The following is a 144,179-nucleotide window of genomic DNA, read 5'->3' as shown; positions in this document are numbered from 1 at the left end:
GACTCCCGTCGCTCGGGGGCTCGTCGGACTTGGCTGACGGCGCCTCGCACCCTAAACGAACGCTCACCTTTTGTTGCCCCGCTGCGTACGCACGGCCGAGGGGTGGTACGGTGTCCTAGTGCGAGGCCTAGCTACGCCGACCCGTCTCCCTCCGAAGCCAACGCGAGCGCCTTTGCCCTCGCTCCAGCAACCGGGCCTTGGTCCCAGTGTCTCCGTGGATCACCTTTACCGCGGAGACGTGCTCGTGGCACCCTGTGTAGTACTTTGTGCCCGTGGCGTGGATAAGCCTATTTGCTTTCCCGCCGCGCCTTTTTGCAACAGGCTGTACTGCGTTTGGTGTTGGCACAATAAAGTGTTGCGACTTTGAGCAGTATCGTGTTTTCGCCACGGCGACGGTTAACGCGTGCCCTGCAACTCGCTAAGACCGGACCCACGCTGGTGGCCGTACTCCTTCGGGATACGTGTACACCACACTGGCGCCCAACGTGGGGCCTGAACCCACGACCCTGAGATTAAGAGTCTCATGCTCTACCGACTGAGCTAGCCGGTACGCGCTGCGAGTAGAGTTTGATCGCCGACAGATCGGGGGGCAGGTTGGTCACCACGGCTGCCAGTCTGCGCGCCAGCAGTGCGGCCTCTCAGTGTGGAATCGACGACCCTGGCCACAAGTGGTGATTTTACCGTTCCGCCTTCCAGCATGTCTACGGTTCTGGCGAAGTCAAGATCGCCTGCCCGCCGGCAGGAGGCGAGGATGGCAGGGACGCGGCGGGCGCGCAAACCACCCGAGTCCGCGGCTCCGGCGCCTCTATACGCGAAGAAGCAAGTACGAAGCGTGGCCACTTGGACGTGGCAGGAACACCAAGATGCGCCCAGTTGCTTTATGAGCGATTTGCCGTGGAAGGCTCAGCAGCGAGTGCGACGTGAGGCTGCCCTTGATAAGGTGCCGTTGCCATTCCGCGGCCACACCATCACAGAGCGCGACGTGCTTGCGCGAGGTGCCCGGCTGCCAGACCCACCTGGGGTGCGTGTGTGCTCATTGTGCGGGGTCAACGTATACGCGAACAGCCATTTTCGGGGAAGCCTCCACGCGGGAAGAGCCCAGGCGGCGCGAGCCTCCGGGTGTAGCAAGTCGACGCCGCCCTCGTCCGTGCCACCCACGGCGCTCCCCGACGAAGACCTGGCTGCTCTCTGCCGGGAAAGAATGCGCGAAAACCCAGGCTTCGCGGCCCTCGTTGGCCCAGGGATTCCGTCGGCTGACGCATCTGCGCCGCACGATAACGGCAACGGCGACACCAGCGCAGACTTCCTCGTCAGTTTTGATGAAGACTTTATTTGACTTTGTGTGTGTGTGTGTGTGTGTTTTCCTCATGTTACCCCTGTTCGTTCATGTATTCTTGTACTTTCGCTACTCATTTTTTTTCCCCTTCCTTTCATGAACATAAAGCTCATGTTGTACCTTTAAAGCGTTTTCATTGTAGTTTGTGCTGTAGCAACTGGGTCGGGAGAGGCCACTGTCTTGCTCATAGCGGTGTCATTTTTTTTAACTGCATGAGTAACGCCCAGCTACCTTTTGCAGACCGGTAAAGGGTAAATTTAGGAGAGGGAGATGTGGGAATTGAGGCTAGCCCGCTGCCTTTGCGCGGGCTTTGCCGCCTTTTCTGCCGTTCTCATGTCCCGACATGTCTGCCCTCCTTTGCTGTTTGCCGTGGTGGGAGAGCGGAGTGACGTTTAACTCCCTCACCCGGAAGCGGATGTTGACTGTGGCGCCGCGCGCGAGGACTCCCGAGTGGTTTTCGCGCGCTGCGTCGGGAGTGGCCAGATACTCTCCGGGACAGCAAACGGTGAGCCACGCAATCTTTTCTGTCCGTCGACTCCCGTCGCTCGGGGGCTTGTCGGACTTCGCTGACGGCGCCTCGCGCCCTAAGCGAACGCTCACCTTTTGTTGCCCCGCTGCGTACGCACGGCCGAGGGATGGTACGGTGTCCTAGTGCGAGGCCTAGCTGCGCCAACCCGTCTCCCTCCGAAGCCAACGCGAGCGCCTTTGCCCTCGCTCGAGCAACCGGGCCTTGGTCTCGGTTTCTCCGTGGATCACCTTTATCGCGGAGACGTGCTCGTGGCACCCTGTGTAGTACTTTGTGCCCGTGGCGTGGATAAGCCTATTTGCTTTCCCGCCGCGCCCTTTTGCAACGGGCTGTACTGCGTTTGGTGTTGCCACAATAAAGTGTTGTGACTTTGAGTAGTATCGTGTTCTCGCTATGACGACGGTTAACGCGTGCCCTGCGGCTCGCTAAGACCGGACCCACCCTGGTGGCCGTACTATTTCGGCATACGTGTACACCACAGCTTGAACACTTTTATTGGAATTTTTTACGATAACCCAACACACAAAAATGATCTTTTCCTTCCCTCGAACTACGTATCTCCACAGTTGGATCATAACATTAAAGTCAACGTTCCTTTATGCCGCACTAACACTTGTTATGCTTCGTTTCTGCCACAAACAAGCAGTGGCTGGAACCACCTTCCTGCCTCCGTCGCTGTGATAAAAAAACCTGCCACCTTCAAAGCTTCAATTAATAATAACATATTGTTTAACCACTCCTCTCTGTAATGCCTTTGGGCCCCGAGAGTATGAAAATAAATAAATAAATAAATAGGTATACTCCACTAGAAGACTTCGTGTAATTTTTTTCCTTGGTGCACTCTACAAAGAAGGAGGTCATACACAAGGCAGCAATAATGCTGTAGAAAAAGCAGAGGAGTGCGCGTGACCGCTTGCCCCCTATGGCGGACGCTTTATAGACTATGACCACGCCAATTCCATCTGCGACGGCGAAATGCATGTAGACACGCACCTCCTGACAGCACACGTGATATATCGACTCAGGCCGCGCGCATGTATACACTGATGTAATCGGTGCTAGTGAAGTGTGCGACACGTGTGCTTGTTAGACGAACACGCTTGAGGGTCTTTCATCGGTGTTGGCGACAGCAAGAGTTGAGCGCTTTACAAAGGCAAGCGGTGCGGCAACGGCACCAGCGTTAGACGAGACCCCTCCTTACTTGGCAATAAATATGGAGTGCATGAACTGGCTCCTTTGACACATGCGTTGCGAGACTTGTCACTGGCAAGTACGAGTAGCGAGGGGCAATCACGACCACAACCTTGCAGTGAAACCGATTATCGCGCGTAACAACTGCAGAGGAATCGGGGCCGAACGAACTCGCCTTGAACTGAGGCAAGAAGTCATGCAACTCATTTGAAATCAACATCCTGGCTATGCAAGCTATGGTTTCAACTGAAAACAGCCAGACAGCGATGAATGACGCATTCGCGGCAATGGGATTGCTCCGTCGTGGCATGCACAATATTTTTCAGTGGCATTCGGAGCAGAGTTGGGCACCTGCAGCGACACAAGTGACCCAAGTGGCTATGAACCAGTATACTGGGAATGTGGCCTCGTTGCAAGAGGATGTATGTTTCGGACATTGAGGAAACATCGCAGTCTCCCATGACGATACCTGGATGACCCGCTACTACTTCTCACACACAGGTGTTGGTGCAGTTATAGAGCTCTTCACTAGCTACGTGCCCTTAAACGTCTGTTTAGGGTGTGAAGTTGTAACAAAGTTCAACTCTGCCGGCTATGTTCAGTAGAAGGCGACACACTATCATCAGAATACTGACAGCAAAGCTGGTCACACGGAAGTGAAAGCTGCGATCGTTTCTCAAGGGTTACTTGATAGACATGGACTGAGATACCCAACTATTTCGTCCGATAGTGAGAGTCGTACATTTGGTGCCATCAAGGAAGCAAAAGTGTATGGCTTCATCGACATTGAGAAGGAGGACTGCGTTAACCGTGCCCGAAAGCACATGGGGACAGCACCAAGGAAAAAAGTGAAGGCTTGGTGGGAGAGGCCGGCTGACAAATGAGCTCATCACTAGACTCAGTATATTACAGGTGGGCACTAAGATCCAATGATGGTGATGAGGACGCCATGCAAAAGGCGGCAATGGCAAAATCTACAAATATGTTACATCCACTGACATATGTTCCAATCATAGTCTGTGCCCAGCTGGTGCGGATTCGTTCACAATGCTGCAAAAGCAAAAAGTGACCCAGAACCCCAGCACGGCTACAACTTGCCCGAGGAAGTTGCCGAAGGAGTGCCGCCAGTACATACCAGACTTTCTGAAACGGCCCTGGCTTCTAAGATGCCAGCTAGCGATGACGAAATTCTAATGAGAGCCTTCACTCCGTAATTTGGTTCCAAAGAAACAGCATTCTCTTTTTTGCCGTGCAGGCTGCTGTTGCTATAGCTGCACAATGCCTAGGCATTATAAACCTAAATGCATTTGATGCAATTCTAAAGCAGCTGGACATCAACATGTCCAGCAGTGCATATTTTAGAGCAAGAGAGAATGACTATCGTCAAAATGCCAGCTCGAAAAAAAAAAAAAAGAAGCACCTCAGAGTGTGTGGAAGTTTCCAAAAAAAAAAAAAGTATAAGGATGAGATGCATCCAGATTATGACCCTGGTGCATTTTATTCAAGCTTTTCATTGGTATTTTTCCAATTAAAATATTTCAAAATGCTTTTCCTTGTTTTCTCAAAATAGCGATTTTGACAAATTTGCCTCAGTGGAGGCAAATTAGCTTCTATTGCATTTGAGCTATCAGCATAATTATTTTTTCTGGCAGAGAGATAAATGCATGCATTAAGCAACTTATTTATTTATTCGGTACCTGCATCGCCTTTGCAAGCATCACAGCAGGGGGGTATATACATCACTGAGTCAATTAACATTCATTTCTACACACAAAGCGAGGTAAAAGTCATCATGACATTAAATTTTTGCAATACTTGTTGCAAGAGCATTCCACTCGCTCATGCTCCTACACTTCACAAAATTTTTTAAATTGGTCATATGTATGGCATGCGACAATAGCTTTTTTCTCTGAAAATTGATGACTTCGAACTCTTGTTAAAATTGAGCTTGCAAATTGATTTGTAGCATCATGCAAGTCTTCATCCTACATAGTTTCAATAGGGTAACCACCATCTTAAAGGTTCCTTGCTTAGATGCTAATTTTGCTCCAAAACAAAGGACCCAGCTTATGCAATAATAGAAGAGTACATTGAAAAATTATTAGCCCTATCACAAAAGCAATTACACTTTTAGAATCTGCACATAAAAATACACAATCTATGAGAATTTCATTCATATATATTCACGAATAAAAAAGCTGCTTCTCAAGTGCAGCTTCCCTCTTAAGGGTCTTGAAGTTGGTCATAAAGTTTTAGTTTAGCGCGCACAACCGCCTAGCGCCCAGCATAAAAACGATTCATGCAAAGGGATAAGTTCCCACCTTGTAATGCTGTAAAAGTTGCGAATGCCAGCCTCGATTTAAGGCCGTGAGTGAGCTGGAACACCATAAGGACAAATTAACACGCGAAATCGCTGAGGCGTATCATATCAGGAAACTTGGTGACGAATGCGCGAGTCAGTATTCGGCGTCTTTAAATGAAAAACAAGGCACACTTTTGGATAGGGGAGAGCTCTTTTATCATTGTGCCTTCATTTTTATTGGACACTACCTAGAACTATGTCACGCTTGCTTCTGGAAAAATTTACCTGTGTGTATGTACAACCTATGTGCTACAAAAAATAAAGCGAGTTGGTAGTCAGCTCTCTTGTTGTCCCTGTTTGCCTTTTGTTCCTCGCCTTCCGTACGCTATTCTTTCAGCACTTTCGTGCTTACGCTGCAACCCCTATTGACATGGAATTCAACCAACTAGCCCAAATAGCCATTCTTCAACGAATAGCCTAAAGTTTTGATTTTAGATGCAGTATGCAGAACTAACAAACACAGGATACCTTTGTTTATATTCATATTTAATGATAGAGCAGGTGCCGAACATGTTGTCGCACATGCGTTTGTTGCATCTGAACAACAGCGGGTCTTGACTAAGCTTCTTTAAAAATTTGTCCATAAAAATTCAAATTTGTCCATAAATATTTATTTCAGAACACTCCACATTGGATGTCGCTCATCCACGCAAGCTCTGCACTCCACCGAGGGACGTCATCAGACGACTTTGAGCCAAAGTGTAGAAAGACAATACCAAGGCTGCGGAAAATGCAACGCAAGGCACCTGCGACCCTCTCAGAAGCTCTGGAGTGCATTCGGAATTATGTAACAAATGAGGTATTTCAACCTATTAGCTGTCTTGCCAAAATGCACTCTAAGGGCAAAGAACAAAGGTTTCCGTTGTGGCTAAAAAATTCGCCTTGTACTTGCAGTTTCGGAGCCTGCGAGCCTACCGCCTTTTGTCCTTGTATTTGACACTGCCCTCGCAGCGCTCCTTGAGACGTTGGCTGAGCAACGTTAAAATGAGCACTGGTATTATTCCTGGAATACTTCCCTCCCTACGTTCCAAAGCAGTCATGGAACGATCGTGATCGGGTATGCTTCCTAATTTTTGATGAAGTAATGCTAAAACAATTTTGCATATGATGTGACAACTGATGCAGTCCAGGGATTTAAAGATGATGGAAGGGAAAGGACATCATCAATAGCGGACAGGGCACTGATTTTTCCTTCTGTCTGGAATTTCTAGAAAGTGGGTTCAGCCAATTGCCTACACATTCGAGCATGCGTCTACTACTTTCTCTGCTACTCGCTGCCTGCTTTTAATTCTTATTGAAGAGCCTAAACAAATCGGCATTACAGTGAAGGCCGTTATTTGTGACCAGAGCCCTAATAACATCAGCCTCGCCAACACATTGGGACTGTCGATTACTACTCCGTTCTTTTTTGCGAATAACGAGCAAGTTTATTTTATATTCGATTTCCCACACCTCATTAAATCTACCCGCAACAATTTACAAGCACACAGGCTCCACATTAGAAACGAAATGTCAGATTGGTAATACATCATGAAGCTCTATCAGTCAACACATGAGCTGAGACTGCGGCTGGTCCCAAAACTCGCAGACCGACACATATTTCAGTAGCCATTCAGCACAATGAAAGTAAGCAGGGCAGTGCAAGTTCTCAGTGCTTCTGTTTCTATCGCTTTAATTGCTATGGTGTATGCCAAAGAGCTCCTTCCAGAGGCCATGGCAACAGCTAACTTTTCTGAGCGCATGGACAACCCATCGACTGCTTAAACAGCTCACACGTGAAAAAGACTAAGCAGAAAATGTGGCACGCAATCCGTAAAGGCCAAGTTGAGTTGACCAAGTGTTTGTGTCACAAACGACTCCAATTTTCGGAGCATCCGCGGGCCCCACCTACCAAGGAAGGGCGATTTTGTGTTGGGGGACGACATCCGGCGACTATAACGACCCAGCGTGGCGCCGGCTCGTCTTCCCTGCACCGGTACCGGAAGGGGCCCCGGCGATTTAAACAAGAAAAATTACTCCCAGATGAGAAGGGAGCACGTGTACGCCCCTGAGGCGGTTTGAACTGCATCGGAAGGGCAGTTGACGTACAGCCAGCAACAAGTGCGGTCGTCGGTGTCGCGAGTCTCGCGTAGGCGGCGAGCATGGAGTGACCCGCGCAACGTATTGGACGGCTGCAATTCTGGGCACCCTCGTCGTCTACCAAGCCGACGAGACCTTCAGCGGCACCCGTCAACTCCCCTACGTGCACCAAGAGCTGGCCTGGTCCGCATGGAACTTTTATTGTGGCTTTTTTTTAAATCGTTCATTTATTTATTATAACCAGCTTTTTTTTTAAATATGTGTAGTTGTGTGCGCTGCGTCACACGTAAAAATTCAAAAGCGCTACCATAATCTTTTCCATGTAACTTTTCTTGTATCTCCTTTGATTTCCATCATGTTGTTCTTTTATTAATATTCTGCGTATTTGTTTTCGTCTGTACCTCTTGTAGTGTTCTTTTAGAGCATAGTTTGTTACATAGCCCTTCTTTCTCATCGCGTATCAGTTTTCTTCCTCTGTTATTTTTGTTAACGCCTGCATTTGCCCTTGTTTCAATTAAATGTTAGTTCATTTTGCATAAAGTCTCCGTGTCTGCTTATGAGTGCGTCAGTCAGGCCCACACATCACCACACGTGCGACCCCGCACGGGTCGACCAACCCGCAAATAAATTCGAAATGTGCCACTTCGAGGCCTTTTAGGCGTCGCAGGCCGAAGCGTAAAGTGGAAGCCTGCGAGTCTGCCGCACGTCGATGTTGGATCGGCGGGGCCTCACCCGAAGTGTGTGACATTATCTGGCGTCCGCGCGACAGGACTGGCCGACCACGTGGTGGTGTCTGAGAGACTGACGTAGCTCTGAGCGTGATATGTAGACGTCCTCTTATTGTTTTGTTGGTAGACAACTGTTTTAACAATGGACGGCACGGGGTTTGATAAGCTGATTGAACAGAGCAGGGGTTTTGGCTTTGAGGGCAGAGAATTGTGCGATTTCGTGGAAAGAGAGCGCAATAAGCGTAAAGAGGAGCTTGATGCGGAACGCGCATATTTCAGACAACTCGCGGAATTCGAGATGGAGCAAGAAAGGGAAAAATCCCGGCTCTGAATTCAGAAGGAGAAAGAGCGCCTGGGACTGTGTGCGACGGAGTCGGGTCTCAGCTTAGCCGCTAGAACGCCCAGTAGCGTGACCGACCTTGTCCTGAACAAGCAGTCTTAGCAAGATCATGTGCAGCTACTGCGCCAGAAAATCGAAAGTAGACGACGCATGCTTGAGACCTGGGATGCAAGGCACAAAAGGGGCAAAGAGACCGTAGATGCCAAACCGCTGAGAGCCGGGCAAAAATTTTGTACTGTTCAGGCGGACATCAGGTTCGCGAGTGAACCTACTGAGTTAGCTGCTGAAAGTCCCGTTGTGGCCACAAAGGCCACTGAAGGCCGCAGTGATGGCGACGAGGCGCTGTGCCTGGAAAGTCTTGTCGATACAGAAATGCCATCTGTGATTGACTTGGCACAGCCACCCTGTATGCGCGTCGCCATGGCAGCTGTGATGTTCACAGTACAACCGGCCCGGCAGACGAGGACCCCTGTACAGACAGCGGGACAGAGGCATGTGCTGACGCACACTGTGAGCTGGGCAATGTTGGGGCAAGTAGTTCTTCCAGGTGCGAGCGGTGCAACCCCAAGGAAGACGCTTGCATTGCTCAGCCTTCATCTAAGTTCCCCGTAAGTCAGGGTGTCTGTAAGTTAGAGAAAGACCCCGGTTGTATAGACAGTACAGCAGATGAGACAGACGAGAGAAGTTCTGCTTTGCAAATGATGCAAGCAGACTTCTCGAAAGTGATCACAGGGCAATGGGCAAAGAGAAAAAGACGCCGCGAAAGCAAATGGAAAACAAAGGGTGCAAAGCTACCCAAGAAAAATAGAATTCCTGAAGTTCAAACAAAGCAACGAAAGATTCGTTTGCGCGTTGTGACATTCGCGAGGCGAGCACGTCCCCATGCCCCAAACCACCCGACAGATAGAGGGGTGAGGCAGGCATTTGTTCGTGGAGCTCGGAAGAGCCAACCCCCTTCGCTCCATTGTCCTGCTCGAAGCGCGGGGCGCCTTGCGAGGCAGCGCCTTTCGGCCGAGCAACACGATGTGGTTCGGAGACCCGTTTCCGTAGAACGCGGTGACGACAAAGGCATGCCTTCGAGGTGTAGACTAAAGGGAAACAGGTGCCCGTGTAGCGGCCGTACACGCTTTTGTATGCCCCGGTTGCTTCGAATGGCTCCCCCAAGAGCGTGACCGCCTCGAGCGCGGATAAAGGTTACGCACATCGAAGTGAAAACGTGGCCTTAAAGAAAAAGGACATTTTTTAAAACAATGTTCCTTTCTGTCTTTTCATTTTGGAGCATTTGATAAATGTTGGGACCGATTGCTTAGCCATTTTATTGACTTTCTTGTGTTGTCTTTGTGTTTCTAAACGATGATCTGTTGTTTCATCTTATTACACGTTCAGTTAGAAAGCCTTGTTTTAGGGATATTATTATTTTAATAACTTGGGTTTTTTTTAAGACTTGTTGGCCATATACACGAAGTATAACGAGGTAAGCTTGTGTAATAAACATTACGCTTTGTTCTTGAAAGTTTTACTTTTTATTATCGCTTCGAAATGAAGCGCTTTAGTGTGCAGCAAGTACCGGAACTGTGTACAGGCGATTATGCCAATTTCTTTCTCATTCATCTTTTTTAAATCTGCACGTGAATAAGTGACTTTTGTATACCGCTTACAGCCTGTATTTTTGAATATGTAGCATGAAAGAATGCCTCCGTGCCTTTTCCTTAAATCGTGCAGTATTTTTGTGATTTTCTTATCGAATGTGTGCGGCCATGACGTTGTGCGCGAGTTATGACTTTCATCTTATGGTGACGGTGAAGCGTAGTGTGTCAGGTGTTCTCTGTGATGTCGTTTACGTCAGTGAAATGGTGCACGAAAAAGAAAATGCATTGGTGGACAACAGGAACACTGCAAGCTCTCGAACATTGCACGTTTGTGAGTTTCTTGAACATTACGCAGTAATATTCTTGAGAAGGGGGCTGTGTCACAAACGACTCCAATTTTCGGAGCATCCCCTGGCCCCACCTACCAAGGAAGGGCGCTTTTGTGTTGGGGGACGACATCCGGGGACTATAACGAACCAGCGTGGCGTTGGCTCGTCTTCCCTGCACCGGTACCGGAAGGGGCCCCGGCGATCTAAACAAGGAAAATTACTCCCAGATGAGAAGGGAGCACGTGTACGCCCCTGAGGCGGTTTGAACTGCATCGGAAGGGCAGTTGACGTACAGCCAGCAACAAGTGCGGTCGTCGGTGTCGCGAGTCTCGCGTAGGCGGCGAGCATGGAGTGACCCGCGCAACGTATTGAGACGGCTGCAATTCTGGGCACCCTCGTCGTCTACCAAGCCGGCGAGACCTTCAGCGGCACCCGTCAACTCCCCTACGTGCACCAAGAGCTGGCCTGGTCCGTATGGAACTTTTATTGTGGCTTTTTTTTAATCGTTAATTTATTATAACCAGCTTTTTTTTTAAATATGTGTAGTTGTGTGCGCTGCGTCGCACATAAAAATTCAAAAGCACTACCATAATCTTTTCCATGTAACTTTTCTTGTATCTCCTTTGATTTCCATCATGTTGTTCTTTTATTAATATTCTGCATATTTGTTTTCGTCTGTACCTCTTGTAGTGTTCTTTTAGATTGATTGATTGATGTGTGGGGTTTAACGTCCCAAAACCACCATATGATTATGAGAGACGCCGTAGTGGAGGGCTCCGGAAATTTTGACCACCTGGGGTTCTTTAACGTGCACCCAAATCTGAGCACACGGGCCTCGACATTTCCGCCTCCATCGGAAATGCAGCCGCCGCAGCCGGGATTTGAACCCGCGACCTGTGGGTCAGCAGCCGAGTACCTTAGCCACTAGACCACCGCGGCGGGGCTAGTGTTCTTTTAGAGCATAGTTTGTTACATAGCCGTTCTTTCTCATCGCGTATCAGTTTTCTTCCTCTGTTATTTTTGTTAACGCCTGCATTTGCCCTTGTTTCAATTAAACGCTAGATCATTTTGCATAAAGTCTCCGTGTCTGCTTATGAGTGCGTCGGTCAGGCCCACACATCACCACACGTGCGACCCCGCACGGGTCGACCAACCCGCAAATAAATTCGAAATGTGCCCCTTCAAGGCCTTTTAGGCGTCGCAGGCCGAAGCGTAAAGTAAAAGCCTGTGAGTCTGCCGCACGTCGATGTTGGATCGGCGGGGCCTCACCCGAAGTGTGTGACAGTTTGTAAAGTCAGATATTGTGGATATCTCAATAGCATTTTCAAGGAAGGAGTCAACCACAGACAGTTATAGCATGGCAGGTTACTATTAAGGCCATTCTTCAAATTGGAAGACATTTCGAGTAATTATGATTTCTCTTTTCTGCTCACACGCCGTTTCCAGCAGGATTCCTTAAAAAACTTGTTAGGCCACATCAGGCAGAAGCACGGATGCAACACGAATCCTAACGTGTCTCAGTTCACGCCTGGGCTGAAGCACATAATGGTCAGTAGGGTGTTCAAGATTTCTGCATCTGCAAATACAGTCGACTCCTGGTAATTCGAAGTCGCTTAATTGGAAGTTTCGGTTAATTAGAAATGAGCAAGTGGTCCCATCAGTTTTGCATGCAATCGTATAGAAAAAAATCCTCGATAATTCGAAGTTAAAAACCCATAAGATTGGTTAATTAGAAGTTTTTTCAATCGACGGTCTCGTCGCGACCGTAATTTTACAGTAAAATGGGGAACTTTTCATATGCCAAAACATCTGCCGGACCGCGCTGGTGTCTTCGCCATCACTACTGTCCGCAGCGCCACAGATCTTGAAGCGGCAATCTTTTTAACGCTGGCGAATCGCATCGGCGGCATCGACTGACTCTTTAGTTGACTTTTGTCGAGACTCGAGTGTGTTACCGCGTCACCCGCGCGCTGGGTTGATTCCACACGTGTTTCCGCGCTTCTGATTTTGAGTGTTGTGGTGGTGGCGTACGTTTGATAATGGCAACTCGTGGCCCTTACCGGACGCTAGACCTAGCGACGAAAAGTCGAAGTCTTGAAGGAAGTTGACCAGGGAGGCACCGCCAAACAAGACATTGCAAGAAAGTACGGCATTAAGCCTAACACGCTGTCGACTTCCATAAAGAATAAGCGCTCAATATTGGATGCGTTTGAAAGTGAAAAATTCAAGACATCGCGGAAGCGGATGCGCACCGGCGCCTATCCCGAGTTGTAGGAAGCACTGCTGATTTGGATCAGAGAGGCACGAAACAAAAAACTTCCTCTCAGTGGTGAAGTCGTCATGGCAAAAGCGTCATCGCTTGCTGAAATGTTGGGCATCAACGACTTCCCTGCTTCGGATGGGTGGCTTACGCGTTTCAAACATCGCCACGACTTGATTTTTAAAAGCGTGTGTGGGGAGAAGGCGTCAGTCGATGAGGAAACGTGCCTGACATGGAAAGCGGGCAAGCTTCGCGAGTACCTTGAAGAATACCAGCCGGCAGACATTTTTAATGCAGACGAAACTGCACTTTTTTATCGGCTGCTACCGGACAAGACCCTGACATTTAAAGACGACGACTGTTCTGGAGGCAAAAGAAGCAAAGAGAGTGTCAGTGCTAGTCGCGGCGAACATGACTGGCACAGAACGGTGTCGCCTGCTTGTGATCGGGAAGGCTGCCAAGCCTAGGTGCTTTAAAGGCGTGAAGACGCTTCCTGTGGATTATGCCTCGAACAGAAAGGCGTGGATGACATCTGATATATTTAAGGACTGGATCACCAAACTCGACCGCAAGTTCGCGCAATCAAGCCGTAAGGTGTTGTTCCTTGTGGACCAATGTAGAGTCCACATGAACGTACCTGCCTTGAGTGCCATCCGTCTTGTGTACCTGCCTGCAAACACAACGTCCGTGTTGCAGCCCATGGACCAGGGCATAATAAAAAATGTGAAGGTATTGTATAGACAGCATCTCGTCGAGCGCATGCTTTTGTGCATGGACAACTCGTCGCAACACGAGGCGAGTTTGCTTAGTGCCATCAACATGCTAGCGCGAGCTTGGACCCGCGTGAAAGAAGAAACCATCGCCAATTGTTTCCGGGCCTGTGGTTTCATGGAAAACTCGGGAGATGCTTCTCCTTGTGTGCCAGTGGAAGTGCAAACAAATGAGCTCAACGACGGTAGCTTTCACGCCGCTCTCGGTGACGTCCGTTTTGACGAGTATGTCGCTGTGGACAGCAACGTCGAAACATGCGGTCCACTACTGGACAGCGAAATCGTGCAGATGGTTCGGCTCCATGACTGCATTCCTGAAAATGACGATGATGACGACGACATCGGAAATGAGCCACCACCGAGGGCTGCCGATGTAGCTGCGGGTCTTGCTCTTGCGCAGCGGTTTTTTGTTGGAGAACACAACGTCGAAGGAGCACTTCGGCACGTGTATTCCTTACAAAACTTGCTAGCCGCAGCCAGATTCAGCAAGCAGAAGAAGATGACAGACTATTTTTCCTCAAAACTGTCGTGCTTTTAAACTAATAAAAGTGCCGTTTTTAGTGCTTTTTGCTCAATTCGAAGTTCGTTTAATTCGAAGTTTTTTGCGGTTCCCGTGAACTTCGTATTAACGGGAGTCGACTGTACTGAGAATAATGAATGTGAGCTCATGCACGAGGTGACACCATTTTCCCTGAAAAATGAATCTTTCAGAGACACCGCCTGTCCTTTTCCCCCGGTTGAATTGTCGGCTGCAGAGGCACATTTAGATGCAGAGCAACACTACCGGAAATAGAGAAATCTGCTACCTACTACGTTTTTGGCTTCCTAATTATGCACTTCCTCAAAACCGCAAATGAACATTGCAGGGGCTGCGATATTCGCAAAGATGCTAACTGTAACTTCAGCAAACCATTGCCATGCTGAAAGCGTACCACATTCCAGGTAAACTTTTCGGAAACCTGGTGGCGCTTCTTGAAGCAGCATTTGCATTCATACAGCTGCTGGAGGCTCGATTCCTTTCTTTTATTGAAGAAACGTATCACGTGCACCGAGTCTGTGGTACACTGTACGAGCTCTTGAAAGATGCGCGAGATCTTTTTTGTTCAGTGGACTACCGCGAAAGGTTTTTGAGAATGTTCTGCAGGATTCAGCTTTTGCGGCACGTGCGCTTCATCAATAGAAGCTTGGACAGCATTAGTTTCAAGACATCAGCGCCTGGAAGGCAGCTCGACAAATTTAAAGCCTGACTTTCCCTTTTTTATCTCGCCAAGTGTGGCTGAAAAACACAGCAGGACGGGAAAGATCTATCCAGGAAATTATTTTGGAATACTGATATCAAAATACAAGTGCTGAGGGTCTAAGGTGCACAAGTATGCTTATATGCATTTGTATTTAGCAACGAGTCAAACCAGAGATCATATTGAAGTGAAAAAATATTATTGCTGCATAAGCGTACTGGAAATTTTTTCATGGTTTCGAAGATGTGGAAGCTCCCTAAAGACATTGTTCCGGTGCAGCATAATATTGTCAATGATATTGCTGCCTAGGAACATTTGCGATTGACGAATATCGCTGGAATCACTAATAAACCCCATGGAACTAAGAAATGTATACATTTGTTGTATACACAAGGCCTGTTTCCGAGAAGGTTGTTTCGTAAATTGCAATTAATAACTGCACTTTCACAATAGGTTCTCTCAATACTTTTGCATTGCAGTGCTTAGCATGTCCAAAACATAAATTTTTCGTAATTATTCGCTCTTATAGTCACCTTGGTCATTGACTACATCTATAATTTCTATCATTTGCTTTGCTATAGGTCGCAAAGCTTGTAAAGATGTGGACTTGAAGGCATGAGCTCAATCGGTATGGAGTGAAATCGCATTTTCTTACCATCCTTAAGAAAACAAACATTTCTGAAGTTAGACATCTCTCTGTCGGCGATTTGGCTTCTTTTTTTATGTGTCAGTAGAAGCTCGCCTATAGATATTGTGTAATGTCTAATGTATTAAAAAATTTTTCTTCTAATCGTTTACTATCAAGAGTGCATGCTTGCTGTTGTATACTGTCGTGCTTATTAGGTTTGGATTACTGAACAACCAAAGGCTTATGTAGCGGAATAGCATAGAGATTGTGTGCGCCTTTTTTTTTTTTTGTCATCATGGTCCTTGTGAAAATTGCCTTTTATCAAAAGTGCATTCTTGCTGTTGTGATGCTATGATGCATGTTTTGTTTGAAATTTTAACACACCGAGCCTGATGTTGAGAAATATCGCATCATCGTGGCCACCATACGTGCCTTTTCTTACTTTTCTTCTGTACAGCCTTTGGCGATACAATGTCCTTTTCCATTTCTCACACGGATGTTTTAGACTAAATAAGCAAAGCGTCTCAGCACTTTTTTTGGTTGTTTTCGACGTGATGTTCTGTGAATTACTGAACATTTAGCTTTACTTTATTATATGTGGTACATTACAAGTGTGTGATGAGAGTTTTTTTGTGTGTAATTTTCTACGTAAACAAGAAAAAATAAAGCATTTTCTGCTGTGGCACCACTGCTTCCTGTTGTGTATAATTCAGAAGAACATCTAAAATATGAGAACAAGAACAACAACAAATCTCTGACTGCATGATTTTATGCTGTTCACATGAGAAAATTCTGTTTTGCATGTTACATCGATAACCTTGGGCATTTTTAAATAAAAATATTGCAATCTGTTAGTTTATACATAGTTTATACGCCTGTTTATGCCAACAACAGAACACCGAAGCTTCACTAAAGACAACGTAGTTGAACACCTAGACAGCTAGGTAAATTATATTGAAAAGCGCTGCTGTCAAAACCGAAACCAAAACAGAGCTAAACCAGGCGCCCCGAATCTCGGAAGACAAAATTGAGGGTCTGACCAGCCGCTGGTCGCGCTGTTAGCAGTAGAGTAGACGACGAGTGGAGATGGGAGGGCAAAAACAGAGCTGGTCACAATCGAAAAGTAGGTGGTGTGGGCTTTCTGTGGCTCAAAAAACTGCAGTGGAAGCGAGAAGACTGAGACTGTGCCGACCATATGTGGATGACGGCAACTTGATGGGGATGCCATCGGCAGTGTGTGTGGTGTATGCATGTCCAGGGCGCACACAATATGGAAAACGAGCGACTATTGGAGTGTGTTCTTGAAGACATGGAGCGCCTTGCCGGTTGCAGGGAAGTGCCCATTCTGGGCGACTTCAATGGCCATATTTCCGAGTTGGATGGCTATACAGACGTGAATGGCAAACTGCTCATCCAACTGTCAGAACGTCTCCAGTTGGAAATCTTGAACAATATTCCGTGTTGCGAGGGTCAAACTACTTGGTCTGCTCGAGGAAGCGCCACACCTATCGACTACGCTTTGGCGTCCGATGGACTGGTGAAAGTCCTCCAGCGACTCCACATAGATGAGGAGGCTACGCACAGCATCAAGAGCGATCACAATCGACTTCGGCTGGATCTCTCTAAAGCCTATCACCGAGAGCCAAATACAGAACGAAGGGCGACTCCTACTAGGTACCTGCCGGGCAACGCACTTCAAACAGTGGCGGAGCAATTCGAGGCGAGCCCGAAAAGCGAAGAAGCTAAGACATACGAAGAGTATGTGTCAGAGCTATGTCGCATCATGGAAATGCATAAGCTTGTATCCGCACAGGACCTGCATGCCACCACTGAAAACCCTGGTGGGTCAAAGAAGTTGCCGCAGCATGGCATGCACGGCGGGAAGCAAATCGCTCCCATCGTCGAGCAGTCAAAACGAAGGACACTGTACAAACTGACGTCGCCTGGCAGCGCTACCTTCAGTTCAAGCGCGACATGCAGGCCCTAGTGAAGGCTAAACTTGCCAGGTTCAATGCGTTGTTCCGCCACCTAGACTACTGAAGGCCCCCGCACTCCTCCTTTCCAGCCGTGTGACGTCACCCTACTCTGCCTGAGGAAGCGAGCCGCTGCTCCTCAGGCAACGTTCGGGCGACCTGCGTGAGATGGCGCTAGCTGCAACTTTCCCAGGATTCCTCGCTTTTACTGCCTCGGTGTTGTCGGTGCTGTGTTGCTAGAGAGCTCCTCGCTGGCTACATATGCCATTTTTCTTCGCTGTTCTTCGTGTGGTGCAAAATATTTTTGTTTTTCGTGCCTGTCTGCCACATATGCGGAAGAATGAAACGTTGCTGTGTACCGAACTGCAAAGGGAATTATGACACTGGCCCCATAGTACGACTGTTCGAGTTCCCTCGCGATCCTGAGCGGAGATCACAATGGCAGCGAGCTGTGCGGTGCGGCGACATAGATGTTGCAAAGCTCAAGAATCCACTGGTAAGTGTTAACTTTCACGTGTCACCCAAAAATATTTGGGCACAGAAGATTACTAGGAATGTAACTTTTGCAAAAATGCGGCTGATAGTAGGACTTATCAATGTGGGAGGAGGGAGCTTTCTGTGTGCATATTTTCCACGTGGTACCTGCGAAATATGAAGGTATTTACGCATTTTACATGCACGCGACTTGCTGTCATGTGGTTGTTTTTCTTGAAACTCGTTTTTGAGCTAGTTGGAAACTCGTCATGTAGGTATTAGCGCAACTTCGTATTCCTTCGGAAAACACGCTCACATTCACACACACATCTACGCAAACTTGAGGTGCGTTTTTCGAGTGGATGAGTGTTTTTCAAGAAAATACGAAGTTGCGCTAAGCACCTGCAACATGGGTTGTTTTTTCGCTCACTGGAATTGCAAGTGCTAACGTGAGAAAGCCTATATCAGAATGAAGTTGTGGCATCATTTTGTTCGGTTGCACGCATCAGTGCAATTTTGTTTACAACGGATTGTGTTGCTGCACCCTTCCAGGTATGGAATGAGACGCCGCGATTTTTAATAGTGACGCCTGAACTGTCCTAGTTTTGTTACATGTGCACAGAGGCACAATTCACATGGAAACAAACTGATTTATGTCTTTTGCGCAGGTATGCGAATGTCACTTCAAAGAGCAATATCTCCGCACAACGACAAAATATACAGATTGCGGCGGTCGCACCATTGAAGTCACGATGAAATTGACGCGACTCATGCACGGTGCTGTACCTACAATTTCTCCGGACAGCCTTGACTACCTGTCAGATACTCACCAATCGAGAGAAGAACCAGGAATGAAGAAAAAACGAAGAGAAGATGAGCAACTTCAGAAAGCTATTGAGGAGTCCGTGCTGGTGCACAAGAAGGAGTTGCAAGAAAAGAAGTTAACATGCCAAGATGACAAATTCTCACCCGCACCTGCTACAAGAAAAAAAGCATTGGTCAGTTGTGAACGCCGACGGCCACGTCATCTTTGCGCACATCGAGGCAACAATAGAAGAAGCTCCGAATCTTAGTTCGTCTATAGTCATATCATCGGATATGTCTGTGCGCGTCTTTGTGGGAGGTGCCCACCTTACGTCAGACGAACAGCTTGGCATTCCAGAAGCAGTTCAGGACATGCTTGTGCTGGTGCAACTTCTGGACGGCGTACAAGAGTACCGTCATAGAAGAGAACTTGGAAAAGATGAAATAGTGAATACAGTGTTAAAGCTTGTGGTTTCACTCCTCGAGGATATTTCTAAGAAAGACCTTCCGGAGGATGAAAGAGTAGAAGCAATAATGTTTCTCAGGGAACAGTGCCAGCTACTGATGTGCCGAAGCGAACGGTATTGAGCTGAACTGTTAATTCTTTCAACTGTTTTTACACTATTTCTCCCCATGGTTACAACTTTTTGCGAAGCAGTGGTAACATCGTATTGCCTCACCCTTCGACAACTAAACGTGTATGTGCCGCCCATGATGTGAGTCCTTTGAAGGAACAAAATCAAGAAAGGCTTTTACGGTATATGAAAAGAAGGGCCAGCCTACTGAATTTACATGAAAGACATGTCACATTGATGCTTGATGAAATACACTTGAAACAATTCTTTGACTACAAGGCAGGCAGGTTAACAGGAGCTTCTGTTAACAGCACTCAACCAGCGAAAACGGCGCACGCTTTTATGGTTCAGAGTTTACTGTCAACATTTAAAGATGTAGCACACATATTACCAGTGTCTAAAGTTAGCGGTCTCTCTCGAGCGTTCACAGAGAGCAGACGTGTTGCCCGGTGCTCCCGATTCTGCGAGAGACGCTACCGCGTCAGCCCGCGAGAGACGCGACCGCGTTCCGCGCAGTGCTCCTCGCGTTCCTGGACTCTCATACCCGCTCGAGTCTTGTCAAGGAGAGTAATCTTTACAGATTATGCCCTTGGATCCCTGCCACCGCTTTCGGTGACCTGAGCCCTGTGACAGCGTCCTCTGCTCCTGCGCGTCGCTGGGGCAGCTGTCATCCCGACTACCATGGCAGAGCAGTCCCCTCCATTCTCGGCTACGCCATTGGAACGCCCGTCGCGTTCCCTGGTTCCCACATCGTCACACAGACGCTCAGCGAGCGTCGCGTGCACCCGCGTGCTGTGGAACCTCATCTCCAGTGCCAAAGCGGTGCGGTTGCATCATGAACAGGCACAGAAACTGTGCAGAGTCGTCAGCGAGAAACCGACATCACTTCGCCTACCGGTGCTTGCTGCCGACGTCGAGACAACTGCAAGGGGCCTGACGTCCTCGGCGGCCTCCAGCCCTACCACTAGCACCACAGCATCTTCGACCGCTGTAGCGGCGCATCATACAGCCCAACTCGAAGATGCCGGGTCAATTCTGTGCGTGAACGTCACCGTTCCGCAGAACGTACCACTGCCGTTAGACGAGGAACCTGATATTGCAGACATGGATACTACGTCAACGCGTAAGCGCTCGCGTCCTAGCGAGTCGGGCAGCGACGATGAGGGTGGCTCGCGGAAGATGCACGCAGTAGCGCCTGAACGTGCCACAGTTGCGTGTCTTACCCCAACGTCAAATGATGCGGTTGCCCACGAAGACGCCGTCACACACGCAACTGACGAAATCAGTCAGTCTGAGTTTCAGACCGTCCTCTCCAAGTCTAAGAAGCGCCGACAGCGAGCCTCGACATCTCAAGGACCCGCTGCCCACACTGGTCCTCGTCCCGCCACTGAATCGACGGCTATGCTTGCCCACGTTGCTCCAGGGACTTCTAATGCGCCCACTGCGACTCAGACCGCTCCTGCAGGGGTACGCGCCACTGAACACACCATGCCGGCTTCTGCTTCATCGTCGCTAGACTCGGGCACTATTCTTTTTCGACCAGCAAACGCCAGCGCCTCCTTTCACCGCACCTCTCGTCTTGCCATTGCGCAAGCTCTCTCTGCGCTGCCCGGAGTCAAGGAGGTGAGAGTAAACACGAAAAAGAACATCGTGGCAGCAGACGCATCTACACCAGAATGGATGAATCGCCTACTAGCAACATCGGAGCTCGCAGGAATACCCGTGACTGCCCGCCTCCCTGCTGACCGTTCACAAAGCAGTGGCGTGGTGCAAGGCGTCGATGGCGACTATACCGACGAAGCCCTCCTGGCCGCCGTGTCGTCCGATGTGCCGGTGATTGCAGCCAGGCGACAAGGGACATCACTAGTCTTGCGGTTCGCCTCTCCCGTGCCTCCCACCCGGGTCCGCCTTTTTCGCATGGTGTTCGAAGTGAGGCCATCCCGACCTCGCCCGCTTCAGTGCCGGCGGTGCGGACGCTATGGGCATATCGCCGTCACTTGCCGAGGACCAGAGCGGTGCCTGCGATGTGGTGGCCACCATGGGAAAGACGCCAACTGCACCAACAAATTAAGATGCCTGCACTGCGGCAGGCCACATTCAGCTGATTCCGCAGACTGTCAGCTCTGGCAAAGAGAGCGGCGCCTGGCCACCATCAAGGCATCAGCTCCCACCTACCTGCCTCACCGCGAGGCTCAAGCAGTCTTGCGGGCAAGCCCTAGTGTAACTGATAGTCCTCAGCTGAAGCAGACCACGGGCAAGAGCTATGCTGCCGCAGTGGGATCACCATCCAAGATGACGGTCAGCTCGACCCATCCAGGCCAGACAGGCGTACAACAACGGGGCCCTTCGGCTGGTCTCAAGCACCCAGACTCTACCACGGCTCGTCCACCCGCGAAGGTACCTTCCCAGCCTCGTGTGGACCAGGAAAATGCAAACCTGAGGCTCCTGTTAAGAGCAGTTGCGGACCTGCTGCCTCCTGAAAACCAGCTGCGCTCCATCTGCCTTCAGGCAGGTGGCGCGCACCCTCATAGCAGCCACCATGGCTGACACTCATCCGCATGCTGCAGAGAACCACCGCCGCCGCCGCCCGTGTGTGCTTCAATGGAACGCTCACTCGTTGCGGCGGCGGCATGCAGACCTCTCCTCACATCTCCTGCAGAGCGAGTATGATGTGCTTGCTTTGCAGGAAGTGTACGTAGCAGCGACCGACTTGCGACTTCCCGGATACATCGGTTACCAAAGTATCACGTCGTGTACTCTAGACACGTGCCAGGACGCGCCGTGCATAGCGAGTGCACATCCCCAGGGTCGACCACGTTGTGCAGTGTACGTGCGACGAGAACTACCACATGTGCACATAAACGTGGCTGATGTCACTGGAGGGGCTCTTGAGTGTTGTGCCGTGACGGTGCGGCTTCGCGGTGTGGACACGACAGTGGCCTCTGTGTATGTGCGACCTGGACAGCGGTGGGACGCCTCCATGCTGTTACAGCTCACGGCTAAATTCGGAAGAGACTACCTCATATGTGGGGACATGAATGCTCATCACACCATGTGGGGGAGTAGCACCTGCTCCTCTCGAGGAAGGGATCTGGTGGACGTTATCCATCAACTGGGCCTACAAGTTTTGAACACCGGATCCTTCACTTTCGTCCGCAGAACAGCACGACCGTCATGCTCCGCCATTGACGTCACCTTGGCCAGTGAAGGGGACCGGTACGATTGGGCAGTGGAGCCTGACTCCTGGGGTTCAGACCACCTGCCGATCGTCATCTCACCTGTGGGCGGAAAGATCCCAAGGAGGAGGCTGTGTAGTACGATCGATTGGCGGGCTTTTCGAAGGCAGCTTCGAGACGTCCCAGAGGATCAGGATTTCCTGAATCTGGTAGCAGTGGCAGCGCAGGCGGCAACTATCCAGACCAGGGTGCCAGAGCACCACCCTGTGCCAGACCTCCATCACTTGAACTTACGGGCTGCGAGGCGCAGGGCTGAGAGAAGGTACCTAAAATCCCATGACCCAGCTCAACGTACACTCTTCAATCGTGTGGATGCGGTATGTCGGCGACATGCCAACCGTCGCAGGCGGCAAAGCTGGCAAGGCATCTGCCTCTCCCTGAGTCAGGCAAGAGGTGGCGCAAAAGCATGGCGACTTCTACGATCCCTCGTCACTGGACCAATGGTGCGGCAACCCGTCATTGCGGTGGCCATCTACTTAGGCATTAGTGAAAAAGAACTGGCAGAGCGACTGGCCGATCGCTTCACAGAACTCCCACCAGCCAATCCTTCAGCCCTCATCGCCACGCCTGCTCCCAAGCCACCGCAAGGTCATCACCCTGCCTGGACGGCCAGCCAGATCGCATCTCTGTGTCAGGACCCTATTTTCGAACACGAACTGAACGTTGCTCTAGCCAGAACCAAGCGCCGCAGTTCCCCTGGTGCCGACGGCATCACATACCAGATGCTGCGCAACCTGGATATGGCCTCACGACGACACCTGTTGAGGACTTTTAATGAAATATGGCAGAGCGGCAACCTACCTGAAGCCTGGCTGACCGCTGTTGTGGTGCCGATCCGGAAACCTCGCCGCCCTTGTGCCGCCATTACGTCCTACAGACCCGTTTCTCTCACCTCTGCTGCCTGCAAGCTCATGGAAGCCATAGCACTGGCACGCCTAAATTGGATTGCGGGGGCAAAGGATTTCCTACCAGAACAGCAGACGGGCTTCCGACGCCACCGATGCACAGCAGACTCGATCGCGGACGTCGTCTCTACCTTGGAGGAGGCCAAGCGCAACGGCGAAGTGGCCCTCCTCGTCCTGCTGGATGTACAGAGCGCTTTTGACAGCTTGCCTCACATAGCGATAGAGAGTGCTTTGGACACACTCGGCATCGTGAGCTGCCTACGTACCTTTATCAGTGCCTTTCTGGCAAAACGCACCCTCCGGGTTAGAGTACGACGCGCGCTCAGCGATCCACGGCCAGTGACAGCAGGCGTTCCACAAGGTTCCGTCCTGAGCCCCTTTCTGTTCAACCTGGTGCTAGCGGGGCTGCCGACCGCGATGCCCGCAGACAAGCGTTACCCCACGCAGTGCTCCTTGTACGCAGACGATGTGGCACTGTGGGTTAAGGGGCCTAGGCAAAACTTCACGGCCATAAGGCGTTCCCTGCAGCGCTCCTTGGATGCCGTCGTCTCTTTCTTCAAGGCAATCGGACTGAACGTTTCGCCCACGAAGACGGAGGCACTGCTGGTTCACCCCAGAGCCACTGCGCGGAGGGCCGTCCGAAGGCTTGTGCTGGGTGACCGACCTATCCCGTGGAGCGATGCAGTGACGTACCTGGGGCTAAGGATCGACCACCGCCTTACCTGGATACCAGCCGTTAAGCTCGCCGTCCTCAAGGCCACCAGGGTCGAGACTGCCGTAAGCAAACTGCTCAGCAGGGGCCAAGGGTGCACCTCACGGCTGGCTCTAAGACTCTACGAAGGGGCTGCAACGACAGCGCAAACTTATGCACTGCCCTTGGTGCAGCTAGCGCCACACCGCAAGGAGCAACTGGAGCGGCAACATCGCATGGCAATTCGGCGCTTCATGGGACTTCCCCGTCAGTCACCCATAGCTGCAACCCTGGCGGAGGCCCAGACCTGGCCTCTGTCACTCTTGATGCTACGACAGGCGCTGCATCACGTGGATCGCCTTCACAGGGCCCTCGGGGGCGCTGCCCTCCTTCGGAGACTGCGGAGCCGACCAGCGTCACGGATGGCACAGATCTGCGCTCTCTATGAAGAGCTGGTCCCCGATCCCCCCAGTCCAATCCAACCCCCTCCACCACACCAGCAGCCTCTGGACGTACAATTAACTCTGGACAACCTCAGAAAAAGGCGCACACCGGCATGCGAGCTCCATCAGGCAGCCGTGGCGAAACTTCATGAAAGACTTAAGGGGCAGCTCCTGGTATTCACGGACGGGTCCGTTCGGGACAGCCCCCATTCGGCCGCGGCTGCCTGCGTCATACCATCGACTGGGACAACCATCCGCTGCCGACTTCCCTTTCACGCCAGCTCCACTGCAGCTGAATTGGCCGGCCTTCACTTGGCAGCCGACCACCTTGCTGCCACGTTACCCCAGTTGCCTGTGGCGATTCTGTGCGACTCCCGACCAGCCCTACAAGCGCTGCTCCAACCAGACCAAGCAGGCATAACTGTGGCGTTGCTGCACGCAAAACTGACCGCCATCAAAGAGAGTGGTGTGCGCCTGTCCCTCCACTGGCTTCCCTCGCACGTTGGAATAGCTGGCAACGAGGAGGCTGACGCCGCCGCTAAGGCAGCACACCACTGCGACACGCCAGTCACTAAGGCGGTAACCCAGTCGGATTACTCACGGCAGCGACTGCGGAAGCTCTTACCAACGGCCCACCCTGACACACGGGTGGCAAGCGGCAAACCTCCACCATCCCTTCCGGAGACCGGCCTGGACAGATGCGAGCGGCGGTTGTTGCTTCGCCTGCGTACTGGCAGCGTCTGGCCTGCGGCACGCATGTATTCCGCGGGTCGCTCTTCATCGCCAGCGTGCCGAAGGTGCGGTGATGACGAAACGCTGCAGCATATTGTTTGCTCCTGCCCTGACCTGGCCACTGAGCGTTGCGCACTGGTAAGCCGCTATCGTCTGCTTGGACTACCTGCCGAAACAATGGAAGACATACTTTTTCCCGCGCGCTCGAAGACGAAAGCCCTTCGAGCCTTCCTCGAGTTCTGTGCTTGCGCGGACCTCGCCGCCTTATAGACGGACTCTTTTCACTCGCACTACTGACTGTACTGACAAGACGTTCTCTTGCCATGACATTCACTTTTTCTTTCCTTCCTCTCTTCTTCCTATCATCTTTACTTCCCCTTCCCCGATCCCTAAAGGCGCTGAGCCGTGCCCCCGCGACGGGAGGCAGAAAATAGCGTCCTTTTTGTCTCTTCCTCTTTCATTAATCTCTCTCTCTCTCTCTCTAAAGTTACAGCTGAAGAACTACATAAGGTGCCAAGAGAAGTAATAATCATTCTTGAAGATTGTGGACCTCACGTAGTGGCAGTAATAACAGACAATAACTCAACAGAAAGGTAATGTCACTGTTCGCAGAAAGCAACCATTTAGAAAAAGTGTATCCTCATCCAGCGGATCCTCAGAAACCTTTACTTCACATTGTTGACACAGTGCATTTGCTAAAATGCATTCAAAATAACTAGATTAACCAGAAAAGTTCTGACAAGTGCCTGTATTATCCACATTTTGATTGTTATGATGAGGAGAACAAAAGGGTGGAAGGTGCATCGTTCACAACATTAAGAAAAGTGCATGAAGCTGAAGGAAATAGTGTTATGAAAATTGCTTATGGGCTCACTTACAAGGCTCTGAACTCAAGTAACCTTGAGCAACAAAATGTTAAGCTCGCTCTCAAGATCTTTAACACCTTCGTGTCGTCAGCTTTGAGAATTCAAAATGAAAATTCGCATTTGGTTCTTGCTGATGGTACAGCAAATTTCATTGATTTAATTGTAAAGTGGTGGAACATCGTGAATGTGAAGACTCCTCATAAAGGCTGCAGGGTAAAAGATGTGTGGCAAGAGCCAGTGCGCAATATCAGCTGCGAGCAGCTGCAATATCTGGACAAGTTTGTTAGCTGGCTTGATTCCTGGAAGGACAGAAACGTGCAAACAGGTGCTCTCACAAAAGAGACCCACACAGCTTTACGGCTAACTACGTATGCTCTGATCGAGGTGTCGAGGTACTGCTTGGAGGAACTTAATTTTAGATACGTGCTCCTGGGTAAATTCCAAACTGACCAAACTGACTCGCTTGAGGATCGGTTTGGGAGGTACAGGCGACTATGTGGTTCGCACTATAACGAGTCGATAACACAAGTGTTAGAGGCTGAGGCTAAGATCCGCCTACAAAACACACTCATTTTGGCAGACATGCCTGAATCACCGAGTCAGAACAAAAATGGGCCTAATGCTGAGGAGACAATCAGGAAGTACGACATACGCTTGACCAATGCTGAATTAAACAAGCCACGACAGGACATGGCTGCATTTGTCAACATCGCCGGCTACTATGCACGCGCAGCTCTTTAACGACGACCATGTGATGACTGCCGTGACATACTGACAGTCACAGAACGAGAGCTAGAAGAAAGTGAATATGTGCTGATTGACAGCATCAGTCGAGGTGAATTGAAGTTCCCACTGCCAGCTGTAATTCATGCAGTCCTCTGCGCGAAGGTTGTTTTCGACTGTGTCACTAGTAAAGAACATGAGCTTCTGTTTCATGCCGAAAGTAATCATCGATTGACTATATTTAGTGTTCTTATGTATTTGTTGAATGACAACGAAGAATTTGTGCTTGTGCAGCTGGCCACACTCCAGATTCAGTAATGAAAAATGTTTTGCTGTCAGTCATAAACATACTGCTCAAAAACTACGCTTCTCTGAGAAATGAAGCGCTGCGCAAAAAGAAAGCGAGTGGAACGAAAAGAAAGTTACTTACTTTGAAATGAACAATTGTTTGCATTTCTGTGTGTATGTGTATGTGTGTTGTATGTACATGTATATTCACTCCCGAAATAAAATTTATTTTTTGTTCTGAAGCTATTGTACGTTTGGTATCCCTCTACGAACTGCTTTGAAATGTGGATAGCGCACAGATTTAAAGAACAGTGATGAAAGAATTCTCCACGCTGTAAGAATTATGTTTGGTAAATTCCAATGACCAAGGCGACGAGATATTACAACTCATAAGATATTCCAACCTGTAAACCCAACTAAAAAACAACAAAAAAAAGCTTTCAGGTTTGTTCATTAGAATAAAAGCGTGTCTTGCGTAGCATTCGGTGACAAGCACCAGCTGTCATGTCCCGCAAACAGATAACAAAAAAAGGCAGCAAAAAATACGAGGACGCAGTACAGCTATATGTGCTAATGTACATATGCAGTCGAGACAAAAGGCACCTCTACGGTGGAATGCCCCAAGATATGACCCAGCCTTGCATTACCCTCTTGATCATCGCATTGACTTATTTAATACGAATTAAAGAAAAAGCTGCGTTCATAGGTAAAGCGACCGCAGTCAAGAAACGCCGCGTCCCGGGCTGAGTGTGGTGAGGTCGCGGAGGAGTGCGGGGGCCTTCAGTAGTCTAGGTGGCGTTGGTTGTTCCTGCAGAAGTTGAAGGCAGAGGGCAGGAACGCGGCCCAGAAATTCTGGAATTACGTTCAAACATTGGACCGGAGTGAGCAGTCTGTACAGTTCATTGTAGACAACAACGGCGACCCTACCCGGGACATGAAAAAGGCCTTGACAGGGCACCTGGAGGCTCTGTATGGTTCACGTGGGTGCACAAGGGACCTCCAGTTGGATGAAGGAGACCCCCAGTGTGGTGAAGAGAGGACTGAACAGGGTTCCCCAGAGGAAGGAGCCCTAAAATGGGAATTCAGTCATATCTCTACAGACCGTGCTTTGTCCCATCTCCGAGCCCAAACAGCCTCGGGGCCAGATGGCATCCCATCTCGCTTACTTAAGTGCTTGGGGCAGGAGGCGAAAGAACAGCTAGCTGGCCTGTTCAGTGACATCGTTGTGGGAGCGGCCATTCCAGACGACTGGCATCGGGGCAGAGTCTCACTCATCATCAAGCGTGAAGGCAGGGCAGGAAACCTTCAAGATTACCGACCACTCTCAGTCACCAGCACCATGTACAGGCTCTTTTACCCATGTGCTTAAGGACTGGATCAGTGGCTAGGCTGACAAAGGGCGGCTGACAGAACTGCAGAACAGTTTTCGCAGAGGTCGACGATTTGAGCATAACCTTTCCGTCCTCGCACAGTGTGGGGAGATAGCCAGAAAAGAAGGGCGTACGCTTCTATGCTGCTTCATGGATGTGAAGAAAGCTTACGACAATGTCCCACATGACATCCTGTTCACACGCCTGGAGACACTGGGAATGCCGAAAGAGCTGTTGGCGACAGTCAGACGCCTATACGCCGACAATAGCGTCATTGCACCCTTCGCCAATGTAGAGAGTCTGCCGGTAGGAGTCTGCAGGGGCCTCCATCAGCGATGTCCGCTTTCGCCGATTCTATATCTGCTATACGTGTAGGGCATGGAACAAGCATTGCTCAAGTCCGGCCTGGGGTTCCGTCTGAAGTATAGCACAAGCGGAATTGACGAAAATTGACGGCTGCCTGGCTCGACGTTTGCGGATGATGTGGTCCTAATGGCGGAGACCAAAGTGGACCTGCAGGCTCTCCTGGACATCTGTGCCGCAGAGATGACTGAGCTGCGCTTCAACGCAAAGAAAACCAAGGTTGTACTGTTCGCGGCCAACATGGCTGAGGTGGCAGACCTCAAGTTAGGAGGTGAGAGCATCGCCACTGACACTGCCTACAAGTACTTAGGTGTGCTACTGTGTTCCGAGGACAGTATATACGGCCGGCAAGAAGTCCATGTCCGCCAAGTTGCGCTGCCGACACGGTGCATCCTTCGGCACCACATATTGTGGGGCTGCAATCGTTTCATCATGGTCTGGGACCTATGGAAACTCGTTCATGTTCCTGGCTTGACGTTCGCAAATGCAGTAGTCTGCATGACGGCAGCAACTAGGGAATGATTAGAGCGGCGACAGCGAGAATTAGGCCGCACGGCGCTCGCATGCTATGGAAGGGTGGCAAATGAGGCAGCCCAGGGGGACATTGGCTGGTCTGGTTTTAAAGCTCGGGAGGCATCCAGCAAGGTAACGTACGGGGGCCGCCTGCAATTCACGAGTCGAGACCGGTGGGCACGGCGGGTATTTGAATACTTTTTGGCAACGTGCATCCGTACAACCTAGGTGAACTGGGTGTATCGCCTGGAACAGAAGTACATAACCTTCACGGAACCTGTACAGGCTGAAACCGCAAGGCGATATACCAAGGAAGTGCGAGAGTGGGTTCGTGAGAAGGAGAGGGAAATGTGGCGGCACGCAATGAGTGTCAAAGCCACTTTCGAACTATACCAAACTTACAAGGACACCATCGACGCAGTTCGTTTGTACGACAACGGCATAGGGGCCTCCCTTTTCTAGGCTCGCCCAGGCGCGCTCCAAACCCTCGCCTACAGAAGAACGTTCGACAACGCGGTGCTTTCGATGTTGTGTCGTGCGTGTGGCAGTGCGGAGGAAACAATTGCGGACATTGTGCTCGAGTGCGGCCAAATAGGCCTCCCGGGTGAGGATGGTGTGATTAATCCACAAGCAGTAAAGGAGACGATGCAGCGTCTCGAGCGCTGGAGGGCAGTGGTCTCGCAGCGAGCGAAAGCACTGGGTGGCACAGTGCAGTGACAGTGTAGCACTGGGTGGCACAGTGCAGTGACAGGTAGCAGATCAAGCAGAGCGTGATTTCGTGTGTTTTTTTTTGTCACCGATTTATATGCTAGGGTGCCACTACACCCGCCCACTAAAAAGGGCATAGCATCAAATCATCAGGGAGCTTTAGAATAGCGCACCGCGAGCCCTTGCGGTGCGGTCGCTGCCACTGCGCATGCGTCGTACGCAAGCCGGCGTTCGCGTTTGCGGACAGCACGCGAAAAATCCGAAATTGCGTGCGGTAATGGCGGCCCGCAAGCGCTGGTTTCAAGGCTACGGTGTCGCAGCGTGAAATCACGAGATGGCTGCAGCCGAAACCACGGCCAAGGCGAGCCGAGCGGCAAGTCGCTGCTTTGCCGCTCGCTTTCAAGCGAACGAAACGCCGGAATAGAGCCTCCACAAAAGGGGTTTCATTTCACCATTGAAACTGACATATACATGTTGCATGAGGTTAGGGAGCAAGACCCCTACAAACAACCCACGCGTTGGTTCACAAAAGCGGAAAACCTCTCCCTGGCGCTCGCAAGAGCTATCAGCGCGCGAGCCATCAGAGAGAGGTGAGACCTTCTCCTGGCGCAATTCGCTAGGGAAGACCGCGCCAACCTGAGAAAGTAAGTGCACTTTCACTTTCAGTAGCATTGTCTCCGAGGGTATTTAGATAGGTCAAAGCTAAAGGTGCCACTTTTGCCGATCAGGAACAGAAGAACAATACGTAGAGAAAAAACATCTTCTCCAAGAAATTCTCGAGGTAACCAGAGAACATGGCTACCGCATCCGTCTTGGGGCAGCCAGGAGGGCGGCGCTCTGCCAGGCTCCGTTGCCGGCAGCTGCAGCCGGCAGCGTCGTGCATGCGTTGCCGACAGCCGTAACCGGCAGCACTGAGCGGCATTTGCGACACACTGAAATAGTAAATATGTGACCTGCAATTTCATGAGCAATTGTCATTTCATTTAGGGGCAACAGGCGCTTTCGAAAGCGTGGAAGTGGTTTCCTCGGCCCCTGAAGAGCCATACGAGGTGCTGGCCCCCATAACCTCGCCACGCACGAAGGAGCGCAGCCCTTCGCACGGTCGAGCACCAGTCCAGCAGCCAATGCTAGTGCTGCCTCAAGTGCAGCAAGGGCACGCTCAGGTAAGTGCCGTGAAACCACTGCAGCAGTAAGAAATTTCCCTGGCTATGTTCTAATTATGAAGACAGCAAAAGAAGCCGAAGAACAAAAATGAAAGAAAAAGGCTTTGAGCTTTCCTTTATAGTAGCATGCAATAAGGAAAAAGTAATTTATCTGCATATAACCATAAAAGTCTGCCGTACTTTCTTTTCAAAGGGGAACGAACACAAGCCTGTCTAAATGGGCACTCTCTGTACAGAAATGTTGTGCTATTGGCTCATGAACTATTTTTCGCCGAGCATTGTCAGGTGCAGTCTTAGGACTATTTTTTGAGCCGTACGAACAACTGCCTGCCACGCTTCGGTAACCTGGCCTGGGCCTTTGTGGACTTGTAAGGTTGTATTCGACTATTACTTAATGGAAGCATTCCTGGGCCGGGCACGTGGAGAAAGTGTAACATGTGCAAACGCCTTCTTGAACACTTTGCCACAGGCGAATAAGGAGCAGTTGTTGCAGAACATGAAAATTCGTATTAGCCTGAGGCAACAAATACATGAACCATCGAAACAGCATTGAAATGTAACATGACTAAACATCATTTCAGAATACCAGAACAGCACACTATAGCACAACAGAAATGGTACATACAACTCATACAGCAAACACGAACTTCTGTGTAAGCACGTCTCTACAAGCAAGGCTCCCAGTGAGATCATGTGACATATGCATAGGTTTGCAAACTTTCTGATGAGCCGATGGACTCAGCATGGGCCTTGAGACCATTTAGGTGTAGTCAAAGAAAAAAAGAGCAGAGTTTGAGCATGAATTAGACAGCTGATGTGACCTTGAGCGTGCAACGAGCTTATTCTAGTGAGATGGAAGTCTTGGTAAGGGTTAATCAGTAAGAGCCCAGGTGAGTGTTTAGAAACTTGCAGAGAGTGTGAATTCAAGCAAGCCCTCAGAGGGGAATTTTTCTGCTAATTGAAGTACAATAGTTTTGCCAACCTATGGACGTATGAAACTTACAAGGGTGACAGACGCTGTGCTAAAAGGTTCAATGACATTGCGGCTTGAAGTCGAACGTACAACATGTATAGAGCTTCATAGGGTCACGAAGGCGCAGCAGTGCGCAATGAACATCACACATTCAATACCTTACTGCAGCATTTCTCTTTGAAGCGAGGCAAAACAAATCTCGCAACAAATGTGCCCAGTTGGACATATTTCCTGCGAGTTGAAAGAAATGTTAACCGCGATGTTAAAAAAAATGTTGCCATTACGAGGCTAAAGAAATGCGGCGAGGCTACCAGTCGTGGCAATAGAATCACTCTTCCTTCCAGCTCGCATCGCTGGCAAAGCATCAAATTTTGTTACGTTTGTTTACGTTGTAAAGTGCAAGTGATAGTTATTTGTTTGCTTTGTGTTATATGGCTGCCTACTATGTGAAATGTGATAGGCTGTTCTATCTGTTTGCCTGGTGTTATATGCTGATGTTTACGTCTTTTGTACCCACCTGCTAAAATCCCTCCAGGCGATTGCAGTACCAATAAATAAATAAATAATTAAAGTACTGGGAGTTGCCTTGGCTTGTCTGCCATGTGCAATGCTACAGTTTTTGATTGTGCAACCACAATGGTTCAACTCTTTGAACTAGTGTACTCTCAATGTCAGTTACATGTCGGAGTACCTTGCTGCCTACTTGTGGTGGAAGAAAATTGCATCAGGTCACACGGTGCAGAATGCATAAAATGTTTATTATAGTGTAATGCTCCAGGAATTTTTTTCCTTGCTTTTTGTGTTTTGCAATGTCTAGAAACATGCCGTGCGTACTGTGATTTCAGGAAGGAGGCGAACTGCTGACCGCCACCTTGAGTTTTTTGAGAAGCGGCTCGCCTTAGAGGCCGAAATGCGCGAAAGAGAGGCAGCCCTCGACGAAAGACGCTTTAGCATTGAAGAAAGGCGCCTGGCCATTCGAGAGCTGGAGCTGCAGCAAAGAATGCGTGAGTTTGAGGCAGCACAAGAGACGCGGCGTCAGGAGAGGGCTGCGCTCCTGCAGCAAAACCAGCTCCTAGCAAACGCGCTTACGGCACTTGACAGGCTGGAAAAGTAATCCGGTTAAATATCACTTTTTTTTAAACGCACCCCTTTCAGCTGTAAACTGTTATGACTGTAAACCCGTTATGAGTCATAGTGGCCCACGTTAACTGTAGAATGCAAATAACTTCCAAGAAAGTATGCATTGTGGATTAAAATGAAAAAATGTTTTGAAAAGTGTTGAAAGCTGATGTCATGCTGTTTCCTTTTAGTTCGCTAAGCATATAAACTAAAGGACATATTAAAGACGCTAATTGCTGTGGTCACATGGTAAAACAAAATGTGAAAGAAATCGTATCCTAATCTCATTATGACAACTGCAAAAAAAAAAAAACATTTCAAAACTCAAGAAATTGCCGGAAATTGTGGGTCATGAAATTTTTATTTGAAACGGAAAAATGAAGACTCATCTGCGCGACAATGACGCTCTTGTCTAAGATCTCTTTCAATATTGAAGCCTGAAATTATATTTAATCTGAGCATGTCGCTTTGGTGAAGTCCTCATGCAAAATGGAACAGTGAAGAGTCGGGGAACAATTTCCTGAGGAATGATCTCCGCAGCTTTCTAGAGCCTCCTTGAGCCCTTCATAGCTAATTTTGGCCTTCTTCGAGTACAACAGCCTTCGAGTATAACAGCGCTGGAAATTGAATGCTCTAGTATCTCGGCGAGCCTTGGCAGGATTTTAAAGGCGTCAGGGCGGCCAGGCCCGTTTTCGTTCCTGCGTTTCTACGGTACGCGAAAAGTAGCAGTTGTTCCGTGTACGAATGCAACCGGTGAGCGAAGCTTCTCGGTTGTGCGGAAACCAGACGGACCTGGCCTGCCTCCGTTTGTATCTTTGAGCGTAATTATAGACGCTCGATGGTTACAAAAAAAAAAGAAAGAAAAAAACGGCAGCAAAAGAAACAACCCTCACCTTCCGTCCGTCAGGGCATGGCTGTGCGCACGTGCGGCGTTGCTACGCACGTTTGGAGCACATAGCTGCTGTCAGCGGCAGATATTGTTGGCTGCAAACTCACCGTGAATGGGCAAATCTGTTTCCAGCCACACGAGGCATATTCTCTCACCAAAGACTCGACAAACACCGGCATAACAGCGCGTTAGATGTAACCGCCGTATCTCCCGCCGCATTGTTTTGCGACCTACTGTGCTTTGTTCTCGTTTGGCGCACTGGATTGGACCGACTTTAGCCCTTTTTAATGGCTCGCGAAATCGTCTTTGATCACGTGTTGATTGAGCGATTAAGCTTTCATCACAAAACACCTATATGCTTTCATGCTTTTGATAGGTCATACTTTTGATAAAGCGTGTAATTTTGCGTTTTCGTGCGCTTTTAAACAGTCGAGGGTGTAACAGATTGCCGTATCGTTCGCTACGCCTCTTACCGCATTTGAACAGCGCGAACAGCCAGAACTTCGGCTCATCTCAGGCGTGATCTCTAGTGGCCTACGCCTCTGGCTATTTGAAACTCCTCTTATTCATGGTTTTATGCTATCCAGCTGCTTACAGTCAACCAATCCGGGTCTAAAGTCGTGAGTAAACCCCGTTCCCAAGTCCTGGAAGTTTTCTTCGCGTTCCTAAAACGGCAAACGAAACCGAAACTGCTTTTCGAGAGAGGGTGAGGGCAGAGTTCGGTTGTTTTTCACATCACGTGCGATCGCTTTGGCGGCTCTGCGCAAAATGGCAGATGCGGAGGTAGACAGTCGGCTCCTCGATAATCGCTGCGACGTAAAGCCAAAAATGCCGGACAACGGCGAAGAAGGCGTCCCGCTTCAAACCGAGTGGACCTTCTGGCTCGACAAGTGAGTTATTTTGCTTACTCGTTAGCGAAATCTGAGCGCTAGCATAGGCCGTCTACGCCGGAGCGTCTTTGCGCGCGTGAGCAAGCAGTTTAGGAAAGAGACTGTTAGCGAGGGATTGTTTTTATAACGTAGCAACAATGTCTCCGGTGGCAATTGACGTGATCTCAAACGCCGCGTAGGGCAGCGGCTGATACGAGCAGTGTATGAAGCAATGATTTATAGTGCCGTCAGAGTGTTGGAGCTGAAAAAAAAAAAAAAGAAATAATCATTCCTCAATCGAGCTCATTCTGACAAGGGCGTCACCTTGACTTTTTCCTGCTCGATTTTAACTGCGTGATAGCTGTCGAACATTTTTTTTTTTTTTTGCTGAAGCGATGGCATGAGCTCTCGCTGAACGAGTGCAAAATTGCGTTGTCACTGCGCTCTTGGTTTGACTATCTATTGTTTATTGCTCCCGTTTCCTCGTGAGTTGCATTGTTATGAACTGATCAGTGGTGTGCGCTTTGCACTGCATTGCTTATCGCTGCGTGGTTGCATTGTTTTGTTATGCCCGAGTCGCACGGTACCCTTCTCCTCGTGATGAGCCCGGTCGGCATCAAATTTCTGACTGGTGTAAGGCTCGTTTATTCAGTTTGTGTAAAGGAGACAATCTTGTCAGGCGCGCAGTCGCGTTCGAAAAGGACTGCGTGACACCGGTGTTACCACTTCTCTAGGGCGATGTTTCAGATGAGTTTGGGACGTTTTCGTCTAGCTGGCCCGCGAAAGTGATCCCTCGAGTAAAATCATCGCGGTACGCTTGTGTGCCCATATGCAGAAATCTCACACTTTTGTCACTGAAAAGCACTTTGATTTTTTTTTTTACCTTCTGGAACAAAAGAGGCCTGTGAATTCACTCAAAAATATCGCCATGCGATGACAGTACAGCTGCAAGAAATGCTAATACCTGTACAAATAAAATTAAATCACTATCTACAGTCTTCACTTCTATATAATATTGAAACCAGTCGCACAATAATTTCTGAGAGTGGAGGTTGATTAAAGTATTTTAATTAGCTTTGTTGATCATACAATAGGCACAATTAAGCATAATCTGTACAACACATCGTTATCTGTTATTCCATAGTATAAAAATTTAATGTTCAATGATGTTTGCTATTTCATTTATCCAATCCTTCTATCATGCTGTGGCTCTGATACATGTCACATCTGATGACATGTACTTACATTGACAGCAATACCATCAAGCTTTGAGGAGACAAGAAAGGCTGCATGGAATTATCTCAAAATAAGCATATTGTCAAGGAGTCGTGACATGAACGAATGAAGGAGACTGCAGCTGTGATAATAAACTGTATATTGGGCGAACCTGTGCCTGGTAAACAGAAAGTCTTGCACTGGTAGCGGTAAACGGAGCGTCGGCAGACGATTAACTGAGAAGCAGCGAAGGGCGTCGGCATTTATACACTTGCCATCAAATGTTCTCTATTGCTATCGCTAGCGCGCGACGTAGGTTCCAGAATAATCTGAAATGTGTACGAAGTGGGCGTAATCTTAACCAAACGATCTACTACAACCTCGAAGCTTTTCGAACATCCTAGGCGCGGTTTGCGCTGAACCTAGTGTAATGGGGTAATAACGAAACTTGAGGAAAAGAAGGTGGCATTGCCCCCCGCTGAAAAAGGCATCGTCCTGATGCTTTAACAAAGGACGAAAGTACAGTAATAAAGGCAATAAACAATAACTACAAGCAATAAAGCACATCAACAACAAGATATTCCTCAGGTTCGCGCATGACATGGACGACGTCAGGTCGAGCACGGCGCCGTCGAGAGTTCGTAATGCCGGTGGGAACATTTGTAGTCTAGTGGGTTGAACTACTCTGTATAGTCCGAAGTAATATTGTAGAAGTTTTTCACTCAGTCCACGTCGGTGTATTGACGTCCATACCCAGACACTGTCACCGGGTTGGTACTCCATAAAGCTTCGTCGAAGATTGTAACGGCGGCTGTCGGCCACCTGCTGATTCTTATTTATTTTTATTTTTATTTAATGCATACTGCAGACCTTCACAGGTCCAATCAGGTGGGCACGGTACAAGTAGCAAGTACATGTTAGGCACTCAAGTCACGTAGAAAAGGAAAAAATTCAACATACAAGTACAGGTTTACACACCCAACACACTGTTTACACACAGTAAATCAACCAAAGTGAATCTTTAAACAGAGTCTTTTAGAAGGTTCCATTCTTCCACTGTTCGTGGAAAAAAAGAAAATTTAAATGCATCTGTCCATGCAAAATAAGGTGTTAGGGTTCCGGGGTGATGGTGTCTCGTATGCCTTGTCGATATGGGTGTCAGGTACTGTGTAGGGTCAAGTGCTGTTTGTCTTTGAAGAAGTTGGGAAAGAAAATTAAGCCTAAATGTCTTCCGTCGTGACTCAAGGAGTTCAATGCCATTAGCTCTAATTAACTCAGAAGGTGAATCAGTGTGACGAAACTTAGAGTATATATACCTTACAGCTTTTCTTTGGATTCTTTCTAGTTTATTGACGTTTTTCTGTGTGAACGAGTCCCATATTATGCATGCATATTCTAACTTTGGTCGGATTATTGATTGGTAGGCCAAGAGTTTGACATCAGGAGGAGCGTTTTTTTAATTTGTGTCGTAAGAAAGACAGTTTACAGAAGGCAGAAGCGGAGATATTGTCAATATGTTGATTCCAAGATAAATTACTTGTGAGTGTTACTCCTAAATATTTGAACTCAGAAACTTGCTGTAGAGGTGACTCATTTAATGTATAAGTATACTGAAGTGGATTTTTCTTCCGGGTTATACGCATGCATACAGTTTTATCTAAGTTCAAAGCCATCCCCCAGCGATTGCACCATTGAAAAACATTAAACAAACTGTGATTAAGGTCATGTTGATTTTCCGGGCAAGTAATTTTGTTATACAAGACACAGTCGTCTGCGAACAGACGAATTTGCACAGATGAACATACCACACTTACAATGTCATTTATATACAGCAGGAACAGTAGGGGTCCCAAGACACTCCCCTGCGGTACTTCAAAGGCGACAGGAAGACAACCCGATCGCTGATCCCCAATTTCTACATACTGAATTTGATTTTTTAAATAATCAATAACCCAGAAAACTAAGATGCGAGGAGGATCAATATTGTTCAATTTTAGTATTAGTCTTTAGTATAAGTCTGCAAGTGGGTGTTGTCCCACTTGCAGAAGCACGCGATGCGCTTACGGGACAGCCGAACGACATGCACCCTTGTAAAAGGCATGGCCCATTCGGCAGGCGCTACAAAGGTTGATTGTCGAATGGGGAGATCGAATAAGACGCTGCCGTCTTGTTCATCCTCCAGGGCTCAATGTTCCAGTGATTCTCGGTGGGGACTTTCGCCTTAAAGCCAGGATCGTTGTGGACATTGCGAATGGCGGCTATCGCGATGGCCCATTTTGCCAACTCAGTCCGTTCATCAGCCCAGCAGCGCTTACTGTTGCCTTTGCCGCAGATGTGTCTGAAACGTGCCCTGTGCAGAGTTTGGGGCGAAGCCCCTGCTCAACGCATTCGCCCTCTCACAGTCCCCTTTGGGAACGAGAGGCACGGCATGAACCGTGTCGCGTGCAAACTTCGCAGTCGTACCCTGGCATTCCGTGCTCGTCAGCACGAAACCCCTGTTTGGATCGACTGACACGAGGAGGCACTACATTTTTTGGTCACCTGCGCGACTCAGTTGGATGATACCTGTCGACATTATTGCGTCAGTACGATGAGCACTTCACGGATCAACCGAGCTGCACCGATTTTCTGAGCCACATGATCGAAACTGGTGACGCGCTTCCTTTGAAGTGCAACCGTTAGTCTCGCCAAAAGGCAGATTATCGACTGGTTGCAGCTGGCATTATTTGCCGCTCGTATAACTCCTCGGTGTCTCCAATTGCGTTGGTGCCCAAAAAAGATGGCAGTCATCACCTTTGTGTAGAATATTGCCGTCTGAATGGAGCTACTCGGAAGGATGTCTATCCGCTCCCCACGATAAACTCCATCTATGGAAACCTGGGTGATGAACGATACTTTACCACACTTGATGCCTCTAAAGGTTACCTACAGGCCCAGATACGTGACCGTGACCAGTGTAAAACTGCGTTCACGTCCTACGGAGAATCGTTCGAGTTTACAAAGACCAAAGGGCATACGAGTAATGCTCCTGCGACATTTCATAGACTCATGGGCCGCATCCTCAGGGAAGCAAAGTTGTCACACTGCATGCGCTACCTCGACGACATCGTGATTTATTCACGAAGCTTCGAAGGGAACTTGGCCCATATTGCCAACGTACTCAAGTAGGTTAGGACCGTTGGGATGATGTTAAATCCCGCTAAGGTCCAACTAGCGCAGACTCGTATCCAGTTACTCTTATTTACGCTGGACGAAGGCTCCGTTGAGCTGGATCAGGATAAACTTCGAGCTATTTTCGATTTTCCCATTCCCAAGGACGTACGTGGCCTTCGCCGCTTTTTAAAAAAGGTCAACTTTTACCGTTGCTTCATTCCATCCTGTGCCCAACTGCAGGCGTCCTTGATCAAGCTCTTGGGTAAGTCTGCTGAGTGGCAATGGGGGACCTGAGCAACAAGAGGCGTTTTGCCGACTGTTTAACGCCATAGCGGAGACAGCGCAGCTCAAGCTCCCCGACCTGACCAGACGGTTCGTTGTACAAACTGATGCGAGCGATCTAGGTTTAGGAGCAGTTCTCCTACAGGAATACGATTGCGTGTTGCAGCCGTTGGCCTTTGCCAGCCGCGCCTTGGTCCCTGCGGAGAAAAATTATTCCGCGACCGAAAAGGAGTGCCTCGCCATTGTGCTTGTATTACAAAAGTTTGACGTCTGCCTTGATAAGACGAAATTCGTTTTTCAAAGGGATCACAGCGCGCTCAGCTGGATGATGCGGCTCCGTGAGCCTGCGGGCAGGCTGGCGCACTGGGCTCTTCTGATACAGCACTATAACTTTGCAGTGCAGTATCGAAATGGGAGCACCAACGTGGTAGCTGACGCTCTATCCCATGCCCCATTGTCTGCCAAGGACATTGATCCCGGTGCGACAGCCGCTAGCGGTGCCTTTGCACATGCAAGCGTCGGGAGCGAAACAGCGGCTTCGCCGCCATTCAGCGCAAAGGGTGAGTCCACATGCGGACAAACCTTGGCTGCTATCCAGGTAAGCAGCACACCGCAAAGCGGCCGAGCGGGGTAGCTTTCCGAAGGCTACGATGCAGAGAGCGAACCCGTAACGCCAACGCAAGCAGCTGTTGCTGCGATCCTGAGTGGACGCAATACCAGACTCCCCTATTTTGGTAGAGTGGGAATCGCTTTCAGCGGAGAAGAGCTTCTGAAGGCCCAGCAAAGTGATCCGTTTTTTCGTGAAATGTGTGACAGTTTCAGAAAGACGGAGCGCCGATACGCTGCTTGCTCTTCAGCGGGCGCGGATAGGCACTCGAACCAGTGTGTGTCGCTGAGTATAGGCGGATTCATGTTTGCTGGACCATCACGGGCTCTTGCTGAAATATATAGCCACTGACGACGAGTCCATCGACCCGTTTAAGGTGGTTATGCCCAGAAATCTGACTCGCACTCCTGCGATCCTCTCACAACGAACCCATGGCCGATCATCTGAGTGGCTCGAATGTTTTTGCAAAAGTGAGCTGCGTCGCGACCTGGCCCGGCATGAAGTGTGACATTTTTCGCCATTGCCGTTCTTGCCGCGTCTGTCAAACAGTGAAATCGAGGGGCGGCAACCTGCCCGGTCTGACGAAACCGATTGTCAGTGAGCGTCCGTGGCAAGTGGCCAGCTGCAATCTAATGGAACCATTTCCCAAAAGTAAGCAGGGGTTCATTCACCTGATGGTAGTCGTTGATCACTTTTCAAAGTGGGTGAAATTATTCTCGCTTCGGGAGGTGACAGCGCGAGCGATGCGTGAGAAGCTGCAGGAAGTGTTTTGCCGGTTTGGCTTCCCGGAAAGGCTTATCACGGACAATGCTTCGTATTTCACTGCTCGGGTGCTTAGTGTCACATGCCGTTCCCTCGAAATTGATCACTGCACCACTTCACCCTACCATCCCCAGTTCAATTTGACGGAGTGCGTCAATCGTACACTCAAACCGGTGTTGGCGGCCTTTGCCGAAAGGGACTGGGCAGACCATTTGTGCGAGCTCGCGTTTGCTATTCAAACATCCGAGAGTCACTCAACTGATTTCTCGCCCGCCTTCCTAAATTTTGGAAGGGAGTTGGCGAATCCGGTGACCAGCGTCATTCCATGCCAGCTTGAGGACGAGGAGATGCAGGCAGACTACCCTGTTTACGTGTCGAGACTTAGAGACAGGCTTAGGGACAAGCAAGGCAAAGTTTGGCGTCTGCCAGGGTTGAGCAGAAGGCCCAGTATGACCGCAAGCATCGCAACCTAGTTTTCGAGGTGGGCAATTTTGTCCTGAAGCGCAACCGCGCTCTTAGCGATGCCAGTAAGGGTTCTTGATCTCGCTCGCTTCTATGTGGCTTGGTCCGTACCGAGTGGAAGAAGCTCGAACACCACTCACGTACTTGCTCAGACAGTCTGGCTGTGCTCTGATCTTGGCCTTTGCCGAAAAGCCCTGCTGCCTTTTGCATCATGGCTCTTGCGCAAGGCCAGCTGACAGCAGCTATACGCTGCCGGCCAATGCTAGGACGCCTGGCCGATTTCTGTTCAGTTCCCCTGATCCCCGGAGAGGCCTGGCTTCCCAACAAGGTTCTCACGTCATCCGTCGAGAAACGCGGGGCCCTCCGAACCACCACCGAAGCCGCGTTCACCGAACACGCTGACCAATCCTCAAGAGCAACCACGAGCCATCAGAGAGCCCTTTCCGTGCCTCCGACCCCCCCACACAGGCATCGTACCCAGCAGACATTGTCACGCTCTTCCGCTCCTCTGCGTGGTAGATGCTATCCCGCCTCAGCACTACGCACTCTAGCCTTACTTTCTTTGCTCTTTTTTTTTCCGTGAACATGTAACAGTGTCATGTGTTTATTTTGTTATCAATTTTTTTTCTATGTCATTTTTTTAGCAGCAGTTACAGGGCTGGACTGAGGTTAGCTGTTGCTCATAGCCGTGTCATTTTAACTGCATGGGCGACATCCGACTGCCTTTGCAGAAAGGTAAAGGGCAAATTAAGACAGGGAGATGCGGGAATTGAAGTTAGCCCGCCGCTTTTACGCAGGCTTTTCCGCCTCTTTCTGTGTTCTCATGTCCCGACATGACTCTCTCCTTCTCCGTGCTCAGCTGCACTGGGGGAGTGGAGAGGGACGTTCAACCCCTCTCACCCGGCAGCAAATGTCGACTGTGGTGCTGCGCGCAGAGTCTCTCGGGACGTTTTGTCCGCGTGTAGGGAGTGAGAGAGATCTGTCCGGGAAGCGCATTTGTAATCTGCAGAATGCCCAACGCATAGCAACTGCAGCGGCTCGCTATTAGTTACACTGTCGCATAAATGCGCGCTCACTTGCACCCAGTGAAACTTGCGACCAGATTTTCGAAGTTTGGTGAAATTCTAGAGCTTCTGGTGGCCAGGCCAATAAACTTCTACACCAGCCAACATCTCGTAAAATTTGGGGAAAATCAGCCTACCGAACTTACGCCCGCCATCGCTGCACATCCAAACTTTCAACACTAGGTAGCGCCTGTGACCAACCGACCTTCATGACCATCTCTTTTTCCGTCCGTCGACTCCTATTGTTTGGGGGTCATCAGACTACGTCAATGGTGCTTCGCAACCGCGGCGAATGCTCACCTTTTGTTGCCCCTTGCAAACGCTAGGCCGAAGAGCGGTGCAGTGTCCTAGTGCGTGGCCAGGCTACGCCGACCCGTATCTCTCCGAAGCCAACGCGAGCGCCTTTGCCCTCGTTCTAGCAATCGAGCCTTTGTTTTAGTGTCTCCGTTAATCACTTTTACCACGGAGATGTGCTTACGGCACCCCTGTGTAGTAATTCTCGCCTGTGCTGGGATAAGCCCATCTGCTTTCACGCCGCCCCTTTGTAACGGGCTCTGTACTACGTTTTGGTGTTGCCACAGACAATAAAGTGTTGCGACTTTGAGCAGTACCGTGTTCTTGCCATGGGGACGGTTAGCGCGTGCTGTGCGGCTCACTAAGACAGGACCCACGCTAGTGGCCGTACTCCTTCGGGATACGTGTACACTACAGTAGGGAACACACTTTTTTTTGGCCTGTTGGCGCCACATAGCACGTGATCTTAGAACAAGCCGGCAGCTGACCGATCAATTGTTGCTTGTCTCGCAGGACGGAAGGTCGAGGAATTTCAGCTGCTGAGTACACAGCCAGCCTGAAGAAAATCTACACCGTGAACACTGTGCAGGTAGGTTGAAAGACTTGTGTATTACTGCTTAGCATCTTTAGCAGGATTGCGACAGAAACAGGGCGTGGTGTAAATGTTGTTTAGGGAAAAATGGCAATGACTACTGCATGTACAGCAAATTGAAACGCATAACATCTTGCTATACCGAGGACGCTATCACTCTTTTGCATGGCGGTGCGTATTGATTCTGGAAAATTAAGTGAAAATGCACATGCACCCCATGACATGCACTAAAAGGCTATGTGCCATTTCATTGAGAGGTTGCAAGCAATCTGGCCTCTTGTGACTTGACCGTTTCAGGTTTTTGACCAACAACATTGTCTGCAAATGGAACGTTATAGAAACAGAGTTGTCGGCGTCGCTTCACTTTCTCATTTGAGATGAAATTGAAGTCTGGTATCTGCGGGTTGCCTTGAGTGCAAGTTCATGAGGAACACCTTATGGGCGAGTCCAGATGGCATAATTCAGTCTCTTAAGTGGGGGCAAATGTATTGAAACACCAGAGAAATGCCTCGAGAGCTACACGCCTCATTAAATCTGCTGCGACCCATTCGGGGCTCGCACTGCACAAAAGGTCACTAACAACAGCAGTCCCTTGTGCAGCTCTATGGGTTGCTGCTTTAGCGTCCAGCATGCTGTCATTCTTGCAACTTTTTTACCATCGCGTGAATCTGTTTGCTGTATGTATGTTGTAAAGAGGTTCTGGCACAAAATTTCACTGCCGCCGATACTTGTGAATATGCGCATATCAGTTGCAAAATATCAACAGCGAATATAGCTTGGAAGGTACTTTGAAATAATTTTGAAGTTTGTGTGAATGATTGGCTCTCTTGTGCTATTGACAGCTTTAAAGGTGACCCTTGGCGACCCCCTTACTTTCCTTATGTGACCATGCTGCAACAAGTTGGGATAACATCATAGCTGCCATTTTTATTTTACCACTTTTCCAACGTCAGACTATTACTCGGCAGCTGCTCACAAGCGCATGGTCATAATGCACGCGTTAAATGTTTCGTATTTTGTGACACTGCTGTCCTGTTTTCTCTTTGAAAGGACTTCTTGATGCGGACCGTGCCGAACTGCAGCGCAGTTCTGTGTGCTGACATGTTGAAAGTTGCTCATGCCGGGTAGTGATAGTTGCACTTGGCGGCTTGTCTTTTTCAAGCTTTCTTAAACCGAAACAGAGTCTGGTCAGTAATGGTGGGGGGGAGCCTGTAATTAATTATGTCGCATGCTGTAGCAAACAATGTGCCATGTTATGACTAGCAGGCCTCCAGCAACACATTGCATGAAAAAGAAAAAAAAGAGCGAGTCCAATTTTTTTTGTAAGTACCCCTTAAAAAGGACATTACAGGGAAAAACATTCATTTTTTTTTTTCATATTGGCTATTTATTCATTCACAATTCCAAAATTGCCACGCTTGCCACTTGAGGATGCTTCGTAGGTGAGAAAACATGCAAAAAAAAAGGCGGCGTGGTAGTGCCACTTTCAAGTTCTCACGTCTAGATTTGTACGATAGATTGTAATCATAATCAGATTGTTACCATAAATTGTAATCAGGTTGATATCATAGATTTGTACTTCCTACATAATTTATTTGTAAGAATAAGCTGCATTGTCTGCTGAGGCGGCCACGAACTTAACATACTAAGTTACAAGAAATTTCGTAGAGCCTACGACTTGAAAATATGAATTCAGTGTGAAAATCGTGATGGCACGCATGACGATTTCGGCTCGCTCGAAATTTAGTATAGAACTCTAACCTCCATTTTATTTTTTACCTCTAATGATAGACCCATGAAAGTGGAAAATCGGCAAAGCTAGAGTTCTCGGAACGCAATTGAACAATCTAAACCTATTCATTGCTTCAATTTAGTGTCTTTTCAACTACTGAATGATGCATGCTCCCTGCCATTTGGTGATGTTGAAATTTTCTATATATTCTAAATGGCAAAGCCACAATTTATTTACATAGTGCACCGCAGGCCATTCTACACTTGCTAGTAAACTATGGGGCATAATTTCTCTTAGTTTTATTTTCGTCGGCTGTACAACGTGAATTTTCTTTTTGTGGTGCTGGGATGGTTTTTTTTTTTTTAGAGGCACCATGCCATCCGTATTTGTAGCAGTTTCGCTGGGGACCATTTTCGTTGGGTATTAAATGCTGGCTTGACACAAGACATGCCTTCACGTGTTAAAAAGTTCTGGAATGTCATCTCCATAAGTCCCCGAAATAAATGGATCTAACTCGGACTCGCTCAATAAATGCTTTTCTCTGAGGACTTGCTCGGATCAGACCAACCAACATTTTGCAAAGCCAGACTAGCTCAGGTGCAGATTTGCAAATATTTTCACCAACCAGACTCACTTGGACTGGGGCTCGGAAAATATTACTCACCTAGACTCGCTCGGACCCAGACTGCTGCCTCTATCGGAGTCTGTGTCGGTGCTTGTCAGAGAGTTTGGTGACCTATGGGTGTCACTGATTCTAAACAAGCTGAAGGCACAGTATAAATGGCAGTGTACACTGTATACCTTAACAGGACAGTAGCGATAATGCTCATGCATATGATAAAATATTGGCATATTTTGTTCATCCATCAGATTTCAACAACCAATGACTTTCTTCACTGCTATTGTTGTGCCTTGACTGTGCTTTGCTGGGCACCAGATTTCTTCACAGTCGTAACAATGTGACAGTGTAATTTCAATGCATGCCGTGGTAGGTGACCCCAGATTACACAATTTTGACTGCCTCGCTGTTTTACTAATGTGTACCTAAATCTAAGCGCTGCATGAGTGTCTTTGAATTTCATCGTACTCATCGTCGTCAGTCTACTTTATGCCCACTGCATAACAAAGGTTCCTTCCAGTGTGGCAGTTTCGGCTATTTGATATGACATGACGATAGTTATAGCGCGAGAACAGAACGACTGGGCTAGTTGGTATGACATTATGATAGCTATAGCGCGAGAACAGAACGACGACAAATGAAAAAAAAAAAACGTATGCATAAAATGGATTCCACAAGCAGAAGACAGGTTGAATGGACAAACACTGGAAGGAAGATAATGACGATAGTTATAACGCGAGAACAGAACGATGACAAAGAAACAAGGACACTGTAGGCGTCACTGATTCTAAACCAGCTGAAGGCACAATAGAAATAGCATCATATGCGTGAGCATTATCGCTGCTGTCCTGTTAAGCTATACAGTGTAAACTGCTATTTATATAGTGCCTTCAGCTTGTTTAGAATCGGTAACGCCCATAGTGTCTTTCTTGTCTCTTTGTCATCGTTCTGTTCTCACATTATAACTATCGTCATTATCTTCCTTCCAGTGTTTGTCCATTTAACCTGTCTTCTGCTTGTGGAATTAATTTTATGCATAAAAGTTTTCTTTTTAATAATTAAAAACCATCAGTTACTTGGCCTCGTGATGGGGCCTGCCCAGGTCTATTTTTTCTTTTAATATCTGCTTATGTATCGGCTACCCCGGTGTGTTTTCTGACCCCCTCTGCAGTTCTCGTGTCCCTTAGAGTTACGCCTGTCTTGTTTTGTTGGCCCATGGAAACGTGGTGGCGGTGGCCAGGGATATACCTCGTTACCACAAGCTTATCAACACCCCTAGCAACTTGGTTTCCTTGGCAGATGGCTTAATAGACATGTATTTGCCGTGTAAAGTAGGGTGATGTCGAGTGTGTGCTGGGTGGGCGGCCAGCTTTCAACTAACCGTGTCCGGTCCCGATATTCAATGTGGTGCGATTTCTCTGCAGGGTTTCTGGGCTGTGTTTCACCACATACCAGACGTGTGCGAGCTCGGCTTGAGGCACACCTACCATCTAATGAGGGGACAGAGACGGCCCCTCTGGGAAGACCCTGAAAACCAGCGTGGTGGCACCTGGCGCATCCGATGCCACAAGAAGCACACAGTGAGTGCCGCTCTCTCTCGATACTCCGGCGGTTTCGCAGTTTTCGAGAAGAGAAGCAAGGTCATCTTCAGAAATCGCTTTGGTGCCCTATTGAGTATTGTGTGGGGTGACACGAGGTTCTAGGCTTGATAACTTTGCAAGACCCACAAGCATTTTCAGAGATTTTATTAATGCATTTTAAACACCTTTTATTAGTGATGTGCTGTGTCTAGTTGAAATGTGTTTCTCTCTTCTGTATTAGCACATATACTGAAAGCTTTGTAGCAAGTAAAAGTAAACTCTCATGGCAGCATCAGTTGTGCTCGATTGCACCTGTTGGTTGCAGTAGCCAGGGGTAAACTGAGCTAATTTTTCTCAATGCCATGCACAAACCTTGTTTCGTTTCTTTGATTTATCGTGCTTTGCGGGATAGTGCAAGCAGGCCTAAGCTTACTAGTGTGAAATGTGCTGAAAGCGGGGTTCTTAAAAATTAATTGATCATTTCCAGCCACAATTTTGGAACAATAATAGCATCGGGGTACAGTGCTCATAGATTCGTACAAGACATCAAACGTTTTAGTTGAACGATTAGTATGCTTATTTGCTTGAAATAATTATATGACGTAGTCCCCGCAGGGGCGCCTGCGCAAGTAGGCGTTTGGTGTGTAGCGACACCACGGACCCGAGCTAAGGGGGAGTGTTTCGGCTCCCTCCCACGCCTAGCCGTGCGTGGCTTTGCCGTGTCCAGGGAAAAGGGGATCCTGGGGGTTGAGCCAATGCTGGGTGATTGGACCTTTAAGGCCCCCCGGCAGAGGCAACACACCCCTTTGGCCCCGGCTTCACGTAAACGGCACCCCTGGGCTGACCCACCCAGGGGAAATCGGTAGTCGCCTTTTCCTATTTCTCTCTCTCTCTACATCTTAGTCTTTTCTCGTCTTTAAATCTATCCTGTCTTCTTCTCCCTTCCATTTACTTCCGATTTTTCCTGGTGGCAAGGGTTAACCTTGTGTATGTGCTCTGTCTTGGGCACAATATATTTGGTTATAGCGGCTGTGTACAGCTGACGTTGACATGCCTCATATAAATTTAGGACTTGTCACGTCCCCGTGTTGGGCTCCATGGTGGGCGGCTGGCATGGCTGCCGAACTCATATTTAGTTTATGGCTTTTTCTTCTCTCCCTTCATTGCACGATCGTCCTCTCTCGAAGAGAGGGCGCACCGAAGACTTTTGCAATTATTTCAGCAAACCGAAAGAAACCTTTCCCCGCTACCATGTAATCCATTGTGAAGCCGCTGAAAAGAACGCCAGAACTATTTCGCCTTTCGTTGTTTCCAAATGCCTCACCACTACACTTGGACCAGGTTACCAGGCTACAAGAATGGCCAGTGGGGATCTCCTCCTCGAGGTAAAAAGTCAGAGCCAGTATGAAAACCTCTCACAACTAGAACCGTTTGGAAACATACCTATCTCAATTACACCACACCGCTCACTCAACACTTCCCGAGGCGTTGTATTTGATCAAGACTTGCTTGACCTGACTGAAGGTGAGCTCCTCGAGGGCTGGAAGGACCAGCAGGTGACACAAGTACAAAGAACCAAAATTAGGCGTGATAAGAAGGAACTCCCAACAAAACACATAATTGTGACATTTTGCACCAGTACCCTGCCTGAACATCTCGAAACAGGATACTTGAAGTTGAATGTGAGACCCTACATTCCAAACCCACGACGTTGCTTCAAATGCCAGCGTTTTGGTCACGGCTCTCAGAGTTGCCACGGCCAACTCACCTGCGGAAAGTGTGCCACCACAGGACACGCTACGGACGAGTGTAAGGTGGAGGATGGGGCCCACTGCGCAAACTGCGATGGTGCCCATCCCGCATACTCCCGAACCTGTCCAACATGGAAAAAGGAAAAAGAAATTGTTACAACCAAAATCACACAAAACATTACTTTCCGAGAAGCCCGTCAACAAGTATCTGGTCTTTTCACAAACAAACCATCGTTCGCCGATGTAGTGCAACAGGAGGCAGCACTACAACGGCCTGCGGCAACTGCCCATGCCAGGCACAGTGTGCCCAGGCGGCCGCCAATGCCCCCACCCACGGCGGGAACAGCCAAGGCTGCCCTGCCACTCGTCCCCACGGCGACAAACACGGCCGCTGCAAGCTTTTGCAGCGGCCAGGGTATCCCAGCACCAAAGGAGGTTCCTTCGACCTCTAGCCCAAGAGGACTGAAGGTTTCGCCCCCCGAGGTGAAGGAGACTCCAGGGTCGGCCGATATGAAGGCCTCGTCTCACCAGGCGAGGTCCCAAGCCCAAAACATCAGCTCGCAAATGCGGGCACGCAGTGCCTCTGAGGAGGCAATGGACACCACGGTATCCCTGGTGCCGAAAGATCGGCGTAGCTCCCTGGAGCGCGCCAAAAGAAATAAAAAGCCCATAACGTGGCCCGGCGACGGCCCTGTTCTTTGAGTCTTAACGCTTTGCTTAAGAAGCAGACACACCCATTTTTCCTTACACACAGCACTACGTTACCTCCAATATGGCAACACAAATAATTCATTGTAACGTCAGAGGACTCCTTAGAAACCTCGATGATGTTCAAGAGCTCTTTTGCAAACATTCGCTGAAAGTGCTGTGTGTACAGGAAACTCATTTAAAATCTAAAAACATGAATTTTTTGCGTCGGTATATTCTCTTCCGAAAGGACAGAGATGATGCTGCGGGATCATCCGGCGGTGTAGCCATTATTGTTAATCAAAAAGTAGCATGCACACATTTACCACTGCAAACAACACTAGAGGCAGTGGCTGTTCGAGCAGTTCTTTTCAACAAGCTCGTCACCATCTGCTCTCTTTACATACCCCCACACCACCGTCTTGGAAAACTAGAATTCGAGTCCTTAATAGATCAACTACCCGAACCTTATCTGGTCCTTGGTGACCTGAATGCTCATAGCGGTCTATGGGGTGATTCTCGCTGCGATGCACGAGGTCGTCTCATTGAACAGTTCCTTTTTTCCTCCGGTGCCTGTCTGTTGAATAGGAAAGAGGCAACATACTATAAGCTTGCCAACAAAACCTACTCTTCCATAGATCTCAGCATCGCATCTCCTTCACTTGTACCATTACTCCAATGGAAAGTTCTAAATAATCCCTACGGAAGTGACCATTTTCCTGTTGTTTTGAGTACACAAACATCATACGAATGTCCTCCACGTGTTCCCAAATGGCCTATACACAAGCCGACTGGGAACAGTTTCATAACAATGCTCAGTTATGTTGGACTGACATATGTGGGCTAAGCATAGATGAAGCGGTGCAGTACTTCACAGCTCTCCTTATTAACGCAGCAGCCAAATGCATCCCACAAACATCTGGACAGCCCGGCAAGCGACACGTCCCATGGTGGAACACAGAGTGTCGTAATGTGCGAAAGGAACAGAACAGGGCATGGAGGTTGCTGCGAAACTCGCTGACAGCGGAAAACCTTTAGAGCTTTAAGAAAATAAAGTCTCAAGGCAGGAGAACGCGTCGGCAGGCCAGAAGAAAAAGCTGGCAGAAGTTTTTGTCAGGGATCAATTCATACACACAGGAGGCTAAAGTCTGGAACATGGTCGGTAGGATAGCAGGAAAACAAGTACACACACTCCCACTAGTTAACACTCAGCGTGATACCTTGGAAGATCAGGCAAACTTCCTCGGTGCACACTTTGAACGGATATCCAGCTCGTCCCACTATACCGACACTTTCCAAAAATACAGAACAAGAATATAAAAGCAGAAACTCGAACACAAATCCACTAGATACGAGGCGTATAGCCAAGCTTTCAGTCTAGCTGAGCTCCGAACATCTCTAAACTTCTGCAGTACTTTTGCCCCAGGTTCTGACCGTGTGGTGTATGAAATGCTAAAAAACCTACCAGCCGAAACACGAAAAACCTTACTTTGTTTATACAATGCTATCTGGTTTTCTGGCACTATCCCTACCTCCTGGAAAGAGGCTATTATTATTACCATTTTGAAAGAGGGCAAGGACCCTTCTTTAGCTTCAAGCTATAGACCTATTGCACTTACAAGCTGCTTGTGCAAAGTCTTCGAAAAAATGATAAACTTCCGACTTGTACATATCCTTGAAACAAACAATTTGCTCGACCCATTTCAGTGGGGGTTTTGAGAAAGTAGATCCACCACAGACCACCTTGTTCGTATCGAGGCACAGATCAGAGACGCCTTCGTCCATAAACAATATTTTCTCTCTGTGTTCCTCGATATCGAAAAGGCTTATGATACAACATGGGGTTTTGGAATTCTAAGAGACCTGTCCCACCTTGGCGTGCGCGGAAGAATGTTTCACATAATCGAAAGTTACCTGTCAAACCGGGCATTTCATGTCCGAGTGGGCACGGTTCTTTCCCAAACATTTGTCCAGGAAACAGGCGTGCCACAAGGTGGTGTACTTAGCTGCACACTTTTTCTCATCAAAATGAATTCCTTGCACTTGTCCATCCCCCGCAATATGTTCTATTGTACATATGTCGACGACGTCCAGCTTGGCTTCAAGTCGTGCAACTTGGCAATGTGTGAGCGGCAGGTTCAGCTGGGTTTAAACAAGGTCTCCAAATGGGCAGATGAAAACGGATTTCGACTTAACCCACAAAAAAGCACGTGTGTCTTGTTCTTTCGAAAGAGAGGCATGCACTCGGAACCTGACATTCGACTGAATGGGCAACGTCTGTCTGTCAAAGCCGAGCATAAATTCTTAGGCTTAATTAATCTGAGACAACAAGTTGACCTTCGTACCGCACATCAAGTATTTAAAAACAAAATGTTTAAAAGCCATGAATGTTATAAAAGTGTTGTCACGTACTACTTGGGGTAGTGACAGGCAATGCCTCATGAATCTGTATCGAAGCCTCATTCGCACCCGCTTAGATTATGGGGCTGTTGTTTATCAGTCTGCAACTCAAAGTGCTTTGAAGATGCTGGATCCCATGCACCATTTGGGCATCCGCCTTTCTGCGGGTGCTTTTCGCACCAGCCCTGTAGAAAGCCTTTACGTTGAGTCAAATGAATGGTCGCTTCATCTACAGAGAACTTACATGTCCTTTGTATATTTTCTTAAGGTGAAAGCAGACAAGAAGCACCCCTCATACTCTACTATTAATGATCTGTCGAGCTACATTCTGTTTCAAAACAGGCCTTCGATGAGGCAGCCCCTCTCAGTTCGCCTGAAGGGTCTAGCTGAAGAAACTGGAGTGTCACTTGAACACAGTTTAATGGCTCCTGTAGCATACCCGCCACCATAGCAATGGCAGACTATAGACTGCGATGTGTCTTTCCTAGAAGTAACAAAACATGCACCTATTGCCCATATCCGAACATACTTCCTGGAACTTCAACACAAATACACACGTCCTGAGTTCTTTACAGATGCCTCCAAGTCTAACTCCTCTGTGTCCTACGCTGCTGTCGGCCCATCCTTTTCGGATGCTGGCCCTCTACATCCAGGCACAAGTATCTTCACAGCGGAAGCTTACACGATACTTGTGGCAGCTAAACACATCAAACAATTACAAATACAAAAAGCAGTAATTTATACAGACTCCCTCAGTGTGGTAACGGCTCTGCACAGTCTTAAAAAACAAAAAAAACCCGGTCCTCGTTTCACTTTACTCCATTTTATGCACACTCTACACACTCAACCGACATGTTGTTGTGTGCTGGGTGCCAGGGCACCGTGAGATCCAAGGCAACGTGAGGGCGGATCAGCTCGCTGCATCTGTCCACAAAAGCACTGCCCCTACACCCATAATAATCCCGGCCCTTGATCTTAAGCCGTCTCTCAAACGAAACCTCAGGGACTACTGGCAGAGCAAGTGGGATGCACACACACAAAACAAACTACACATTATTAAGCCACACCTTGTTCATTGGATGCCAGTATCAAAATCGCGTCATACAGAGGTAATACTAACGAGACTCGGGATAGGACACACATACACAACACACACACATCTTTTGTCCGGTGGCGATCCACCATTGTGTGACAAAATGTGGTGATGCATCAACAGTCGTTCACGTTTTAATTCAATGTAAACAATTAGAAACTCTACGAAAACAGCATTTTCCATTACCCTACCGACAACATATACCTTTACACCCTGCAATGTTTGTTGGTAGGGAACCGCTTTTTAGTCATAAATCACTGTTAGCGTTTTTAAAAGAAATTCATAATTTTCATATCATATACCCGGGCATCCCGTAGCGCGACCTCTCTAGAGAGGTTTTTGCTGCGGTGGCTACACAGGAAAGCACCTGCCTCACGGCCCTTGGACGCAAGGGTATGAACGAGTGAGGTACTTGTGCTAATGCCATACATGTTGACCATCGTTTTACATTATCACCAACTTTTGTCATCTATTCACACCACACACACATTTCACGCATGGACATGATTTTATTACTTGTATGTTTTTACCCGCTTTACCGCGAGGAATTTTATGGCCCTTATACAGCCACTAATCACAATCATTGTCCACATTCATTGTCCCATGAACTGGCACTCTTTGGCCATCAAATGGCCCTTGCGCCAAAAAACACCATATATCATCATCAATCATTTGACGTAGTGGGAAATATCGTCCTTTAAGGTGATGTTGACTGTGGCCTAGTTGTCCGAGTAGCAATTACAGTAGACCCTCGTTAAACTGGGCATGAAAGTACCAGGTAGGTACATTCCATTTCACAAAAAAGTTTACTGATAGATAACGAGGGGTGCAAATAGCAAGAATGATACCGATCTTGTCAGAACCACTCGTTACACTTAAGCAGCAATTTCATCTAAGAAATATTCGTTTACTGAGTCCACTGAGCGTGGATATGGCTATAACTGAAGAGAGTGGAAACAAAGATATGTGCGTTACTTTGCCCTAAACAATTTTGCTTCTATTTGCGAGTGCTGTACAACAGAGATCACAGGCATAATTTGAATACTGAGAGTTTGGCTCATTGAACTTGAATGACCAATATATGTAACTTTTTTATTATCATGAAAAGAGGCATCTGTTGTTTTATGCACCTCAATACCTAAGCAATGGTCGCTTGACTAAATGTGCACTTGTTGCAGCCACTGGTGTGGAAGGAGCTTATATTGGCCGCCATCGGAGAGCAGTTTGCGGAAGATGTGCGGCCAGGTGAGGAACATTTCTCCTTCGTTTCCCCCTTGCCTTGCGTTAGTGATTTTCTCGAAAACATAAGGGCGTATAGTTTTAAAAGATCTACCAAGAAGGCGATTTTTTTTAAATTTCTACACTAAATATTAACCCTCCACAGTTTGTTTCATTGGTACAGTTGCGCAACAAAGAAAGGTAGAGAAGGCAGACCCACTGCAAGCTTTCAATTAAAGTTTGTTGTGAGCACTTCCTGTTTCCTGCGTGTGTTTATTTAGCATAACATTGCGTTTCTCTCAAAATCACTCTGTTGAAATTTTTTTAATCATGATGTATATTGTCTGGAAAACTATCTGACCGATTACAATGAAATTTTCTCGCATCATAGTGAAATGTCCGGTGAATAGTCTGAAGCTTAATATTTGGAAAATTGTTTTAGCCATACTTCAAAAAAAAAGTTACTAGTTAGATAGTCCCTCTGTGACACCTGACAAGTGAGGGTGAATTTTGTTTTATTCTGAGATGAATGAAACACATTAATCAGCAGGAGCAACACCAGGCAGCGAATGATGGCGATGATGTATGCAGTGAGAAATCCATTAATCGAAAAACTTATTGACGTAATTGTCCTGTCCTCTGGTCTGTCTGCCTGCAGGCGATGACATATGCGGTGTGTCTGTGTGCGTGCGAGATAGGGACGACATAGTGCAGCTGTGGAATGCTGACGCACGTCTCAGCGAAGGTGCCACAGTGTTGTCCCGTGTGCACGCCCTCTTGCCGCCGGGCGTCACCCCAGTGGCGGAATTCTACAAACGTGAGTACACCTTTTTGCGGGGGCTCAAGTCTGCGCGAGACGAAAGAGGATACACGCCGAGCACTGGTGCTTATTGTATAAAGGGACACTAAATTGAAATAATGAATCTGTTCCTATTGATAAGCTGTACTTCAAAGACTTTAAACATGCTAATTTGACCTTCATCGTGTTAATAATACTTGGTAAAATCAAGGTTGTCAATGCTATTTAAAATTTTGTGCCATAATCTCCGTACATCATGTCACGGATTCTTATGTGTACTTTACATGTTTTGGCAACATTGGTCAATGAAATTTTATGTAACTTGGTGCAGTGAAATCTTGGTAGAACGAACTCCACATTAACGAACTTTTCAGATTTACGTACTTTTAAAAAATTCCACGCCGACTGCTAATAGTTTCAATATAAAATTATTTCACTATTGCGTACTTCAGAATACCGTACTTTTTAGAACAATGAGCGGTAATTTATTTCCGCATTAAATAACAATGCCTCAGTACTACGAACTTATGTACTGTAATCTGTCGCGACCACCAGAGCGGTACGCAAGCAGACGACAAAGCTAACGGACGCCTTGGTTCTCGAAAAACGCGCGACGGTGTGGAGGAAAAAAAAAAAAAAACACACGAAATTGCGACTTTTTTTGTTGTTGTTGAAACGCCGATGCTGCAGGTTTACAAGCGAGGCAGAGTGGGAGTTGCGAAGCAGGAAGCATGGGTGCTGAAAACCTGAGACAGCGAGAGAGCAGAAAAAGAAACGCAGGGAATTTTCTTTTATAGCACTTTTTTTCCCTTCGAAAGAGGCGATGACAGCCGTGACACTTTGGTTTTTTCTTCAGAGGCCTTGTTTTTTCAGTCATGTTCATCTCTTTTCGGTGATTTCTCATCGCGTCCGCAAAGCAAGTTGCCGTTCGCGATGCGATGATACTACAAATGAGTTCATCTCTGCTTGCGACGAAGGAGCAGGAGCAGTTTTCGCTAAGTGAGACGACGGATATTCTTCAGCAACTGGAAGGCGAAAAGCAGGCTGTTGTGACCAAAGAACCGAATCGCACCATAGGAATGTGGATGAGTTGGATGGAGGCCTTCGCGCTGCAAAGTTTATGCTGCTCGCGTCAAAAAAAATCGCTGACTTCTTTAAAGTAAATGTGAATTTTTTGGTTTTTACTTGTGGATTTGTTTTTTCTAATGAAAAACGAGTTCAAGGACCCATCGTTGTAAAGGTAAGTCGTTATGGTCGGTGAAAAATAAGAATTTTTGGTTAATTTTCAAGCTTTTACTATAATGACCTTTCAAAATAACGAACAAATTTCTGCCGTCCACTGAAGTTGGTTATACCGAGATTTCACTGTACATAGTAAATCTCTGGCCCTTTCAGTGGACCACATCATTTTTGCCAATTAGGAGCTGCGTAGGCCATTGTGAAAGTAGTCCAAGCCCACGAGGTCCCTGTAGTTTGTGCAGGAATTTTAAGGTGGCACTGCCTCCTACATTTTATATTGCATATTTTCTTGCTTATTATCTTTCGTCTTGCGACAGGCATGGCCTTTTCGGCATATTAAAGAGTAATTGACTAATGCAAGAAAAATACTCTCTTCATGTTCATTTACTTCACACTTCATTTTGCAGACGTACTGCTTAGTGATAGCAAAGCCGGAGCTGTTTAATCGTACCACTTGCAAAATTCGAAACTTGGAGGCGTGCCGAAATTAATCTGTGGAGAATTGCATCCGATGCATTACCCGTGGGGCGTTGACAGGAAACTCGCTGCATCCCCACAGTCGCTGCAGTTTTTCGCTTTAACTGCACGATTTGGTGCTGCAAAACCTTGGAGAAGTGCTTTCAAGAAACTATGAGTTTTGCAGACACACTTTAATCTGAAGGATATAACCTGGATGCATAAGAACTAGGCTTGTACAAATGGTGAATTTTAGGTTTGAAAATAATTCCAAGCAAATAGTGAATTTGGGCCATATTTGTCATGACCCATTTAACCTGACAACATTTTTGAAAATCTGAAACAAGGCCTGTGCAAATATGCCATTCTTTTTGTGCAAATATGACATCAAAGGAAGTGGAAACAACTTTGAATAGTAGCAGGATTCAACTTTGGTAAAATACAAGTGATAACCTGGTAAATGTTACGTTTAAAAATTTACCATACTTTGAGCACATAGGCCGGTATAACAACTTTATGAACTTAAAAAATAATGAAGCAACGTGAGGGTGATATGTGAGGGTGATACCTTGAAATGGGCCTTCGTTGCAGTGCAGATTTCTTTCGTCTAGGCGTTTTCACAGCTTGGCATTCCTTCACTGCAGGGAAACTACCTTCACAAATGGTTGGTTACATGCAGATTAATGTACACTACATTCATTTCGAATACTTTTCAGTAATCTGAATTCGAATCGAAGCGAATACAGTGCTATTCATACGAGCATTCTAATATTTGCACAAGCCTAGTAAAACTCTTCGAAAGCTCCACAAGCACTGTTTTTTCGGTTGCATTTGGGGCTTTCGTCGTTTGACCTCTCTTAATAAGATTTTTTTATCTCCCGAGATAGTTTGACAGTTTTCCGTCTAGTGACTGAACCTGCCACTTCAATTTTGCAATCTTTGATGATACTAGCAAGATTATTATTCATTGTGTCAACGCTAACGAGGGTTATCTCATTTAGTGCCTCGAATCGATTCTGAAGCGAAACTATGAATTCTTGTATTTTTCCTCTCACCGCCAGTTTATTAACTGGCTTCTTGCGTATCAGTTTTCGTTAGATTTTTTAAAATTTAGGTGTATACAAGCTCTTGCCATTCTACGGTCACTGCATGTAACCTTGCCAACTACTTTTACGCCCTGTACAATGTCCAAGTGTGCACACAGAATGAAGTCAATTTCATTTTTACAGTCGAACACCGCTACAAGGAAATTGAAGGGGCGCAGAAAAAATTTCGTTGAAGCAAAAGTTTCATTGCAGTGAAATAGAAAAAAAGCCGATTTGAACTAGCAAAACAAAGGAACGTTTATTTTCAAAATTCGATAAGTGTCCGTTGCTTTTCATTCTATCCCAGCAGCGTCACGACGCGACCCGCCCATGCATAGCGAGCTCGCGGTGAAAAGCATGCTGAAACAATGACTACAACCACTTTTGTGAACGAACCAAACAGTTGCTATAACACGTTAGCACCAGCAGCTATACGCCGTCAAAACACCGAGATAACAGCAGGGTATCGTGGAGCGGTGACTTTTGCCTTATTTTATGTCATTCTTATCATCAATCACTCGGGGCTACCTGACTTTGTTGATAATGCGGACAACAGCCGCTCTGATTAGTTACCACACATGCCAAGGGCCATCAAAATGATAAGCATTGGAATCGGAAAAAGCATCGTTCCGCAGATGCACCCAGCAGCTGCGCGAAGGAAACCATCAATAAGCAACTGAGCTTCAGCTTCGGATCGTCTGCGGCTATACAGTAAACCCAAAGTTTTAACATTTTGATGCATTTTCAGAACCTGAAAACACGTCGACGAAGTCTAAAACATGCGTTGGCAATACCAAGAACCACCGCCGTTCAGCAAGAAAGGGCACCGCCATTGCTCAATAGCGATGGCAATGACACTGCCTTGCTTTTGTCACTGGCAAAAGCAGGGCAGTCTCATTGCCATTGCTATCGAGCAATGGCGGTGCCCTTGCTTCCTAAACAGCGGTAAATTTTGGTGGTGCCAACGCGTGTTTTAGACTTCGTCTACGTATTTCGAGGTTCTGAAAATGCATCAAAATGTTAAATATTTGGTTTACTGTATAGCAATAAATATCTGAGCCTGGAATCGCATCGTGAAATTTTGTTGAAGTGGGCGGCAGAAGAAAAAGTGTTCATTGTGGCGACAATATTTATGCATTGACTCCTATGGACTACTGACAGGGAACCGTGAATTTTTCGTTGTAGCGGGGATTTCATTGAAGCAGCATTCCCTGTAGCAGGGTTCGACTCTAGTTTCGCCATTCGGACTTCACGACATCCACTTAAAGGTTACTCGTTTTCTGAAAAAGGTATTCATAATCCATAAATTATTACGTTCTGCGAACTCTACTAATAACTCCCCTCTGGCATTTCTAGAGCCGATGCCACATTCCTCCACTGCATGGCCTCTGGCCTGTTTTTTTATCTACTTTGGCATCAGTCGCCCATAAGAATAGTATACTGTGTCTTTACTTTAATAATGGCTGACTCTACATCTTCATAAAAGCGTTCAACCAAATGATCATCGGCTTGATATAAGCGCACAAGCTTGTACCACTTTCATCTTGTGCCTTTTGTTAAATTTATTTATAATACTTGCCACCCTCTGACTGATGCTATAGTATTCTTCTATGTTGCCAGCGATACCCTTGAGTATGAGAAACACGACTCCCAGTTATTTTGGGTCAACTAATCCACGGTGGCATAAGACATGTCCATTTTTGAGCACTGTATAAGTCTCACGTGTCCTCCTTACTTCGCTGAGCCCTATTACATCCCATTTAACACTCTCAAATTCCTCGAATAGCATAGCTAGACTAGCCTCACTAGATAGCGTCCTGGTGTTGAAGGTAGCCATGTTCAGATTCCAATGGTGGCCTGTCCGTACCCAGGGATTCTCAGCACCCTCCGCTGCGTCACAGGTCTGGCCGCCGCCTTGGACAATCGCTTCGCAGCTGCTAGGAACTGAGGGCCAAAGGTTAATTGCTGTGTTCATGGGAGTTTGTGGCCAGGTACTGCACCAGGGTGGCCAATCCTGCTCTGATGAAGGTGTGCATTACCGGCAGATGGTTGCCAGTGAGGCCGCACCCCAGACCTCTTTTCTTTGACAGAATAGAGCTAGTGGAGCTCTCGAAGTTAATCAATAGGCGGAAAGTAGCCGACCTCAGGAGGTATAACATGGAAAGAATTGAGCAGGCTGTAAAAAGTGGCAGAAGCCTAAAAGCCGCGAAGGCAGACTTGTGCATAGGCAAGGAAGGCAATGTCATAACCAATATGGATAGGATGGTCGAGATTGTGGAGGAGTTCTACAGAAAGCTTTGCAAAAGTAAAAAAAAAAAAAAAAACCTGGATGGTATTGTGAGAAACCATTATAGTCCAAGAGAACTTGACATCCTACCTGTGTAACGACAGGAGATGTGAGGAAAGCCCTAGAAGGAACACAAAGAGGCAAAGCCGCTGATGATGATAAAGTAACAACGGACCTCCTAAAAGATGGCGGAGAAATTGTGTTAGAAAAATTAGCCACCGTATTTACAAAGTGTCTCTTGCCAAAATCATCTTAATCCATAAGAAAGGAGACATCAAGAACATAAAAAATTACACACCAACCAGCTTACTCTTCGTTATTAGCCACCGTATTTACAAAGTGTCTCTTGACGGGAAGGGTACCAGAATCTTGGAAGAACGCCAAAATCATCTTAATCCATAGGAAAGGAGACATCAAGAACATGAAAAATTACACACCGACCAGCTTACTCTTCGTTGTCTACAAACAATTTACAAAAATAGTAGCTAATAGAATGAAGGCGATATTAGAGTTCAGTCAGCCAAAAGACCAAGCAGGATTTTGTACCGGCTACTCCACAATAGACCATATTCATACTATAAATTGAGTAATTGAGAAATGTGCTCATTACAACCATTCTCTATACATAGCTTTCATAGATTATGAAAAGGCATTTGACTGAGTCGAGACATCAGCAGTAATGCAGGCACTAAGGAATCGAGGTATCAAATAAACCAACATAAACATACTGGAAAAAAGCTACAGAGCATCCACAGCCACCATAATACATTGGTAACAATAAAACAAGAACGGAAATCAAAAAATGAAACAAACATAGGCATACACAAGAAAATAGCTTGTTGATAGGTTCACAAAATTTTACTACACCATACATGCGAAGTCTGCCAGCAGTGGTCATAACCGAGCACTATGTACAAGGATACACAGCTGGACATAAGGAGAATATTTCGTACATAAATGACACAAAAATAAAAACAGAATGCTTAAGAATAATTTCAGAGTCATGAACAGATAGAATGTGAAGACATGCATATATTTCCTTAATTTCGTGCAAGGTTATTCTGAAATTAATCTGCACTGGCGCTTTCTCGTGTTAGTAGCGGCAATTCATTCCATTCTGTTACGGTTCTTGAGAAGAAAGAAAACGCGTAGCTGTTTATGTGCATCTGAGGCACTTCGAAGGTACCCTCCGCCCCTCTTTGCAGTACTTTACCTTCTCGTGCTTTCAAGTACTGGTAACTATAGATGTTGAGTTTGTTTTTAGTGAGATAATAAAAAAAAAAAACTTTAGCCTTGCTATGCGCCTGCGTTCAGCAAGCGTGGGCAAGTTGAGCATTTCAGAATCTGTACAAGAGTATTTTGATAGGATGAACCTTGCGGCTCGACGCTTCCAATCTCTGAATTAAACCAGACTAATAAGAGTCCCAGATTATGCTAGCATACTCTAGCGTGGGCCGTACATAGGTTAAATAAGCAGTTAGCTTAACTGACTGTGAGACTAAATGCAGTTTTCTTCGCAAGAACCAGAGTTTCTTTTCTGCAGTTTCACATACTTTTGCAACATGATAGGACCAGCCTAAATTCTTGGAATTGTTTACGCCTAAGTATTTCAGCACATCGACCATAGAAAGTACCGATGAATTCACGGCGTAATTGAAGTCAAGGACATTATTCACTTTATTCGTTACGTGCAATCATAAGTTTTATTCTCATTTATTTTTATTTTCTATTTGTCACACCATTTTTCTACTGCTCTCAGAGCATCACTGAGCAATTGTTGATCTTCCGGACTATTAATTTCTTTGTACAGAAGACAATCATCACCAAAAAGTCGCACCGAGATTCTTTCATCTATTTCAGAGGCAATATCATTATTATAAACCAAGAATAGCACACGGCCTAACACAGACCCCTGTTGAACACCTGACGTCACATTCAATGGTTTTGATTTATTATGTTCCACTTCTACGTATTGCGTTCTGCCCTGAAGGTTCGCGGTTATCCATTTCACTATTTCCTCATTTATTCCCATAACTCTTAGCTTCACAAGCAATTCTGCATGTAGCACTCTATCGAATGCTTTCGACAAATCAAGACATGTGGCATCTATCTGTTTTTTTACGTCTCGGTTCAAGGCAAAGTCATTAACTGTTTCAAGAAGCTGTGTTGTTGTTGTTGCGACCTGGGTCCTGCGGGTCTCAGTTTGGTAGCGGGCCCCGTCCTAGGACCCATCGTTGAACCAAACTGATCAGGCGCTCGTAAAAACGACAACAGTTTATTTACATGATTAGTAACTGAGAATTAGAAAAGAGAACGAGAAGTCAAAACTATACATGAGAACTGTTAGACTGTAGAACTTCAAATACACGCAAGTCTTCGGCCTATATAGCGCCTCGTTGCCAACCCTGGGCGCATTGTTCGCGGTTTTTGCCAATGAGGCGCCCCATGGTCTAGGTGCTCCACCCATGAAGGAGAGGAAAGACACCACACAATGCATGCGGAGAGGGCACAGTCCACACGATGCCCAAATATGGTCACCAAAGCACTGCACCGACGTATTCGCACACGTCACCAAGTTTCGCGCACGTCCGATGACATTGGCTTCCAAGATTCTTCTGGAAGCTGGGTGAGGTTCGAAAAACCGGCTGCCAGTACACGTGTCAAATTTGCCTGACTGTTTGGGGAGGACAATGTAGCGGTGGGCCCGCATATCGTCAAAATATGCCACCCCATTCAGCCGATCCTATGAAGAAGGGGGGGGGGGGGGGAAGGAGGAGTAGTCAACTAATCCCTCGTCCCGGAGGCGGGCTCCGGCAACGGCGGCAGCAGATAGCGCATTATCCTTTTCTTCACCTCCACGTTCCATTCCTGGTTGTTTGCTAGAAGCTGTGGCTTAGCTGCACATATCCCGGGGCTCTGCTTGTCCTCGCAAGATGCAGCCACAACCAATTTGGATTTAGCTTTCTGCCTGAACTGCAAATACCATGCTGGTTCCGAGATTTCCAGATCCTCGGTGACCTCGAAAATGGCCCAGCTGCCTCCTTGTCTGCCTCGAAAGCCTTGCTCGCAGCAAACACAATGGCCTTTCTTGAGACGAGCTCACAATGGCCTCTCTTGGCTCGTGCGTTTTCTTTGCGCGAACCAGTCCCGAACCCCCCGTTCAGGTTTTGCCGAGAGGAAATCAACCCGTCTTGACGGCACACCCTTGCTTGGAATGCGTCGAAATATTTTCGTCCCATTCACAAAGGCCGAAAAACTTCAGTAATGAAGACGGTCGTAACATTGTGAAAAGGCGCTGTCTGAATCCATGTTGATTGGGGCAAAAATTCGTTGGCATTGTAGATGTACGCGTAAATTGACTTGGGATACAATGTGCTCCAGGAGCTTACAGCACAAGCAGGTTGATATTGGACGATAGTTTTCAATTACCCCCTTATCACCAGATTTATGCACAGGTATAACTCTAGTCTTAAACCAATCATCGGGGATTTGGCATTTTGCAAGTGATGCATCAAATATAAACTTTATATAATGAGCAACCCATTCTGCGTACCTGTGGAGAAATTCGTTTGGTATGTCATCAGGGCCTACAGATTTTTTTATGTCCATGTTCAGTAGCAGGGCTGCAATTCTCTCATATGAGGCTTCAACATCTGGCATTATTTCTGAGTGAGACAATGGAGACAAAAAAAACTCCTCATTAGAGTGCGATAGAGTTGAAAACACTAACCGAAAGAATTCGTTGTAAGAAGCAGCAGTCTTTGCAGGGTCAGTAACCATAATGTTATCCACTATAATGCTGAGTGACTCGTCATCTTTTTTTGACATGTGACGCCAAAATTTATCAGGAGACGTCAAAAGCTCTGTCAGTATTTCCTTGTAATATCTGTTATTGGCATGAGTATTCATAGAACGCAGTTGCGCTGATAAATCAGCTATTTTTGCGTGGTCTTTAGTTACTTTTTGTCTCTGGCCGCTAATTTGGCGTTTCAGTTGGATCATTTCCCTGTTTATCCAGGGGTTCCGTTTAGCTTTATTTCTTTTCCTAAATGGTACAAAATTTTCGATACAATGAAAGGCAGTACACTTAAATGATTCCCACATTGCATTGATGTCCACTTGAAAATCAAAACTATTCAGAGCAAATCACAAATAGTCAATTATACTTTAGTCGTCAGCCTCATAAAAGTTGGGAACATTTGTAATGGCCTCTTTCTGTGTTGAAATTCTTTCGATGGAAAGCACCTAAGTAACCTGCGATTCGCTGATGACATTGCCTTGATGAGTAACTCAGAGGACGAATTACAGTTCATGATTACTGAACTGGACACGGAAAGCAGAAAAGTAGGTCTGAAATTCATATCCACAAAACTAAAGTAATGTGGAACAATCTCGGCAGAAAACAGCACTTTGTGATACGTGGAGAGACGCTGAAAGTTGTACAAGAATATGTCTACTTAGGACAGGTGATAACCGCGGTACCGAACCATGAGATTGAAGTAACTTGAAGTATAAGAATGTGGCGGAGCACATTTGGCAAGCACTCTCAAATCATGACTGGTAGATTGCCACTATCCCTCAAGAGGAAGGTATATAACAGCTGCATCTTGCCAGTACTTACCTACGGAGCAGAAACCTGGAGGCTTACAGAGAGGGTTCACCTTAAATTGAGGACAACACAACGAGCGATGGAAAGGAAAATCATAGGTGCAACTTTAAAAGACAAGAAGAGAGCAGAGTGGGTCAGGGAACAAACCGGGGTTAAGGATATCGTATTTGAAATCAAGAAAAAGAAATGTACATGGGCCGGACATGTAGCATGTAGGCAGGATAACCAGTGGCCATTAAAGGTAACTGACTGGATACCCAGAGAAGGCAAACGCATGAAGGGGAGTCAGAAAGTTAGGTGGGTTGATGAGAGTTAAAAAGTTTGCGGCTATAACGTGGCAACAGAAAGCACAAGACATGGTTTATTGGCGAATCATGGGAGAAGCCTTCGCCCTGCAGTGGGCGTAGTCAGGCTGATGATGATGTGTAAGGACCCTACTGACATTATCAATGGCACTTCCCTTGCAGACTCGAGCATCGAAAATGCAAAAATACCATGTATTAGCTTATTTTCTTGTCTACAGATAGTGTAACGATCGGCAAATCTCGGCAATTTCTTCTAGCGTTGTGTCTGGATTTTGATACATGAAGCCGATGAGGCGTTTTTCAGCTCATACGCCTAAAGAGCTCTGGATAATGCGACTGTAGTTCGCTTAGTGTTTGACTTGGTTATAGTTCAGCATGGCGGGCTTGGATCTGTAGTTTCTGGTAGGCCGTTCCAGTTTTATCGTCGCACGATTGCGAACCGTGCTGTTACCGATAAGGCAGTCATTGATCTCGTCAAGGGTAGACGAGACCGCTCCATTTGTCAGGTTGGTGGGCAATATCCTAATGGGCTACCCAATTGCTGGTATTGTTGCTACACCTTTTCTTCACCTCACATTGTCACGATTGCCAACATTAATAATTGCGAATTTTGTTGTTTTCCCTGCCTTGCGCGTTTACACTAGAGCGACACCAGACACACACACAGTAGGGCATCGAGTCACCACTGAATCGTCTGTTCACACTAAACTAACGATAATGTCTTGAAAGACAGCATGTCGTCGCAGTGTAACATGATAGAGGACAGACCAAAAGCGCCAGTAAAACCCATTGACGGACTTGTTGGCAGGTCATTGAAAGATCCATGCCTGACCGAAAATTTGCCGATACCGTTCCTTTGAACAACGAAGGGGGAGATTTGGAAAGCAGATGAGAACGCCTCGCACGAGACCCTGTAGCTTCTTATTGGTCATCTTGCGCACCCCACGAATGTCTTTTTTTTTCGTTTTTCCTTCATTCGTCCCCACCCGGGTCTCTCGACACCTTCGGGGATGGCGGGGTTGCGCCACGTAGCTCGAGAGGAATAGAAGAGGAGGGAGGACAGCTGAAAATGAGGAGCTGGTGGTGCCTTGTTCTCAATTTCTGCGCGCAAATTCAGTCAATGCACGGCACATGCCTCCAGTGTGACTGGGTAGTTGGCCAATGAAACGCTGTGAGCACGACAAGGCACAGATGAAGTCTTCCACGGACCTTTGGCAAACTGTTGACGTAGCTTTAGTGTAAGTAGGACGATGACGATACCAAAGGCGCTCCCAAAGATAGTCGGCAGGCCAAAATTGATGTCGTGTCACTCTAGTGTAAGTGCGTCTTGAAACATTGGCAAGTTAGTTTGTACTATGAGAAGACTCGTGCCAGACTCTTCGTCTCGTCATATTCAGTGTTTTACTTTTTTTTTTTTGAAGCTCTGTATATCACCTACAGATGATAATTCTGATAGTCTGTCTGTAAGTGCGTCTAATGTGTACAACTTTATTTTTGAGTACTTCATATTCTATCGAAAGAAAAAAAAGGTAATATTTTCACTTGTGTGCTGCTTGGCAATTAATTTTAATGAATGTTTACTTACAGATATATTTGTTCTAATGTCCATGTTTTATTTTTTTTTATAAAAACAGTCGGGAAGGCCCAGAAGCACGCAGGCGAGTTGTTATAGCTTCTCTGCAACACTTTTCCAAGTAATGATCGAATGGCTTCATTGAAGTTGTTTAGTGCCTTCCAAGCCAACGGCCACAAAAATTTTAAGAATCCATCAAGTGCCAGGGTAGCTTCAGAGATTAGTCGCGCGCTTTGAGTGCAGTATCTCTCTTTTCGTACCAGTGAGCGCATTGGAAGCCACGTAGGGAGGGTTGAATAGAGGGCAAAAGCTACTTTTTTTGTTGGCATTCGTTGTGACCTGCAGCGTTTTTTTGTTACTTTGAATGCCTTACTTTCTGTGCGATAGTGAGTCAGTGGGAAGGCATGCCATGCCATCCTTCGGGTCCATAATGAGAGATATTAGGCTTACTTTGAGAATCAATTGCACGTTCCAGGCTGCAAGTTGCTCTGTAATGTTTGGCTCGCATGTTCGCGGGAGCCTCAGCTACCAAAGGGCTGCGCTTTCTGACCACGCTGGAAAAGTGCTGCAGGGTTCCTTCAACAATTGTATTCATTTCAAGTAGACAAACGTTATATAACTTTGACGTGGCACCTGGAGCAGGGCTCTTTGAATGGTTCATTGAATATGGGAGTGCCCTCGGCAACGTTATCCTCTGCCGCAACATGCTGCACAATGAATGATCTATGCATACTGCACGGAAGAGAACAAGGACGATAAGCATACGAGATGAGAGGTGGACTCGACAAGCAGTCGTCGTCTCTTCTCGTATGCTTGTCGTCGTTGCAGTTTTCTGTGTATTATACATCGATTATGAATCAACTAGCTCGATCGTCCGCTTTGATGTAGAAATAAGCTAAGCGAGTGCTAGTTGTCTTCTTTAGAACAATTTATGGATGTGCAAATTCCATTTCCATGCGATTCAAGTTGCATACAGTGCATGACAAGACTTGAAAGATTACTCATAGCTAACCATCCTTATTTCAAAAGACGTGATGGCATTGTTGGCAAGCCATGTACGAGTAGTCTTTTAAGTTTTTAGGTTTTAATTAGACAGGTGTAGTTTGTCGGATAGTGACCAAACTTTTGTATGATGGAGAAACCTCGATCATCCATTATTTTTTTTCTCAAGTTTGACTTTGTTTACATTCTCATTTTTAGCCTACCACGTTTCAATTGACTATCTTGTTTTTTTTTTCGTACTGATTGGAAGGAGCATGCCCAGTGCCCTATTTTAACATGTTGCTAATTGATAAGTTGTCTTTCAGTGCAATTCGACACTTGCCATGGGCACCTACATAATCAGATATGTTGTTGGCCCTGTTTTTTGTTAGGACATAGCTGTTGTGGGTTATTACTGGCTACTTCTGTGTGCAAGGCTTCTTGACAGTGGTAATGTGATGCTATAGAAAGGCTCCTTTGTCCAATAATGCCGAATTGGTAGTTTAGCACTGGTTCTTTTCCACTGTCTTTCATGCTGGTTAAATTCGAAATGAACAGAATTTTTTTTTTTTGCTTACTGTTTTTCTGCACTTAACGTGAATTATGAGCTCAAGAATGATGAAAACAGTTGGTGAATTTGTACTCAAGTCTTAGGCCCCCTCTGAGGACAATTCTTTAGATTTGCAAATATGAAAACTACAGTAGATGCCATCAGAATATATGAAATCATCGTAATTGGCACGATGATTTGTTATAATGTTATGGGCATGCAGCTCCTTAGACTGTTCACAGCTTTATCGTGCTGTGAACAGTCTAAAGAACTGGGTGCCAATAACATAATAGTTTCCCAAGCTTAACTAGAGGGTCCAGTCTCGGCACTTGCCAGCTTCAAAGGCACTTGTGGTTTTGTTCCGAATGTAAGAGTGTACTATTGTGAACTTCCGTGAGCCGTTTTGAATTGGTAGGCCTAAAGCGTTAAGGTTTGAAAGTGTTGCAGAATGGCTGAACCTTGACACAGCAGCTCCAGGCCTTGCAAAGGCTAAAGAACAAAGATTAGACCAATCCGTGTGCTGTTCATTGTTCCTATACTAGCTGAAGCGCTTTGTGTGTGCCCATTGCCAGAGTTTCCTCTAGGGTATTTATAGAAACTAAATGCGTAACATATTACTTGTAAGCCATACAGTGATGTGTAGTATGATGCAAGATGTTGCACAGCTTTACCAGACTTCACAAATTTCTAGGCCTCTGTTAGGATGTGCAGGTGACAGAACAGCTATAAAACGAGCTACTTCTGCTGTCACATAAAGCTTCATCGACTGCACAAAGTATTAATGGCACCTGTTATGAATTCTTGATGCTTGTTAAACATGCGGCTGGACAATATGGGAGAGTTGTTGGTTGATTTCAGCACCAACTACAAACAGGGTAGCACCAACTCGTAAACAAACACTTCGTTTATTCTTTTTCTGTAACAGGCAGCCACATAGTGGCGAAACAAACTTACGAGTATCAGTTTTCCACACAACCTAAGAGAGGGGTACAATCCTCGGTCATGACGCCCACTCGCACGTTGTTGCAAAAACAGTTCGTGGCACTGAAAGTTCATAACATTTCCGTGCGCCAGTCACTTTATCCTAATTTTTTGCGAATTCCAGCGCTGTCCACACATCTTAACGGCCGGGTTTTCTGGACGAATATTAGGGGGCCCCCTCAGGAGGCCATTTCGCTCACCGCTGGGTCGCCGGGTTCGGATCCCGTAGTCGCCTGCGTGCAGATGTCAGTTGCGTCGGCCGTTAACATTCGAACCCGGCGCGGTTCTTGGCCGGTATCGCCGGCGCCAGCTGAAATCGTCGCGTCGTTGTCGGGAGCAGCTCCTTCCACTGTGGAGTCCTCGCTAGGCTTACTACTCGCAAGTGTCGTTGTCGTGTGCGAGGCCGCGGTTGTGCCCTCATCGCGTTCCTCCTCGTCTTGGGGCGAGCTGCCGGAAGACTTCTCGTTAGTTTCGCGGCTTACAGCGTCGGGATCGTTGCCGGGGGCTATCTCCGTTGCTGTGGGCTTATCCGTCTCCTCCGAAGTCGTCGCGTCCTCCGACGCTCGGCTGTTGTCGTCGGTCTCTTGTTCTTCATCTTCGGACGACGAACTGTCCGCCGCGCCACTGCCGGTCGACGTCTTGCCCGAAGTCCTACGCTCCTTCGCCTTCTGCTTCCGACGCAGCCGCTTAGCCCTTTTCTTGGCAGTCCTCTCCTCGGCTTCGCGGCGATTTCGCTCGACCCGCTCGCGGAACTCGGCGTCTAGCTGGTCCTCGTGCGCGCGCTGGTCGATGTACTTTTGACGAGCGTACTCCTTGCGTCGCAAGTGTCGGTAGACGTGAAACTCGCCTGACCCGGCCCCCGCGCTCGAGCCCATCACGTTCCGCACGAACTCGGGAGCGTCGTGCGGCGCCCGGGGCTTGGCGGGCTCCGGTATGACGACGGGGCGGTCGGGGTGCTCCATGAGTCGCTCGAGCTTGAGCCGCTGTACGTCGTAGGCGTTCTTGGGCACCACGACAGGGGCTGTAGGACGCGCCGCTTTCTTTGGCGGCTTCTGCGTCGTCGGCACCCCGAGATTTCCGCTCTCGGCGTCGCCCATCGTGTGCGCTTGAGCGGTCTTGTGAAGACGACAACAGCCGAACGGTGTTTGTCTCGGTGCCACTGATTCCCTTTTGTCTTGAGGTTGAAGACAAACGACGAACTGGCCGGAGTTGGGGAAGTTCGAGGCGCTTGCACGTGCACAACGCGACTTCTCGACGACGAGCTGTGACAAATTGACCAAAAAAATAACATGCCACAGGAAGTAGGTGGCGCAGCGCGCGTGGGGTTTCGCGGTTTCGGTTTCGTTTCTCCAGGCGTTGCCCCCTCGGTTCCGTTTCTTTGCTCTCGTTTTCAAGCACCGTTTCATTCGTCTTCGTACCTTTTGCGAATAAATTAGTGTACCTACATACCGTCCATTGAAGAGTGTCATTTTCTTTTGTTTTTCCTCTTTTAATTTTTAAAATTCCCTTTTGCGGAGGCCAACAGCCCGATAAATGGCAGTATACATGCAGGATTTCTTGTAATTGTTTCATTTTTTAAAATGAATTGTGCTTGATTTTAGCATGGCCTTATCGTCTAAATATGGAAATGCACGATACTTCTACAAAGCGTGTTGCGCAGTGACAGGAAAATTTCATTTGAAGTATTTTATAAATGGAATTGCTGAAAGTGTGCAGTCTTGAACACTGAACTGCCGTGCGATTTGAGTACAAAACCAAATAAGCTGCTTCAATGCGGAATAAGTAAAATTTGCTCTTGCTATTTCATGATTCAAGATTTGTGTTCATGGTGTGGCCATTTCTCAATTTTGCTGCGTGCTATTTTATGTGTTCAAAAATTATCTGTTTCAAAGCAAAATAAATATTTTAACTTATATTTATGGTAGTGTATGCACAGTATACGAACGGTTGTTTGGAAAAAGGGGCAGGGAAAATTGTTCCATGAAAAGTTTTTGCTACAGTAATCAAGCATGCAGATTTCTTCTGTCATTTCACATGTAAAGCAGCACAATGTTCAAGAATAGCGTAGAGGCTTGTAGCCACAATTGTAGAAAGTGCCAAGGTTCTCGTGCACCTTGTTCATATATTTCAGTGCTCATGCACATCTTGCAGTGCTCATTTTATGGTGATGGCAATTATATGTACAGACTCAGCTGGTTTTTGCCGCCACCGTCATTCACGTATATGTATATGTATGTATGTATATATATAGGGAATGATGCGCCAGCCTCCTCTTTCTGCGGAGTGAACATCGCCGTTCTGGCCGGGGTCGTCTGCGCGTGCGCTTATCTAGTGAGCTAAAAGGAGGGGGGAGGGGGGCTTATGGTTGCCGCGCTATCGAGGCAACGATCAGCGCGCGCATTGTGCCCCACAGCATGCAGGGGCTGCGCTCTCAACACGAAAAAAATGGTACCAAAAGCGTACCTGGAGTGACCGTGTTCTCTTACGATACGTTTACACTAGAGAGACAGATTTTGGTCTGCCGACTGTCTTTGGGAGCGTCTTTTGTCTTGTCGTCATCATAATTACACTTCAACGACACAACCAGTTCACCGATAGTCTCTGGAAGACTCCGTCTGTGCGTTGTCGTGCTCACAGTCTTTCATTGGCCAATTCTGTAGTCGCACTTGAGGCACACGCAGTTACACCGTCTAAATTTGCACACCTGCACCTCATTTACAGACATGCTCCCTGCTTGGCCATTGTCCCTCTTCGGTTATGCCGCGCAGTCTCCGCCATAATCTATGGCGTCTAAGGACTGGGATGGGGATACACAAAAGGGAAGCCAAGAAAATACTTCTGTGAGGTGCCCGAGATGCCTATTAAAACCCTGCGGAAGCCTCGGAGGGGGCATTGTTATTTCCCCCTTCGTGTGTGTTCCCCCTTCGTGGTCCTTTGAAGCTAGGACATGGGCGAATTTTCACTCAGGCGCAGATCTCCCGATGCCAGTTCTGCTGATACGTTTTGTTGCTGTTTTCGGTCTGTCATTATGTTGCACTAGGATGACATGCTGTCTTTTGCGGTGTCGTCAGCCTAGTGTGACCATGTGGTCTGGCGATTTCGTCGGCGGGCGACTGGTCGCTGGATGGTCTGGGTTTGCCTCTTGTCTTCGTCGGGGTCGTGTCAGTTTTGTGTCGCTCTAGTGTAAGCGCCTTTGCACCAGCATTTTGTAGAGTTACGCGAGATCTGATGCTAGCCTTGCTTCGCAAAACATTCGTATATGTTGCTATGGCACTTATGGCTTTGCCCTTTTGGGGCAACTGTGACATTTATTTTTCACTGCACGCAACAGTGCCTGGCCATGGTTATCTTCACTATACTTAGGGAAGAAGAGTCACCTGTTCAATGACATTGCCTATTGGTTACATAAAATCTGTCATTATTTGTCACTTATTTAAAGGCTAGCAATGCATTCACACTTCTTGTTTTCTCCAGCATACTTCGGTGGCCACTATCAAACTTGTTTTCTCCAGCATACCTCGGTGGCCACTATCAAAAGGAACTTTCAGAATTCAATAATTTGTGCAGGGCGGCCTTCATTATGCAAAGCAGTTCTGGAACTTCTGCAATGGCTTCTGCAGTGCTGTGGCCATATTGCCATTAATTAAATTGAATTGTGATGTACAGCACCGCAAACTGGTACTATGACATAAGCTGTAATGTACATCTGCCAGTGAAGCATACAAAAATTAAGTTTGCTTACTTTATGTGCTAAAGGTGTGATCACAACAACATTACGGTCTCATTTGAAAAGAGCCTTAACTCATACTTTAGTGGCCTGCTTCGGCATTCCAACATGTTTCTTGTGTCACTGAGGTAAACGCAAATGGAATTATGAAAAGTTATGCTTCGTAATAATACAATGGATGCCATTTTCACAACTTTGATAAGCGGTTAGCTGATATCCCAACGGTTACATGTCTCCAAATAGTGAATGTTCCAGTTTACCCTGCCCTGCAAGCTGCTTGTACAGTGCCTCAATTCACTGAACTGCAGTGGCAAGCTTATCAAGCTAATACTCCCATTTTTTAAATTGTATGACTGGCCTTATATACAGGAAGCTACAACAGCTCTTTATAAATCATAAAAAAATCGCAAGACTATATGCATTTCAACTGATGTAATGATTCTCCCCCACCCCCCTACCAAAAGCTTTCTACACCTAATGGTGTTTAGCACTGCCGCCAAGGTCGGAGGCATTACAAGCCTCCTGCATTTCACCTATATTGTTTAAAAGGCTATTAATAAAAACATGCTCCGCCCCCAGTACTGCAGTGCACCTGTTATTTATTGGTGCAACAGAGCATTCATTGGCGATTTCTGTTCTGACAATAAGCACTTTTTCACTGGTGATGAAAATGCTACGCGTATTATAAATGGAAAGTTCATCATCCTTTCTTAGAACGTTACCGGAACTTTTGATGAAATTCGCCAAAAAGTCAGATTTTTTCAAAGAAGAACTAATGAAGTGAACACATGTCTGTACGGGCAAGTCATACGCTTTAGTTAAATCAGTTAAATCTGCCTGACGTCACACAAATAACCAGTCACAATTCAGTGGGACGTTTATGCAAATTCTGCCTGAGTGGGATGATGGCCGCTGTGGGTGAGCTTGAATTTTTTTCTTGGGCTGTGACCAATCATAGTTTAACGCTGCCTTCATGATGCATCCACCAACCTGGCAACAATTCGGTCTGATGACATCCCATTATGTCACAAGACTTTGTCAAAAGTTTGTTTTATATTCATAATGATGTCATGTGATAATGTAACTATATAACAACACCTAGCGTCACTTACTTTAATGCTGACACGTAGAGACACTGATCTTCAACATTCGTCTTTGATGAGGCATCTAAGGCAAAAGGTGCCTCATGTCAGATCACGAGTTCCTGCAGCTACCCAGTTTATTAATGGTTGTGCAAATCACAGGCTCAATGCGAAGTCGGAAAAGTTTCTGAAATGACTGAAAAAGCAAAAAGAAGCTTACCATTTTCTTTACTTTTTATTCATTAATTTATTAAGAACACTCACAAAACTGTCCAAGGAGACATGGCTAAAGGCAAACATTGCCTGACTGGGTTGCGCCACCCACACAGCAACAGCAGCAGGAAAAGACATTTACAAATATAAAAGTGTACATGAAGATCAAATACTACTTCTCGGATCAATGGTACAGTCATAAAGCACTAAGAAAAAAAAAGAACATAATCACATTTCTAACTTTTGAAAAATATGCACAAACAACCCTCGAGCAGAAAATAAAAATTGCATTATATGTACTAATCCACACACACACACACAAAAAAAGGGGCTCCCAAGCCACATGTGAGAAGATAAAAAGAAAGAAAATTGAAACAATGCATAACATTTCGTACAGAACTATATTATTCTTTTGTTTGCTTTAGTTCTCTGAAAAGAACAATTCTTTTGTAGTTTTTTGATACGCTTCCTTTCTAATTCTGGATTTGAGGAGATCTATGGTGAAGGTGTAGTCTTTCACGAGGTTAGGAATTTGTACAGCCTGTTTTTGTTCCCCGTAATTTATTCTGCTGTGTGGTATAGACACAAAACTATTTCTGAAATTATAGCTTCTTGTTTTCACACTGTATTTAGTCTGGAAGGATTGTTTGTCAGACCTAAATTGCCGCATAATTTCAAGGAATAGTTTATATGTGTGGAGTTTGGGCACCTTTAATATTTTATTTTTGGAATAATATGTTTGGGTGCTTTGACTTGTTTGTGTCTCAATCGACAGTGCATTGCTTCTCTGGGGGGCATCTCCTACTGTATTCATTCAGACTGCTTCTTCTTCCACCTGCCTTGCAGCTCACCAGTCTCGATTGGCATATGAAGGGAGTCACAAGAGGACGTCCCGCTAGTCACTAGTGCTACTACCGTCCACGAATGCCCACTACTGTTGATACCAGGTGCCTCTGTAGTCCACTTGTTTCGAAGACTGAGCATGGCAGCCAGCTTTGCCCTGTTGCGCCACTATATATGGTGTTTACCAATTAGGTTTTGTTAGCTTGTTATCAGTCGTACCTATGTGAAATAATGGAACTTATATTTTTACGATTCCAGGTATATTGTCACTAAGACCAATGCTTTCTTTTGTCGTTCATGATGATTAGTGAACGAAGATATTGGCCGAGACAGTGCCATCTTGTTTGTTCTACACTATGCCTTTCTTCTTTCTCATAGATTTAGTGGTAGCTTCGACATGCTGCTTGCCTTTATGGCTTTTGGTTTAGGCACTGGAACAGTGAAGATTGTGTCGCTGGTATGGCAGAGGGAGGTCTGGCCAGCTGGGAAGGGGGGGAGATCAAATAACGTGGCAACGTGGCTGTTGGTTGCAATGGGCTTGATTTCAGTGACTTTGCATATGTTTAAAGGCATTGGTTTTCTAAGGAGTGGCATAGAATTGTTTGTTGTACTTATATCCAAGGAATGTTGCTTTACATTTAAAGGTTCAAGCAGTGGTCTTCCCACAGTATTTCACAAAGAAATAACGAGGTCTGTATGTTCTTATAATTTTAATGTATTTTAAATGGTACTAACTGGGGAATTCGTGCATTGATAACATAAAGTGGTTGTCGCGCAACTTTCTTGCTTCTTGAGACTTTGTGGGAAAGTGAACATACATATTGTGATAGTCCACTTGGTAATCGTATCGGACATTAAATCTGATCTAAAACTTAATACTTTGCTGACTTCATGAAAGGTGAAAATTTTAGTTTGCATCCGTTTGAATGCGACTGTGGTGAAACAGTGTGGTCAGCCATGTATATGAACAAAGCACTAGTCACTTTTAGTTACTCTTTAGGAAACTCTTTGGAAACTGACAAAGAAATGTGCCGTGATTTATGCTCCATAGTTTGTGCCACGGGGGATGTCGCCATGTTTTGCTCCTGAATTGCATCACAAGCAGGCATTGCATGACGCTGTATTCGCGAAATGTATTTTTAGTTGTAAACTTGTCTTGGCACGTTTTTTGCGCATGTGCAACTTCGTCAATCCCCTATTTCTTTTTCTCTTTGACTATCGTCTCGGTAAAAGTTTGTGAAGGCTTAGTAGCCGCACATACTTCCAATCAAAACAGTGCAGCTTTGCTCATTCTACGTTTGCTGGCTACCGTAAAGATGTCTCTTAGAAGGGCAGCCTGTTTTGGTCTGGGCACAGTATTGAGGTGCTTCCATGAGCTAATATTATAGTTTTTATTCTTTGAAGTTTCATGGCTTTTTGCTCTTCACTTCACGAGTGTTTAAGGAAGTAAATTTGACAAAAAAAGAACAAAAAAAATCTCAGTGAGATATTAGCTAGCTAACATGTCACGCCCACCTGATTGCGTGTCAACTTGGGTTAGACATAATGCCAAATTCTTGCCAAATTCTTCTTCTGTGGTATATATTGGCACATGTGTTTTTCAATCTGTGCATGACATTGTCTGTATATGTTATGTGCTTGATGGGCCTGTGCACTATCTTGCTCTTTTGGGATGTGTCATTGTCAGAAGGACACTCGAGTCATGTATGAGGTGCCCATTCATGGAAATGGCACCTCGTAAGCACTGGCTGCTGGTTGACCGTGATGCTGAAAGAATAAGAGAAAATGTGCATGACTACACTTATAGACTCAGCGCTGTTGCCCTTACCTCCATGCAGTAGTGAAATGTGCATTTGTCATCATGTTATGTGATGCTATACTGAATGTACACTGTCTTGCCACCTGTAGTGCCTTGAATGAAATGTATAAAACATGTCAGTCACTGCCAACAGAGACACCTGCAAAGGGTAGAGCATGCCCTAAAGTTTATGTATGTTACTACTCTAAATTTTTCGACATAAATAGCAAACCAAGTGGTCTTAGAAAAATAGTCGGAAATTTTTAAACAGTCAAAGTTCATTCATGTGCTGATATGCACTAATTAAAATGCAGCTACCGAACTCCGACATATCTCTTCTATGTCTATAAGTTGTCGAATTTATATTATTGCAGAAAAAAAAATCTTTGTTCAATCAACTTTAGAGTTGCAAAAGCTAAGTAAGGTTTACTTGTTTGTGGTGTACTTTTTTTACATATACCACAGACTGTAGCAGGTGGTGTTTATGCTTTTGCATTAGAATGTAAACCTTGTATGGCTGTTTTTTTATGTACGTCTTTCTTTTTGCAACACAGTGTTCTGAATTTTGCTTTCAGATAAAATCCGTGATGAATCACGCTATGTGTCGAATAAGCAAGGATGATTACATTTCACCTAGCTTAAATGCAATTAATATCAAGTTGCAACTGTTGCAAGTTTTATGCTGTAGTCATTGGAATGTATTACTGGAACATGCTTGAAAGTGGCCTTTGATGTAGTTACAAAACTACTGCTCTCTATTCAACCTTTCAGCTACTTGACAGCCTTCGACTTGTAGCCTTTGACGATTTTCGCTTTATTCTCGGCATGTGCGAAGTGCGCTGGAAATTGTTTAACTGGCCAAGTGTGTTGCAGAGTACAAAATGTTAAGGACGTTCGAGCAATGTTCATGTTTTTTTTTTGTATAGCGTTTCATTGAGCATTGTGTTTGTATACATAGACAAGCATGTTCCTCCAGTACTGTAATGTGTATTTTGGCCTTCGAATTGGAGGCATGTATATTCTTGCAAATTATGTACAAACCTGTATATGCTTCATCTTGAAAGCGCGCTGGAAATTTTTTGCAAGTGGCGATAATTAACAGCGTTTCCTTTCAAGTCATTTTATCAGGGTAGAAAGAAATAAAGGAATATGTTCTAAAAAACTGTGTTATTCATTTGAACCTTGATAAACAGTAATGTCTCAAGCAATGCTAAACGTTTCTCTATTTAATGGAGCCCAGTATCGTTCGCTTGAGGCGGTGGCGCGTTTGTAACGGGTTTGGGCTGCACTGAAGGTGGTGGAAAGTCAAGTCAACGAGCGTTTGTGAATACGGAGGTATTAGCGTCGAATAGACGTCCTAAAAATACATGCGTGACATCTCCACTAAGAGCAAACTACGTACGTACCAGAGAATTTCGTTGGCACGAAGTTCTAGCTTGAGACAAATTTCAATGCGTCCCTTAGAGCGGAATCTAAGAGGAATCTGACCGTAGAGTTGTTAGCGGGGAGCAGCATCCAGGCAACTTCAAACGTTCTTGCTGGCGCATTGTCAACTGCTCAATCCAGTGTTGAACAGCGGGCCCAAAGCGGTCAATCACGACTGAACGGCTTCCCGGAACACGGAACATAGTGCACGCTCAACTTCTATAAGCTGCGTTCTGTGCAGTCGCGTTGGCCGTGTCTCGGACGTCTCGTCTCTTCCCGCGTCGCCGTGCCTCTCATAACTTTTTGCAACGCCTCAAGGAGGCATTGCTTTTTGTTTCGCCGAAGGAGCACCTCCGGCATCTGAGGAAATTCTTGGCGCGATCCAGTAATACATTGAAGAGTGAGATCCTCGAAGCTTTCTACACTGCGCGCGCAGGAGACGGGTACATTAGTGGCGCAAAAAGCAACTATCTTCATATCGCGATAGAGCCTGAACACGTGTTGATGGCGTTAATTGTTTATTTTACACGTATAAGTATTCGTGTTTAAATAAACTTCAGTTGATAGTTTTCGTTCCTTGTCAGCGTTCCTTGTAGCCCTCGTTTTTTTTGTTTTTTTTTTGTGCAACATATCTTCAAGTATGCTACACTAGCTCGCTCACATCAAGCTCCTTCCGTGTTGAAATCAGAAAGTTTGTGACAAAACTACAGCCCGATTAAATATAGGTCAGTTCTAAACGAGTCGCGCTGTACACACTGACGAAGCGGTGTTCGAAGTGCATTCGACAGCATGCATGCGATTTTGGGTCGTTAGCTGAGCACGCCACAATCCTGCTGGATGTTGGTGACGCATCTTTTAAGATTACTTGCCATGGCCTGTACCAGTGGAGTGGCTGTGAGTTACGGCTACCCACGGGATGAGCCAATCGAGCTACAGCTGCAAGAGTTCGTTTGCGTGAAGCAATACAACAAAGCGGCTTCGGTGTTGTGCATGTTGCGAAACGCAGCGCGCAGGGGTAAACCGTCGGTGTGACTTCGACTAGCGCAGGTGGTCAGCGTGGACGCCGCAGCCTCGGCAAATCGTAGCTCGCTATTTACTCGTTTCTATGTTTTGTCCTCAACTGGACGTGCGTGGCATGCGCAGAGCCGAAACCCACATATGGTATTGGGCATACCGCGCTTCCTTTGAATGCCGTGGAACCGTGCGGCACCGAATAATGGTAAGGACAACATTCCTGCCATCTTCGTTGGCGGCAGTCAACTCGTCTTTCAAGACGGTCTCCTTGAGCTGCATTGTCTGGTCCTAGCACATAGTTCCTAAACAGGGACGTTAGTTCTTATTATCACTGACAACAGTTGCTATGATATTTTCTTTTTTTTTTTACGTGAGGACGTCTAATTCACTCTTGAATCATAGTGTCATATGTTGTCAAGATGGTAAAATTTTAACCATGATGTAGCTATTGATGTAAATTTTGACGAAGTGTTAAAGAAAAGCTTGTTATGGTCTAAGATATCTTCGCTAGCGGAGCAACATTCTCGTGACAATTAGATAGCATTCTAAATCGAATGACGCGCGCCCGCACAGACGTATCGGTAATAAATATAAAAAATATAACACCATTAGTGCTGCCCAGAAATGATAATTATGTAACGTCGCGTGACATCCCCTTGGCTAATTAACCTTTAGTTCAGCTTTGCCTTCAAGGGTAGAACGCGATGGCGTAATAGACACCGTGCGCATCAGCTTCTGAGCTGCTAGACTGCTTCGATTCACTGTGGATCCTTCAACGGTGTGAAAAAAAAAAAAAACGAACGTCCGTTCGCGTAGCATTGACGACTTTAAAACTATCCTAGAATGCCATGCTACATTCGCAGTGGCTAACGCCACAATTATTCCTTTCGCGTATCGGCGAAGGGCCGTAAGGCAACACGCACTTTGAAGGTAATTCTTTTGCTGGTGATGATTGAATATGTCTCAGTGCCGCTTTGCACTGGATGGGCCTGTGAATTGCGAAACACCCACTCGTTGCACATACGTTGTTCGGATGCCTGGCGCGATTCTACGCGTCTGTCACGCAATGTAAGATGCGGTAATAAGACTCCTTCCACAACATGACATTTATAGAATGGTCGTTTTTTTTTCGATGTAATTTCAAGCAATATCGCGTCTTTGTGGTGATCAGACAAGATTAGGAAGAGACATTTCATCGGTCTATTTTGGGAAGAAACATTTGTCGTGCATGGTATAGTGGCAGAAAAGCGGACAAGAAATAGAAGCGCGACCCTCACAAGATTGGCAGGTATACACTTTTACGCCGTCAGACATACACTGCCAGTTGCTGGGGCTCTCTTTTTGCCTTTGTGTGGAAGGTGGGACTGGGGTTCCTGCCGGTCTACATTGTCAGTGAACGGGGTACACAAAATGAAGCCTTCACCCTTGCAATCGTACTCTGGTTTACGTAGCGCTCATTAGCGCTGTATACGTAACGAACTTATGTGTAAGGAGTTGAATATACGCTACCCTTACTCCGTAACAGTCACCTCTGTGCTGTATGGAATAAAAAAAAATTTTAACGTAGTATATGTATACTTAGGTGACGGTTTCTCGGTACAAATGAATTACCACATATCAAAACACTCATATCAGCATGTGGTACGCGTATCTTTCGTTAGCAACCCGGCGTGCTCACATGACTGTCTTCATTCGATATTCAAAAGAAATTATCTTACGTTTGTTCATGAGCTTCACACACATGACTGGTTTCAATCATTATCTTCGTGAGGCACACCATACTGTCATCATGTGAATGAACATCACCGTATGGTATGGTGCGTTGAACTTTATTCAGGTCGTGAAGATGAACGCTTAAATTTACGCAGGCGACTCTCACGTTGAAGCAGTAAGGTCTAACCTCACCTCCCCATCGCGGGCCTCCTGGATGGCGTGGACTTGGTCTGAAAGATCTCCACTGTGAAGGACTTTTCGCCACAAGGTTATTTCCTTGTCACAGTCTGTGAGAGTCACAAGACACCGCCAAAGCATATAACGCAGAATAATATTGCCATTATGTTTGTCGCAATTGATTCAGACTACCAATTTTTCCATAAACTCTTCGATGACGGGCAGCTCCTCTCGAAGCCTTCAATTATAAATTTAGGATGTATTTTTTACTATTTGTTTTACAGTGCCATCGAGGCACCCGAGCGTCGTATATTGTTCAGGTTACGTGACTCCAACACGATAACAGCTTGCGAAGGATGACATCTGTAAGTCTATGCATGGCTTGGGTTAAGTGTGTGTGCAGGATTCCCCGTTGGGAGGGGGGGGGGGGGGGGTTAGTTGCTGCGAAGATTAGAAGCTTCGCAATTTATACGAAAAACCAAAAGGAAGCGATGAATTCCTTCAACATCAAGGCATTAGGCTTTCCGGTGGTAAAGGTGCTTGTTTCCAACATCCGTGTTATTGGTCAACCAAGAAAGGAAAAGAGGAGGAAAAGAACGGCAGGGAGGTTAACCAGTCTACAAGCAGCCGATTTGCTACCCTGCGCATGATAGGGGGACGGGGGAGATGAAGGATGGAGAGAAGAGAGAGAGAAGAGAGATAAACACAGCATATTAAGCAGCACACGCGCGCACACTCAGTCATAGTTCAGTCTTGTCTTTCGTGGTGTGTGACATTGCTGTTACAGCCGCTTGTTCAAGTACGTGTCGCGTAGCAATTTCAACAGTGCTTTCGTCGCCTTCTGTTGCAATGTCTTTTCTCTTGGTCCGCCAAAATGACCTGCGTGACCATAACCCTGAAATGAAACTATCAGTGACTTCACAAGCCCAACTGAGCAAGGTTACGAGTCAGACTTTCTCGAAAATGGTGAGATGGGTGGCCACGCTGAGACCCCTGCCTCCTCTTTGAACACGCCTATGTAAAGAGAAATCAAGATTTTAAAACCAAAACACGTATAAATAAAGTTCTTCGTGCCGTACCGTAACCCGTATAACCCTGACCCGTAATCAAGGCTTCGAATCAATCGCTCCCATACGTCATCGTCGTCATAATCTGCCTGACTACGCCCGCTGCAGGACAGAGGCATATCCCATGTTTCCACAATCAACCAAGTTCCGTGCGTTCTAACTTTCTGCCTCCCATTCGTGCGTTCTTCTCTTCGAATGCAATTAGTGACGCTTAATGAACAATTGTTATTCTGCCTACGCGCTACGTACCCAGCCCATATATCCATTTATTCTCCTTGATTTCAATTACGGTATTCTTAACACCCGTATACGTCAAATGAAGCCAAGCCAGATCACTCGGTGGCGAGCTATCGAGTGCGTTGTGCATACGTAGGCATGCATGCCCGCATGTTCATACATAACGTCAGCGCTGTTCTCGCGCATCGGCATTGTTTACCTTCAAATGCCTCCATGTCGCTGCAACCAAAGAGCACACCTTGTCGAAGTCTCTATCTTGCCTTCTGGACGTTCGCCAAACCTCTTAGGTCTTATCGGCCATTGTGCCGTTATCTCTGTAGCGCGAGCATGTCACACCTGTGCCCATTGTGAGCATGCAGGAAGGCTATTGATTTGAGACAAACCTTCTGATGTATCTACCGCACCGGGTCAAATGCTGTAGAGTTTAGTTGCAACCGTGCCCGCATCGAAAACGTTCCCCATCTCATATGCGTAACACCATGGCGATGAGTGAAGGGGCACCATATGTACCATAGTGGCCGCTGTGTTCAAATCAACTGCACTTCCGTCTCTTTAGTTGTTGAACCCGCTGCTCTGGAGTTCGGGTTATTGGTGTAATAACTTCCACGGTTCACATCATCTGGGTCATTCACTGAACGCCATTTATCTATGTGAGTATCAGTTTTCACTGTGTTGTACATTTTCTTTTGTCCGCTGCGGTGGATCGTTGACTAAGGTAACCGAAGGTAGTGAGTTCGATCCCGGCTGTGACTGTAGCATTTCGATGGAGGCCCGTGCATTGCGTGACGTCAGTGCACATTGAAGAACGCTATAAATGGTCGAAATTTTAGTAGTCCGGCGTCGTGTCTCATAATCGTGCTGTAATTTTGGGACGTAAAACCTAGATCAGATATAATTATTAGTACATTTGTTTACAACATTCGCTGAACAACATTTGCTGCTGAAAAAAGTGTGGACAAGTAGGCTAGGCTTAGTGACGTCATAGAGGTATTGGAAAGAAGATAAGGGTTCATGTCTTCAATTAAATACAATTAGAGAAGGCAATTCTTGATTATATATTACACTTAATTGGCAACAGTGTTTTTTCCTTGTTGTTGTGGCCGGTGACATGCGTATTACAGCTTTACGCTTTATACCTGCTTGCTATCGACGCGTATTGCTCTGAAATTTCGGTTGTATATGCTGCTTTATATGTTGTTATTATATTGTTACATATGCTAAACGGTTTATTCAGATGCGACGTAACGGCCAATGCTTTTTAACGCAGTAACGATATCTTTCATTCTGTTTGTGTGTTCCTGCCACAGAAATGTCATGAACTATGTCGATTTCGTATGTGCACTTCGCTGCAGTAAAGACACTATGGCGTCGTGGGAAGCATGTAAATTAAATGAAATAAAAACACTGGTCTGAGCAACGGAGCTCGAAACAGAGGTCAAGAGAAAATATGTCCTTGTCTTCTGTTTTCGCGTTCACCCTCGCTTTCAGTTCCACTGCTCTAACTATAGTGTATGCTTAATAAGTTCGTGCACACACCTCTGAACGCACACCACGCAGAAAGATGTACTCATATATGTACTGCATTACTGCGTGTTGCTGCGTCCATACGATATTTATAGAACATGCGCTACATACATAGAGAAATGTACTATATAAAGAGTGACCACTGGGGTCTTCTCGCGGCCCAGCAAGAAAGAGTCAGACCAACCGCTAGTCGGCGTGCCCATGCACGCTTTTACTCATTCATTAAAACATGTAATAGCCGCCTCAGGAGGACAATTAATACCAAAGTTTGGCGTCAATTTTTTGTAAAAAAGAAATTTTATCAACTTGTGCAATTTTTCATATGCGCTCTACATTATGTTCCGCTTGGGACATTTAAGGCCTTACAGCAGAAAACAGCAACGTATGACTAGAAAGTGGTGTCTTTCTGCATTTGTTTTGCACAAAGAGGCACATTCATGTAGTTTAGATGTACTGTACGTGTGTTTCCTTAGTTGACGCATGCGCGTGTAGCCTAGTGGTAAAGACACTCGCTTTCGAAACATGAGGGTACGGGTTCAAATCCCAGTGCCGGAAAGAGAAAAAAATTTTTACTTTATTTATGCTTAAGACGTTACCAACCACTCGTGGCGCTGAAAGCAGCGCAGTAGCTGGGCCGCAGGGCCCTACGGGAGTGTCCGCTCTTCATGTAAGTATGTTTCTCTATGCTCCATAGACAAGACGAATGAGGAACAAGTGGCGTGCATGGCGCCGCAGGTGATCCAGCTGTTTTAATTAATAATAATAAAAATAATATTTGGGGTTTAACACCCGGAAACCACCGTGCCGTAGTAGAGGGCTTGCAAAATTTAGACCATCTGACTGATGGCGTGGCACAGTAAAATTTAATCACGAATCCGCCGTTTCGCCTCTATCGAAATGCAGCTGACGCGACCGGCATCGAACCCGCGACCTTCTGGTCAGTAGCCGAGCACTGTAACCGGTACACCTCAGCGGCGGACTACTTTATAGCAACGCCATTAGTTCTGTGTAATTTAACTTCATAGGCGGACTTTATGGCTAGAATGAAATGTGTTTTAAAAGCAAAAAATATCGAAGAACTTAAGCGTTCATTTCGATGTATCGAAATCTGCGCGCATTTTAGATATGTGCAGTAAGTACAGTAATGCAATTTCACTGGACTTGTCGAGTTTGAAAGCGTACCTACGCTGATTGCTTTCGTAGAGTGAAAAATAATAAGATAAATTTGACTGAGTCATTTTCTCGACAGCTTCAGAGAAAAGTGGCGATGCGAAATTCCGTTATGGTTCGGGTTCCTTTTATGTGCGCCTTAGAATACTGTGGCTGTGTAGGTGACCTTTTATTTTTGAGAGAACGTTCTGACGACAAACTGTTTCGATTAAATATATGAGTCAGAAGCCAGACGTTTGTCTTTGTATTCAAGCTCGTTATGCTCAATTGGCGATAAAATTTTCATCATCCGTGGAATCATGCGAGACCGGAGTGTGAAGTATTCGCTTCTTATCAACATGAAACACTGAAAAATTACGCAGACCGTACGAATTGAGCCTAGTGAAAGCATACATTGAAAAACCACGTGAAAGGGCGACCATGAGTGGCAGATATTTATCCGGTTGCTGCTGCGAACTGCTTCACCCGGGTCGGACTTTATTATTAGGAACAAGCAAAATAAAAAAAAAGTGACAGCATAAATACGCTATTGAAAAGTGCTGTGTTTTTAATTACAGGATAAACGGAAGGCGAAGTTCATGGGCCGTTTTTTTTTCTCTCAGTCACAACATTGTTTTAAAGAAACAAATAAGAAAGCAAAGGAAAGTTCCTTGGCTTTATTGTCTGTTAGTTCTAATTAATTACGGGATAGTAGCTTTTGAGGGGCAAAATACGCCGAGATGAAGCAAAAGCTTCCTTAATGGACTCACCAATATGGCATGGCACGAAATCGCTTCTAACATTATGGAAACTCACTTCTAGCCAGTTGATAAGAGTAACATCATCGTGCGTAATATCAGTACTGAAATCGTCAATTGGCCATTTATACGATGGGCAGTGTCTAAACATGACTCGGTAATTTTTTGATTATGTACCCACATATAAAAGTTGCACTTAGGAGGAGGTGAAAACTGTCGTAGTGGCTTCACAGTTCGAGTTGGCAGAGCCGTGAGAGCTGCGTTTAAGCATAAATGGTTTTGAATGTTGATGCGTGTTCAGTTTCTAGATTTTTTACCGCGAACGCAGGCGTATACTGGGCGAAAAATATTTCAAACGAAAACCACTGGGTCCATTTGAAGTGGTTAACACTTGATATTTGACAACAAACCACTTGATTATTCTTAACGAGCTTATGGCGCAAAGAAACGCAAGAGAAAGACAAGCGCAAATCACACTCTGCTAAACCAAGAAGTCACTCTACTTAACCACTTGACCAGCTCCCATGGTCGTTTCCACTTGCGATTGGGACCGATCGCCCAGTGGGTCCCAGATTCCGCCGGTAGCGCTTACTTTAAACCCAATAAGATACAGTAGCTTGTTTCAACTGGGGCCCCACTAAGGAACTATCGGCCAGCGGCGTTAGTCGGCAAGCCTGCTCACGAGTCGACTCATCAGACTCAGATGGAGCCGTCAGTCTGAGTCTAAGTGAGTAATATTTTGGGAAGTTTGAGTCAGGCGGAGGAAAAGCTTTAGTATAAGCATAAATACGAGCTAGTCTGGTTTATGAAAGCTAATTTGGTCAGTTTAGTGATTCCCAAGTGAAAGATACAGTGCTATATAGGGTGAGTCTGAGTGATCTCTGGTCTGCAGCAGTTTCCTGTAAAGGCGTGACCTGATGCCTGATGGGGCTATCATTTTCCTGGAGGTGCACACTGTAGTTTATATAGTGCACACAGCCGGAGAATCTTTACCCTTTAACTCGGCATCATTTACTAGAATCTTATACGGTGTACTTCACATGTTATGCACACGTCTACGCGGGCGTGTGCGCTAAAGGCGAAAGAAGAGAGCGGAAGCTCTCCACTCCATTCCTTAAGAAAGGCGCCATGTCGGCCTCACATCTGCACTCAGCCAAACTTGTTCCGTTAGTGTTCAATTAACGGTATACTGTCGATTCCGGACCACGTGCCTTCGAGTTTTGCCGCCCGACACTTCGCCAGATAATATGTGATGGTAAATCCTGATGATTCGCTTTTTCTTTAATTATTTATTTTTTTTCTTACGACAGAGAGTAAGAAGCATGGAAGTCTTTAAAAGGAAGTAATCAGCCTTAGCGCTACCGAATATTGCGCAAGCATAAAAGTTAGGAAAACTGCCTGCCCTGTGTAAACTCTGAATGGATAACGTAGTAATGGTAATATCTGGGGTTTTACGAACCAAAACCACGATGTGCTTTTGTGGCACTCCTGCGTGGCGGGTGCCGGAAATTTTGACCACTTGGGGTTCTGTAACGCCTCGGCCGCTGCAGCTTTGAACGTCGCGGTTTTAATGCCGACTGCGGCGGTCGCATTCGAAAGGAGGCGACATACTAGAGACCATTGTGTTATGCGATGTCATTTTACTGTGTTACCATCCGGTGTAAACTAACACCGGATGGCCGACATTTCCGGAGCCTTCGACTGCGGCATGCCGCTCGACCATATCTCGACTTTGGGGGCTTAAAATCACAGATCTTGTTGTAAAGAAATAACTCAGGCTGACTGCTATCTAGATATTGCGCAAGCACGCAAATCGCGAGAAATGGCGAAATGTTGAAGTGAATGTAAATTATTCGAAATGGGACCGCCGCTGCGTGGATCAAACCTGCGACTTTCGTGTGAGCAGCAGAGCAGCCTTACGAGCAGTAAATAAAATTTGGAGCATGCGCAGTCAGGGTGACGGTGGACGTTAACGATATAAAGATCTGCACGTTTTCATTCTCCGCTGATTATTATCGATTGTCAGAGGGCGGCTCTTTATCGTCTCTATCACGAATGCTGCCGCAGCGTTCTCGTGGGCGTTTGCTCTTGTTGCATTGGCACTAGAAGCAGCTGCAGTTCGGAATTTGTCGTGGTGTCAGCAGCACGTTTCCATCACCGGGAGAGATGGGAGGAAGGTCGAGTAAACAAGGCTTGGAACGTTTCAGAGCTGACACCGACGACTCCGTCGTTCCGCGGGAGGCTGACCCTGCGACTGGCGTCGTCGACGAGACTGAACCGCAGCCAGGCACCATGGACACCCTGCCTAAGGAATCGTTGTGTCACCTGGCAGTAGGTGAGTACTCGTTAAGCGTAAACAGCCCGGCTGATTTGCCTTGGTTATAGCTATGTAACATGTTACTGGTGAACAGGACGCGGGCGAGAGAAAGAAAGCAACAACGCCAGGTGTTGCAACGTCTGCAACAACGCCAGAGATGGCAGCTGGCGTTGCTGTTCGGCAGCACCATGCTGCATAAAGCACGTTCATTCTAAAAGACAGGGCGGGCCACGACGGACGCATGACAGACATGTAAAGACATCACAAACGCAGCGTTTTGTGATGTCCTCACTTCTTTGTTGTGTCCATGCTTGCACTCCGTGTTTATGAATAGTTACGTACCAGCTCAGCTCTTATAAAGCACATGTTTTCTTTCGGTTACTGCACGTATGCCGAAGCTCTGCGTAATGCAGGCATCAATGTCTAATGTCGCGTTAAAAGTAAAGCAGCCTAGAGCTGAGCTATATGTAACAGGTGAGTAAACCGAAAGTGCAGACAACGACATTCTTGCCTTCACGTTTCGCTCTGTCTACCACAGTAGAACGCAAAAGCCGCCAAGTTCGTCAGTCATTTCTCCTGCGTTAGAACATTGCAAAAGCGCAAAAATTGCGTCATTTCGCTGCTGTGGACTTCAACGATGCAATACAGACTTTATAAACAGCGGTAAATGTACTTAACTTAGATACACATTTGTCGCTGGCACAAGCTGTTGTTTCAAAGCCCATACGCATCATGACCTCATGGTGTAGTGCCTCTCTGAGGATTGTGGCTACTGACCCCAGGCAAGAACAGTTAAAGAAAACTCGCAACACTCCTGTTAACATCTGCTTGAACAGCTTCTTCATAGCCAGCCTCATGGCCACACGCCGCCAGCGAGTGTTTCTAATTCTGTCACGTCGACATTGACGTTTGAACTTCAGGTGTTAGACTTTCAAAGACACAGTACCGGTCTTTCATTAACCTAATACTATGCCTATCAGTGGCTTACGTTCTTTTCTAGGAGAACATTCAAGAAATGTGTACGATTCGGTGATATAACGCTGTTTCTTGGATTTGTGCATGACTGTGTTAAACCAATGATCGACGTCGGCTCGAGCAATATAAGCTTTACAAGTGACACGTTAACCGTCGGTGCGCAGGCTCTGCGGTTACCTGCACGTACAACGGCAAGGAGGCCCGGCTCGTCAAGCCCTTCGATCAGCCCAGTACGCTGGACGGCTACACGTTCAACCTGGCCTGCAAGTTCGAGTCGAAGAAGGGCAAAATAGAAAGCGTCCGCTTCCTCTTCACCCTGTGCGCCGGAAACGAAGACGATCTCGCGTCGTGGCCGTTTGCCAAGCAGGTGTCGCTCAGGATCGTCGACGCGGCGAAACAGGGCAAGGACGTTGGCGTGACCTTCAAGATGCGCCCCGAAGAGGACGCCGAGTGCTTCAGGAGACCCGTCGCGCATGCGCCGCAGAAGGGAATCCTTTCCGAGAAGGTCAGCTGGAAGCAAGTGAACAAGAGGAAGCTCGTTCGCGACGACGTCTTGACTGTGGCAGTGCAGTTTCAGTGATGTCATGCTCGTGCTACGCGATTGTTTCCACGTCATCTTGGGTCCACGTTGCACTTGTCAAGCTTACGCGTATTATTATGATGGCTGACGTGCTGTTCCTCGTTATGAGGAACAGCGCCACCACTTCACCGTGTCGCGGCGTTTTGGACCCGAACGTTGGCGGTGTGGCGCGTTAACTGTGGCGAATGCAGTGCCAGTGATGCGTATACAGTAACGCTGCGAGATTGTTTTTATGCTATTTTGAGTTTCGTTCCAATTATCAACCCTGCCTGTATTTGCCTGACAATTCTGAGCGCGTGTACCTTTGTTTTTACGAAGAGGACGAACAATTCAGCGCAAAGGAATGTTGTCGGTGTGGCGCGTTGAACAATAGGAGCTCAGATAATGGAGTTTAATACAGCCGTAAAGCATGCTAATCCCTAACGTATGGGAGTACATTTGGTGCGTGCGGTGCTTTTACGGCGCCGCCTTAGTATATTCGTGGTAGTATATTCACCACCCGGGATTTCAAATAATTTTAGCATCTTGCGCACGTTTGTTTGCATATTTTAGAATACGCGTAGCACTAACTAGCCTAATAAAAATATCTGCATCTCTTTCGCATTCGTGTACGGATTGCTTGGTCGTTGTAGTGTGTATACATGAATTACGCAATTTGGTCGCGACCGTTAGTCATTCAGACGAATGATGTTATGGGGCGCCTTGAGGTGTTAGCTTCAGTGATAAGTTTTCGCTTGTGTATGGGCTTATCAGGTCGCCCAAGAGGCGGGACAATAGAAGCGTGAGCAACGTCGTCTATTGAAAGCACTTGGAAAACTAGCCCTTCTCGAATGACATGAATAGGGCGTGCGTGCTCTGATAAAGACAGGGATCCTTGTCTTGCCTTCTACTAGTCTTGATAACTATAGCGTGCACGCGGAATCGCACACATGCCGATGTGAAACAATGAAAACATCATGGCTTACTATTTTGCTCGCTTGGCTTTCGCGCTCACCAATGTACTCTGTGCGTTCACAAAATGTGTCCAAGGTGTGGTGACAGTCACAGACAGCCTTTACGCATGCTAAGGTGTGTTAACTGCAATGGTCACCATGAGGCAGACATGGAATGATCCCAACATGAGAAAACCGAGGTGTGACTCGCGCGCAATTGCTTCTTAAGAAATCGACAAGAAACTAATATTCTATAATTATGCGGTGGCAGCAACCGAACACGCTGTCTTAAGAACCTTGCCCCAGAAGGGCAGCGTTGAGAACCGCGGGATCCTGGCAAAGGCTTCTATCGTCCAAGAACCCTCACAAACGTCTATGAATCGGCGAGTACGTGACCCGCCTTTGGACTTGCCGCATGTAAATTTTGGTCTAACGGAAACCGCCACACTTGATTTAATTGATATACGGTAGACAAACGTTCTGTAATGAGGTTCTTCTCTTTGTTTCATCGCAAAACTTCACTTTGGAAGCCGGCTGAAACCCAATAGACATTACGGCTGTTGTATGGCAAGGTGCCCGTTATGAATATTTTTTTATGAGCATGTGCAGGTTTCTCCACTAAAATTGCGTAAGGGGTGAGGGGGGCGGCGGCAAGTGTCACCATCGTCCCCTCCCCCACTTGTTCTTGGTCGAGTCCGAAAGAAAACACACTCCGCCGTAGATATTTGGTTGACGAAACGCACGCTGGACGATGATTAATTAGGACGATCGCGATATCGTACAGAAGCTTACCGAATAGTCCACGCTTTCATTCGGCATGCATGCAAATCGAAAATTGAGCAATGACATGCTTTCCGCAACGGCCCGCCATTGGTAACCGGCTCTGTGGGGGCAAAATGGGCAATAAGCAGTTCTTTGAATTCAACGCCAGAGGTCCTACTTCAAAGCTGCCTTGTCCACAAGATTTATGTGGGGTACATTCACCAGAGCCACTGAACTATATAAAAGATACGCTCACGATGAATACTCGGTCCTAAGATGTCGTCGTTAAAACAAGTCTGTGATGAAGACTGGGTTCTCGTTACGAATACAGCAGCGGACTACTCAAAGCTTAGCTTTCTGAAGACATTGCAGCGCTGGTGGTGGCGCCAGTCATCCAGACGCACGCAAAGTGCCACCGGCCCGCGCTTCCCCTTATCTCCCGGCGTCCGCGTTGCTGGCCTTTGAACAACGTCCGGTTGCTTTGTCACGCGCACTTTAAAAGAAGAGAAGGCTGAGTGGGAAGAGGCGCTCTCTTGACAGGAAGTGAGCGAGATCGACGCCGCGTTTAGTCGGGTCAGTTATCGCCTCTGGTGAGAACTCGGTCGGCGCCCTACCTTAATTGTAAAACCGCATGCTGCCTGTACTGTACGTTGATGGCTATCTTCCTTTGGATGTCACGGCGATGCCTGACCACACTCTCACCTGCGATTTGGCAATCGATATGGCGAGTGTTTCTTGCTATGCACCAGCGAAACGTCCCGTCTTTGAAAATGTTGGAACCAGTGCTATACTCCAGAATGGCGAGGTGAGCTAAATGTTTTTGACTGTTATTTCTGGCACAATGTCAAGGTTATTCTTTTTTTTTCATACTCTAGTTTGAATGCAGTTTCAATTAACCACAACCTCTCCTGATGTGCGGCAAGCGCTTGCTAGACATTCATAAAGTTTAAATGAACATAGCTGTTTTTCTTTTTTCATCTTTCTTATTCAGTATTTCTTTATATTCTAATTGGAGGCACTTCTAGCTGCATGCCCGCTAGAATCATGAAGCGCTACCAAGAGCTCTCGGGTGATGCTTAGAACTATCAAAGAATGTCAAGGCGAAAGCTTGCTTGGACTCGTGGCGATTCGGAATGAAGCCTTGAGTCCACGCGGTGACGCAATAGTACTTTGCAATCGAGTGCACTGTTTTTGGTCGCGCCCAGCCGCGGTGGTCTAGTGGCTAAGGTACTCGGCTGCTGACCCGCAGGGCGCGGGTTCGAATTCCGGCTGCATTTCCGATGGAGGCGGAATTGTTGTAAGCCCGTGTACTCAGATTTGGGTGCACGTTAAAGAACCCCAGGTGGTCGAAATTTCCGGAGCCCTCCACTACGATGTCTCTCATAATCATGTGGTGGTTTTGGGACGTTAAACCCCACATATCTATCTATCTGTTCTTGGTCGAGGCTTGCTCGTCCCTTGGCGTAGCGTTGGTCACGTGGTCTTGCTGCGTGGCGAAAGCGGGACTCTGCAGGAGTGAAAAGGTTGCGCCGTATCTAGGTTAACCACCGTATCTAGGTGGCATTGGCCGTGCCACCAGGGGCGAAGATCGGTGGAGAGGGCTAACTAGTAAGAGGTAAGTGCGTTAAGAGGGGGAGTGCCAAGGCTCGGTGGAAATGGTGAACCACTAAGAGGGGAAGTGTCAAAGCTCAGTGGAAAGGGTGAACCAACAAGAGGCGAACCAATGAGAGGAAATATGGGTGAGGGTGAGCAAAGGGGAAATCAGGCTCACTGTTTTTCGGAGGCGTACGCGAAGCGGAGCTGGTTGCACTTTTTTTCAAGCTAATTAAACTTGTTGTTACTCACATATTTCTGTGTCGGTCTGTCAATAGATCAATATTGAGCAGAGAAGGAGCCGAAACGTCGTTTTTGTACTTACAGGAGCCAAGAGCAACGGGGGCCGGGAGACGAAGATAACACTGTGCTCACGTTTTGCGCTTATTGACGCGTACATTACTAAGAAATCAATGATTTGGGTGATTGCGTCGCTCGCAGTGTCATCAGTGCCGGTGTGCTCTGTCTGGCCCATTTACGCTCGCTGCATCTGGCCGCCTGGTTTACATAAAAAGAAACACCTCTGCCTAAAATGCTAAGTGCGCAAACGTACTTTTCTTCTTGCTGATATAGGTTCAACCATTCTCGTTCTAGAGGACGTGTGCGTGTACCTTAATAAGGTGACTGGGCTAGTGCGTTATGCATACTTAAGATAAACGCAACAAATAAAACACGATTACGCTAAGAAACACACAGAACAGTGTTTGTGTGTTGCTTTTCGTGGTCTTGTTTTATTTGTGCTGTGTATGTTAAGTATACAGTTGTGATCAAAAAAGACAAGCTTTCAAAATGCCTATAAAGAAAGATATCGATGAGTGCTTTTCTTTATTTTATTGATAAAACAGTGCTATGGACCGACATATCAGGGGAAAAAAGCTAGAAATGAAGTACATATCATGCATGGCTTAAACATACCACTGGACTTTGCATTCACTTAGTTTATTGTGTCAGCGAGATGAGACTGCCGCCACAGGCGTAATCGCAAAACTTCATTGTTGTTCATAAGGTCTGGTATCTGCTTTGTTCCACTCCCTCGTCCTTCGTGTTCGCCCAGAAATGTGTCTAAGTTCCTGACGGAAGGTCTGTCCGCAGCAATTTTCCTTCCCTACCTAGTTTTAGAAAGCGGTGGTACGATTCGCTCACGGCTACCGACCTGTCCAATGATACATCGTGGCCTCCCCAAAGTACGTTGGTGTATAGGAGCGTCCCAGCCATGCGCTCGTAACCAAGCAGAGGAAGGGAGCGATTTCCTTGCACGAACCACGGCTTCCGTTTGACCTTGAGGAAGTGATGTGAAGCATGCCATCGTAGTTTCTGGAAACACGATTCAATATTGATTTCCGGAAAAACAGCATCGTATTGAGCAGTATAGAAAAGCACATATGTACTGTTGAGCACATACTCTAGTTTCTTTTTAACGTCTACGTAGAAGTCCCCATTAATTAGTTCCTTCGTGAGTAACGGCCTGCAACCGTCAAGGACCCTGGAAACGTTAACGTGAATTATCTTCTTGAAATTTTCGCTATTCGCATATTCCATGTACCACTCAACTTCATCGGGTTCCTGAGGTCTTGCTATGCTTCCGTGGTGTTTGAAGCCGGTTAGGTATTGGAATACGGTCATATTTCCGGGAGGTGCCTGGTTCAAAACAATTCGGTTCAGGTCTTCAGTAGCCTTGGAGTAGTGTTTCTGATCGACGAGGCCTTTTATCATGTCGAACCAGCCGGCGAATGTTCTTCGGCCGAAATCGCCAAGCAGTCCGGAGTAAAACAGGTAGTCCGTCGAGTTGAGGAGTTCAAGCAGGGGAAACACAAAGCCTACACCTAGCATGGCCCCTTTGAGCTTCAGGTCGATTTGCTTGTGTTTCTTCAGCACCTTGTACGCCACTCCGACAGCAGATCTTGCTGAAACAAAAATATGTTAGAAAGAATTGAAGTAATTATATCAGCTCAAGATGTAAGAGTTTTCGCAGGTTCATCAACTGCTGGTAGCGACGTTCGTTTCTTCCCGTAATGTCTGCCGGGCTTATTATGAATATTCGTCAACGTACATGGTACGGCTGTGTTCGGGAATAGCCCTGACAAAATGCGCTTACACGCGAATAATTGTTCATTAATGTTGCAAAGCAAGAGTCACAATATCGCAGTGAGGGTAAAACAATGAGTGCGATAGCCACACACTTTAATTTTATACAAAGGCTAGTGAGTGCGATAGCCACACAATTTAATTTTATGCGAAGGCTGCCCGCGAACTGCTCGTGGATCCGAGCGCTGCAGGGTCTACACTACGCTGACGGAGGGAAATACAGCCGCTCCAGTGAGCGACGCGCTTTTCGTGATTCTCTTGAACACAACCCGTACGCAGTCATGAGTCCTTTTGGTTTACCATGGCCTCCGAGATTTCGGGTTCGCAGCGGGCCCGCAAGCACGCCGCGCGCCCACAATCTCGGAGGCCATGGGTTTACGAGCGTAGTATACCTACCGAGTGACGCGGCCACTCAACTACCGTGCACCCCTTCATGCGCGTTCACTGGAGCAGGCTGGCTCGTTTTCATTTCTGCTTCGGCCGTGCTCGTCTGTAGCGTTCGCAAGCTTTCACTAGCAATAGATTCGTACTTTATACGGAACATGACAGTGAAGGCAAAGTGCGCCTCGAGTATTCATTTAACTGCCATCACAATAACATTATTCAATACTAAATGATGAGTATGCACGTCAAAGTTTAAGTGTGGCTTAAGAAATATACAATTATGGCAAACCAGAGAAGCACTTATGAAGTGAAGTCCTTATCATGTAAGAAAGAAGTATATGATCCCAGCCAAAACATGTGTACCTGCCGCACATGCGCACCGTTTTTTGGTGCTAACACAGGTGATCACCGCACACCGCACTTCCACCTAAACCCTTGCCCTATGGGGGCGTATTTAATTGCCCAAAGTATTTAATGATTATAGACTGATACAGTTGAATCTCATTATTTTTGTACAGAACACTTTCGCAGGTTGTCCTGTTATGCGGGCACGGTGTAAAACAACAAACCGTCGTGTGTGGAGAGCACACTCAACAATCAAACTCAATGCAGCGCAGAGGCAAATGCGTGAGTCACATTCCACTTCAAGGATTAGAGATGCTTCTTTCAGCGCGCAGTCATACGCAGGCCCGTGTGGCCTGTGTATATCAATTTGCTATTGCGTTAAGTTGATGGCGTGTACGACAAACTTGGTTTTTATTGTATTGGTCTGTGGGCTTTGTAATTGCGGCATTTTATCATTTTATAGCTTTTATTATGCTGTCATTCGCCTTTCGCAAATCTTCAATGTTTTTATTCTACAATTTTCGTCAGCCTTTCGATGCGTTGCCGCCGCAACCAATAATTTTAGAAAACGTTTCTCATAGTTCACTCATTACACTAGTGATGGAAGCATTCGTCAGCATAAACAGATTTTAAATTTATAAAATCTGGCCAAAACAAGTTTCCCACACCACGCTGGCGTAAGAATATATTGAATATCGGCTTGAGAATTTTTCACACCCCTGTACATTCAAACATGTATGAACAATTGAATTTATGCTGGCAAATAAGCGCAATATGAAAACAAAAGTGCACTGGCGTGGAAACTTCCGCGGGGACGACGCCATCCACCCACTAAAAAAATTTAACATAGTTTGGGGCCTGCGCCATTTCTTAACGTAAAGGTAATGAATTCTACATGTCATTCTTTTCTGCAGCGACGCTCACCAGGTATTTCCAGGTAACGAATCAAATGCTCCGCGTCAGCGTGACGTAGCATTGCTGGCGGCAAAGTGTCTAGCGTTGAGTTTTCAATAACAGAGATCTGGTAGCGTTACAATAGAAGGTGATCGTATAGATACAAGATAAGAAGCGAAGTGAAGGATAATATCTTTCGTTTTTTTAGGGAAGGAAGGGGGACGATACTCGGGTGATATTTTGTATAAGCTTTCTCCTAGTTCTTCATAGTCCGCTTAGCTAGAATAGTCGCTATAGGGCGCTCGGCTGCAGACCCGAACGTCGTTGGATCCAGCCCTGCCGCGGAGGTCGGGCATGTAGCGCGTAGACAGGGTAATTGCTGGTCATTAAGCGTAACTCATTCTAGCCACCCTAGCGTAACTAACTGGATTTCCAGAGAAGGCAAGCGGGTTAGGGGGAGACGGAAGGTTAGGTGGGCAGATGAGATTAAGAAGTTTGCGGGTATAAAATGGCAGGAGCAAGCACAGAACCGAGTTGACTGGCGGAACATGGGAGAGGCTTCTGTCCTGCAGTGGACGTAGTCAGGCGGATGATGATGATGATGATGATGATGATGATGATGATGATGAAGTGCTAGAGACCCCTGTACTGTGTGATGTGGGTGCACGTTTAGGAACACAAAATGGCATAACGTTACGGAGTCATGCACTAAGGCGTCTCTCATAATCATGTCCTAGTTTCAAGATGTAAAACCCTATATATTATTATTAGTTCTCCGTAATGTCGTTGTGCTCCAGAATTTTTTTTTTTTGGCCAATGCAGTTGCTCTGCGTGAGGAATGTACAGTGTGGTGCTACAGTAGTAGGCCTAATCTGATGACTCATAATGTCGTCTTTCATCTTCTGCACTACGACATTCATCTATTGTTTCACAAATAAATAAATAAATAAATAAATAAATAAATAAATAAATAAATAAATAAATAAATAAATAAATAAATAAATGGCAATCGATTCTTAGTCACGACAGCGAAACTCTGGGGAGCACGCTGTGTGCTAATATTACGCGCGCAGCAGTTTAGTAGAGTGACTCGTTGGGCGAGTTGCTTCATTCCTAAGGTAGCTTTAGCGCGATACATAGACGAGAGACGGACAAGTGCAATAGATGCCCCGCCGCGGTGGTATAGTGCCTAAGGTACTCGGCTGCTGAAACGCAGGTCACGGGATCGAATCCCGGCTGCGGCGCCTGAATTTTCGATGGAGGTGAAAGTGCAGTAGGCCCTTGTGCTCAGATTTGGGTGCATGTTAAGGAACCCCAGGTAGTCGAAATTTTCGGAGCCCTCCACTACGGCGTCTCTCATACTCGTATGGTGGTTTTGGGACGTTACACCCCACATATCATCATGACAAGCGCAATAGTGTTGAACTTCAGTAGAGTGGCTTGTTGGGCGAGTTGGTTCATTTTCAAGGTCACCCAACAAGCCACTCTACTGAAGTTCAGCACTACTGCCCTTGTCCGTCTCTAGTCTTTATATCGCGCTAAAGCCACCTTAAGCAGCAGGTTGGCAGTGCACAAAGAAACATTACCCCCATACGACTCTCCCGCAATGTAGAACTCCTTGTGCTTGTATTCCGGGAAGGTTCTCAAAAAGCGCTTCAGGAATGTCAGGGCCTGCTCCGATGCTTCATCAAGAGTGCCGGGGTAATGGTCGTTGTCGTCAAAGCTGTATCCCGACCCAACAGGATGGTCCAGGTAGATCAAGTTGAAGTCCCTTAACAGGCTGTGGTTCCTGTAGTAGAGGCCACCGGTGGCGTTGATGCCTAGGGGCCCATTTTCGAGGAACAGGCTGAATAACGACGATTTCCAAGGTCCACCTTGTATCCAAAGGAGCAGTGGTTTCGAGCTCGATCGACCCTGAAAATGGGGTGAAAGGGCAAGTCTCCTAAACTGGCTTAGACGAATGAGGGCTCCAATAGAAACAGAAATGAAAGAAAGTTTTCAATTAGTAGGCCGGGCAGTGAGTGTGTTTAGTCGGCAAATTTAGTTATTAGGTACAAGAAGCCAACTATTCAGTGAACCTACACGTGCCCAGCAGCAAAGCGTGTCCTTGTGTTCTCTCACGTAGAGATACAAGTATTGGAGAATACAAAAAATACAGTCCACACAAAAAAAGTGTCGACAAGGAAGAGCGAAAATGTGAAAGTAACCAGGACAAGAGGGCGAAAATACGCTAGAACAAAATGAAAAATATAGAACGCTACTGACAAATACAAATTGCATGAAAAAAGGGCACGACGTAGTCGCATTTCACAAAAGAACAAATGATATTTACGATGCGCAACACCATGTTGAAACAGCGCAAGGCTCAATTACTCGAAGCCAATTAAAACACTGTGATTAAAAAATGCATTATAGATGCTTTATATCCTGTGAGTGTTTGAGTATTGGCAGATGCAGGCAGACACACCAAACTGTCTATGAGCAGCGAGTTTCTTACTTGGAATTGAAAAGCAATACACCTGAGCAGTTCAGGGAAGTTGTACAGTGAACTTAAAGAAAAAAAAAAACAGATGAACGTGATTTCGTCGGCATTTATAAGCCAACAATGAGAACAATCCAGCTGTACCAGAATAAAATCGGGTTATTTATAAAGAAGTGATCCAGTGATTTATCCAGTCATTTAAAAAGAAGTTTGAATAAAATTTCGCTCACGCTATCAATTTTAATACTGATGGGCGAAAGTACTGAAGATTTCACGCTGTAACAATGATTGCTTCACGAGCTTCACCCCGTGGATATGCTGTGATTTTTTTCTTCGGCCTGATAATTTTGACGTACATTGAAAGCAATTAAAGCATCGAAAACAATGGGCAGTGGTTTGCTCGGCTATGCCAGGATATACGTTACGTTAGCTACAGATGGTTGGACAGACAGAAAGATGGACGGGCGAATGGACGGACACGCAAACCGACAGGCAGACGGATAAATGGGTAGACATACAGACAGGCGCGTGGACGGACGGACGGTTGGACAGAAAGATGGAGAGACAGACGGACGGACAGATGGACGGACAGCTGGACATATAGATGGACAGACGGATGAATGAAAAAACAGATGGAGAGGTGGACAGACAGATGGGTGGACGAACAGACGGACGGACAGGTGGGCGGATGGACTAGCGAGCTAGCTCACGCGAGTCAAGCGTCATTCGACTAGTGACCCTTCACTCCAGGGGATTCGAGGCCTCCTACGGCGCGCCAGCTGTCCGCCTCGCGGCGTTGTTGTTCCTCGGGCATGCGCAACACCGATAAGCCGCGCAATACTGCTCAACCTCGGTCAGTGTAGCTGTGCTACAAAACACTTGTTTTTGCTTAGAAAAATTATATTGCCACAAACGTCAATAACATTTAACAGAACATTTCTTTCTTAGACATACTCTAACGATGATGACAAAACAGACGTCATTTACATGAACATGGATATGAGATGACGTTGAAAAAAACATGTACATTCGATGGTTCACACGAACACAACCACTTCACGGTAAACAAAAGACACAAATAAAACATGAATATGTAAATTTTGCGTATTTACATGTTGGCATGCCATTTTTTGCCGGCACATCGACACATCAGCCTACCAATACCAGGCCGGCCGAAAGACAAATTTCACTTGTCCGTCACAGACCGACGCAAAAGGGCAAGACCAGTGCCGAAGAAATTCCTCTTTACCGAGGAAGAAGAGCTCCTCCGACAAAACAGACAGCAGCTCCGAGTACAATCATTCTACGATCGGGAAGAGCGTGCGGCGGCGACGGCCCGCTGCAACCGCCTCGCAGCAGTTGCACCAGAGGCAGAAAGAGCCGGCAAAAATGAGAAGACAAGCGAAGCGGCCTCGTGAACAACGCCCAGAAGAAACGAAGCGATTTACTCTGAGGCAGCGAAAACCGGCGTGTACAGCTCTCCAAAAAACGCGAGCAATGACACAATGCCTCAGAAAATGCTGATTTGTTTCCTGAAGGGAGCAGTTTGGACATGATGATGGCTGTACCATTAATTCGAGGTGGTCGAGAGTGGGAAGCACACCCCATCCCAGGCGCCACATGAAGTCCCGGAGGTGTCCAGGCAAAGAAGCCGTTAACGTGCTCCAAGACACCCGTCTAGACCGAGCATGGTGGGCTGGCGGGACCAACGGAAGCAACAAAGCAGCAGTTGTCTCAACTACGGTTGTTCAAAACATCTATGTCAGGACAGCTCGACTTGACATGGCGAAAAAATAGAACAGTTGTTGCATAAAACGCAGGAAGTGTTACTGACTGCAGCCCCCTGTTAAATTGCACATTAGGCATCATATGCCGAAGGTGAGTACCAAAAAATTAATATGCAAGCGTTCGTGTGGGAGATTCCTCCCCTTGCACTAGGTGCAAAAGGAAGCACAGTGCCACAGCCGACAGCGTATGGACCCTGAAGGGAAAGCAAAGCCTCCCTGAGAACGCTGCTGCCCCAGTGCCGCGCGAGAGACCAACTGAGTGCCGCCTGACCAAAAAAAAAAAAGAACACAAAGCAGACTGCAGTGATCGCACGATACGTAAAGATGGTTGCATGGCGTGAGAAAGGTACCAAATGCGACCGCAAAATGCGGTCTGCGCAAGGTACCTCCGCTCAAGAAGCGGGAAGTCAAAATCTTGTGCATCCTGAATTTTCAGTCTCACTTCTTCGAGAGCGTTTAACCAAACGGATTCGCAAATGCCGTGGTGGTTGTATAAAATACCTAAAATACGAAAGGACGCGGCCGGCTGAATAAAAAAACGGGCGCTAAGCCTGGAGTTTAGAGAGCCTATAAAGAAATACCGGGATTTGGAGATGTTCAACGCTGCACCTGAAATGTCACCATACTGGGAAAATACACGCAGGCTGCGTTAAAGGCTCTCTTCATCTGAAAGGTACAAGGTTATATCATCAGCGAAAGCTGCGACTTTCACGACACCGCTACCAGGAAACGCAAGACCCCGGACGCGGGAATCTGTGTCAAGAGCACGCAAGTATATGGCTCAAGGCTGAGGACAAATACAACAGGAGACAATGGACATCCCTGACGGACCCCACGTGTTATGGAAAAGGTGGCACTTTCCCAGCCATCGAGAACTAGTGTGCTTTTCAGACCAGTGTATGCATTTTTAATCATTTCCACAAACGAATGAGAAAAGCCGAAGGCTGTGAGCACATTAAGGATATACGCGTGCTCTAGTCGGTCAAACGCTATTTTCTGGACCAAAGACACAAAAATACCACGCGCAGATCGCGACAGAGTATAGGCTCTGATATCCCGTGTGGTAAATGACAAGCTGTGTATTTCTCGCCCAAGCACTGATGAAGTCTGGTGATGACCTACCAGAGTGTTCGACAGACCCCTCAAACGTTGAATGGCTACCGCCGCGAATATCTTATAGTCAACGTTGAGCAGCGTGATAGGTCTCCAATCTTCAGGATTAACAGAGGAAGCATAACCTTTTGGAATAAGCACAATGCGTCCATCTCGAAAACTTGATGGAAAGACACCGTCCTCGTAGCATCGCCGGATTACCGCGGTAAAGGCAGCATCAATCTCATCCCAAAATGTCAAGCAAAACTCAACAGGAAAACCGTCTGGCCCTGGGGCCGTTCCACGTTTCATGGATTTCAGTGCCGCCTTTACCTCTTCAGCCGACGGAGGGATGTGCAGGCGATCCGCAGCTTCTTGAGGAATACAGGGCAAACTTCTAAGCATTGGCGGTGTTTCATCCCAGTTAGTCCGCATGGCCGAACAAGACATTGCTTCAAAATGCGCCAAGAAAACAGATCAATTACGCGTAGCAAGCCGCTGCGCAGGTGGTATTTGTGCTTTCATAGAGACAGATGGCTCTGATTGCCCAAAAAACGAATGTCTCGCGTAGCGCAGCACCACGGGATGTGCACATGGGTTGTGTCTACAGCGCCATGCTTCTGCCACCAGGGACGAAGCAGCAGTCAAGCGTTGAAAGTGTTCACGCAGTTCACGCTGCCACGCTCGCATCAGCGGAGAAGGCGTCTCGCCGCGCAAAACAATGCGTAACTTTATCGCGGTATCAGCAAGCTCTTCAGAAACGCGTCGACGAAGCGAACGCCCCTCTACTGCGCAGCGCAGGCGCCACTGTGTTTTAAGCGCATCCCAATCTTCAGGACCAGACGCCGTGAGCGACACACGTATTGCGCGTGACAAATCTGATCTTGAGCGCGCGTCCTGCAGGACGTGAACGTCGAGACGCTATGGCTTTGCCGAAAAAAGAAAATGGAACTTCGAGCTTCAAGACAATAGGCCGATGATCAGATACGTACACAGGAGAAAGTGGGAAGGACGAAACGCATAAATAGGAGAAAAACGCCTCTAACGCTCGTGGGATATAAGCCCGGTCGAGCCTGCTGGAGGATCGTCCGCGTCGCCATGTCCAAACAAAGGTATTTCCGTGCACTACATTGTGCGCGTCCAGTAATGAAATGTGGTGGACAAGGCGTCGCAGCTCGCGTGAATTCGAAGCAGACCGGCCCCAGCCAGGACCTTGTACATCGGTTCGCGTATTTAGAACGCTGTTAAAGTCGCCAATCAGAATGACATCACGACAGTCAAGAAAAAACACATCAAGGTATCTAAAAAAGTCATTAGACTGTCCAGCTTGCGCTGGCCCATACACACAGTGTCCTTAATCTGAAAGAAAAATAGCAACAGTCAAAAGCCAAAACCCTGCTCACGCCATCGTAAAAAGCATGATGATCCCGTAATAGAGCTCGATTAAAACTAATAATACCTACTCCTGTAAAACGAGGTGTAGCGAAAGAGAAATAACAATCTAGGTTGAACTTTCGTTTAAAAGCAAGCACGTCCGATAGCGACAAGAAATTTGTTTCCCGGAGGCACAAAACATCACAATTTGCAGCGCGGGTGGCACTAATCACTGCAGCCTGCTAATACAGCCTGCTAACTTCCGGGTCTGAGAACCACCCGAGTAAACTGTGTGTGTTACTCGGGTGGTTGTGTGAGTGATTGTGTGAGTGTTTGTGAAAGTCGAAATTGCGCTACATATCTTACAATATGTACGGTATAATTTACGCCCGCCTCAGAAAGTTGTGCTTATTTTAATGTGACAATTCAACCTTCCTCATTCGTGCTCCGCATATCACCGACTTCCACAATACGTGAGATCTTTTTCACTTTCATAAATTTCTCTCTATCTCTCTCCAGAGCACAAGCATGCGCTGCCCACGGGAGGCGCTGCTCATCAATGCCGTCACTACGCACTAGCCTTGTTGCGGTCATCTACTGTGGCCGCGCCGTAGGAATCTTGGTTAAAGACAATAGTTTTTCTTGGGGACCTTCGACCGAAAAATTTTTGTCTGTCTGTCTGTCTTTCTGTCTGTCTGTCTGTCTGTCTGTCTGTCTGTACATTTGTCTGTTGTCCACCCTAACAATACCTCGAACGGCACCAAGCGGCCTACCCCAATCACAGCGCCCACCAATATTGCTCAAGGTTTAGCGCTCATAGTTGTGCAATTGTCAATTAAAAAGCAAATATTGCGCTATCTGAGGCGCCATAACCACATGTCTATGTTTTGTATACCTGTCTTTATACTAGAAGAGACACACACAAATAACTCTAAGGACTGTAGCGTTTAACGCGCTGCGCTGACAGTGCTACGCGATGCTCAAGATGGAGTTTCCAACGCTTTGCTACGACGGCACGGTGGTGCCACCTGCCCGTCGCTTTGGATTCTACACCTTATCACCTCCGTGACTGGCGCGCATCCTCCTCCGCGGTCGCGCACGCCTTCGTTTTCGAAGATAACTGCCAAATGGCGCTCGTGTCTAACGTGTCTAGATGCGCTAGTTCGCCTCCACTACCCGCTCGAGGCACTCTGATGCAGCACCTCCAGAATACCATTCACCGTTTTTCTTGCGCAGAACATCAAATAAACATTTCGTTCACTCTCTCCAGACGCAAGACTATCGTCTTTCGACGACATTTGCGGTGTAACATGCATATTCGGGCCAATTTAGCAGGCGCATGTTTACTGCAACTAATATTGCTCTTAAAAATGCTAGCCTCGCTTCGTAAAGCATTCGAATATTTTGCTATTTGATTCATTGATTCGCCCTTTTGGCAGGAATGTGACTTATTCGTTGTTTAATCACCCATGTGCGCGTTTGAGCTCGGCAGGGGGACTACAATGGCATATGTGTAAGTAGAAATAAACAACGTAGGGAGAAGAGAGGAAACGCTTACCGGTGCCTTGATGTGCAAGAAGAACACGTACGAGGAATCGCTTTCATTGTCAACTGGAATGAACCCGGAATAAGCTTCCAGCTTGTCGCAAGGTGGCGGCAAACACACGCGGCTGCTTTGTTTAATCTCGTTCAGTCTTTCTGGCCTTACATTGTCGCTCGTCGCTCGTAACACAAGATCGTCCATTTTTGCTCTAAATGAGGTCAGAATAAAATGAAATTAACTTTGTGCACTAATTGTTGGGTTTCTATGATCCCCCAAAAAACATGTTATAATCACAGGGGGACGTCGTTGTGAAGCTCTGCGTAAATATCAACCACCTATAGGGTTTTTCAACGTACACGCACACCTTAGCACATGGACTTTTAGCATTTCCTCCTCACTGAAATGCAGCTGCCGCAGCAGGAAATAAATTTGTCGTGTTCTTTATTTTGTAATAAAAATTGTTTTAAATCTGTAAATGGCCTATTTTACTCTTTACCTTGACAGTAATGGTTTTGCTGTGTTGTATGTAGATCTCTAAATTATTCATTCAGGGCTAAAATAAATCAATGTTTTTTTGAATATACCATGGTGACTAACGGAACAGAAATTAAGGCTTCAGATATAGAACATTGCTGCTGAATTGGTGTGACCATAAATTCTTATTCATTCATTCACAAAACTTTATTTGTGTCCTGAAGCCCGGTCTTTTCAGACCGTCAGGCCGAGCCTTGTGGCGTCATCGTGGGTCTTCTGGAATGCTTCGACTAAAAAAAAAACATATACAGGCGTAATGTTTGGGGAGAACTCACGCTGTGTGGTGTCATACTGTGTGGCCGAATCGAAGGATCGCGGTGGCTGATACACCATGTGACTGGTGTGACACCCACCAGTTCTCGCCATTGTGAAGAGGTGAACCATAATTAATGGTCATAATCAGTCACCGCATTGAGACAGCGTGCAGCTGGGTTGGTGTGCGTCTTCCCTTATGGATGCATAGTGGCACTTAGCTATTAAATGCGAAGCATTTCTTAGCAAACTTCACCAACTTTGAGCCTATCTATCTATCTATCTATCTATCTATCTATCTATCTATCTATCTATCTATCTATCTATCTATCTATCTATCTATCTATCTATCTATCTATCTATCTATCTATCTATCTATCTATCTATCTATCTATCTATCTATCTATCTATCTATCTATCTATCTATCTATCTATCTATCTATCTATCTATCTATCTATCTATCTATCTATCTATCTATCTATCTATCTATCTATCTATCTGTCTGTCTGTCTGTCTGTCTGTCTGTCTGTCTGTCTGTCTGTCTGTCTGTCTGTCTGTCTGTCTGTCTGTCTGTCTGTCTGTCTGTCTGTCTGTCTGTCTGTCTGTCTGTCTGTCTGTCTGTCTGTCTGTCTGTCTGTCTGTCTGTCTGTCTGTCTGTCTGTCTGTCTGTCTGTCTGTCTGTCTGTCTGTCTGTCTGTCTGTCTGTCTGTCTGTCTGTCTGTCTGTCTGTCTGTCTGTCTGTCTGTCTGTCTGTCTGTCTGTCTGTCTTGCCACCTATGGCTTTTAGTTCTCCTGCCGTTTCGATAATGGTATCGATACCGAAATTGGTATGGATTATGGTCTGAGGAGCATAAGTGACTATACAGTCACGACATGAAAATCATAAAATGTATGCCACGAATGTCATGTTTCACATTTCATGGTCTTGCTGCTCTTGTGGTGGTTCCGTTGGCATGGCATATTGAAAAACTGGTGTGGTATGACATGAGTGCATGGCGAATATAGGTGATGGGCCCTGGCATGGAAATCATGACATGCGTGCATGTAAGATCATGACAACATGTCACGCTCATGGTGCGCTGGTTTCGCTAGCTTCACGTACACCAAATTTGGTATTACGTGACGCGAATGGAAGATGAAGGTATATGACTGGTGCAAACATAATTATCATCACATGCTCGTCTAGTAAGAACATCACTACAAGCCATGCTCATGACGCGCTCGCGGTCGTTCGGCTAGCTTCACATATACCGAGTTTGGTAATACGGGACGTGAATGGATGACGAATGTATGAGAACTGCAACAGTGTTGCACTTCTCATACTTGTGTATGAGAAGTGCAACAGTGACGCCGTCTCAAGCTGTTCCAACCCACTCAACGAAGAGTTGATCGCAAAACTACCGTCGAGTTTCCCGTAACCCAGCCACAGAAACTGCTTGGCCCACCTGCAGGACAGCGTCGTGCTTTTTGCTTCCGACCGGCCACCGATTCCAGTGGCAGGTTGAGTGGCCCTGCTCTCAGTGCTCTGCCCCCACTCCTCAATGCCCTGCCCCTCTACTCCTGTTCTCTCAATGGAATTCGCCACAAGACGAACTGCCTGGTCAAACGTAACAACATATACCAAGTTTGGTACTACGTGATGCAAACGGATGCCGAAGACAAATGACACGTCCAAACATGATAATCATAGCATGCAAGTCATGTAAAACATGAACACATGCTACGCTCATAGTGGGCCAGCGGTCGTTTCGCTAGCTTCACATATACGAAATTTGGTGTTACGTGACGTCCATGGACGACGAAAGAATATGACTGGTGCAAACATGATAGTCTTGGCATGCGTGTCATGTAAGAACTTGACAACATACCGGGCTCATGATTCCCTCGTGGCCGTTTCTCTAGCTTCACATATACCAAGTTTGATATTACGTGACGTGAATGGACGAGGTTTTTGCGACCGACCTTTGCTGGCACCGGAGACCCGGGATAGAGATGTCGAGGCAGGAGGAAGCTGGCCTTAGCAAAGGGCTTATTTACGTTATGTACAAGGCGAACTCTCGCACATGGGGAGCTCTCGTCGAATGAGCCGGGTGGCTCATTATAAAGGGTGCGTTTTCCCCAGGTCCCTAGATCGGGGAACGCGTGCAGATTGCACTGTTCATTAACCTGTCACACACAACTTGCGAGGGTGACGCGCATACACGGCCGAGTAAACTTCCCCTATTGGGGCGTGGTCACTGCATTACAAAGCGGCACCAACGTGGCTCTTCGATGTCGTGTGTGTGCCGCTGGGCGAGGGGTCCCAAGCTCATGACAGCATGCATCAAAAGGGCAACCGCAGTAGCTCAAAAGGCTGCCCCAAACTGCTCGCTCAATCAGCGCGGCGATTTGCTGCTGCCGGCACTGTCCTCTCCATGGAAGATGTTGCTACCGCGTAAGCACTTGTCGTCTCGTGAAACGGCTTACGGCGTCGTGGTGGCACCACGCCTCAACTCCCTGCTAGTAAAGACAATACATGGCGTAAATATAGGCTGCCAGCCGTTCGGCGACTTGTTTGCAGATCAAAAGAACGCCGCTCCCTTGTAAGCCCAGGAACCGGTCGCAACAACGTCTGAACATGATAATATTGATATGCCTGTCATGTAAAACAGGACTGCACGCTAGCCCATACCACTCTCGAGGCTGTTTCGCTAGCTCCACATATACAAAATTCGGTATCGCGGGACGTGAATAGACGATGAAGGTAAATCAAACGTCCAAACTTGATAGTCATAATATGCGTGTCATGTAAAACATGACTGCATGCTATGCTCATAGCGTGCTCGCGGCCGTTTCACTAGCTCCACATATACCAAACATGGCATCACGTGTTGCGAATGAACAAAGAAGGTAAATGACACGTCCAAACATGATAATATTCTTATGTGTGTCCCGTAAAACATGACTATAGGTGCTACGCTCATAGCGCACTTGCTGCCGTTTCGCTAGCTCCACATATACCAAATTCGGTATCACGTAATGTGAATAATAGAAAACGAAGGTAAATGACACATTCAAACATGATAATCATGACATGGAAGTCATGTACGGCATAATTTACGTCCACCTCGTAACGTTGTGCTAATTTTAAAGAGACCTATCAGTCTTCCTTATTGTTGATTCGTATATCATCGATTCCCACTGTACGTGGGATCTGCCAAATTTTTCGAGAAAAAAAATGTTGATCTTATGGGATAGTTGACCCTAGAACATAACAAGAATTATGACGTAGTACACACGCAAGTCTTCTTGCATAGGGCCACCCAGGAGAGTTCACAATGGCTGTCAAGCCTCAGACGTTCCTTTCTTTGTGGCGTGATTGAGGCGTCCGGCATGGAGAATGTGAATGAGCATTGCGTTGCGAGCGGTGTCCGATTAAGTATCTCGTTACATTCTCTATTGCGAACATTCAGTGTCCTGCAACGTTCTTTCTTTTTTTTTAGTAAAGGCAGCAATAACTTTTCTTAGCAGTGTTGTCATTCACACCATGCTCACTCTCCCCGTAACTAAAGGGTGAAAATGAAGATTGTGGGCAAAAAAGAGAAGGGAAATAAGGAGACATTGAGGATAACTCCGAGGGGGCGATAACGAGGGCATCGTTGTTCTACAGTGAGGAAAGATTAAAAAAAATGTGGCATTCATTGTCCGAAGATTTATGATCAGTTCAGCTATGCCTCCATGTTTGCATTGAATTTTCTTCTCTCCATAGAAGGTTGCTACTCTGGTGTCAAGAAAATGTGTTGCAGGTCCCTATTGAAAAACCTTAATTCAGGTAACTGTCCGTACAGTTGGAATTTACACTTTCATGAGCTCTTTCTTAACTACATTATAATTATCCTACATTTAGAGGTTTGTCTTTGTGCCCCAGCAATATCGACCAGTTGCTTTGCATCGTTTCCTAACTTTCTAACACAGCCCGCATGATATTTCGCAATTACATACGACACTCGCGCTACCAGCGTCCGTCGTGGCTATAATCATTCTTGACTGCAAAATACCAACGACTGAGTATAAATTCAACGGAATAGAACAAGACGATCATTACTACTGTGGGACAGAAACGCGCCCCAAGTAGTGTTAGCAGTTTTGTTAAATGTACAAGCGTTCATTGTGACGGTCCAGCGACCACAGAAGGCAAGGAAACAGTGTAGGAGACAACTGAGCTGCTAGTTTGTCCCCTATACGCCGTGCCCTTGTCTTTCGTGTGCGCAGAAATTTCATCATACATAGTCCCAAGCTCGAGTAATTTTCAGTTCTATTTGGTATGAATTCATAGCTTACAAATTTTTGAGGTAGAGGCATGGATCTCGTGTTGGATTCCCGTCGCATCTGCACAAAATGTAAACGCTAATAAACAACGCGTTGGCTGTCCGTATTCGCCAGCTGTCCATAACTGAAAACATCGAAGATAAACGATGACAATCAAGTCATGTTTTTTTTTGCACTCTCTACGTCAATAAATGTTTTTATACGCTACTTTCTTTTCCTTAAGGTTACCAGAAATTCTATGTTTGTTTATTGAAGTCATTCCTGTCACAATGTAGCCCAGGCTTGTACTAACGGCCCCGAACTCTTATCAGGAAAGTACAAGACTCCGATTCTTCTCAAAAGCGCAAAGCTCCGAGCACCGTTGTATAGCAGAAATATGTTATATTCCACGAAGCACTTTCAAACATATTTTTCAAACTTTAGTAGGTAAATTACGGCCTTTTAGTGCCACTATACGTTCTTTCAGCAGTGATCGAATTTTGATCAAAATGGCGATTCAGCAGCCTTAGAAAAACTTGAAGGGTCAGTGGTGGGACCAGAATATCTTAAATCGTTTGACCATCTCAGGATAACTACAATGACTAGAACGATGGAGGCGGAAATGTTGTAGGCCAGTGTGCTCAGATTTGGGTGCACGTTAAAGAACCCCAGGTGGTCGAAATTTCCGGAGCCCTCCACTATGGCGTCTCTCATAATCATATGGTGGTTTTGGGACGTTAAGCCCCACATATCAATCATCCAATCAATCATTACAATGACTAGAATCAAGTATTATTTCCGATTGGAATTACATGTCTATACTTTACGACTCGACAGCGCTGCGCGAGCGTTAAGAAAATGCGCTAATCGTCTCAACGTACGACCTTGAAGAAGGTGATCTCCAGTTCTTGAGGAAAGTGTCGTCGTTTTGCACGTCGTGCCACATGTTTGAATGAGCTTGCTAGCTTACGTGACATTCCTCAGGCACTTTTACTCGTCCTTCCTCATGAGGCATGGGCATGTAGCCCAATGCCCTACCGTAGTTGCAAAATAGGGCCTCAGCACAATGGAGACCCACAGTTCACATCTTAATATTCACATCTTCGTTCAGTTTAAAGAGCGTACGTAAGCGCTTCACTGACGTCACGCACACGTGCTCACCTGTGGGGGATGTTGTCATACAAATCGCCCGAATGTCCGCTCATTTGGAAACTGCTAAGCTGGAAAAGAACCGATACCCGCTTCATAATTGGTTGCATTACCCCACGCTTAACAACCGTAATTAAAAATAATAAAACATCACGAATAGCGTGTTAAGCTGCGTGCACGCCTCTATGTCACGGGAAGAAAAAGGGGGACGACTCATATATAAGAAATTGAGGACACGTGCTTTAGTCAACGCGGCATACTTAAACCGCTAATAAGGACACGAGAACGAAGGAGGGCGAAAGCAAGAAATTACCGGGTTTTGAAGGCACGTTTAAACTGCGCGAAGACAATGCGTTAAAAAGACAGAACACGCACACAAAGCGCAGAGTGCGTGCTCTATGTTGCTGACGCACTGTCTTCTTAGCGCAGTTTAAGCATGTCTTCGAGTCGAGATCGATGAAGCTCGAGTACTATTAACTACGCTAGGCTTTTTCAACAGTACCATTTACTTACACCTTACAGCTTGCACTGCACCATTCTTAAGTTCATGTATTTATCCCTGTTATAGAGTTGTTGTTGTTGTGAGCACTAGCCTTAAAGTGCTCTGCTTTGAAACAACGTCGTTAGAAATTGTTTTTTGTACATATTGTAATGAAGTAATGAATCTGAATAACGGACGCTCTGCTGGCAATGAAGAGGACGACGATGATTGGTGGCTGCAGTAGTAGCTCGCGCACGCCGTTCGCCATTAGCCAGACCTGCCTGTTAAAGCTCATTTTGCCAAGCTGCGTCTGAACCTTTCTCGACGTACAACACCTCTATTTTAAGTGGTGGAGGAGCCGGGGTTCCCATCAACCTGGAACTTCGCAATCGGATGCTACCCTCACCGTTCATCATGACTGCTCCTGGCCCTTCTCAAGCTGCCTTACCAACGACAGTCTACTGTACTGGCGTGCCTCGGCAACGCGACCCACCAATTTTTCGCGGCAACGACGAACAAGACGTCGAGGACTGCCTCGTCGAGTACGAAATCGTAAGCGCTTCCAACAAGTGGAACGCCTGCGACCAACTCACAAACGTGCGCTTTTACCTCGATGATGTGGCCAGCCTCTGGTTCAAGAACCACGAAGGCGAAATCACCAACTGGTCCGCCTTCAAGACCACCATCGCCGTGGTCTTCGGTCGTCCCGCCGTGCGCCGGCTTCGCGCGGAACAGCGTCTCCGTAGTCGAATCCAGCGCAGGGACGAGACCTTTACAAGTTACATTGAAGATGTCTTGTCTCTTTGCAAGCGGGTCGATGAATCTCTAACCGAACGCGACAAAATCAAGCAAATCATCAAAGGAGTTGACGACGATACCTTCCAGATGCTCGTCGCTCGGAATCCACTGATCATTACCGATGTTGTCCAGCTCTGTCAGGAGTACGACGAGTTGCGTAAGCAGCGTGTCTCGACGCGCAGGGCCGCTGAAGATACGGCTGAAGTTTCCGCCCTCGTGCACGATGTCGCTGCTGATCACACCGTCTTACTGCCCCACATCAAACAGTTCATTCGTGAAGAAGTTGCGCGTCAGCTTTCTCTTGTGGCCGAAGCATCCGCGCCAGTGACATCGTTAGACCCACGTCTACGCCAGGTCATTGAGACACAGGTCACGCAGGCACTGCCTCCATCGCCATCTGTCCCTACGCCGCTGACCTACACTGCCGTCGTTGCTAGACCCCCAGCCCCACCTGTCTCTGGCGCATACAGGGGCACCGGGTCCTCCTACCCTACGACGCTGCCTACATACATGGCTTCCCCCCCCCCTTCTCGCACATTGCGTCGGCAAGTCGAGCACTTCGCCACTCGCGACAACGTGCTGTACCGACGCAACTACGCACCCGGTGGATGTCAGTGGCTACTCGTGATTCCACATCATCTGCGATCCGAAATTTGTTCCACGTTTCATGACGACCCCCAATGTGGCCACGCAGGTTTCTTGAAGACTTATTCTCGCATACGTCTCCGATATTACTGGCGTGGCATGTACCGTTTTATACGACAATACGTTCGGGCCTGCTCGACGTGCCAGAGACGAAAAACTCCCCCTTGTCACGCCAGCGGTACCTTGCTACCCTTACCATGCACGTCCCGACCATTCGACTGCGTCGGCATCGATATATACGGTCCCCTTCCCAACACCGCTGACGGTAACCGCTGGATCATAGTTGCCGTCGACCATCTCTCGCGGTATGCCAAAACTTCATCCCTTCCCTCGTCTACAGCAAAGGACGTTGCGACTTTCGTTCTTCACAACATCGTATTACGGCATGGAGCACCTCGGGAGTTACTGAGTGATCGTGGTCGCGTATTCTTGTCAGACGTCATCACAGCATTGCTGCGTGAGTGCCACGTCGTTCACCGCACTACAAGCGCCTATCATCCCCAGACCAATGGAATGACAGAGCGCTTCAACCGCACCCTTGGTGACATGCTGTCTATGTATATCTCGTCAGACCACTCCAATTGGGACCGAGTGCTCCCGTTTATCACGTTCGCTTATAATGCGCCCATTCAAAGCACTACTGGGTTCTCTCCTTTTTTCCTCCTTTACGGACGCGAACCTTCTTGCACTATGGACACCATCCTTTCGTACAAACCTGACTCCTCAGAGTCCACGACTTTGTCTCAAGCCGCTACATACGCTGAAGAATACCGCCAACTGGCAAGATCATTCACAACTGAAGACCATGGACGCCAAAAACACCACCATGACGCATCAAATAACACTACTTCCTACGATCCAGGTTCACTCGTCTGGCTGCATGTCCCTTCGGCTACACCTGGCCTTTCTACCAAGTTGGTCCCCAAGTATCACGGCCCATATCGTGTGCTACAAAAAACGTCACCGGTGAATTATCTCATCGAGCCACTGGAACCATCTTCTGACCAACGTCGTCGTGGCCAGGAAATTGTCCACGTCTCGAGACTTAAGCCCTGCTACGACCCTCCCGTGTTTACTTGTCCATAGGTCGCCAGGATGGCTCCTTATTTCGCGGGGAGTAATTGTAATGAAGTAATGAATCTGAATAACGGACGCTCTGCTGGCAATTAAGAGGACGACGATGATCGGTGGCTGCAGTAGTAGCTCGCGCACGCCGTTCGCCATTAGCCAGACCTGCCTGTTAAAGCTCAGTTTGCCAAGCTGCGTCTGAACCTTTCTCGACGTACAACACCTCTATTTTAATATATTATTAGCCTTATGTTCCTGCCACTTTTGTTTACAAGTTTGGCTCCAAAATGAGTGTCAAGCGTACTAGCCCTGATGAATTAACTGCAATTATGGCGAATAGGAGTGTATCGACTTTAACTTTTCTACATTTGAATATTGAGTCAGCGCTTTCTAGAGATGATGAACTCTCCAGTTTTATAGATAAATTTGGATTCAAGTTTTCGGTCATTATGCTAAGTGAAACTTGGTACTCCAACTGATAATCTGCGTATATTGTCTAAAACTGAAATGTTCAATTGGATGTGCTAATTGTGTTGTAAATGAATGTTGGGTGATTTCTTTATATGTTATTCAGTTTTTATTCTTTCATACCTTGCTTTGTTATGAATATTTTTGCATGTGTTTCAAAGTTGTCATTCTATTACTTGCTGTCATGGGCCACATGCGTGTTTCTTTTTGTATTGTCGCTTTCCGCTGCCTGTAATATTTATTTTTGTAAATTTGTAGTTTTTTCTGGGTGAATGGGCCAGTCAAGCTGTGAAGTGCAGCTTTTTTCCCTTTGCACCAAACCACGTATACAGTGTATTTTAGTGTACTTGTCACGTGGTTAAATAAACTCAAACTCAAACTCAGTGATGCTGATGTTAGGAATATTGATGGGTATAATATGGTTCACATGAATAGAGAAAGGTGGGGCGGTGGTGTATGCATATATGTTAAAGCTAGTATCACCTATGAGTATGTTGATGATTGGTCTCAAAGCTGCGAAGATTGTGAAGTGTTGTGCTTGAAATCCGAAAAAAAAACTCTCATTAGTGTTGTCTATAGACCTCCTCACGGGAGTATCAATAATTTTTTCCACTTCCTAGATGAATATTTGAGGTTTGTAAATAAAAACAAATATACCTTAGTACTTGGAAGGATCTGAACATTGACATGCTCATATCATCTAACAAACGAACCAAATTTTCCAACTTTCTTCTTTCATACAGTCTCTCAAATGTTATAGCTACACTAACTCGTGTTACAGCCACTACAGCGACTTTAATTGATTTACTTATAACAAACACTGTTGATATACTACATCATGGTACGATTAGTGTTACCATTAGTGATCATTTTCCAATCTATTTGATTACTAATGTACAAACTAAACAATGTTTAACTACTTTGTTACACAAACTAAACAATGTTAAACTACTTTGTTACACAGCCCTTTTGCGGCCAAAACTAGAGTACACGAGCATAGTATGGGATCCTTATACAAAACGTAATATACACACTCTTGAACGTATTCAAAGAAAAGCTGTTAGATTTATAATCAACAAGTACTCCAAGCTAGACTCACCCTCAGATTTAATGCTAGCCAACAACATTCCCTTACTGCAGATGCGAAGACAAAAAGCTAGATTGGAATTCCTTGATCAACTTTTAAACAAAAAAAAGTAGCTCTAGACCCATCCCCGTATTTGACACCCCTTAGTAGCCGGCCCACCTGACACCACCACCCAAAGGCCTTGATCCCATATTTTGCTCGCACAGACCTACTGAAGTATTCGTACTTTCCAAGAACCATATGTGAATGGAACTGTCTTACTAATACATGTGATGAATGAACTAACCTTTCAAACAACCTTCTTCGCCCTTTTATTGTTTCGTTTCGCAATTATTTTATTTGTATGTGTATTACCACCCTGCTTGGATCTCGAGTCTGCAGTATTGACTAAATAAATAAATAAATAAATAAATAAATAAATAAATAAATAAATAAATAAATAAATAAATAAATCAGAAGAAAGGCATGTATACTTTCAAGACATCAATCCACGGTCTCTTTCTTGCTTTCGTGAAGAAATAGGCTTGTTAAGCTGGAATGGCATACTCTCTTGTTCTTCACCTGAACAGGCTTATGATCACTTCATTGATACCTTGTGCTAAGTATATCATAAACATTTCCCTTATAAACTAGCAAAAAAACCAAAACAAGCTCGCAAACCATGGATTTCTTTTAAGCTACTCCAATTGATAAAGAAAAAGAATGCTTTGTATCATTCATACGTATCAACTCGTGACTTTGACGTGTTGAAAGAGTTTAAAATATTCCGTAATCACCTGACTAAGTTGCTTAAACAGGTAAAACATGACTTTTATTATTCCATGTTTGACGGCATTGTGGATGCAAAGCAGATGTGGAATAAGCTGAATTTTGTGCTGTCACGATCGCGGCCCGCCTCTACTGCTAATGAGGTTAAAGTAGGAAATGAGAGCTTTAAAAATGAAGCCCTAGCTAGCAAATAAATTTAACGAATATTTTCTATCATTGGCTGAAAGCACTCATGATCAAGGTGCATAGACATATTTACCCAACCCCATCACACATTCATTGTATATATTTGAAACTGATGATAATTAAGTTCTAAACATGTTCAAAAATTTCAGGCGAAGCAAAAGTGAGGATGTGAATGGGCTAAAGTCCGAACCAATGTTTTATGTTATCGACGTGATCACACCTTGCCTCACTCACATTTACAACTTGGCATTAACATCTAGCATTTTTACACAACGGATGAAAGTTGCAAGGGTAACTGTGGTACACAAAGGTGGTGAAAGAGATAATTTAGGCCATTACCGACCAATATCAATCTTCCTTTGTTTTCTAAAGGTTTAGAAAAAATTATTCTACTCAAAATGACGTCTTTTTTTTGACAAGCATTCCGTAATAACATCATCACAACACGGGTTCAGATCAGGTTGTTCAACCGAAACTGCTCTTCTTAAGCAAAAGGAAATAATTTTGAGCAGTATTGAGGCTAAGAAACTAACTCTGGGAGTGGTTGTAGATTTCTCAAAAGGTTTTGATAGAATAATTCATGTAACCCTATTACATAAATTGTATTGTTACGGCATACGAAGAATTACCCTAGATTTATTTTGAAGTTACATAACTGATAGAAAGCAATGTGTATCAATAAACAAACATTACTCTTCGCTAAAACCAATTGAGCAGGGTGTGCCTTAGGGCAGCGTACTAGGCCCACTTTTATTTGTTATATATATAAATGTTATTGTGAATGTTGATGATCCAGCTAGCTACATTATCTACGCGGATGACACCAGTTTTTTTCGTTCCAGGAACTAAGGATGATGAACTTATACATCTGGCTGATGAAATATTAAGAAAAATAAATAATTGGTTGGTGAAAAACTCACTTCAGCTCCATTGCTCGAAGGCAAAAGCAGTACTCTTTAGAGCGAAATCTACGCCTTGCGATCACACAGTGTCTTACGCTAAATGACTCTAAAGTAGTACTCTCTGCGTCGGCTAAATCATTGGGTGTCATCTTTCACGAACTGGCAACTTGGGACCACCATACTGATCACTTAAAATCTAAGCTTTGCAAGGCCTTAGGTATGCTGCGCAGATGCCAGAAACGTTTACCAATACAACAGAAACTCATGATATATAATGCACTTGTGGCATACTTTTCTTCTTCTTCTGGCACGACACACTTGGGACATAAGCTAGTAGTGGGTGGTCTGCTGAGGAGAAAGAGGAAGGAGTTGGAACAATGGCGGAGATGCATTATTAAACCACACTGTGTTTTTGGAACCACGTTTCAGAATGCTATATCTATTGGCATATACTTTTCTTCTTCTTCTGGCACGACAAACACTCTTTGCTTCACATCTGCGCTATTGTCACCTCGTTTGGTCAAACAACACTAAACAATCATTAAAAAATTTAGTCACGCTACAGAAGCAAGCCCTACAGGCTATTGCTGATGTACCGTATAATGAGCACACGCGTGACCTATTTTTGAAGTTCAAAATTATCCGAGTTGATTACTTTTATGAGTATCAGCTTATAAGTTCTTTTAAACATGAAACGATTAAGGGCAGTACTCGTATGAGGAACATCGCTAACTTGTCAATAAATCAATCATATCGCATAAACCGACACACCGAACATTAGGCAGCTCCGCGACCACGCACAAACTACGGTTTCAAACACTTTCCTACCGCCCTCCTACAATACTAAACAAATATAAATTAAGCGATGACAACATACGTCATATTTCCAAAAAGAGAATGCTTCAACTAATTTTTATAAACACCAATGTTTGTTGTTTATGATTGTGTCTGTTGAGAATGTTTGTTTCATACCTTTTTGCTTGTTCTCTTATCGCTTTGCTTTATGTATTTCTTTTTTACTATTGTGACAAGTAAGAATGCTTGTTAATGTTTGCTGCTGCTGTTATTGTTCTGGGAGGTGGGACTAGTCAAGCCACCTACACGCAGCTTTTATCCCACCATCCTTGTTGTTTATACTTGTTTTGATATATATGGCAATAAAGTTCACTTCACTTCACTTCACTTTATAAAGAAACACATGCAAATAATACACACAACAACAGGCACAAATAAAAGCAAGGCGCCTTACAAACTACTCACATTACCCAAAGACAGAAGGAAGTTTAGTCCTATATCAGATGTTGAACACTAAAACTGATGCGGAATACGTCTCCGGAGAGACGGGTGTTAACGTGGGAATGCCGTACACGCAGGAATTCGAATAAGAGCAGGGCGCCGATCAAGCGTATGCGACGATGGAGCAGGCAAATGACGAAGATCGGGGCTGACGAAGTTTCGCTGCTCAAACGCCCGTGCCAGCGACCACAGCGAAACACGTGGGCCCATGTCCGACGGTATTACCGGTGGATGCGGTAGCTTTGCGCTCGCACCATGGACACGCCGTCAAAGCTTGAGGCCAACCAAAGCAGACCGATCAGACCCTTGACCTCTGCTAGGCACTTGGGACGACCCCAACCTGATGCTGGCGAACCACGTCCCTTCTTTTATCGCACCATCGAACGCCACCTTCCCAACTGCGCGGCACTCCACTCAACGCGCACGCCTATTTCCTTCGTGACCTCGTGTCCGAGTCCATCGTGGTTTTCCTCTTCGCACAAGTCTTGCCCCCACGCCTCTGCCTGACGACTTCGTCCGCACAATCTATGTCGGCTTTGTCACAACACCATGCACGATAGTCGCGCACTTGTTCGTGTGCTCTCTGACTGTCCGTGGTTTCATGACCTTCTGGGCATGCGCTGTACGCGCGCTGCTGTGCGTGCTATCCTATAACTTCAAGTCTCCTTCCTTATGATTTTCTCCCCTTTTCTCCTTCCCTCGTGTGTGGCAGCAAACCCATTCCACAATTTCACCCCTGAGGTACAATCGCGGAACGATTCTATTTCTTTATGTCTATCTATGCGTTTCGCAGCCATTAGCCGTCGATGATTGGTTGACGCGCACCTCGTGCGTGCTTCGACGAATCGCAGACGCCTAATCTAGTTAGATTCCCGGCCTTTCTTTTGCTTTTCTTTCTGTCTTTATCACGCAAGGTAAGATTTTTAAGGGAGGATCACAATATTTATTGACTTTTGGCTTTGATAAAAGGATGAAGGATAATTGATTTATACGTGGGGTGTAACGTCCCAAAAGCACCATATGATTATGAGAGGCGCCATAGCGTAGGGCTTCAGAAATTTCAACCACCTGGGGTTCTTTAACGTGCACCCAAATCTGAGCACACGGGCCTATAGCGTTTCCGCCTCCATCGGAAGTGCGGCCACCGCAGCCGGGATTCGATCCCGCAGCCTGCGGGTCAGCAGTCGAGTACCTTGGCCACTAGACCACCGCGGTGGGGCAAAGTACGAAGAATAGGGATACATAACAGCTGCTAAGCACGGCTGCATGAAAGAGGAGGACGAAGGGAGTTTTCGTTTCATGCTTGACTGGCACCATCTTGCTCGTCGAGGTCTGTGCGTTGTAAATAGATTATTAAAGAAGCTACTCGCAACATTATGGGTGGTGGTGGACGACCCCCGTACTTCGATGGAGACGCGCAGCGGTCATACCATCCGTGACCTTTCGACTGCTTCGACTGCTGGTACTTCCTCTACGTCGCCCTCATCAGTCCAAGCCACCACCTACATCACACTCCCGCACCTCCGGGATCCCGGCACTTTCTCCGGTGATGGTATGATCGATCTTGACACTTGGCTGAAGTGGTACGAGCGCGTCAGTGCTACTCAGCTCTGGGATCCCCCGCTCATGCTCGCCAACGTGCTTTTCTACCTGGGCGGCACTCCCCGAACACGGTTTGAAAGCCACGAAGCCGACATAACGAGCTGGGATCTCTTCAAAAAAAAAAATACACGACCTGTTTGGCAATTTATCTGGTCGTCAGCTCGCTACGAAGAAGACTCTTGCCACATGGGCCCAGTCTTCTACCGAATCCTACGTTTCCTACATTCTTGACGTCTTCGCCCTTTGTTCCAAGGCCGACCAGTGCATGTCGGAAGACGAAAAGGTTAACCACGTCTTGAAAGGCATTGCCGACGATGCTTTCAACCTGCTGGTTTTTAACAACGTCTTGAGCCTCGACATCATCCTTAAAGAATGCCGACGTCTCGAACAAGCTAAAGCCCGCTGAGTAGCCCAAAGCATCGTGCGCCTTCCGAACACAGCGGTCACTTCTTGGTGTGACGACGCCTTCCACCAGGCCCCTCGATGTGGCAACTTCACGCGCATCATTCGTCGAGAGGTCGAGGCAGCATAACCGGTAGCCACGCACTCTGCCTTCATAGACTGTTCAGCTGGCTCTCTCCCTCTCGATTTACCTCTCTTTCTCGACCCGGCCAGCCCACCGCAAACCAGCCCCTGCTGCATTGATTTCACGCGTCTTCCGCCTAACTCTGTCACACATGTCGACTTATCCTCCACGCCACCAGTACTTGATTGTGATTACATGGTGGCCCCGATTCCTGCCGTGATGCTTACGCATGGGGTTGCGGTGCCGCATATGATTCTGACGATTACGAGAAACCGCACCTTCCTTCCACTGGTCAACACCTCACTTACCACCCAAGTTCTACCACAGGGTATCTCCCTGGCCAAAATTACCGCTCTCCAAGATGACCATGTTATGCCCTTCAGAGTTGACGATTGCTGCAGCTCAGTCAGTGGTTTCACTTCATCACGTTCTTGGGCCGCCGACATCGAGCGAATGGCGTCATCGGACCTCACGTCTGAGCAAGCTGCAGAGCTTTGCCACGTTCCGGGGCTATCGTAGCATTTTCGACTTTGCCAGCAACTCTTTAAGCCAAACGACCATTGTCACCCATTGCACAAATACTGGCCATGCAACTCCCATTTACCGACGCCCCTACCGTGTCTCTGCGTCGGAGCGTGCAATATTACAACATGAAGTTGGCAAAATGCTTGCGAAAAACATTATCGAGCCTTCATGCAGCCCCTGGGCTTCTCCAGTCGTCCTTGTTTAAAAGAAAGATGGAACATGGCGCTTTTGTGTCGACTACCGTCACCCCAAGAAAATTACAAAAAAAAAGATGTTTATCCTTTACCTCGCATCGACGATGCCATAGACTGCCTGTATGGTGCTACTTATTTTTCAACTATTGACCTTCGATCAGGCTACTGGCAGATAGCCGTCAACGAGATGGACCGCGAGAAGACCGCATTCATCACTCCTGATGGCCTTTATCAGTTTAAGGTGATGCCGTTTGGTCTCTGCAATGCGCCAGCCACATTTGAAAGAATGATGGACTCATCGCTCCAAGGATTGAAATGGTCCACCTGCTTGTGTTACCTTGACCATGTTATTGTCTTTCGCTCACATTCGACTCGCATCTCGACCACCGTTTGTCAGCTATTCTGGACGTTTTTCGTCGAGCCGGACTCCAGCTTAACGCCTCCAAGTGCTACTTCGCTCGTCGTCGAATTTACGTGCTCGGTCACCTTGTCGATGCCCAAGGCGTGCCTCTAGACCCAGAGAAAATTCGCGCAGTCACGAACTTTCCCGTTCCGAGGACCACAAAGAATGTCCGCAGTTTTGTGGGGTTGTGCTCATATTTAAGACGCTGTGTTAAGGACTTTGCGACCATTTCACGCCCCCTCACAGACCTTTTGAAAAAAGACGCCTCGTTTATCTGGGGCCATGACCAAGCGTCATCGTTTTCTCAAGTTACGACACTGCTTACAACGCCACTAATCTTGACACACTTTGATCCATTAGCCCCAACCGAGGTTCACACGGATGCCAGTGGACACGGCATAGGAGCTGTGCTATTGCAGCAACAACGGGAACACGACCGCGTTATAGCCTACGCAAGTCCACTGCTATCACCAGCCGAGCGCAACTATTTCATCACGGAGCCCGAGTGCCTCGCCCTTGTATGGGCAGTCGCCAAGTTTCGTCCATACCTGTACGTGCGCTCATTCCGTGTTGTCACGGATCATCACACGCTCTGCTGGCTAGCCTTCCTGAGGGACCCCACAGGACGTCTCACTCGATGGGCCCTACGCCTTCAAGAATACACGTTCTCTGTAATGTATAAAACAGGGCGATTACATCAGGGTGCGGATTGTTTATCCCGCTTCCCTGTTGACGAAGCAAGCGATACTGACGCTATCACCGACGTTTTTTCCGTGTCGCGGCTGTTGAACATTGGTGAAGAGAAACGTCGGGGTGCTTCTTTACGAGCCATCATTGACAAACTGGAGTCGACGCCTCGCGACCCGTCCCTACGAATGTTTTTGGTGAAAGACGGGATCCTATATCGCCGTAACCTTGATTTCTTCGGATCAGACTTACTTCCTGTCATCCCAGTGCACCTGCGTTCCACTGTACTGCATCAACTTCATGACACTCCCATGACGGGCCATTTGGGCATTTCTCGCACATACGATCGGGTACGACGTCAGTTTTTTGGCCTGGAATTGCCCGCTCTGTTCGACGCTATGTCGCCGCTTGTGAGCCTTGTCAGCGTCGCAAAACGCCGTCTGCCCTCCCGGCCGGTTACCTTCAGCCAATAGACGTTCCCACACAACCTTTCTTTCGAGTTGGTCTCGACCTGTTGAGCCCTTTCCCACTCTCCACAGCCGGAAATAAATGGATTGCTGTTGCCACAGACTACGCGACGTGGTACGCAATAACACGAGCACTTCCGACTAGTTGCGCTACCGACGTTGCGGAATTTCTACTATGCGACATAATATTAGTGCACAGTGCTCCCCGCCAACTTCTCACCGACCATGGCCATACGTTCTTATCGGCTGTCGTTCATGAAATCCTGAGGTCTTACCATACCAAGCACAAATTTACTACTTCGTACCATCCCCAGTCAAATGGCCTCACGGAGCGCCTCAACAGGACCCTAACCAATGTGCTTGCCTAATACGTTACGTCAGGCCACCAGGATTGGGACATTCATTTGCCGTATGTGACGTTCGCCTACAATTCATCTCGTCACAACACTGCCGGCTATTCGCCCTTCTATCTCCTATATGGCCAAGACCCAACTCTACCCTTAGACATTTTGCTACCTGCGGCCACTGAATATGCCGGGGAAGCCATTGCTCGCACCGACTACGCGCGCCAAGTCGCCCGTAACCGTCTACAGGCTTCACAGGCGCACCAACAACAGCTCTACAATTCTCACCATAGGGACGTGCACTTTTCCCCGAATTCTCTCGTGCTCCTCTGGTCACCTACTCGGCGAATGGGACTGTCTGAGAAACTGTTGTCACTCTACACTTGACCATTCCGTATCGTTCGTCAAGTGACAGATGTCACGAACGAGATTGTTCCGACCGATCGAACAAAGTCATCGTCTGCTCCTAGCGACACCGTTCACGTGGCTTGGCTAAAGCCCTATTACCCCCTTCGACATCATCTGCGTAGACTTGGCACCGGGACGGTGCTTCTACCGCCGGGGGTTATGATACATAACAGCCGCTAAACATGGCTGCATAAAAAAGGAGGTTGAAGTGAGTTTTCGTTTGATGCTGGACTGGCGCCATCTTGCTCGTCGAGTTCTGTGCTTTGTGAATAGATTCTCAAAGGAGTTACTTGTAACAATTGGAACGCAAGCAGGTTTTTACCTTTTAGTGGGAAATAAATCGGGCAGAAACAACGAACCAGGCCAACAATGCTTTCTTCTGGCGCCACGGAAAATTAATTCATTTTGCGGAAGGGAGTGGCAGCATATACAGACCACATCACAAACTTGGAGGAGATATGAATGCAGCGCACTTGCTTGCTCTTTTGTTTGTTTGGCTGGAAGTTTTCTGAGACTGACGGGATGAATGCAGTCAGTCATTGAAAAAAATAACTATGTGAAGCTTTACAAAAAGTTAACGTTGGGCGTGTTTGTAGAATTTTTCTTTATTTTTTTTCACTGAATTCACTTCCTGTGCGTTTGAACACCACCACTTCGCTGAAGACTCTCAGAAGTATCTGCAATTTGCGCACGTTTCCTGCATTCATGCATCTGAGCATGTAGTCTAGGAACGGGTGCACTTTTTAGAAGCTATGGAATTTCAGGGCGGAGGAAGATCGGTTCCCAAATAGCTCGAAATGCAACTTCGCAAACAGCCACTATAGTACTGAGAAAAACTGTGGAAAAACGGGGCGGAGAAAGAATAATCACACAGCACAAGCGTGGACGAACAACTGTGTATAAATTTATTACACCGGGAAATACATAGCTGAGCACGGAAAACAAGAATATAACCATCACGCGTACATAAATATGAAACGAAAGAAGAGTCTCCCACAAGTAGAAATCTCTCTTTAAGGCTCAAAAACATAATAGACAGTTATAGTACACCGTACTCGCCGGTATACCGGGCGTACCGGGATAGCGGGATCAAAGTGCACACGCGCAGATACGTACGTTACCCGTACCGCTTACCGTTCCAACACTATTTTTTTCAGATTTAACGTTACCGTGTTACCGTAGGTGTACGTAGTGTACGTAAAACATGGCGGCGCTCTCGGACGCCCGCTTCGAAGTGATTTTGGCGTAGTTGTTGAAACATTCACGTTGTTCGCAGAAAAATACTGGTTAAAGTGGCTTCACTTGTTTTCAGTTAGCTTCAAAGACCGAGTATTACAAATAAGTTGGCATAGTTCTTAAGATAGTTCCCATTTCAAAGTTGTCTAGGCCTAACTACAAAATCGACGCCAATTGGCAACATAAATGTTTCTGCGTTTGGTACGTGGTTCATATTTATTTACTTATATTATTACTAAAAAACTTGTACTAATGATTCGTGTGGTGTCACAGGCAGACACCCTCATTTTCTTTTCCTTCTCAGTGTTCTGACTTTTTAACCCTTAGATAGGTGGCGCCACCTTCCAAGCTAGGGCAGGTAAACCACGTAAGGGCTATCCCGCTAAACTATAAGATGCTTTCCGTCACGAACGTTTTCTGCACGGTAACGCCATTCTCTTAACCTCCGTTATCACGCTAACGGTAAACTATAGCTGTCTAATCTCTTTTTCCAGGAGGACGATAAGAATAATATGTAGGGCCTAACGTCCCAAAACCACCACATGATTATGAGAGATGCCGTAGTGGTGGGCTCCGGAAATTTAGACCACCTGTGGTTCTTTAACGTGCACCCAAATCTGAGCACACGGACCTAGAGCATTGTCGCATGCACCGAAAATGCAGCCGGCCCAGCCTGGATTCGATCCCGCGACCTGCTGGTCAGCAGCCGAGTGCCTTAGCCACCAGAACACTGAGGCGAGTCTTCCAAGAGGGCGAATGAAGGATCACTGACGCTCATTTTTCATTTCTTCGTGGTATGAAAAGCGTCGTTGATTTCGCGCTCTGTACTGTTACGATATCTTGATTGATATGTGGGGTTTAACGTCCCAAAACCACCATATGAATATGATAGACGCCGTAGTGGAGGGCTCCGGAATTTTCGACTACCTGGTTTTCTTTAACGTACGCCCAAATCTGAGCACACGGGCCTACAGCATTTCTGCCTCCATTGGAAATGTAGCCGCCGCAGCCGGGATTCGATCCCGCGATCTGCGGGTCAGCAGCCGTGTACCTTAGCCACTAGACCACCGCGGCGGGGCTGTTACGATATCTCGAGAGTACCATGCAGTTATTAATGAGCGGGGTGCAGCAACAAGAGGCTGCTAAGGTGTTGCATGTTGACGTCATGTACCAACTGTTGAAGTCATGTAGCATGCTTGTCGAAGGCATGTATCATGTACCAACTGGCTCTTTAAGACAGCCTTTGGCAACTAGAGCTATGCACAACTTCAGCACTTTGTGACATTTGCATCTAAAAGCGGATTCACACACCTGCACCAATGGACGAACACTCCGGACAGCAGTCATGAGCCTTAATGCTGATGTCCCCACCTTAGGAAAGCATGGCTGACTGTCAATCTCGGAGGGAGCCGACTGCCGGGCCTCGGTCGTATGGACGGGGCCTCTTCTGCTCAAAAGTTGTAGCCTATGACAGGTCCTGCGACGTAAACTGATGAGTTGCTGGTTTCAAAACAATGAGGTAGGAATCATTCAGAACGAAGTCTGGTCTAGCGCTTTTCACAATACAAAAATTTTCAAACGAAGACTGGAGGCTCATACGGGGCAGAAAAGAAGCTTGAGCTTGCATATTTACTATAAACCGAAGTTTCCTGTATTTATGGTATCTGATTCATTTTGATGTAGTCCGTATCGGTGGATCAGTGGCTGTAGGTTGCTAGGTTGCTGACTCGGAGGTGGCATGTTCGATCCTGGTCGCGGCAGTCAAATTCCTGTGGAGGAGACATGGTAGAGGCCCGTGTACGGCGCGATCTCAGTGCACGTTAAAGAAAACAAGATGTTCGTGATTTCCGCAGCCGTCCACTACGGCATCTCTCGTAATCATCTCGTGGTTTCTGAAGGTAAGACCTCACACATCATCATCATCATCATCATCATCATCGTCATCATCATTATTATTATTATTATTATTATTATTATTATTATTATTATTATTATTATTATTATTATTATTATTATTATTATTATTATTATTATTATTATTATTATTATTATACAGGACAAATGGTTGAGGCCCGGGCACTGTGCGATGCAAGTCGACGTTAGAGTACCGGATCGTCGAAATGCTTAATTGGAGCCTTCTAATACGGGGCCTCTCAGAATTATATCGTGGATTCGGGGCATAAAACCACAGATACAGCTACTTTTAGTAATATAGTAACTGATGTTTTACGGGTGAAAATATCCACGATATTGAGGCGTGCCAATGTAGAAGGCTGTGGAGATCGTGTCGACATAGCGTTTCTTAACGCTCACCTAAATCAGAGTACACGGGCCTTTGGCATTGCGTCTGCGTCGAAATGCAGCCGGCGCGGTTCGGGACTGGATCCTGCGACTTTCGCAGCCAAGGGCTGTAACCACTGTACCACTGAGGATGCTTAATGTTACTGCTGCGTTTGAGCTAAGGATTTCATCCGAAGGTCAGCACTCATCGGAGACCGCGAGTGTTGACAAACTACAAAGCTAAGATATTGTTGTGTGACGTCGAGGTTTGCGTACCATAGTGTACAAGAATATTTCTTTAAAAAGTCCATACCTACGTACGTTGATTACGTGTCTAATCTTTTATGATCTCTATTATGGATTACAACACCAAAAATCGGCAGATCCCACGTACCTGGAAATCGACGTTATGCGAAGCATGCGGAGGGATGGTAACCGTGTTGCATTTTTTTATTGGGCGACACGTCATAAAATGACGCTAAATATATGTAGAAATGTTGCACGCACAGACATATGTGTTGCAGATATTTATATAACCCGTTGTTTGCACTCAGTGCAAACAACTGGTTATCTCTGTGTTGGCTATCTCAGTTGGTATAGTTGCACAGTGCGCAACGATACCATCTGAAACATGCGTATTAGCAACGCCACGGGCCGATATAAAGCGCTGATGCTCGCGATATTGCTGGTCCTGGACACTGCTACATAAATCAACTTGAGCGCATGGCAACTAACCACATCTGACGTTAACCCGACGTGACGGCTGTATCAAAATAGTACATATTGACACAATGTGACTTCAAATTACGCGCGCTAGCAAATACTTGTGCCTTCTAGATGATTCACGAGCCTGCGGGACCCAGCTGTGCGCGAACCGGGTTGAAAGAAAAGAACGTAGAAGAAGAGGCAGAAGGCAATCCTCGAGACAATCTAGCTGTGCTATATTTCTCAAGCACAAGTTCGCCCAGCCTACGTTAGCATATTAAAAGAGTTTATTGAAAAGTGTGTTACAAATCTGGTGGAATTGCTTGGTGTGATGCCAAGCCCCTCTCGAGTGACGGAGCACAGTCCAGAACCACAGCGATTTCGACCCAACGAGCTGACGCCTGTTCATCAGCGCTGCAGTCGACGCCTACGTGGTGAAGGTCCTGAATTTTCACCTTTATCGACTTCGCTTGGAACATCAACGGCTGTGAACGGGTACGCAACTGACATGACAGCTCAGGTCACTCCAGCCAACATTGTCGTAAACCAGCCAATGCTACCAAAGCCTTTCCACGGTGAAAGCTACGAGGACGCAGAGGACTGGCTTGAGCACTTTGAACGCGTCGCAAAGGCTAACGGATATGGGGAAGAGCGCAAACTTGGAAGTGTTTACTTCGCACTGGAAGATAGCGCACGAACGTGGTATGAAAACCACGAAGCCACCTTCTGGTCATGGAATGATTTTCGATGGGAGCTGCTCGCTGCTTTCCCGAACACAGACCGCAAAGAGAGAGCTGAAGCTGCGCTCCAGACAAGAAATCAGCGCAATAACGAAACTGACGCCATGTATCTGGAAGACATGTCTCGCTTATTCCGCCGAGCGGATCCAAATATGAGCGAAGACAGGAAGCTGCGCCATCTGATGCGAGGCGTGAAGCAAGAACTCTTTGCCGGACTAATTCGAAGCCCGCCACGCACCGTCGCCGAGTTTCGTTCCGAGGCGATTACAATGGAAAGGACGCTACAACAGCGAGCAAGGTTATACAACCGGGATGCGATCGTCACTTCCTTGGACATGTTGCCACCAGCCTTCGGTAACGGCATGGAAGCACTACGCGAGCTGGTGCGGTCTGTTGTGCGAGAAGAGCTGCAGAGGCAGCGTCTTGACCAGAACGCTCCAATGCTTTCGTCTCTGGCCGATGTGATCCGTGAGGAGGTCAGGCAGGTGGTACGCGAACCTTCGAGCAACGCACAGCCAGGGCCGCCACTACAACAGAAGACGAGAATGACGTATGCTGATGTGCTACTACGAGGACCTCCAGGACGTGCAAACGTCGCGGCGGCTACACCTATGCAGTACCCGATGCCGCCGAGCACCCTGCAGCCAACGCCAGAGAGGAGACTAAGGAAGAGCGATGTCTGGCGCACTCCCGACAGGATACCGCTGTGTTACCACTGTGGGGAGCCTGGTCATCTCTACCGAACGTGCCACTACCGCCAGGCAGGACTCCGTGGCTTTCCTGTTAATGCACCTCGACCACGAAATGGTGAACGTCCCTTCGAAATTGAAGAATACCTGTCAGGTCGTCAAACCTCAAGTGGCTTCCAACGACACCAACCTCGGGCAACGACAACGAGGAGGTATAGATCGCCTAGCCCCCGACCTTCAGCAAGCTCCCCAAGGTCTCGTTCCCCAAGCCCGCGTCGGGAAAACTAGAGTCAGCGACCTGTGGAGGCAAGGCCGCTGTCGACGCTAATGCAGAAAAACCTCCATTGCTGACTCTGAACGACGACCGATTCAGAAACCGGTGCTTCGATAGTGACGTTGCTTCCGATTTACGTGTGTTCGTTGACGGCTATACGAAGTCATCGGACTGGTAGATACCGGTGCAGATTATTCAGTGATGAGTAGCGGACTTTCTAAAATACTAAAGAAAGTGCTGACTCCTTGGAAGGGACCACAAGTTCGCACAGCAGGAGGGCACCTCATCGACCCTACTGGAATATGCACAGCAAGAATCGGAATACGGGGTTTCACGTACGTCGCCAGTTTTATTGTGCTGCCGGAATGCGCAAGAGACTTGATTATCGGCATGGATTTCTTACGAGCTAATGGCGCTGTAATTAACTTGCAAGAATCTTCCGCCTCATTCTCGACTAGGCACGCGATTGGTACCTTTGAAACGGAAGAAAACGTATATGACCTTTGTATTGCAGATGATGGCGTCATGGTTCCGCCAAGATCGAGCATATCTGTCGCAGTAAACAACAAAGCATTCAGTGAATTCGAAGGATTTGCTGACAACAACACTGCCTTACTACTCCAAAAAGGAATCTGCATGGCACGAGGCCTTGTTAAGTTACGTGACGGATGTGCAAATGTTTTACTCACAAACTTTGGAAATGAGGTGCAGCACGTTGCAAAAGGAACCGTCATCGCCAGTCTGAATGGTTTCGTCCAGGTTACGGAGCTGTGAACTTTTGAAACCAATGATTCTGATTTCGAAGACGTGGAGTCTGTCCTTGCAGCCATCGACATCGAGCCAGGCCTACTACCAAGCGAAAAAGAGCAAATAGAGCGTCTGTTAAGGGAATTCGCCGAATGTTTCTCGTTGTCATCTAAGGTTCGACGCACTCCTGTCGCTAAACATCGCATCATTGTCGACGAGTCAGTGAGGCCAATACACCAGCATCCCTACCAAGTGTCACCAAAAGAAAGAGAAGCTATTGGTAATCAGGTTAAAGAAATGCTCAAAGACGATGTAGTCCAGCCTTCATCAAGTCCATGGGCGTCACCTGTTGTTCTTGTGAAGAAAAAAGACTAAACCTTACGTTTCTGCGTTGATTATCGGAAGCTGAATGCCGTCACCAAACGGGATGTTTATCCTCTGCCAAGAATTGATGACACTCTGGATAGGCTGCGAAACGCCAGGTATTTTTCCTCATTGGATCTTAAAAGTGGGTATTGGCAGATAGAAGTGGACGAAAGAGATCGCGAAAAGACAGCGTTTGTGACACCGGACGGTTTATACGAGTTCAAGGTACTCCCTTTTAGCCTTTGTTCAGCACCCACCACATTCCAACGGATGATGGACACAGTGCTTTGTGGTCTTAAATGGCAGTCATGTCTGGTTTATCTCGACGATGTTGTAGTTTTCTCTGCTACCTTTGAGCAACATTTGGAAAGGCTCCGGGCCGTGCTCACTGCGATCAAATCAGCGGACTTGACGATAAAACCGCAGAAATATCATTTCGGCTTCCGTGAGCTTCTTTTTCTCGGCCATGTCATCAGTGCAGAAGGCGTCCGCCCAGACCCTGCAAAAACTGAGGCTGTAGCAAGATTTCCGAAGCCAACAGACAAAAAGGCCGTTAGGCGATTTTTAGGTCTCTGCGCCTATTATCGACGGTTCGTTAAAATTTTTTCACGAATTGCTGAACCACTGACACGGCTGACAAAAGAGGAAATGCCTTTCGCATGGCTTGCCGAACAAGAGGATGCCTTCAATGAACTACGAAAGTGCCTTCAAAGCCATCCTGTTCTGGCGCATTTTGACGAGTAAGCGGAAACCGATATCCACACGGATGCAAGCAATTTAGGTCTTGGGGCCGTGCTCATCCAATGGCAAAACGGACAAGAACGAGTCATTGCGTATGCCAGTCGCACTCTTTCGAAAGCTGAGGTGAACTACTCAGCGACCGAGAAAGAATGCCTTGCCGTGGTATGGGCTATCAGCAAGTTTCGACCATATTTATATGGTAGGCCTTTTCGAGTTATAAGCGACCATCATTCGCTATGCTGGCTGGCTAATCTCAAGGACCCATGTGAACGGCTTGCACGAGGGAGCTTGCGATTACAGGAGTATGATATCACGCTTGTGTACAAGTCAGGTCGCAAGCACAGTGATGCGGACTGCTTGTCACGTGCTCCGATTCAACCTGCTGTTTCTGCTTCCACCGAGGATGGTGAAGATTTTATTTTCTTGGGAGCTGTGACACCATCAGAGATGGCACATCAGCAGCGATCCGACCCTGAGATACTCCTCTTGATCAAGTACCTACAAAGACAGTCTGTCGATGTTCCACGACCTTTTGTCCGCGCCTTGTCAGCGTTTGTCCTACGAAACAACATCCTGTATAAAAGGAACTTTGACAACAATACAGTGACATTCCTGCTTGTCGTCCCTTCACCTCTGCGACCAGAGATTTTGGAGGCTTGCCACGACGATCCATCAGCTGGACAATTAGGAGTAAGCAGAACGTTAGCACGCATCCGCACTAAATACTACTGGCCGAAGTTGCTTAGCTCTGTACGACACTATGTCAGAACCTGCCGGGACTGCCAAAGACGTACAACGCCACCGCTAAAACCAGCAGGTCTCCTTCAACCAATAGAACCACCAGAAGCCCCATTCACACAAGTGGGAATGGACTTACTGGGCCCATTTCCTACGTCATCATCGGGAAAACGATGGATAATAGTTGCGACCGACTATTTAACCAGATATGCCGAGACAGCGACTCTAGTTAAAGGATCAGCCGTTGAAGTAGCCGAATTCTTCGTCTCCAACATAGTACTGCGGCACGGAGTTCCAAAAGCGTTGATCACGGACCGAGGGACTGCATTTACGGCCGACCTGATGAAATGTATCATGAAATTTCGTGAGATATGAATTTTTTCGCCTATTTTTCATTCACTGTTACGGCAGGCCGCCGTTATGGTCCACGAGAGATGACGCTATAGGCACATGTACCCAAATATTGGTCAAGCGTGATCTGCGGGTGAACAGCGGAGTGCCTTAGCCACTAGAACATCGTGCCAGGCGTAGTAGTAGTAGTAGTAGTAGTAGTAGTAGTAGTAGTAGTAGTAGTAGTAGTAGTAGTAGTAGTAGTAGTAGTAGTAGTAGTAGTAGTAGTAGTAGTAGTAGTAGTAGTAGTAGTAGTAGTAGTAGTAGTAGTAGTAGTAGTAGTAGTAGTAGTAGTAGTAGTAGTAGTAGTAGTAGTAGTAGTAGTAGTAGTAGTAGTAGTAGTAGTAGTAGTAGTAGTAGTAGTAGTAGTAGTAGTAGTAGTAGTAGTAGTAGTAGTAGTAGTAGTAGTAGTAGTAGTAGTAGTAGTAGTAGTAGTAGTAGTAGTAGTAGTAGTAGTAGTAGTAGTAGTAGTAGTAGTAGTAGTAGTAGTAGTAGTAGTAGTAGTAGTAGTAGTAGTAGTAGTAGTAGTAGTAGTAGTAGTAGTAGTAGTAGTCACCACACATGTCACATACCAGAGTTGAAGTGAATAAATGAAGAAAATAACTAAAGAAATACCATAAAATTACGATGATGATGATGCTCGGAATGCTGAAGGTGTCTTCTTTGAGCTAAATAAAACGAAATAAGAACGATCTTCCCAATTATGGTGATGATGCTTTTCACACCGTAAGTAACCATCGTCATCATAATCATCGCAGCTTAGCTCTGCAACGGATTTCACTGTGTGAAATTCGGAAATTTTTTTCGGTGCTTGCCTGTTTTAAAGCGTGGGCCAGTTAAGGCATTCAGGCTGCCGCATGCTGTCTTCCGTTGTCTCTTAGGATAATCGCGTAATTTAGAGCAAGGGGGGTGAAAAAAGCAAGTGATGGTGAGGAAGAGAAATGTGAAGGTGAGGAGAGGCACTGAAAAAGAATAGCGTAGGCCGGTATAGTACTGTATGAAAAGGTGGTTTGCAATGGAATTGATGCGGAAGAGGAGTGTTGTTAATGAGCGGAGGAGAGAAAGGAGGAGGGGAGAGAAAGCTGCAGCATCCCAAATGACGGTTTTCTTTCGCCTCATGGACGCCGAGAAGACTGCCCGCCTGAGGCGCCGAAGGGTAGGCGAACCAGTGCTCCAAGCTCCCCGTTTTTCCGTTGAGTGCGACGGCATAAATTTCTCACCGCTGCAGAGATAGAGTTCCTTTGCACTAAAATAAGCGAAATGAACCAAACTTGAGTAAGAAATTGCGACAAACTAACACTACATTGTTCGTCGTGTCCCCTTGTATTCGTTTTCGTACGGCAATGTTTTTCTTACCCCTCCCCCCCTCCTTGAAGAATTACTTCCCCTTCTGTCTTTATTTTTAGCTGCGTCAGCTTCATTCTAGCTAGCGCGCTATTAATAAAACTTTTTCAGGGTGTCATGTGATTGTAGCTAATTATCTGGTGGATTCTCGTGTCATCACTCGGAAAGGTTGTCTAGTCGTTATAGTTCTCCACCGCTAACCGCCTTGCGATCTCACCTTCGAGACCATCGTGGGTCGTGGGATCGAATACCAGGACGCCTGATACGCACCTGTCATGCCACCACGTCTTTTAAAGACGATATTAAAGACGGTAGTCTTTCTTGGGGACCTTCGACGGAAAAAGTTTGGTCTGTCTGTTTGTCTGTCGGTCTGCACATTTGTCTGTCTGTACACTTGTCTGTTTGTCCTCCCTAACGATTTTTCAAACGGCACCAAATGTCCAATCCCATCCGCAGCGCTCACCAATATTGCTCAAGGTTTAGCGTTCCTAGTTGTGCGATTGTCAATTAAAAAGCAATTATTGCGCATATCTAAGGCGACACAACAACGCTTTGATGTTTTCTATGTCTGCCTTTATACTAGAAGAGGCACACACAAGTAACTCTAAGGAACGTAGTGTTTAATCGTGCTGCGCTGACAGTGCAACGCGATGCTCAAAAAGGTGTTTCCAACGCTTCGCTACGACGTGACGGTGGTGGCACCTGCCCGTCGCTCTGCGTTCTACACCTTATCACCTCCGAGACTGGCGCGCATCTTTCTCCGCGGGCTGCACGCCTTCGTTTTCGAAGATAACTCTCAGATGGTACTTGTGTCCAACGTGCCTAGATGCGCTCGTTCGCCTCCGCCACACGCTCGAGGCACTCTAACACAGCGCCTGCAGAATACCATTCACCGATTTTCTTGCGCAGAACATCAAATAAACGTTTTGTCCAGTCTCTCCAGAAGCAAGACTATCGTCTTTCGATGACATTTACAGTGTAACATGTATATCCGGGCCATTTTTTTGTTTGCGCAGCTTTATGGCGTGTAGTAAGTCAATGCTGCGGTTACTAGGACTCAAACCACACGTAAAAAACTCACCTAGTTGCTTTCATGAAAACTAGGCAGTTCGCGATAAAAATTCGATGGCGTAGTAATTATTTCATCGGACATCTGCTGCGTCGCCATCGTTTCAACCGCACTATTGTACTTCCGATGCTGCTCTATTCATTCCCAGGACTCCTGCACATGTGTACGTGGAACCATCTCACGATGACAGCAATGGTGTCCTGCCATGACTTTATGGGGAAATAGGCAAAAAAGCAATAAAAAACTTGTCTCATAAAAAAAGCTAGTTATCAAGAATGACTCCGGATTCTATGCAGCGGAGACCTACTGGAATATCTTGGTAAAATTGCTTTACGAAGTGTGTGGCTTCCCAGGAAAATTGAACAACACCTATCAGAAACACACAGGGCCCCGCTGGTAATTATTGAACACTCTGCGAAGCCACGCGGTTTACAATGCAACACTGTAAATTTAACAAAACGTTTAAATAAGTCTCTACTGTATGGAACCGGAATTGGCTTTTGATAACTAGCTTTTTCCACAGATATGGTCTTCAATTCCGCCTATTCCCCATTCATCTACGGAAGGCCACTGCTATCACACACGAGAGGTGGACCCTCAGGTCGCGACGGACGAATAAGGTTTTTAGATTTAAGTGTTCAGTGTTCTGACAACCTGCTATGCTGGTGCTATGATCCGCGTGCTCAGAAAGCTTTACTCCCATTTCATTCCGGTCATTACAAACTAACCAAGAGAGCCATCGCGACGACTTGCCTCAAAAACGCATTGAACAAGTCATGTGCGCACCTTATGAAGCAGAGTTTCCATAATCAGATCACACGTTTGCAAGGATCGGGCTATCCGGATCACGTTTTAGTTTCAGTTGTGGAAAAAGAGTTGAAAAGGATTCGTGCAAGGTCAAGCCAATCTAATGTTCATGTCGATTCACCGGCAAAATCAAGACGCACGGCCGTAGTTCCATACGTTCACCAGCTGTCACATAATCTTAAGAAAGTGGCACTTCGGGACAATATTAGGGTGCTATTTTCAGTACGTGATAAACTTGGGAAATTGTGTGTGCTGACGAATCCGTCACGTGAGGAAAGGGTGTTGTGCACAAAAAGACATAGACACAAATTTGTGGAGTGCATTTCGTTCGTCATTTATCTTATTCTGTTCACATGTGGGAAAAAATATGTCGGCCAAACCAGTAGGTGCGTGAATGAGCGATTGAGAGAACACAATTACAAGGCGAATAAAATGCCGCCAGATGGTTTTCTCGCTCTTCACATTCACGCGTGTGGCTGCCGGCCTTTGTTCCAGAGTACAATCAATGTTGGTCGGCATAGGGATGAGATGACTCGGTCGATCATAGAAGCCGAACTTATTGATGCTCTTGGAGATGTATGTATTAGCAAGCCTTCAATTGCCTTGTCACCCAAGAAACTGGCATTCCTGCGTACGCAGTGATACGTGATTTTATCTGTGAGGTTTTTTTGTTGTCCTATTTATCGTTTTTTCTTGTAGGTAGATGGCATTATCGTGCATGTATCTGAATTACACGTGCTTATCTGCTTGGTCGCCTGACGATTATGGCTTAAAAGCAGCTTGGAGGTCGAAAATAAACATGTTGTTGATAGTAGCGCTCTGTCTTCTCAGTCTATTCTTTCCTGTGTTCGTTTTTTTGCCTCGCGCTACATAAATTTATTTCAAATGTGTCACTAACAAGCCCACATCGCCACTCTTGGCGCTACGGGCTCGTGTCTCCTAGAGTAACTGACCATATACAGTTACTCTAGTGTCCCCTATTTGTCCCCAAGTCGTGGTCATGTTACGAAACTAGTGAGGTCACAATTCTCCTCCTTCTAAACAAGTCTCGGTAGGAATTTCGTCTTTCACCGCCCGACACGGTTGTGCATAGGTCGTGGGATTTAGTACCGGGTGACGTGGCCGCATTTTTAATGAAGGCGAAAATGCTTGAGGCCCTTATACTTAGACTCGGGTGCACGTTAAAAACTCCAGGCCGTCAAAATTTCCGGAGCCCTCCACTGCGGCGTCCCTGTCGGGACAATAAGGCTAGAGTTATTATTATTACAATATCCTCAGTGAGACAAATCGAACAACAGAAGTAGGTTATGTCACAGTTAGGAGCCTGTGTACACTATATATGTTTGGGGCCTGTGTACACTATATAGGCCCGTATTCACAAAGCAACCTCGGCCTTATCTCACGTTTTCCTCAACTTCCTGTACTCGCTACATGTGTTATAAAGGCCTAAAAATGGTAACAGGGCAAAAAATAAGGACAAGACTAGTTTATTAATACTGGTCGAATTTGTTGTCATGTGCAATGAAAGTTTAAAACCGATAAGGAAAACTCGAGAAAAGGTTGAGGTTGGTTTGTGAAAACGGGTCTTAGATTTGTGACATGTTGTAAGATACAAACACTTTGAATCTTACACCGTGATATAGGGGCACTTCGAAAAACCCCAGGACAGAAAAATTTCCGGAGCCCTCCGCTACAGAGTCTCTCATAATTATACCCTGTATCTTAATCTAAATAGACGGGTCTGTGAAGTTTTCGCCTCCATTATGGTATCCCTTCATTGTAGTATGGTTTTTGCCCCCTTTATGGTAAATAAGGACGATCATTAGGCAAGAGTTACTTACTCCAACAATGAGAGGCGTAGCTTGATTGATTGGTATGTAAGGTTTAACGTCGCGTAGCTTGATTCTTGTGCGTGTTTGAACCTCTGCAGTCGCCGAATTTTTGTTTGCATTTAGACGCCAAAATTAAACGCATGATTCAACGGTGAACTCCCGGTTGAACGAGATTTACGTTATGTTGACGTATGCGTAAATAGCACAGCGGGATGTTTACGACTCGTAGTTGTGACGGCAGCTGAAGTGAACGTCATAAATTGCTGAAATACACATTCGGAAGACTTGTTTGTGAGTTTCACAAGCCATCTGATCGTCTGTATTTTGCATTTCATATTATTTTCCATTAGTCCCGCTTCCGCCTGCCTACGTCCTTTTAGCGGCAGTTACTTTTAGGTAGAGCAAAAGACGCATTGTGTTGGCCAGAGATGAGTTGAGCGTGAAAGGTTGTGAATTGAAAGTTCACCGTCTCTTAAGTTTGATTTTTGCGATCGTAACTGCATCTACGCGAAAATTTGACCAATGGTCACCTTTAAACGAACAGAGCAAAGATACGGGCGTCTTGGGTAATGCGTGGCACATCTGCAATAGGTCAAGTGCATGTGCGAACCAGGCTTAAATTACATAGCACAATAAATAAATGTCCTGCTGCAAAATTCTCTCGCATGCAGATTCGCATGTCTTGTGGGTTGGCAGGCTGCATTGCCATTAGTTAGCGTGCGCATCACTCAGCATTACTTTGGCGCCTTCTCTCGACATTTAAGACACTTCATCATTACCGGTGGTATTTTTGTTGCCTTGTTCTCCTAGATTGTGTCCGAGAGTGTACACTTTATACTGTCCGATGGCTGTCGTTGCTTGGACTACTTCCTGCGCTTAATAGTGCTTGTTGTAGGGTCTAAGTAACTTGGATGAAACTCTTAGGGGTCATTAAGGCAGATCTGTCCCTAAAAATGCGTTTAGAGATCAAAGAAACGTATGCGTTCCCACTAAAAAAAAGAAAGTGAGCGTCATCAGTCTCATCACGTTGAGTGTACCGCCCCTCTAATATAGGGGGATAATATTTTTTGTAAGTGGCAGAGAAGACTAGTAGGATGATTTTTTTTCTCGTCGCCTTGTTTTTTCGCCGTCTTCCCTCTTGAAGTATTTGTGTTTGATTGCTTCTTCACCACGATCGAGATGTCCGGAAAGTGCGAAATAGGATTGTTGTATTCCCGCAATGCTGACTTGGATGAATTGAAGACAGTTTTGAGGCGAGAGTGAGCCACCGTATTCAGCTGTCTGCAAATATGCCGAAGGTAGTGGTTGAATAGTACACCTTGCAAGCACCATTCTCACTTGCTTTTTATGTGCAAATATTTTCGAGGATGCTTCATTTAGGTTTAGCTACTCCGACTCGCTTTCTATCTTTCACAGAGCTAAACGACAGGAAACGTCCTGGCAGAGCTTGTTGCACGAGTCGTAGTTCATGAACGTGTAGCACGAGTGCAAGGCGTGACCGTGTACGTACAACTACTACACGCAAAAGGTGAGGATTTTACTCGGATATCTCGCAGAAAAAAAAAAAACGCAGAACGCTCGTTTGCAGAGCCACGCAAGGGACATCCTTCTTTGCATGCTTTGACTTTTTTGATAGGCGGCTGTAATAATTCCTGACTGACACGCTCAAGCCATATGCGGCCAGTAGGACATGCGCCCCACTATTCCTCATGGCCTTCAGTAGTCCACTACTCTCCTTTCAGATATTGCGCAAGAAACAGCATTCTTATGGTGTTTTTATATGCGATCGAATTCATTTTAGAAACAGTAAAACAGGAACCATCAACAGATTTTCCACTCTTGACAAAAATGTATGCGCAAGTTGCCGCCTTTTGTTTATTACGTTGCCACTACGTAAACGCTTGATTGATTGATTGATTTGTGGGGTTTAACGTCCCAAAACCACCATTTGATTATGAGAGACGCCGTAGTGGAGGGCTCCGGATATTTTGACCACCTAGGGTTCTTTAACGTGCACCCAAATCTGAGTACACGGGCCTACAACATTTCCGCCTCCATCGGAAATGCAGCCGCCGCAGCCGGGATTCGAACCCGCGACCTGCGGGTCAGCAGCCGAGTACCTTAGCCACTAGACCACCGCGGCGGGGCCTACGTAAACGCTTGTGTATATGCTTGTCACTATACATTATTTGTCAACATGATATATTGCTGCTTTGTGACTTATTCACTGGTTCTTACCTGTTAAATAAATGAAGAGATCTTGGGAAACACCAAAAGGAACAGGGTTCGAGACGAATTAGAATTCTGGCGTTCTGCGTGGTACAGATGTGTTCTGACACATAGCCCCACCAGTGCCTAAAACGTTTTCAAAAGGAGGCTCTTTACAATTGTCATGTATGACAAGGAAACACGTTAGCAATTGTAATGTTGAGTGGTAGAAAAGACGAGTCACCGGCGATTCTGAACTGCCTCCGGGATCATAGGCTTCCTGCACCTCATTATCAACGTGATAATGCAGGGACTCTGAGATCGGCAGTTTACTGTTGACCCCGCCATGATTTAACACCATCACATGATGTGGTAGCAAGTTATTACGATATCATAGTGACGTGACTAATTTTGGCGACTTGTGAAATCGCGATAAGGTCTCAGGACTATGTGATTGCATGATCATTTTCGCGCTTACTTTGCTCATTTGTTGAGACATCTAAGGTTGTCACCTGCATATTAAGATAACCACTTGTGTCGTCCTCGTTTACCATCGGCAGTAATTTTCTGTGCGTCTCCCCTTAATTTGCGTTGACCTAATTTTAAATGTGAATTTACTGCTAAAACATTAAATGCGCTGAAGCACAGTCAAATGCATAGCGTTATGATCTTGCCATTTTTAACACTCCCATTTTTTTTCGTGTTTGATTTCTGGCATTGATTGTTTTCCTTGCTTTAATGCATTCTTTCAGCGCTGATTTCATATGGGAGATGTTTTGTTTATTTTTGTGTACCAAGAGTGCTTCCTTACTAAGTCTTAGGGCTACTGATGGCAATCTTTCTGGTACGATTTAGTTGATTTATTATTGATAGAATGTAGCATTGAGAATCAATTAATTCTAAAGGGCTCCAAACTCACAGTCACACGAACAAAATAAAGTTTATTGGAACTGTACCAAGATGAACATAGATTTAAATCCCATCGCCATAAGTGCTAAACAATTTTTGACGTAAAGCGTAGAAGCCTTTCAACGCACATGAAAACAACATTTGACGGAGACGGCTATGTTTGCTCGCTTTCACCGGGAGGGCCTGCTGCTCTTGACTCTAAGAATCGCTTGTACAAATCACTTATTGCCGATGATCGATCGAAGGACACGTAATGACCGCCGAAGAGCACCGTGCTGAAGGTTACTGCGCCCGCCCTTTTCTCATAACCGAGGAGCTCTAGTGAAGAATCCTCATTTCGGTACCATAGACGACGTTTAGCCTTTTTAAACTGACTCTGACCTCGCCATTCGAGGTTTTCAAAGCTTCTTTCGATGTTTACTGCCGGAAACACAGCGTCCAGCTGGGCTGTGTACAAAAGCGTGTGTCTGTTGTTGATAACGGCCAATAATGTTTCCGTGTGGTTCTCGAAAAAATCTCCGACGGCCAGATTCATAGCTATCTTCATGCGCGTGCCGTCTAGAGTTCTCGAAGGGTGCACGTGAATCCGATTCTTGAATTCTTCGCTATTAGCGCAGGACATGTACGCCGCAACTTCTGCTGGCCTTTGGGCTCTTACCACACTACCGTGGTGCTTGAAACCGGTCAATTTTTGGTATAAACTTTGATCTTTGCCGCTGCGCAAATTGAGAACCGTTTGACTGAGTAGTCCTGCGGCCAATCGGAGCTTTCCATCATTAACGAAGTTTTCAATCGCATCGAATCGCTGCGCGAACGACTGACGACCGTGGTCGTCAAGCAGACCGGTGTAATAAAGATAATCAGTTGAGTTGATTAATTCTAATAGCGGGAAAAGGAAGCCAACGCCAAGCATAACTCCTTCCAGGTGCAGTGGAAGCTCCCAAGGGTACCGTGTCATTATCTTCTCCGCTACTCCAATAGCTGATCGGGCTGTAATGAAGAAAAAAGAAAACAACACACATGTGATTGAACACGGATGCAACTGTGAAGAAAGACAAGCTTGTGGGCATTTATCGACAAAGTAATAAGCAAGCGACTTTCTTCTGGCACAAGTTCCATTTCTACCTTGCCGATTTTCTGTACTGAGAGACGTAACTATAGCTATGAAACACTCGAGACCTGTGTAAGCGTGTAATTGTTATCACATATTACACTAGCAGCTTTGTGAAAAGAAAGTATTGCATCAAATGTGGACAATTTCATTAAAAATAATTGGAGCAGTTTCGAATATGTGAATTCACGCCTTAGAGTGAGCAATACGCGCAAGACAGAGAATGTACTTTAATATAAGTGAAGTGTGATATCCGTTGCATGTCCGATGGCCTGCTCTCCACGGGATGAATTCGTGTTAAGCTTTTCTTTCACGACTGCATCTTTCCCATGAGCGGAGATGTTGGCCATGTCTGGAAGCAAGTCTTAGCAGTTCTTTTTTTCTTTTTTGCCCCATCTTGTTGAGGTGATACATCACGGATATTTTTATGTGTACAAAACGAAACCTCATACTTCACACCACCCAGTATCAGTTCAGTCCAGCAGTATGCTATATTAAAACGGGACTTAGCGAGACGAACCTCACACGCGATAATTATGACACTTGTGTGGTGATCACACGAGCTCGCGAGCGCAATACACAGGCAGTAAGTCACACATTTGCAGAAAAAAAATATTCCAGAACTTTCCTCGAGGCTTGCCGAATTCCGAAAGCTCAGCAACGTTTCTGGGATGCGTGAAGTGCCAGTGTGCTTTGCCAATGGCGCATAATGCGCCGTAATTATAACACTTGAGTTGTTTCTTCATCGCAGTGTGCCTGTAAAACTACCGTCATTAAAGCGCACTGTACTAGCATTATAGTTATACATCATGAACGCTTGTTGATCGTGGTAAGATTTCAAGGAAGTTCTGATAAGACACTGACTCTATTGAGCCCATATGTATTCACTATTATTACAACTGCCATGCTGGCATTGCCATGTACAAATGCCTTGTTGCCATGTACAATCAATGCATATATATAGTTCTAAATGAACTGATTTTTTGCAATTTTAGGGCTTACGTCATCAGTGCATTAAAATGTTTATTACTTAGTGATGACTTTCTCATATTAATGCTGTCTAACAAATTGAGTTCCGTTGATATTGTGTTAAAAATTTGCAGCTTCTGTTTGGGTTCACATTTGTACCTACTAACTAACTAACTAACTAACTAACTAACTAACTAACTAACTAACTAACTAACTAACTAACTAACTAACTAACTAACTAACTAATTAACTAACTAACTAACTAACCAACTAACCAACTAACCAACTAACTAACTAACTAACTAACTAATAACCTAACTAACTAACTAACTAACTAACTGATAAACAAATAAATAAAGTTTCCAGCATACCACACTGTTTGCTTCATAACAGTGATTTCAAGAGGGATTGCGCAAATAATCATGCTTTGGCAAATTTCCGCCCCACGCCCTGTTCATATATTTTGCGGTGCGGAAGTCATTTAGTTCGTAATCATGGAGTTGTGACTAAACGTTCAAGTCAATCCTCGGACAATAAGTCGCTTTACCTCCGTAAGACTCCCCGGCGATGTAGAAACTTCGTCCACGGTATTCGGGGAAAAGCCTCAGAAAGCGTCTCAAGAATCTCATGACGTGTGCAGACGCC

The 144,179-nt window shown here is 46.4% G+C and overlaps 5 protein-coding genes and 1 non-coding gene across 7 annotated transcripts in view; 2 read left to right on the top strand and 4 right to left on the bottom strand.

The window, feature by feature from the left end:
• Positions 1–477: 477 nt before the first annotated feature.
• Positions 478–551, bottom strand: TRNAK-CUU (transfer RNA lysine (anticodon CUU)). The gene has a single exon. It is a non-coding gene; the product is annotated as a tRNA-Lys (tRNA).
• A 34,321-nt stretch (positions 552–34,872) lies between these two features.
• LOC119163219 (eukaryotic translation initiation factor 4E type 3) lies at positions 34,873–75,633 on the top strand. Its single transcript, XM_037415174.2, has 6 exons — positions 34,873–35,074; positions 43,406–43,481; positions 47,260–47,415; positions 54,525–54,591; positions 55,223–55,381; positions 75,298–75,633. The coding sequence occupies exons 1-6, from the start codon at positions 34,953–34,955 to the stop codon at positions 75,348–75,350; spliced, it is 633 nt and encodes a 210-aa protein (XP_037271071.2). The 5' UTR covers positions 34,873–34,952; the 3' UTR covers positions 75,351–75,633.
• Positions 69,335–70,723, bottom strand: LOC119163218 (uncharacterized). Its single transcript, XM_037415173.2, has one exon. It carries the CDS (start codon positions 70,524–70,526, stop codon positions 69,609–69,611), a length of 918 nt encoding a protein of 305 aa, XP_037271070.2. The 5' UTR covers positions 70,527–70,723; the 3' UTR covers positions 69,335–69,608.
• Positions 75,634–83,213: 7,580 nt separating the features above from the next.
• On the top strand, positions 83,214–90,631 carry LOC119163220 (uncharacterized). Of its 2 annotated transcripts, XM_075873848.1 has the most exons (3): positions 83,214–83,375; positions 88,364–88,491; positions 89,613–90,631. In XM_075873848.1, exons 2-3 carry the CDS (start codon positions 88,449–88,451, stop codon positions 90,026–90,028), a joined length of 459 nt encoding a protein of 152 aa, XP_075729963.1. In that variant the 5' UTR covers positions 83,214–83,375; positions 88,364–88,448; the 3' UTR covers positions 90,029–90,631. The 2 variants fall into 2 exon arrangements, with proteins under 2 accessions (XP_075729963.1, XP_037271072.2); XM_037415175.2 differs by lacking the exon at positions 83,214–83,375 and having other exon boundaries at positions 88,194–88,491.
• Positions 90,632–93,148: 2,517 nt separating this feature from the next.
• LOC119164761 (vitellogenic carboxypeptidase) lies at positions 93,149–105,502 on the bottom strand. Its single transcript, XM_075874498.1, has 4 exons — positions 105,317–105,502; positions 98,610–98,937; positions 94,933–95,219; positions 93,149–93,229 (listed from the first exon to the last, which is right to left on the bottom strand). Exons 1-4 carry the CDS (start codon positions 105,500–105,502, stop codon positions 93,149–93,151), a joined length of 882 nt encoding a protein of 293 aa, XP_075730613.1.
• Positions 105,503–141,466: 35,964 nt separating this feature from the next.
• The window catches only part of LOC119163227 (putative serine carboxypeptidase CPVL), a 7,017-nt gene continuing 4,304 nt past the window's right edge, over positions 141,467–144,179 (bottom strand). The window contains exons 3-4 of the mRNA XM_037415182.2: positions 144,082–144,179; positions 141,467–142,444 (exon numbers count right to left, since the gene is read on the bottom strand). The exon at positions 144,082–144,179 is cut by the window's right edge and continues 230 nt beyond it. Coding sequence (XP_037271079.2) covers positions 141,609–142,444; positions 144,082–144,179 — 934 coding nt within the window. The 3' untranslated portion in view covers positions 141,467–141,608. The remainder of the gene's footprint in view (positions 142,445–144,081) is intronic.

Source organism: Rhipicephalus microplus, chromosome 9 (assembly GCF_043290135.1).
Source record: "Rhipicephalus microplus isolate Deutch F79 chromosome 9, USDA_Rmic, whole genome shotgun sequence".
Classification (NCBI taxonomy): Eukaryota; Metazoa; Arthropoda; class Arachnida; order Ixodida; family Ixodidae; genus Rhipicephalus; species Rhipicephalus microplus.
The sequence above is the reverse complement of the archived record's forward strand: the minus strand, read 5'-3'. Positions and strand labels throughout refer to the sequence as shown.

What these genes read in the sequence shown, in the direction of transcription:
- LOC119163219 (XM_037415174.2), top strand. Translation starts at nt 34,953, where the DNA reads ATGGCAGATGCGGAGGTAGACAGTCGGCTCCTCGATAATCGCTGCGAC. An exon ending in TGGACCTTCTGGCTCGACAA is followed by an intron (nt 35,075 to 43,405) that starts GTGAGTTATTTT and finishes CTTGTCTCGCAG; the next exon opens with GACGGAAGGTCGAGGAATTT. An exon ending in TGCGGAAGATGTGCGGCCAG is followed by an intron (nt 54,592 to 55,222) that starts GTGAGGAACATT and finishes GTCTGCCTGCAG; the next exon opens with GCGATGACATATGCGGTGTG.
- LOC119163218 (XM_037415173.2), bottom strand. Translation starts at nt 70,526, where the DNA reads ATGGGCGACGCCGAGAGCGGAAATCTCGGGGTGCCGACGACGCAGAAG.
- LOC119163220 (XM_037415175.2), top strand. Translation starts at nt 88,323, where the DNA reads ATGGGAGGAAGGTCGAGTAAACAAGGCTTGGAACGTTTCAGAGCTGAC. An exon ending in GTTGTGTCACCTGGCAGTAG is followed by an intron (nt 88,492 to 89,612) that starts GTGAGTACTCGT and finishes GTCGGTGCGCAG; the next exon opens with GCTCTGCGGTTACCTGCACG.
- LOC119164761 (XM_075874498.1), bottom strand. Translation starts at nt 105,502, where the DNA reads ATGGACGATCTTGTGTTACGAGCGACGAGCGACAATGTAAGGCCAGAA. An exon ending in TCTTGCACATCAAGGCACCG is followed by an intron (nt 98,938 to 105,316) that starts GTAAGCGTTTCC and finishes CCCCATTTTCAG; the next exon opens with GGTCGATCGAGCTCGAAACC. An exon ending in TGCGGGAGAGTCGTATGGGG is followed by an intron (nt 95,220 to 98,609) that starts GTAATGTTTCTT and finishes TTTTTGTTTCAG; the next exon opens with CAAGATCTGCTGTCGGAGTG.